The 144,179-nt window shown below is 45.6% G+C and overlaps 1 long non-coding RNA gene across 1 annotated transcript; it reads left to right on the top strand.

Moving 5' to 3' along the window:
• Nucleotides 1-44,190: 44,190 nt before the first annotated feature.
• LOC146784068 (uncharacterized) lies at nucleotides 44,191-127,179 on the top strand. The gene is made up of 3 exons (XR_014970516.1): nucleotides 44,191-45,928; nucleotides 71,518-71,608; nucleotides 126,863-127,179. It is a non-coding gene; the product is annotated as an uncharacterized LOC146784068 (long non-coding RNA).
• Nucleotides 127,180-144,179: the final 17,000 nt, after the last annotated feature.

The following is a 144,179-nucleotide window of genomic DNA, read 5'->3' as shown; positions in this document are numbered from 1 at the left end:
TTTTAACTACTGCATGACTCAGGTAAACACATGGATGCAGTCCAACTGCCTGAAATTGAACGGCGAAAAAACTGAAGTCATGTTGCTAACTCTAGCGCCAAGACGCCCTTGAGCATTTGTGCGCTATACAAATGTATTAATCAAATCAAATCTTTGATCATAGCCGCTGACGAGGGAATGGCTTCGGCACATGCCGGAGTGTCTGAGACTGTTTCTATGTTACAGCAACATTATTGGTGGCGTGGTCTATATAGACAAACCCTATAAGCAGATGAAGTCATCTACAGCTTCACGTCCACCACAAACACAACTTTATATTTCAAATCAGCCATTCGGCTGTGTATACCTTGATCCCTGCGGTCCATTGATGTCAGATACTGCATATAAATACATTTTTGTTGCAGTTGATTCGTGCACTCGATTCCTATGGGCATGGCCATAACGCAGTGCTGACCCTCGAAATGCCATTAGAGATTTGCATGTCTTTGTCAGAATATTTGCTTGTGGCACTTTCCATTCCGACCAAGGTCCAGCATTAGCCTCTAAGGCGTAAAAGGATGCAGTCTTTGGTGGTACTGGTGCAGTTTTCGTCGCCATACAGGCCTGAGGGCAAATCTATAGTGGAGCGAATTAACTGTAACTTAAAGCTATCTTTGACAGCTAGAGTCTTAGGTACTGGCAGGAACTGGCTAGCCCATTTGTATGGAGTTCAATGTGCACTTAATAATCTCCCAAGAAGATCTCTGGGTGGGCGGACCCCATACGAAATGTTCTTTGGCATTAAAATGTCAGTTCCAGACCTTGATAGTCTAGACGTTGTGGCGGCCGACACAACATTTGATGTAGATAACCATTCTACTTATTACAGGACCTACAAAAGACCTGTGACAGCTTCGCTACAGAACATTTACCCTCTTCCATTGAAAGGCAATGCTGAGTCCGGTCACCAATGCTGATTCCAGTCAACCATTCTACTTATTACAGGACCTACAAAAGACCTGTGACAGCCTCGCTACAGAACATTTACCCTCTTCCATTGAAAGGCAATGCTGATTCCAGTCACCGTCTGGCTTCCTAAGATCAGAGATCTGGTACGAGAAAAGCTGGAGAACAAAAAATAATATGGTCCCTCTTATCGTGCACCGGTCCCAGTTCTTGGATTGAAGGGTACTCGTACGGTGATTCTACCGCCTTTGCCTGGTTGCAAGGAAAACAGATACATTTCAATTGACAATGTCACACTACACCATCTGGCCGAGTCTGAATAGTGTAACACCCAGTATTTCAGGTACCACTAATTCCCTGAATCCGATGGCTTTAGCCTTTTTGACTAATGCCTGTGTCGTAGATGGTGAAATGGAGACTTCTATTGACTTTCTGCCTGTTGTGCAATCATTCGCTTCTAACCCAGATGTCGAGTACACGTATCCTGCGGATGACTGCCATATTGAAGTACCGGACAGTCCTTTACATCATCAAGCTGCGGTTGCATTGCCTTGGTTAAGGAACGTGGAAGCAAGCAGCTAGTTTGGGGACCGTACGAGCTTCTCTTATGAGTCTTCTTCTTCGTCATTAACTGTGACCGCTCCACCAACGCAAACCACTATTTTCATCTCGTCCCTCATGGAACTACATCTGGCTAGTGCTTATACTAATTTTCCTCTTCATGTCGATTGGGTTTGGGACTGTGTTCTTCTTGCTAATCAATGGTTATTACTTGCCAGAACGCTCTGCTGTGAAGTTGGTTGATGGGATTCTGGCTCCACATACTTTGTCCCATATAATGAAACATGATCAAGCCCTTGTGGACATTTCGGCTTTCCCTGTTGCTGATGGCATAGTTTGGGATAAAGTAGCAATTCGAAATCCATAGCCTGACAGAGGTCCTCAAGATTCCATACGTGTTTCGTGTCTCCCTGGGAGATGTGGTAACACAGGATACAAATTCTGATGATTGGGATCAGCAAATGGTGTATTCATTGTTTTCTGATTTAAAGTATTATGCTGCTTTTGATGCTGAAGATTTTTATTTACATTCTGCCAATTATGCTGATTTATTCTGTTACCAACATTATGGCCATCGTTTCTTGCATAAAACAAACATTTTACATCCTGTTTTGAATTTAACACAATGGGAACATTGCCCAATTCCCTTATGGAGAAGTCCCAAGACTCTCAGGAATAAGTTCACCTACTTTTCGAGTTACTATACATCCAATCCAGAGTCCTATTTCTCTAAATTAAAAGTGCTGCCTCATTCTAAATTTATGTTGACTCATACAAAGTTCATATATTCTAATTTATTTAGGACCAATTTGGCCCTACATGGTTAGGAACACTGGAGGGATACCATTGATTTGAAATCTATTTGGGGCACCAAATCTAGACAGGTCCAGGGTCCCGAAATTTGCAATGTGCATGTTTCATTCCGACTCAAATGTTGTTTTTAAATGACATGGTGCACCAAAGTACTTGTTTTGGCCTAGCTACATTCAAAAATGTAAATATTCCGTCCATCCCTTCATTGGCTGAATATGATAATTGGCGCGAACACACCAATCATACGATCAATGTCCTGCAGGCTCTGTTTAGAAATGGCACTTTAAATATCTCTGACATTGACCCTTCAGGATGGCTGTTGTGGCAGACCAACTCTAATGCTTGTCAACTGAGTTTTCATAATGCAACAAAAGGTTTCACTCAAACTAGACCTGATCCATGTTTTCCACATTCACATTCACTCACCACGTATTCGGTGGGGAAATTGTGTCAGCAATGGTTGGGATACTACGCACTATCGTCAGTGAAACAACACCTGTCTATCTTGTCAAAAGATATCAATTTGGCTGATTTTATCTTGGGTCCTAAATCCCCATGATCAAAAAGGTTTATCTATGCGGCTTATAATGAATTATGGAAACTTTCGCGGAGAGGGAGGCCGCGTTCCGTCTGCCCAAATTGACCAAACAAATTTAGAAAAAATTCTTGCAGTTGTAGACAATAGCATAAATATGTTGTCTTGGAGGAGGAGCCAAGATGGCGACCGGGACGGCAGCGTAGGCTCCCGGCTCCGCGACCCTCCGCATCCCGCACAGATATCCTGCATTAGATCCTTAGCCTGCGCTATGTGCCCGTGTTGGTGAATGAGAGCGGCAACCGATCGTGTGACTCCGAAGTTTCTGGCGGCGGTATCGCCGGAGAAATATCCATTTGAAGCTTGCGGCCTGTGCAACCCTGGAACCGGGACCTCGAGTGGATAACATGGCCGGGCGGCAGTTCAACAACAGCGGCCTTTGGTGACTGGGTGGAGTCGGACTAACCGGAGCGGTGCGATTATCGGCCTACATTTCGCCGTGGTTGTTCCTACCACTAAGCGTAGCGGAACGAGTGCCCGCCCGAGGTGGCTAATCCAAGATTCCCCGGTGATTGCCTCAGCCTTCGCCGGTGAGCTGCCCGGCCGCCGCCCGTAACTCGCCCTGATTCTTGCGGACTGCTCCCGGATTTTCGCGGGCGCAGATCCGTGGTGGGGATGACTGTTGCCCGTGATCACACATCGGATATATTTTTTGCCTGCCCCCGAAACCCTGATTCCAGTGACATGGAACCTGAGGCGCTTGTCCCTGAGTCCTGGTCCCAATCTGGGTTGGACCTACCCGGCGGCCATCTTGACAGGACGAAGTCTACCATCCTGTACACTGGGTCGCAGCACGATTGGAAGTGTGCGACTATGAGGAGCGTAGCGGAGCGAGCGCCGAGAGCTGTGCTGGGGTATGGTGATCTTCTCGAGGCTCTCGGCGCCCTTCACTCCACCTTGGTTCACGGCGCCTGGGTCTTGGGGAGTAAGCTTGATGGGGTGGCATCAGCGTCGGAACAGTTGCTGCCTGCCTGTCCCCAGGTACACGGGGACTTCCTACACTGCACACAGGAGGACAGTGTCGTGGCCGCCCCTGTGGATAGTGACCAGCTGGAAACTCCGGACAGTATACAAACGTGTGATCGGTTGGCTGTGGGTCTGGTCTGTTCCGGAGGTCTTGGACCTGAGTGGGGGGTGGTGGCCTTGTCCCGTGCGCGGCCTCCGGCGACCCAGGCAATATTCACGCAACGGTCGCCTGCTCTGGCTGATTTCGCCTTCTTGGACCTTGTGTGCAGTGCAGATCCTGGAGCAGCACTGGGAAAGATGACTCTCCATACTGCTGACTGTGTTGGGATTCAGAGACTTCCACCCTACCTGTGTGTGTCGCTTCAAGTTCTTTTTTGGACGCTCCTCTTCTTTGTAACATTGGACATGGCACTGGGTGGATGGGTATGCATGGGTAGATTCGCAAAGAGTGGCCAAGGATAAGGCTGATCCTTCAGAGGTGGTCATCTAATAAGCGGGCGGGCTCTGGGGTTGCGTGCTCTCACGGCATAACTGTTAGTGTACTAGGCGCATAATGCTCCCCATTCTTCTTTGACATGGTCGATTCGGTGTTGCTTATTGTTTGCTTTGGGGGAAAACATATTGTGCGGGAGGGAGAAGCCGGGGGCATGTTTTGAAGGCCCTCCTCCAGTTTATTAATATTCTCTCTACCCCCCCGTCTGGTGGGGTTTCTTTTCTTACTCCTCTTTCTCTGTTTCTTCTATATTTCGGGTCTGGTTCCGGGGCGACAGGCACACTGCTGGGGGGGGGGGGCCGTACTCATCTGCAGAGGTGCAGGGTGGGGGGTTGGGGGAGGGGATCCTTTAGTCTTTCACCCCTTTTTTCCATGGCCTCCTTTTTCTTCTCTTTTCTTCTTTGTCTTTCTTTTCTGGGATCAGCATGGTAGAACTCCTTCGTTGTTAATCGTTGCGTTTTTCATGTGTGCCACAATTTCCGTGGTGTTTTCTGGGTTTTAGGGCAGGGGACTGCAGGCGCAAATGGCCGTGATATTCCTCCACATCCTGAACTTCCTGTTTCAGCGCCATTGACTAGATAAATTGCTGTTTATCGTTGACGTTTATTATTCTGCCTGCCATTTCTTGCTGCTGGGAAACTGTTTGGCACCTGATCCTTCCATCCTCTTTTATTATAAAATGAAAACCTTTTGTATCCTGGTCTCCTACTTGGGCTGGCCAGTGGCCGAGAGTATACTAGCATGGAGATTCTGCCCCCCGAGGTGCTGCCTGTGATAAATATTGATTTTTGTTACTCTGACTGCTTAGCGGCCGGCCCCGGGGGTTGTAGGCCCATACTTGTTATTGGTTGAAATGTCAATAAAGGTTTTAAAAAATAAATAAATAAATATGTTGTCTTCCCGCATTTACACCTTAGATAACATTGTTTAATCTGTTATTGATATTGTTCAAAGTGATGTATCTGTGTTATACCATGGTCAGAATAAATTGCGATCTGTGATGCAATTTGCATGGACGTTACAAACTTTGAAGATAGGAGAAGTACCATGGGATTATTTTAACGCTTCGGCGCTATTTATGCCATTTAATTTAACTGACAAGCAAAAGTTTATGTCAATGAAAGACACGACGTACACCCTATTACATATTGAACAAGTAGAACATTTACCATTTTCTGTGGCGGAAACTGATTTGGCTGTATGGTTAATTCATAGCGTTATTTATTTACCTTTCTCGCTACACGTTACACAGCGCTTGTAACGTGCCTGCCCCTAATCTGGCTTGTTTTTTGAAAGGTACACCTGTCCCGGCAATAATTTCCACACTCACATTGCTTTCGAATGGCAGTTATCTTATTTTGAATAACCACGATTGCTGTGGTTTATGGGCGGACATCGCGTATAAAGTAACAGTTTCACAGAGTTACAATGTGCTTTTCCCACCCCCCACATGGGATTGTAGATGATTCTGTTTGGCCTTCCATACCGACTTTGAAAACAGAGTTAAAAAAACTAAGCAGACTAAAAGCGCTATTGTTTCAACAAGAAGTGGCTCTCAATTCAGCTCGAGAGACCTTTGAATTGCAGGTGGCTAGAACATCTAGTGAGATTCAATCGCTGCTGAATACAAATCTCCCACTTGATTTTGGGGAACTGATACATCAAATATTTAATGTGTTTGACACAGAAGCCCTTGCTCATTTTTTTTAAATTGGTGGGTTCTGGCTATGTGACATCTTTTCAGATGATTTTTGGAGTAATACCGGCCTTTATCCATTTGATTTTTTCCAGCGTCTCCGGAGTTTTCCCATTAATACTGGCACAGGCGGCTGCTCCTATTACGCGATGGCTGCCCATCTTGTGGTACTGCACAGACCTGGCCAATTGCAACTGTACTGTAACCGAGTGTGACAACGTTTTGCTTGCCTGCCATTTGCGACGCTTGGTGTCAGTTATGGACTAACTTTTCTATTTGCCTACTTCACTTGCGTTGAACATGTGTTCTACTGCCCTTTCTATTGGGCCTTGGATTTATGCCTCTCCAATACGTCATGCGCTGACCCGGATTTTGGTCTGTCGGTGGGTCCATTAGTGGCCCATCACCAGGCATGTTCTGGGGATGGCCGTTTGATGCGTGCGGCTGCACTTGGAGTGTTGAGTGAATGGAATACCTCTGCGGGTGCACAGCGCCTCTTACAACTGAGTTTCATCAAATATCACGCAAGTTGCCCGGATATGCTCCTGGAAGTATCGGATTATGAGGAACACATTTGTTCCTCCGACCTGCTTAGCTGGATGGCATCCCTCTTTGCGATGAGCGATGGGAATGACCTTTTGGAAGAAATTGCATTCTTAAGTAAACTGAATTTGATGGATTTTCCATCTCCCAATTAATACATTTTTTTCCCTTTCCCCTCTTTCCAATTTGGCTTTTAAGGCGGATAGACTTTGCTTGTCTTTGAACTCTGTTTGGGTCTTCTGTCTATTTGCTACAACCTGGCCAAGAGGAGGGTGTCATATGGTTGATGGGGACATTATCGACATCGCTAAGTTAGCATGAGTTCTGCTGCCATGATGCTGCTTTTGCGTAAGTTGCTACATGATATCATTTTGCAAGACTCTGTTTATGCCTTTCCCATGAGAACCGTCTGCTTTGCGCGTTCTCTGCCTGTTCCTGGACTTTAGTCTGAACACTGCGAGCAAGGTCGATAAACATTACCCCTTGTTATTCTGTTCCGGTCAGTCCCTAGCACCTAGACATAACATGCTAACACTGCTGGAAACTCGTGCTTTGATATCATGGGGATGCATGTTTGGTTACAGGACACTTCCAGGGAGAAGAGACATGCTGTTCCTATGATGTAGATATACCATCTAAGCACTAAGGTATGGGGCCTGTTGACAAAGCCCAGAGATCTTCTAATATATAATAATACTGCTTCTTACCAAGGGGAGGGTGGTTAGGCATTATAGACCGTTATCCACTGTTGATATAAGATGACATCTCCCTTTGTAATATATGGACTTGCGCCAATGCTAATTGTGTTGAGGTTATGCGTTTTGCTGCTGGTAGTGGCCCGTATACTACGTTGGAGAGCACTATAGTTAAAATTGAAATTTTAAACTATATCAGTGTTTCTGTCAATTCTTATTATGGACAAGTACAAGTGAGTGAGCGAAAGGGTACGTCTTGTCACCGCGATTCCTGGGAGAGTCAGGAGTGTTGTGTTCTGGGTTGTCTAATCATTTGCATCTTCGTGATTGTGTAGGAGAGCGAGTGAGACACTATAGCTAGTCGGTCCTGAGATTGTGGGTACTGAGGTGGTAGGAAGGCTTAGCCCGTATACACGAGGTCCCATATTCTTGCTCATAGTTCAGTGTATGTGCAGAATCCCTGCAACAACCCCATGCCTTACAGAGCACTCTTACGGTGTCCCCATCATATAGATAGGCCGTTATATGTGTATTGTTCATCGCGCAGTTCTCCGGTGCATAGGTGGATTATTCGGGAACCGTACCACCAGTCGTTTATAATCAAAAGATGTGAATCATTCAGTGTAGTAGACAAACACATCAGCCGCGGCAATGCCCCCACAATTTATATACTGGAAACACGTTTTGAGGGTGACACAAGCTGCCCCCCCTAAAGGTTACCCCGCGGAATGGAGTTAATCTGTCTGAACCAACCCTGGGAAATGGTATATGGGTGGTTCTGTAGTTGGTGAGATAGACTGGGGAGGGTCACCATTTAAAAATTGCCAATCTGCCCGTCAGTGACAAAGGGAGGAGTGACCAGGTCTGAACCTCGTCTCTCACCTGGGTCAAGGCTGGGGACAAGTTCCTACCCCGTTTTTATGGTCTGATCTGAGCATACAAACCCTTGCTGGTACCAGAACCCGCTTACCATGAGGGTCAGGCCTGGCTCTCAATAAGTGGGTTTGCTATTTCCGTTGATCAGGAAGACACTACATTTGGCAGCATTCATATAGAGACCCGATATCTCCCTGAGTACGTGGATGATGTGGATGAGGTGGGGCCTGTGTTCTCCGGCTCCGTAATGAAGAAGACAATGTCATCAGCATAGAGGGCAATTCCGTCAGAAAGTCTTGGGCCCCTCTCGAATCCTTGTGCCTGAGCATCCATCCTAACCCACACTGTGGGGCTCCATGGCCCCTGTGAACAGGGGCTCCCTACCTCATCTCCCTGTGAATCGAGAATGGGTCCGATGTGGCACCCGCCACCCTAACCAACATGTACAGATCTGTATACAGGAGCAGCACATACGAGAGGAACTTCGGACCAAAGTTTAGCCTTTGTAGAAGGGTGAAGAGGTATAACCAAGACGTTTAATAAAAAAGAATTTCATTCATAATAGGTCAAACACCAAGACTATGTTTGCAGACACCTTCCACTGAGGATACCTCTACTCCACACAAGGAACAAGCCTTCAGTGAGGACTCCACTCCAGCAAGTCTAGATGATGATGAGCTGGCTGGTCCATCTAGATTTCTGGGGCAAACACCTCTAGTGAGTCTCACTAGGCCCACACCTACACCTCCCACCTCAGCTGTTACCACATCTCAGGCCAGGGATTCCTCCAATTCCGATGTCCTAAGCAACATCACCCCAATCGTGTGCCACCCAGTCCTGGCTGCTGGTCACCCTACACCGCCACCATCTCAAGTTGAGCCAGGAACCGGGGATAAAGGGCACACAGGGTCAAGGTCACAGGGAAGTAGGGGTAGGGGTTGTGTGAGGGAACTATGGGCTCCAAAGTGAAGCCACTGAGTTAACTGTCACCCAGGCCACCATCAACCAAGTCTTGGGGTCCCTCCATCTGTACCAAGACATGATGGGCCTTGTCCTTACAGAGCTCCAGGAGATGAAGCAGTTGCAGAGGGAGCTCGATGTTCAGGTGGAAAATCACAACTCCACTAAGGGCTCCCTGATTTTGGTGCTGCATTATATTATCAACCATATATGCAGGGTTTTTCCACCAACATCTTCCCCTTTCTCTGGTCTTAACATCTGGGCCAACTACATCTGCCTTAGCCACAGAGAGGGGGCCCTGCCACAAGAGGGAGTTCCTGCACCCACTTCAGTATCTGCAACTGTGGATCCACCAGTCCCCGGCAGGAGTACACGTTCATCTGGACCACCAGGAGAGGATGGCAAGACCACCATCACCACCACTAGTAAGAGAAGTCAAACCTAATTTCCTCCAGTGTATGACTACCATTCAGTTTGTGGACTATTTCTTGGACACATTTACCTTTTTGATGCCAGTTGTAGCTAGTACATTGGACTTCAAAGAAATCTGTCTCTTAGACAATAGTTTCATTCACCATGACTGACTTTTTATTTTTTTGTGTGCTTTACTGTTTTCATCCAGTTTGTTTAATTGGTTTTGTTTAATAAATGCAAAACTAACAAAGTCGAAGACTAGTGTTGTATAACTTTTCTCAATTTCCTTCCATCATACATTTTCAAATGTAAAAAAAAATAGAACATCGATTAATAAGTAATTTCTATGTAGGCAATGTGCCTCACATTTGTCAGAAATTACAAAAAAGAACAGAAGCCGCCAATCAACAACTAGTATTTTATGAAAATGTAATAGATATTTGTTTGTCATAGTTTACCAAAAACATTACAACCCGTGCATAACCCAAATACTCAGTTCCATTTTTACATTTATAGTTCCAGACCTTGCCACCATGGACTAACAGGATATACTTTTAAAAAATCGGATTCAATAGGCAAACAATGATTGATTTATGTCATCAGCTGGAGTCAGATTTTCTGGCTCACAATAAGAATCCCACATCAATAACACCAATATTCAAAATCATTCTTTTACTGCACTTTTATGCCAAAGGACCATTCCTATACGCTGTTGCGATAGCTGATGCAAAGTCACAACCAACTTTCAGTGGTGCTCTACAAGGAATTTTTTCTACAATGATGAGACCCATTAACAGCTTCATACACGTAGCACAAAATTAGAATTTTGCCAATGTAAAGGGAGATTAGTATGCTTTATCTTGAGTACCACATATGGTTAGAGCAATCTAAGCAGCACATATTGCCTTGATGGCAGCATATAACAGCTAATGTCACAGCTTTGAAATGTCCAAATGAAGATGACACGGTGAAGGAACCTAAAACAGGGAAAAAAAAGATTCTTTAAATTACATTACAAAATAGACAGATAACTAATGAACTATTTTAAGGATACATTTTCTAAGGGCAATCAAAGATAAACAATGTAAATGAACACAGATGGCAATGTGTCAAAACTTTGATCAACAAACCGCTTTGCCTGGGAATTCCTTAGCTTTCCCTTTCTAAAAATGACCAGTACAGACTGTCATCCACAATGCCGCATAATGAACCAAGTGGGAAATAGGTATAAAAGGTGAAAGTGTTGGACTAACCATATACCGTGAGCAAGAACAGTGTGGTCGAAACGCGTAGGTGGAGAGTTGGGCTGAGTTACTCTATGACTCAATAAAAGGATTTGGCTATATCGTATGGCGAGTGCACGTTATCTTTTTGGTGGCAGATATAAATATATATATATACCTATATATATATATATATATACACACACGTGTATATTATCTACTGGCGGTCACCAGTAGATAGTTATAGTTAGGACCGTGTTTCCATAGGAAATCTCAAAATTCTATTTTGAATAACTTTGGCGCCGGTTGACGAATCTTCGCGAAATTTTCAAAACTAATGGGGCGCTCTGCTCAGCTCCTACCCTGAAAGTCTTGGGGGGATTCGTCAAGCGGGGGCCGAGAAAAAAGGGGGGTCCCAAAACGCGTTTTCCCCATGCATTTTCCCATAGGACCTTTAGTCGAAGGTACAGCCCGAACGCCTGAACAGAATTACTTGAAATTTGGCAGAGAGGTAGTCCTCCGGTCAGGGATGTGCCTTTTGCATATATGGAGTCAATCTGTTCAGTAGTTCCTGAGAAAATTGCAGTTAAAAGCACATACATATCTATAGCCGCGCACCGTGCGCGCACCGTGTGCGCACCCTAACGTGCGCGAGCGTAATTCTGATTGGTTGTTACATGTCAGTCAACGTTTGAATCGGTCGAAATCAGGAAGTGTCGGCCGCCATTTTGTTTGTTTTCAGTGCGAGAGTGGAAAAGGAAGGTGGCGAACGTGAAAAGGGGGCAGGGTAGAGAGTTCCTGACCCCCTAGCCTTGGTCAGGGGGTCCCTGAAGGACCCCGAAGGCAGAAAAAAACATTTACTTCTTTTTATTTTAAATCGCGGGGGTGCGCGCACCGTGCGCGCACGATGAAAAACCATTACATTTCTTTTTTTTTAAATGTTAATACGTAGTTTATTGAAAAATAAATATATAAAAAAAATTATAATACATACATAACTTAGCATTTTAAAAAACGTACAAATTCACTGAAAAAAACATAGGTTTCACACACGTTATAGTTAGGAGTTAGCATTTAAAAAACCTTGCAAATTCACTTAAAAAACCATAGGTTTCACACGTTATAGTTAGGTGGATATTTCACTCGTAAAAAACCAAAGAAATTCCCCCGTTATAGTTAGTTGAGATAACTATAACTCGCGCGCCTGCAATCCTCTGCTCATGACGTCACATATTACATCACTCATGACATGGTCAGTGGCATCACTCATGACATCACTGATGACATCATCCTTGTGATAGAGTGGCGGTCGCGCGAATTATAGTTATCTCAACTAACTATAACGGGGGAATTTCTTTGGATTTTTACGAGTGAAATATCCACCTAACTATAACATGTGTGAAACCTATGGTTTTTTAAGTGAATATATATATATATTTTTTATTCACTTAATTTATTATATTGTATTTTAATCCCTTATACCCATCACTTAACCCTAAAAGCCCCTTACTACCCCTAACCTATCCCTGAAGCCTAAAAGCCCCTTACTATTCTACTACTCATTCCTAAACCTTAAAAACCCTTTGTTTCCCCCTACACTACTCATCCCTGAGCCCTAAACCCCCTTACTACCCTTTACAACTACCCATCTCTGAACTCTTAAAACTCCTCACCACCCCTTACTACTATGCAATCCTGAACCCTAAAAACCCCTTACTATCTCTTACCACTAGCCATCCCTGAACCTTAAAACCCCTGAATCCCCCTACTACTACCCGTACCTGAGCCCTAAAACCCCTTACCACCACAAACACACACCCTGAAGCCCTTAATTACATTGTAAATGCAATGCATTGTGACTTACCTCGATGTAACATACTGTGTTGTAATGGTAAATGCATTGTTGGCTTGCATTGTAGTGGTCCATCATTGTAGTCGATGCATTGTAATGGCATACCACATTCTACTTACCCTGTTCTGCAATGGATGTTGCTGGGATAAGGAAAAGCGTCGACAAGCATATCAGCCCTGATATCCAGGATGTCACAGAGCAGGTTGCTGCACAATGATCACATACAGGGCAGACCAATACAATGGACTAACAGGAGATAACAGGCCAATTACAAGTGCTTGGGAGAACCAAAAGAAAAACAAAATTGGAAAACCAAACAAGCATGAGGACGCTATGCCGAGCATCTGAATAGTTAAAAGAGCAAAGAATATACAATCACGAGATGATGCCAGACAGATCTGAGTCTAATGGTGTTAAATACCCTGCTCGACACCCTCGCCAACCTGTGACTCAAGCAACTGGTGTCCACCCCCACCCACCTCGCCGGACACACACTCGACGCCGTCTTCTCATCCAGCACAGACATCGACTTCAGCCACGCCACAGAGCTTCAATGGACGGACCACAGCTGCGTCCACTTCACCTTCAAGAGAACAACGACCCACCAACACCAGCAACACACCGCCCGCAGAAGCTGGAACAAGATCACAGCAGACCAGCTCGCCACCTCCCTGAGCCAACACCCTCCTGCCAGCTCAGCGAACCCCAGCCAGGCCGCCGATAACATCACGAAGTGGATCAGCAACTGCGCGGACGAACTCGCCCCGCTGAGGACCCCGCCTAGCAGACCCGGCAGCAAGAAGGCCCCATGGTTCACCGACGAACTCAAGAGCTCCAAGAAGAACTGCCGAGCCCTCGAGAAAGTCTGGAAAAGGGATCCGACACCGGACAACAGGACCTCCTACAAACTTGCCACCCGGAAACACCACCAGCTGATCCGCGCCGCCAAGAGAACAGCATTCAAGGACCGGTTGGACAACAACGCACACAACAGCAAGGAACTCTTCAACATCGTGAAAGAGCTTTCCAACCCCAACGCGGGAAACAACGACATCACCCCTTCGCAAGACCTCTGCAACTCCCTGGCTTCATACTTCCACAACAAGATCGCGGACATACACAGCAGTTTCAACAACCAACCAACGCACACCACGACCGACCAGCCAGCCCCCCCCACCACCACCCTCCACGCCTGGACCCCGATCAGCACAGAAGACACCATCCGCACGATGAACTCCATCCACTCCGGATCACCAACCGACCCCTGCCCCCACCACATCTTCAACAAGGCCGACGCTGTCATCGCACCCCACCTGCGAGACATCATCAACACATCCTTCGACACCGCCATCTTCCCCGAGAGCTGGAAACACGCCGAACTCAGCGCTCTACTCAAGAAACCAACAGCGGACCCCACCGACCTCAAGAATTACCGCCCCATCTCGCTTCTCCCGTTTCCAGCCAAAGTCATCGAGAAGACCGTCAACAAGCAGATGGCCGCCTTCCTCGAGACGAACGGATCCCTCGACCCCTCACAGTCCGGCTTCCGAGCCAAACACAGCACCGAGACCGCCCTCATCGCCGCCACCGATGACATCCGAGCCCTGATGGACAATGGAGAAACAGCGGCCCTCATCCTCCTAGACCTCTCCGCGGCATTCGACACGGTCTGCCACCGCACCCTAATACGGCGCCTCAGCAACATCGGAATCCAGGACAAGGCGCTGGAATGGATCATCTCCTTCCTCGACGGAAGAACACAGCGAGTCCGCCTACCACCTTACAAGTCAGAGGCCTCCGAAGTCATCTGCGGCGTCCCCCAAGGATCATCCCTGAGCCCCACCCTCTTCAACGTCTACATGAGCCCCCTCGCGGCCATCGTACGCAAACACCACCTCAGCATCATCTCCTACGCCGACGACACCCAGCTGATCCTCTCCCTGACCAACAACCCCGCCGCCGCCAGAGCCAACCTACACGAAGGGATGAAAGAGGTAGCCGAGTGGATGACGACCAGCCGCCTGAAACTGAACTCGGACAAGACGGAGGTCCTCATCCTGGGCTCCTCTCCCTCCGCCTGGGACGACTCCTGGTGGCCTCCCGCCCTGGGCACCGCACCCAAACCGACAGACCATGCACGTAACCTGGGCTTCATCCTGGACTCCTCCCTCTCCATGACCAGGCAAGTCAACAGCGTCTCCTCGGCGTGCTTCAACATCCTACGCATGCTACGGAAGATCTTCTGGTGGATCCCCACAGAGACCAGGAAGACCGTCACCCAGGCCCTCGTCACCAGCCGACTGGACTACGGCAACGCCCTCTACGCCGGGACCACCGCCAAGCTCCAGAAGAGACTCCAGCGGATCCAAAACGCCTCAGCCAGACTCATCCTCGACATCCCACGATCCAGCCACATCTCCGGACATCTGAGAGACCTTCACTGGCTCCCCATCAACAAGAGAATCACCTTCCGCCTCCTCACCCACGCACACAAAGCCCTACACGACCAAGGCCCGAGCTACCTCAACAACCGAGTCAACTTCTACGCTCCCAAACGCCACCTCCGATCAGCCAACCACGCCCTCGCCGCCGTCCCCCGCATCCGCAGAGCAACTACAGGAGGAAGGTCCTTCTCCTACCTGGCCGCCAAGACCTGGAACTCCCTCCCGTCCGACCTGCGCCTGACCCAAGACCACCTCTCCTTCAGGAAGAAGCTGAAGACCTGGCTGTTCGAGCAGTAGCGGCACCCCCCCCCCCCCAGCGCCTTGAGACCCTACGGGTATGTAGCGCGCTTTACAAGTGTCACTGATTGATTGATTGATTGATTGCTGCCATTGCCCCAGAAGTAACCCTCACTTTTGAATGTCCTGCCACCATGAAGGTTAGTGGTCTGGCTGTTCTTACTCACCATCATCCTGTCTTCCATAGCTGCTAATGTCGATCTTGTTTACATAGCTGACAAGGTTTTGGATTACTTATGTGACATTTTCATAAATTCAGTGACATTCAACGACTATGAGTGACACTTTCTTGTGAGCAAAATTAAGCAATGAAGATGAGGGACACAAATATATGTATGTATGTATGTATGTATGTATGTATATATGTATATATATATATATATAAATATATATTACCTACTGGTGGTCGCCAGTAGGTAGTTATAGTTAGGACCTATTATCCATAGGAAATCCGCAACATTCTATTTGGAATAACTTTGGCGCCGGTTGACGAATCTTTGCGAAATTTTCAAAACTGGTGGGGCGCTCCGGTCCGCTCCTATCCTGAAAGTCTTGGGGTGATTTGTCAAGCAGGGGCCGAGAAAAAAGGGGGGTCCCAAAACGTGTTTTCCCCATGCAATTTTCCATAGGAACCTTTAATCGCAGCTACAGCCCGAGCTGCTGAACGGAATTACACCAAATTTGGCAAAGAAGTAGCCCTTGGTTCACACTCATGCCTTTTGGTTAAATGGTGTAAATCCGTTCAGTAGTTGCTGAGAAAATCAAAAGTAAAATCACATATATATCTATGGCCTCGGAGGATCCGCGCACCCTATGTGCACCCAGCGTGCACCCTCCCGATCACGAGCTGCATGCTAATTGAATGTCAACTGGCTGTCAACACTCCAAACCAGGAAGTGTTGGCAGCCATTTTGTGCCTCGGTAGAAGCGAGGCTCAAGAAATCAGTGGATCAAGTGTGCAAAACGTATAAAGGGGGCAGGGTGGAAATACCCTGAGCTTCTAGGCAAAATGCGCGCAGGGTGCGCCGATCCGGTCACTGACCATGTCATGAGGGATGTAATATGTGACGTCATCAGTAGTGCATTGCGGGGGCGTGAGTTATAGTTAGCTGAACTAACTATAACGGGGGAATGTCACTGGTTCTGTACGAGTGAAATGTTCAACTAACTATAACTTTCCCTAAAACCTATGGTTTTTTCAGTGAATTTCTAAGGTTTTTTAAATGCTAATTTCTAACTATAACGTGCCATAAACCTATGTTTTTTTCATTGAATATATATATATATATATATATATATATATATATATATATATATATATATAAATTACATCCATTTGAGCAATGAGAAACTCTAAGAAGATCTTAAAAGTGCCGCAAAGTACCAGAAATGGAAGGGCCCTTAGTGTCGTCGGTCAGAAGTGTCTCTGTGAGTCACTGTCTGTCACACCCACTAGCTCAGCTGGCTGCAGACACTCTGGGAGCCTGTGTAGTGCAAACCAGCGTCGGGAGAGGAGCAAAGAGGCGGCAGCCACAGCGGCAGGTAAGTGCATTAATTTATTATTTCCCCCGTACCACCCTCCATGGTGACTCACCAGGTCTAAATCAGAGAAGCCGCTACTGCACTTTCCAGCCAGTAAATCAAAGTAATAACTTTAAATTGAGAGCTTTTCTGAGAGTGTTCTATTATTGTATCTAGATTTATAATTATTACAAAAATTAACATACGACTAAAATGAGCCAGACCTAATGGTGTTCCCAAATGCTTGTTGGCAGTATTATATAAAACAGTAATTAAAATTTTGATGTGAATAATTAAAATTGAACATGTTTCTGTGCATTAAGCTTTAATAAGATCTGTGGAAGAGTAGTGGTCTTCTAAGTTTCTCAGTCTGAGCACTCCTTATCTCCCATTCACACTGCTTTTATCTATAGTTCTCACTGTTAGCTACTACCACCCTATTTTGTTTGCATGTTTTTGAAATCCTCCATCTGCTATTTGGCATCATCACCTTCTACTTCATAACTGTCTTTTCACACTGTCTTACATGTACTTCCTTATATTGCACCCATCACCACACAACCATCTACTCTTTTTCTCTACACCTGTAAACACATCTGTTTGTGCTGTAAATATTTCAACAGCTTCACACATCTTCATATAAAATAGAAATTACAATTGACAATAATCTGAGCATCGCTCTATGTGCTCTGAAGAGAGGCCAAGGGTTGGATGAGCTCTGCAGAGAGGCCAAGGGTTGGTCTCAACTTTCAATGCCTTCAGCTTCAGCTACACAGCTCCTGATCATGCTCCATAAAAAGCATACACCCATAACCTTTAAATTAACCGGCCACACATAGCCAACTCAGTTCACAGTATGTACTGCACAAAAGTCATGTTTTACGAGAGGGCGTGGCTTGAGGCTTCAAGATGGCGGTCACACTCTAAGAGGGCTCCGGACCCCTCCAACTGACGGAATCTCCTGGTGCCTTCAAGACAGATCAGTGATAGCGGCGGCATCTTCTCCTGATCGCCGTTCGCCAGAGGACTCTGGTGGCCTGGTTTGCATTGAGGAGCCTGTTTTAGTAGCCGGAAGATGTGCGGCAATGAACAAGATGGCGGTCCAGGCCTGGCCCTGAGAGTGTGGCAGGCTGCGGACTGAAGGGCGGTGATCTGCAAGGGAACCACTGAGAAGAGAGACGGAGTGAGAGATCCCCTACCCGGGATATTGGTGGTAACGCGGTTCAGCCGCGCAACACCTGCTGGTGAGTGCTGCGGCCCCGGTAGAGGAGTGCGTTCAGGGTTGAGGTAGTGAAGAGACCCCCGCCACCCTGGGTCACGCCTCATGGACTAGTGTGCCTGACTGCTCCCGCTCCCCCTATGGCGATGGCGAATTAGCTGCTGAGGGCAAGAGCCCATTGTTTGTGCAGCAGAGAGGGATGGGTCCCTAGGGCATAAGAGGAGGGACCCGGGTCTGGCCCAACGGTGCGCTGTCCGCTTGTGGTTAGCGGAGATGGAGCGGCTGCTTGGATCCTCTGGTGGCTGTTGGCCCGATGTGCATGTGTGGTTGGGGGCTTCGGCTGAGCAGAACCTGGGGTATAATTTTGGCATCCCTCCAGGACGCTGATTGGCAGAAGAGGCAGCTGGGACCACGAGAGGAATCCCCCCTGCCTGTGAAGGTTTCAGTGGCAGGTGAGTGTGGCAGCCCCGGGAGAGGAATGCCCGTGGGGTTGAGGCAGTGAGAGACCCTTGCCACCCCGGGCAGCGCCTCACGTACTTGTGTGATTGGTGGGGGGCCAGGTGGGATCTGCATGGCCTGGTCCCCACGCCACCCTGCATCAATTGGTAGGCCCACTACTGTGCGCCAGGGCAGCCTCAACTGTCAAACGGAGAGGATAGGGCCTGCGGAGTGGCAGAGGAAGGGCCTGGCCTGATGGCACAACCTATCTTCCCCAGAACCTGCCGGCCCTGTGAATCGCCTTGTAGGATTGGCTGGGGGCCACAGCCAGGCTGAGTCCTGGGACATATGCAATGCCTCCCGGCCTTGCTGGTGAACATAGGCTAGGTTTCCTGCATCTACCTGAGTGGGAGCGAGCGCAGTGCCCGGTGTTGCAGTATGGCTGGGCCCGAAGTGTGTCCCTCACCTGGATGGGCCCTGGATCATTGGTGGGGGAGGGGCTTTGATGGGTCTATGTGGTGGCCCTCCTGCCTCCCCTTGCCTACTTTGGTCATAAGTCTGAGCGGGGCACATCAGCTTGACAACGCTCAGTGTGACACTGCCTCGCAACCTGGTAGGCCCTTGAACCAGCTAACAGGGGCCATGACAGTTTTACTCACCTCAGGCTCTGTGGCCGGGTGTTCTGGGTGCTGCGGACTCTTCCAACTCATTTGGGATGGGCCCACAGTCATTAGGCTCCCTGGTCTATCTCGAGTGGCTATGGGGGCTGCTTGTACTACTGCGTTACGATGAAGGACGATGAGCTCTGGCCTGATCAACATTTGCAACACTTGTGAGAAATGGGGAAGGAGAGGTCAGTGAAACTGCCCCCTCCCAGCCACGAATAGATCAGTAAACAAAAGTGGCTCCTCCATCTGGGGGAGAGGCACCAGATAACAGCACTGCAACTGAAGGGGGATTGGATAAGACTCTCCAAGCCATCCAGACCTCACAAGCGACTGTTGGGAACAAGATTGTCGAGGTCAGAGTAAACGTGGCACTCCTCTGCCAAGACCTCAGCAATGCCACTGGCCGCATAACTGAGGCAGAGAGACGTATATCTACAGTGGAAGACGAAGTCACGACCTCAGGCAAAGTTGGCCCACCTTCTCACCACGACACAGGGGAGCTCCATCATCACGCTGAAGATGCTGAGAACCGATCGCGGGGAAATAGCCTGCATTTTGTTGGGTTCCTCAGGAATGTTGAAGGCTCAGATACTGCCACATTTTTGGAGGATTGGCTTCACTCTTGGATGCCTGAAGAAAAGCTATTACCCTGGTTTGTGGTGGAGCGGGCGCATAGATCATTGGCCCCTAAACCCCCTCCAGGTGCCTAAAGATGACCCATAATTGCACGCTTGCTCAACTTCAAAGATAGGGAATCTATTCTGTGGGAGGGCAGGGTTCATAAGGACCTTTACTACCAAGATTCTAAAATTCTGCTCTTTCCTGATTACACGTGGCAAGTCCAGGGGAAGCACAAATCCTTTGAGGCCGTAAAGCAGCAGCTCAGAGACCTTCGGTTGTCTTATATACTATTTTCCCTGCACGCCTTAAAACACTCCATGAGGGTGGGGCACATTTCTTCAAAACCCCTGACTCCCTCTGGGATTGGCTCGCAGAAGACAATCTGTTATCTGATCAGTGGAGACCCTCACCCTCTTTTCCTCTCCGCATGCTGGCTAGTGGGCAACAGATGGTCGGCCACCGAAAGCGAACCCGCACCCGCTCTCGCCCATTGCGACTGGAAATGGCGGCCAGAATACTTTCTATGAGCAGAGGATTTGGAGACTCAGAATCCACATAAGCCACAGTCATCCGTTGCTAACGGAGCGGGCCACCAAGAGCAGTCCCAGTTTAAAGATCGCCTGAGCTGAACCCCGTCGCCGATTATATGAAATGGTTTGGACTCAGGCCAAAGGATTGGCCAGCCGAGACACTTAAGTCATATTCTGAGGGATGTGAACTGTCCTTGGAGGGTTCCAGGGGAGGCTTCATACTGATCATAATTTTGGAGGGGTCCACCATACCATGCCTGACTAGAGAGGGGTTGTACTTGGCCCTTTTTGGCAGGTTCACCCCTAAACTTTTTGCCTTTCCAGTGACCTGGTATTGGTGGTCCAGTGTAAAGTGCGTGCGCGCTCTGAGTGCGTGTGGTGAGATTGGCCTGCCCTCCCATAGGAATGCATGGGGGATATGTGTGTCCATGGTAATTCCTGGTATGAGAGGAGTGCAGGGTCGAGTTTAGTATGTGCGAACTCGTGAGAATAAATGCTGCGCGATGGTGTGCTCAGATTTATGGTGACTGGTGGAGAAGTGCCACTTTTAGAAGTTGGCATTTCTGTGTGCTGTGTCTGCCTGCCTGATGTGTAGTGCATGTTTGTCTTGTGATTGACAGGTGCTGGATGGTGTGGGGAATTCCAGGAGCCAGGGTGAGACAGCCCAGTGGTGAATAGAGAGATCTGCATCTAGATGGGAGGGAGGAGTTGCACCTGGTACCTGAATAGGGCTGTGCCTTCCCTCCCCAATGCTGGCTCCGCCCCCTGTGGTGCATCTGAGCACCTAGCCCTCACCTGACAAAGGAGAGAGGAGCTGAGCACAACAAAGTGTTCCAAAGCTCCCCTAAACCAGTTGTGACTGGTATCCCAAGCCCTGTGCTGTGTCACAAAGGAAAAGGGCATATCAATATAGGGGCTGTGACCCCATGTAAGTTGCTCTGTGTTCCTGTTCTGTTCCTGAAGGAGGTGGGGTGGGCTTGCTGCTGCTGGGGATCAGGAGGGACCTCCATGGGGGCTGCCTCTCTGCTGCAGGGCCCTGTGTGCTGGCCCCTGGGCCCAGCTATGCCCCTGAAACCCCTCCTACTTTTCCTGACCTACAGGACCTTAAAAGGACTTTGTGCTTTGGCGTCTAGCGCCCAGTGAGCGCTTTACTTTTTATTTCCTAAAAGCGCTTGTCAGAGCGCTGTGCTCTCTGCAGCTGAGGAGGAGCACTCCTATCCCTTCTTCGAGGGAATCCCCAGCATAGGGACTCCCCCGCATTGTGGCCTGTTGTGGGTGCCCACCCCGCTTATTTCTTTATTTACAAATGCGGGTGCCCACCCCGCTTATCTTTTCTCCAACGCAGGTGGCCACCCGCTTCTATCTTTATTTTAGAGGGAGCCTACCCCTCGTTGACGCCAAGAGAAGACCTCTGCCGCCACGATCCGCGGCCCGCCTGGTTGTGCTGGGGCCGGCGGACGGAAGCGGAAGAGGCTGGAAGCATGAGGGGCATGAGGAAACCTGGGCGGGAGCCTACCCCACGCCGGGACGTACTGGAGAGGACGGGAGCCTACCCCGCCTCCCGCGCTCCATTGAGGAAGTTCCAGGTCCTAGGAGGGGGCCCGGGTGAGGTAGCAATGCGGCCAACGTACAGAGGATTCCCAGGTCCCAGGAGGGGGCTCGGGTGAAGAGAGAAGGCAGCCTGCCTGCCGCAGGAGAGAAGTGGCGCCGGTCCCGAGAGATGGAAGGGGACCGAGGGAAGCCACGGAAAGGAGCGAGAGATTCTGGTGAGCGGCCGCATTAAGAGTCCGGTGGGAGGAGGGGGTATGCCGGGGTACATGGTCGGTACCCAGACCCCTGATTGTCTCACCAGCTGTCCCGCTAGACAGAGGGCAGCTGCATCACTGGCAAAAGTTACCTTGGGAGTCCCGGAGTGGGACATCCACGACAAGGAGAGTGCGCAGTGTCTGAGTGGCGCCACATGGCAGAGGGCCGCTCCAACGTGGACCCTATTTGTTTAAAAGCCCCAGTGGGGGTCCCAAGGGTTAGTGGTGCCTGTCCTTTTGTCTAGTTGTGGCCCTTATTGTTCAAGAGCCCCAGAGAAGGTCTTAGGCCATTTTTCCCTGCTGCTCCACCTGATAGAGGGCAGCGGCCACGTTTGGGGCACATTTGCATAAAAGGGCATAGAGGTGCCAGGCCTTCACAATTCTTCACAGCTGCCCAGCAAGTAGTGGGCAGCTGCAACGTTTAGGCCTCATTTTGAGATACACAGCTGCCCAGCAAGTAGTGAGCAGCTGCAACGTTTAGGTTATTCAGTGCTTTGGGGGCATGTCCTTTTGAAGTTAGGAGTGAGATGAGCTCCTTTTGCCCCCCTTTCCTTCACAGCTGCGCAGCACTTAGTGCCAGCTGCACCGTTTAGGTTTGCGCAGTGGTGCAATTGGGATTCAGCTGCTAGGCAGCAGCCCTGACATTCTGGACACAGGGCGGTTGAGCCCCTTGTGGATGGCCAGTTGGCGAGGGGGACGGGGAGGTTTGTAGGGTGCCAGGCCCTAATGTAAGGTATGCCTCTACTATGGTCTTTTTAGGAGACCCTGTGCTAATGTAATTATGTGGTGCTAGGAAATGTGATTCATGTAGTATGATTTACGCTCCCTGTTTGATACCTCTAAATGTAGTTTTATGATTATGAGGTTGTATCTACTATGGTTAGGTTTGAGATATTCTCTACTGTGTTTTATTTCCTAAACGTGAGTTATGTTTAGAAGATTAGGGTCTAATGTGTTTAGACTTATGAGAAGAGTGCATAAGGTGTTTATGCTGGTGAGGTGGGCACAGAATGTAATTCGCGCCTGATGTGATACTGTGCATAATGTAGTTTATGTTACAGGCTGATGCTCAGTACAGTGATTACCAGTGGTTACTGGTTGTACGTTTATGATCTGTTTTACTTTTACTAAGTTTGCTTTGTGATGGTTCTGACAGTGGTCCATGTGACCCTGTCATGTGTATATAATCCCTTGTAAATATTGCCCAGTACCAGTTGGTACAGTGTATATTGTGTGATTACTATTCTAATGTGTTATGAGAATACAAAGGCTATTTTTTTATATAACCTTGTGTGGAGTTCCTTTTGTAGTGTGCCTGGGATGTTGTTGCTGTGTGCATGTGCAAATGCTTTACACATTGCCTCCCGGATAAGCCTGACTGCTCGTGCCAAGCTACCAAGGGGGTGAGCAGGGGTTATCTTTGGCGTGTAACTCCCTTGCCCTGACTAGAGTGGTGGTCTCTGCCTAGCTGCGGCGCAAGCCTTATCCACCCAGAGATCCCATTTCTAACAGGTTGCCTTTAGGTTTCTTTTACCCCTGTTTGTTCAATCCCAGTTTGGTCACCTGGGTGACAGATGCTTCATCTAGGGAAGTATGTGGAGGCCGGGCGTTAGGGGACAGGGGGTTGCACGCCGCCAGCATGCCTGTTGCTGTTTAATTGCTTGTTTGAGCATGTTTTCTTTTCAGGTTGTCGCAGTGGTTAAGATCTTATGCAAGTGGTAATGGGTCCCATGTATCTTTTCTGCTGCACCCTGGATGCTTATTGGGTATTGGCGCATGTGTCCAGTGGGCTCAAGACTTGGACTCAAACTATTACCAGAGGGCCCACCATGACTTAGGGGACGATATTATGCTGTAGGAAACGTCTCTGACCCTCTGTTGGAGACGTTCCTACGGCATCTTAATCTCCTGTTTAGATTCATTTCCAACTAGCCCATTTTGATGGAGTCGGTTTAAAATTAATCCAAACGGGATTTACGAATGGCTTACGATGGGCTCGGAGAGCCAGTCTGCCATTTGGAAAGCCTCCTGTAATCCCAAGGGCGGCTTTTTCAGCCCGAGGGATTACCATGTTGAATTCTGACAGTCTTTCAGTGCCGGTCTTTCAGATACAGAAAGGCTATGGGAAGTCGACTTTGGGGGCCCCCAGCAGGGCCACCGTGGGTGTAAGGCTTCCGGATGGCAGCCGAGGGGGCACCTATGGAGCCACCCTGTCAATTCCTGCACCCGGTGGCAGGCTCCTTGAGGTGCCTGCCATGGAGTGCAAGGATGAACTGCACCTCAGCTCTTTACAATGAGAGCATGCATTCCGGTCAGAATGCATGCTCCCATTGTAAAGAATAGGAGTGCGACTGAACAGTGTTCGGTCGCATCCTAGCTCCCATTGTAAAGAATAGGAGTGGGACCGAACAGTGTTCGTTCGCATCCTAATTGCTGGTTTGAGTTCGCCTACAGGAGGTTGGTCGGTCCCAGTTCCAGATCGATGTTGGAAGGACTCAGGTCTGTCCGACATCGAAATCGGCCCCTTAGTGTTATGTCCTGGAATGTTAATGGTCTCTTGGACAAAATCAAGCAGTCAGCTGTGCTGCGATACACTCAGCGCCTATTTCTTGCGAGGTAGGCTTATGACTGGGCCTGTCACGCTGGCTTTAGGAGAGCCCACGGGGTGACCATAGTGTTAAGGCATTCCCTCACTATGGTGATATCTCGGGACCAAGCTGACCCTCGGAGCCAATATTTAGTACTCTGTATACAGACAGAATATTGAGTTGAAAATATCGACAGACCAAAATATTGAGTCAGAAATATCGTGACATGGAAATATCGACGTCAAGAATATCGATGTCAAGAATATCGTTTTTTTAGGTAATATCGATTTTTTAAATATAGAAGTCATCAATATTGTTTGCAAAAATATGTTGTTTAAAATATCGTTTTTTAATTATTGTTATGTAGTTTAGAAAATATTTTAAATGTTTGATGTAATTTTTTTGTTTAATTATTGTTTATGTTCCTTACTATATTTGTTCTATTTTTAGTAGTTATGAAATTTAATTTAATTTAATTCAGTGTTTTTGCGTTCCGTACCGGGTCAGGGGTTTATTGGGGAATAGGGTGGGAAGTAATTTATATATAATAAATGAATGAAAATGTGTTTATTTAATATTTAATTGATTTTTAATTATGTTAATTGTGCTATTAATTTGTTTATGTAAATGTTGTGCGGGGGTTGTGGGTTTATAGGGGTAAAGGGTGGGAAGTAATTTCTTTTTAATTAATTAAGAGCTAGTTGTTAATTAATATGAATTAATTCATAATTATTAATCTAAATTGTTTAATTACTTTTTTTTAGGTGCGGGTTGTGGGGTTTATAGGGGTAAAGGGTGGGGAGTAAATTAATTTAAATTAATGAATAATTACTTGTTAAAACTAATAATTATTTAATTGTAAATTCATTATTTTAATTGTGTTATTAATTTTTTTGCTTAATTTTTGGTGGGGGTTGTGGGGTTTATAGGGTTAAAGGGTGAGAAGTTAATTTTAATGAATTTATATTTTGTTTTTACTAAAAAATATTTCATAATTAATTTAGTTAAATTTGCAAGTATTTAATTTTTTTGATTTTAGATGAGGGTTGTGTGTTTCGTAGGGGTATTATTTAATTAATATTTACTGATTTAAATTTATATATATTTAAAAATCGATATTTTAGACAACTATATTAGTGACAACGATTTTTTGTTGTTAATATTTTTGTAATTTCAATTATAAGTACAGGAAGTTGATATTTTTGACATAGATATTTTTGACTCAATATTTTTGTAGGTAGATATTTTTGTAATCGATATTTTGGCAGTGAACCTTAGTACTCACAAGCTCTCTGGAGGGCCGTTCTCTAAACCTTCTAAGCATATATGCCCTCCTCCCGGTGGCACTGGACTCCTTCTTGTCCATCCTCCTTCACCTGTTGGCTGGGCTCCCATTGGGCCTTACCCCTATAGGTGGGGACTTCTATGCAGTCCTTGATCCGTCGCTGGATGTTGGGGGCCCTGTTTCCGAGCACTGGAGTGCACAGGCCTGAGCATTCCAGCAATGGGCAACTACACTGAGACTATGGGGCTGATTAGCATGGTGGGCGGACCTTGTCCGCCCGCCATAGCCCTGGGAAATGGGACCGCCCGCTATGCATGCTGCAGTTCCGCATGTGCAATTTGGATATGCCCGCCACACAGGGGGGTGCATTCCGCATTTCTAACATTGCGGCGAGCGGTGCTGCCAGCAGCACCCGCCGCAAGGTTAGAAATGCAAGTTGTGCATTTGAATGCACAACGTGACAGGCACCGCGCGGTGCCTGCCATGTTGTTCATGCAAATGCACCATGTGCACCCCCCACCCACCCAACACCCTGGGGGCCCGCTACGGGCCCCCAACAGCAAGGACTGCATGCCTTTCCATGGCGGCATTGAGGCAGAAGACCGCCTGCTACATAATATGTTATGGGCTTTTTCCGCCCGGTCGACGAGTTGACCGGCGAACCTTTTTTCCGTCCGCTGGGGTCCCCACCACCATAGTAATATGGCAGGGGAAAATGAATGGTGGCCGGGCGGTGGCGATCCGCCCGCCATTGTAATCTACCCCTTTGTGAGGTATGGTGGGTTTGGCATCCCCGACACCAGCAGTACATGCTCGCATCAGCTGCGCATCTCACGCAGGTGCGAATTGACGTTATCTTTATGCTGGCTCCAGACGTTCTCCAAGTTTCGCACATCCAGATACTTCCCCGGGAAATCTCTGATCATGATCCATTACTGATTCAGCTGGGTGACCCCACCGTCTACCGCTTCCCAATGTGGCATCTTAACAAGACAAGACTTATGCTCAGGCATGGGGTAAGGAAATCCAGCAGTACTTTCAGGCCAATGTTGGGTCAGTCCAGTCACCAGGTATTCTTTGGGGGGATGTAAGCCCACCATCCAGGGGCATGCCAGGAACATCCTACGACAAACTGTGACGGTGACACCTTCGGGTGACCCTACTAGAGACTGAGGAGTGGCGCTTGGAGGAGCGACTAGCCAGAGGGCCAGATCATGAAGCCAGGAGACACCTATCAAGCTCCTATCTCTTGAAGCCGCAAAGGTGCTCTGAAGGGTGTCCACAAAGGGGGTTTATGGGTGGGGGGACAAAAATAGGAATCTACTTTACTGGTTGGCGTCTCGGCCCTTAGCATACAGGGTGATCCCAGAGGTTTTGGATAGGCAGGTTGTATCCACCATACTTCCTCTGGTATTGTGCAAACATTTGTGGACTATTATTCGTCCCTCTACGCAGCTATTCTATGCCCCACGGCTGAGGTGGAGGTGCCCCTCTGTAAGACTGTTACTGGTAGGGGCGGGCCACTCAGGGTTATGTAAAAAAAAAAAACACACTGGGGAGATTTCTTTCTTGCGGTCTCCTATGAGGAGGTTTTTGTTTTATTTTAAGGAGATGTAAGTAATACAAACAAAAAAAACGATAGCGTCCTGCTTAATGCCCTCCTGGTCCGGATTCAGGGTTGAATTGGGGCATAGGGTAATGAATAGGGTAAAGCTCAGTTCAAGTCCTGTTGGGGTTCTTTTCTTCTCTTGCTACAGAGATGTTGCCTGGTATCACTGGGCGTCCTCGGGAGGTGACGGGAGACTGTGGCTTGTCAGTGGACGTCACGGGGCGTGGTAGAGAGAAACAACAGAAGAGAAAGAAAACAAGAATCAGATCTCTGATCTGAGGTTTACAGAAAAAACATTAGGGGGGAGTGCACCCTTCACCGGTGTCCCTGTCGTGCTGTGCCTAAGTGCAAGGGGAGGCTTAGTGTAGGAAGGGGTTGTGAGCCTTGACTCCTGCCCACCAGCCTCGCAGAGAAAAGAACCCAGCCTCGGGTACTTGCCTTAACCCACGACCCTCCTGGGCCGTGGGGGAGGGAGTCCCAGCTTCTTCTCCAACCGTTGGAGGGCTGGACTCAAGCGCGTTGCTCCTGGAGCGGCCGTCGGTGTACTGCTTCTCCTGGGTTGGGTGCTGTTCGTCCCCGGACACCGTCTCCTTCGTCGCCTCTTCCTTGTTTGTTCCTCCGATGTTCATCTCCTTCTCCGCGTCCGTGTCTTCTTCTTTCGCTGCTGCCCTTCCTGGTATTCCCTGCCCCGCCTTTATATCCCCCATAGCTCCGCCCGAGTTGGCTCTGATTGGTGGCTCGTTAGGAAAGTCCGGTTGGTCTACTAGACTGCTAACCTGACTTCCTGTTTGCCGTGTCGCGGCCGCCATCATACATTTCTCGGGTGTCACCGTGTGTAGAGGGGACTCCTCATACCCTCTTTGATGGGGTGCCGCTGCCGTGTCTCTCACAGGCTTTGTGCCAGGCACTGAACGAGCCAATTACACTGGAGGAGTTGAGAGAGGCCATAGCCTCGATGGCGGCAGGTAAACTGCTAGGCCGGCTGGGTTTCTGACCAAGTTTTACGTTAAATACCGGGATGTTCTTGCCCCCCTCCTCCTGAATATGTAAATGAAGGCCATGGACCTTGGCTCCTTTCTTAAAGACATTGATCGAGCCAAGATAGTGGTCATACCCAAATTGCACCCCCCATCAACGTCTTGTGCTGTGTAATGCCCCATCTCCCTCCTTAACGGGGATGTGAAAATCTTTTCCAAAATTCTCGCCACATGCCATATGTAGGTCCTCTGGTCCCTTATTTATCCCGATCAGTGTGGCTTGATGCCTGGGAGGAGCATGCGACACTGTCTCTGACGTCTCCATGTAGCACTTGCGCATCGTCCCCTTTTATCGCGTCTTCTGGCTCTGCTCTTAGATGATTTTAAGAAAGCTTTCAATACGGTTGATTGAGCAGAACCTGGCAAAGGTGCTTGACCTATCAGGCTTTGGACCCCGGTTTTGCAGGCTGGTAAAGATGCTGTAGACGGACCCTACTGTCAGAGTGCAGGTCAACAGTGTGGTATCGGAGGTGTTCCCCATACAGCTAGGAACCCGGCAGGGCTACCCCCCCTCCTCTTTGCGCTAGCCATTGAACCCCTGGAAAGGCTCATATGGTGCGATGCGCAAATACATGGTGGTAATAGAGCCAAAGGCATGAGGACCGCATTGCCTTATATGTGGATGATGTTCTGCTATACTTAGCTGACCCAGCCTTGAGTGGCCCCCGCTGTCTCCGGATTCTGCAACTTTTTGTGGAGGCCTCAGGATTGACTGTCAACCTGTTCAAATCGGTGTTGGTCCCCCCTGGTGCTCTCACACGACTGTGTAGACTGGCAGACGACCATTCCTATTTGCCGCCTAAGCTTTCAATACCTGGGCATCATGATGGGTCTGATTCCACAACTAGCATGGTTTCTCAATATCGTCCCGCTAGTTTGCAAAAGCAAGGAGGACTTCAAGCGATGGCAGTCGCTTCCATTGAACATAATGAAGAGGATAGCGTTATACAAAATGATAATACTGATAAGCTTCCTGTATCTCCTATCAAACTTTCCACACTTGCTTCCCCGTCGTTGGTTTCGTGAGATGGACACCGACTATCACGTTCCTATGGCACAACTCGCTGCCTCGATTGGCGTTTCAGACCTGTCAGCACGCCCCCTACGATGGTGGCCTGGGAGCATCTAATCTTTACCTCTATAACTTAGCATCGCAATTAATGGTGCTCAATGAGTGGATGGGAGGAGGGTGGTCGGTCCCTGAGTACAAGCTGGAGCTCAGTGGGATAGATTTCCCCAAAATTATTGCGAAGCTTTATCGGAACACTGTTTGCTCCATGCTCCCTGAGATAACCCGATTGGTATTTGAAGGGTGGAGAGCAGCCCACACACACACACAGGTTGGTGGTCCAAGAAACAGACTCTGTTGTGGAAGGGCTAGTGGCAGAGGGAGATGGCTTCACTAGAGGGTTTGCCCGCTGGGACGCCATCGGCATTACACTTCTTGGGGATGTTTGCACCTATGCTCTGTGAGGGACCCAGTTTCACAAATATCTACAGCTCAGACGTGCCCTTGGTGTAGACGTGCCCCCAGATATGCAGATCCCAGAGTTTAGCCCAGTGGAGGCGAAGACATTGATGGGGGCTCTGGGTAGGGGAGGAGTCTCCCAGATCTACTGCACACTGATTGCCAATGCCTCGAATAACTCACTGGCACTTAAAGAGCGTTTGGAGGGTTGGATTGGGCTGATTAAGGATGCAGACTGTAGGGATGCATTGACGGCCCTTCGCCTAACCATGTCATCACGCCTGCGCCAGGTGCAGACATACTATTTACACTGTGCTTACTTGTCCCCCAACAGTCTCTATCATACGATCGTGCTGACTAGCTCCTCATGCTTAAACTGCTCCTACGCACCTGCTTTTTTTCATACGTTTCATATGCCATGGTCTTGTGACCACATCCAGGGTTTCTGGAGAAGAATTGTTGCCGAGCCATACAGGGTGGTAGGGGTAGAGCTCGAACTTTCCCCGTTAATGATACTGCAGGGGGTGCTGGAGGGGGTTGGGAGACCCAGAGCTGACAGGGCATTGCTGGGGACGGCTTTACTGGTGGCCACAGCAACTTTGCAGCCTGCTGGACAGCTACCAGGCTTCCTACATTTGCGCTGTGGAGAAAGGGGTCGGATCGGTGTGCCCAGCAGGTGAAGCTGGTTTATGAAGCACAGGGTTGTCCACCCAAACATGCCAAAGTATGGGGAAAATAGTTTGAAGGGCGGGACTTGGACATACCGTATGAGTACTCTCAGGAAGGGGGTTTTCACCTCACTGTATGGGACTGTTTTTATTGTATAGTCAAACAATTGGAGGAGTACACCCTGGAGACACCTCAATGTCTCCAAAGTATAAAGAGAGGTGCACGACCCCTCACTCACCAACCTAGTTGGTGACATGCTTCATCATTGGGGTCCCACCCGAATAGCCGAGTGCCATCTGGGTGTGCTACGACACCTGATTACAGTGGAGCGGGTTTTTGTTGTGGTGCAAGTGAGTGAAAAAAGTGAATTAAAAATTGGCCAGATTTAACTCCTTCAAATAACTTTTATTCTGGAGCAACTGGACAATGTTAAAATTTTTGTAAGAAGCTGTTCTCGCTTAAATTGACCTTCGGTATCTTGGAAGTGAAACAAAAGTGAAATAAAATGCTCTACATGTTTCAACCTGATGGCGATAATACCAGGTTTTCGTCAGGACCAGTGGTGTGACCAGGGCGGTCTACACACGCTAAGGTGTACCCTACCCTTGGTCACTGCTAGACCTAACCATGTACTCACAGTCACGTGTCCTCTCTTCAAATGTTGAAAAGGAAAAAATCTGAAAAGACAAACAAACACACGCAAAACATAATAAATTGCATCAAGAGTGTCTTTTGAAAAGTGCTCCTCTGTTCAAAACCAGTGCATTAAAACAGAAACATACACAGGATGTGTCTGGTGACTACTGGAGGTTATCAAACATAAAATGCCCCATTCAATATGCGGCAACATGAGGCTAGAATAGCCGGTTGCATAATCAAACAGGACAGAATATCCGTCCGTGACCATGCGTTACAACCCACCATCAACATTCATAAAGTGAGTGTCTGCGCGCTCATACAAATCAATGAGGTCAAAGGAGTTAAATTATGCCGGTCCCACAGTACCTCCCAATAAATATTCAGCCCATGAATATCTTACACCACACCACTGACATAATTCAATTAGAGTGGGTGTGTACGGTCTCAAACAGATCAGTGAGTGCATACTGTAGGTAAAAGCAGGCATGCTGATTTTGAGCGTTACAAGGGAAATGCTGTGAATCGTAGGTACGGGGAAAAAGGGGGCTTACTAGAGACGCAAAGTTGCGTGCCTCATGGAAGCCGGGGTCAAAGTGCTGGTTCTTTTCGCAGTCTGGGAACAAGGAGTGTATAATGGATTAGTTCCTTCGTAATGAGCGTATGGATGAAGTGTAGCAGGAGGGGATCATCAGACAGAGTGGAGCCCCCTGCATCATGTCTGTGTTACTTACTGCGTGAAGACCAGTCACCAGCTGTTACGCCTAGTCTGAGACCCGCATCGGCGCCGCGAGGATCACTGAAGTGAACTCGAATTGCTGGTTATATGGGAGACGCTTCCGGGTACGTGGCCATGGGGCGGGGTGGCTCAGTCACATGGAAGGTGTGGTCAGCATGTGAACGCTCATAGAAGGAGTAGTTGCCGACTGCGGTTTGCCGCATTGGTAGGGACTCTGGCGAGGGGGCGTGGCAGCAGGAGGGGATGGAAGGAGGGTGAGTGACTGCACGCCACTAGCGTAGTGACGCTCCGGGCGGAATGCCAGAAATGGCTGTAAAAATATGAAGGGCGCCACGCGAGGGGACCTAATAGGTAATAAATGAAGGCCTTAAGGCGGATTATTAAAGGGTGATGTGACACAGTAGTGTCACAAAATACAGTGACGGGCGCGCACTCCATGGGTAAAGGACCTGGAGTTAGTGCCCAATGGTGAAGAGGGATTCATAAATTAATTGTGCCCGGGCTGAAAGGGAAAATATACTATGACCCTCCTCCAACCTCTGACGGATGGAGTGTGTGGAAAACCACCAAAGAGGTAGGGGCTCCATACAGCAGTGCCAGGAACCAGTGGTCTGATTAAAATTCAGGGGGAAGGGGGTAGGGTGGTAGGTGAGTTCCAGTCACACCAATTGTTGTACATTACTACTTGGGAGGGAAAAAGACAAGGACAGATGAAAAGATTATTTAGAAAGGACTGAGTTCCATGGAATATTTTCATTCAACCCATTCTTATGTGTAGAAAGTCTGTATATCCACCGCTGTTCTTTTTCGAATAGGCGTTGTTGTAATTTTTCTCCTGTTTTTATTTGTTCGATAATAGTCCACCTCATGTTATTGGTTGTGTGGTTGTTTTGGAGAAAGTGCTCTGTGAGTCTTGTTGTTGTTTTTTGGCACCTGATCGTGCTGCGGTGTTCACAGATCCTCTGTTTGACTTTCCTGCAGGTCATTCCCACATACTAGATGTCGCAAAGGCACTTGATCATATAGACAATGTTGGTATTGTTGCAGTTAGTGTGTGTCCGTTGAGTTCACACTTTCCCAGGATCCAATGCTAGTGTCTTGGTGTTACTGGTTAAGTGGCAAACACTGCAATTCCCGCATTGGTAATGCCCAACGATGTTGGGTAGGCCCCATGCGTTCAGGACAGTGGCTGGATTCTTCAGTCTGGTTTCCCTAGGGCGTGTACTCACTATAGAGTTCTTTATACTCCTTGCTTTTTTAAAGGAGAAAAGAGGTTTCTCCCAATGCAAATCTCCTGTATTGAGGATGGCCCAATGTTTGTTGATAGACCTTATGACTTGGTCCGATGCTGTGCTATATGTAGTTACACAGGTCAATGGTATTTCCTCTTCAGTCTGTATCTTATCTTCCAGAAGGGCCTCTCTCGGTTGATTGCGTGCTCCTTTCTGGCATTTGCTAAGAATTCTTTCCGGGTTACCTCTGTCGGACAGTTTTTTTGTGAGGACAGTAGCTTGGCTCCGGTAATCAGTGATCTTACTGCAGTTTCGACGTAGCCTTAGATATTGGCCATAGGGCAAGTTCTCCCTCAGTGGTCTGGGATGGAAGCTCTCAAATGTGAGTAGGTTGTTCTTGGCAGTGGGTTTGTGATGGGTTTTTGTTTCTAGATGACTATTTTCCTTGGTGATCACGACATCCAGAAATATCATAGTGTTGTGATCCTTAGTATGGGTAAACCTCTGGTTCTGATCACAAGTGTTGATCCATGTGATAAAGTCTGAAAGGGAACCGTCCGGTCCCTGCCAGATGGCAAGGACATCATTGATGTACCTCTTCCAAAAGACGATGTTGATGTTAGGGCTGAAGGGGTTCTGTTCGTTGAGTATGAATTTTTTCTCAAACTCGAAGACGTAGAGTCCTGCGACACTAGGGGCGAATGTGCTCCCCATCGAAGTGCCTCCTGTCTGGAGGTACAGGGCTCCCTCGAATTCAAAATAATTTCTCTTCAGGGCCAGTCTGGCACATTCAAGGATGAAGTCCTTGGGTGTCCTATATGTCCAGTTTGTCTCGTCAAGGGCTCTCTTGAGTACTTCCAAGGTGTCATCCTGGGGTATGCTGGTGTAGAGGCTTTCAATATCAAAGCCCACCAATATTGTAGTTTCATCCACTGCGATGTCCTTAAGAAGTTTCAATTAACTCTTGGTATCTTGTAGATAGGTTGTGGTGTTATTATTGTCACAGTAATGCATAAAATGTCTCCTACCCCTCCAGGGGCTTGTATGAGTGCACTGCGATTTGTTGGGAAGTATTGAAACCAATAAAAATAAGTTTATCCAAAAAAAAGTAATGTTTTACGAAAATACTACAGAAATAACTTAATCTGGAAAATGCAAGTATTCTTAGGGAATGCAAGATAAGGTCAATTGTTCTAGAGGTTTGGGCTTCCTGATAATATCTTACACTGGGATGGCACCTGTGAAATTTAGGCCAGGAAAAGTTTGAGCTTGTGATACATGCATTTCTATGTGGCACCAAAACCCATTGCCTACGGGTAAAAATGGTATGGGCTGCCTCGAACAAGGGGAGTGATGCCATTGCCTTGTGTCGGCCTACGTCTCAAGCCTCCCTCATGCCTTTGCCCACAACAAACACAGGCCAGTTCCTTGACAGGAACCTCTGCACAGCAGCTTCAGGAGGGTGGCACAGGTGACCCGGCAAAGTATCCTGGAGGTAGCAGGCACCCACCTTCCCACAAGCACCAAGAGCCTACAATACAGTGCATCCATCTGATGTGAGTACAATGAAAATATATTGAAACAACAATGTAGAAAATTCAAATGCTCTCTGAGGACGTGAGATAAAGTAAAACACAATGGCACTGCTGAAACATTACCTTGAGGCAGCTGCTCCTTTTAACCAATGTAAGGCCCGAGAGCTGAGTGCATGCACATCACCATCACCGCCTACAACTGCCCTCTGAGCCAGTGATTCAGAGACGACACCCATCCTATCGTCTAATCACACGGAACAGTAGCATTTTCAAATTGTGCAAAATCGTTAACACCATGATCGATGCCCAGGTGTACACTGCAGCAATAAAAGAGATTTGCACTGAATCTATAATACAAAGCCGATGAGGCTCCCTTCACAGCACAATGGATCAATGAGTGAGACAGGGGTCTGGAGGCAGTTTTCCCTTTGATACTTTGTATTTAACTTAGCAGAAGCACCAAACAATAAAATAAACAAGCCGGGCCCAGGCTGAGATGGCCTGGTAACTAAGGCAACCAGTCACCTCTCCGCGACCCGGGACCAGCTCGCACTCCACCTGATTGCACAGCAAGCGCATGCTGTTCACATCCTCCCTTAGCCGTAGGGTGCGCAGTGCAATTCAGAGGCACTTCATTAGGCATGACATAGCAGTTTAGTGTGGGGATATTGGCACCAGCACAAAAATGCGTTATACTAACCTGTGATGCATGACACTTAGCAGGGCTGTATCCTTAAAGTGCCAGGGATCTATTCTGGGTGGCAGTGTGATGTCTTTGAGGGGACCCTGTAGCAGTACCTGCACCAGGGAGTGATCAGAGATACCTGTGCCCTATGGGCTGCGTTGCGAAATAAACCAGCACTTGTAGTATGTGTGAGGATATGATCCAGGTGGAAATAACTGCAATGAACTGCTGAGTAGAATGTAAATTGTCTCGCCACGGGATTGTGGTATCGCCACAAATCCGTCAGCCCCATTACATAAACAAAGGCTCTTAGGGGCTCCGGGACAGTTCCACAGCAGGACCCCAATCCCCGGTTTCTCTCTAGATCCATGGTAGCATTCATATCACCTCCCATTAGTAAAATGTCCTGGGACAGCTCCAATAGCAAAGCACTTAGTGTTGGAAGAGTATCTGCGTGGAGTTTCTATGGTATATAAATCGAGCACATGTTGAGGGTCAGGCCCTCCCATGGGCCTCTTAGTGCAACAAATCTACCTAATGGATCATGCCAGGTCCTACCCAGAATAAGAGGGATATATGTCTTAACCATTATCCCCACCCCCATAAAGCCCGCCATAAAACCTGCATGGGCGAGAAGGGTGTACCCACATCTGCCTAGGGCTTTAGAGTGGTTGCCTTTCAAGTGTGTTTCCAGCAGGAGAACTATGTCCAAGGCATATCTACGAATATATTGCAGGACCACAGTACTCTTAATTTTGTTGCCTAGACCATTGACGTTCCACGTCATGACCCTCAAGGTGGAGCCCACTCAGGTTTTGTTGAAAGGTGGCCTGTGTGGATCCTCAATGTCAGGTGGTTGGGTCATGGTGTCTAATGTGGTGGAACTCCAATTGTTGTGTTGCAACACAGTATGTGGAATGAGGTTCCTCTCCCCCCTTACTGTCACAGTTTCCTGTCTCAGCATGACTGTGGTGCCACTGAGATAAACCAAAAATAGTGATAAATGGCCGAACGGTGTGGAACAGTAAAGTGATAGCCCTAGTTGCGTAACTTCCCCCACCCTACTCAGTGAGTTCAAAATCACCCACCAACCCACTTTGCAGAGTGCCTGTCCTCCCGATAACAACATAAGCTATAATAGGGTTGAGCCAGTGCCATTGAGACGGCCCATCAATCGTTACTTACATCTTGTCTCACCCTTTTAACAGCTGTCTGTGTTTCCTGCTTGCTTCCACTGAGTCTAGGTTTACCTCCACCCTCTCCCCCCTCCTTGTGCAGGGGGTGGAAGAACACCCCTCAAACCATCATACCCACAGCCGCCCGTGCATAACATGAGAATTCAGATTCAAAGGATACAATCAACAACCATATTTAGCATTGGTACTTAAGCAATTGTTTAGGAGCTTCCATAGTCTGGATAATAGATTGAATCATCAATATCCATGCTCAGAGTCCTCCATGGGCCCAATGCCGAGCCGATGGGGTAGTATCTCCCGCAGTATCTTCTCCCTGCCAATCTCTTCTTATTTTTTAAACGTATTTGAATTGGCGTTTTTGTTTCAGTATTCATCAAGAAACATCAAAGATCTGTATTACATATTATGTATCAACATTGCCATAGGTCAGGGACATTAACATGCTCACGTTATATTCTGGTTTTCTTTTTTTCCTTATCCCCTCCCCGGGTTGAAATGTTGACATTACAAGGGTACTTTTCGTATGTTGTCTCAGTATTTGAATCATGACAGTTTGAGGTTCACCCTATCATTTCGTAGTATATAACTGAGGAAGAACCAATTATAATCCGTGTGTGATCCCACATCTGGGGGCCTAACACAAGTCTGTCTCACTGTTTGCATTGAACTATGTAACCTTTGCAACCTAACATGTAACTGATTGTGCATTGGAGTCATTATCTTAGATCGTGGCTGTGATGCATGGTGTGTGTCTGGGGTGAATGGCGCGCATGGGTGGGCGGGAGGTGGTCCACGCATCGACCATGTCTTGGCTGACGTTCATCCATTGTTGCCCGTTGATTATATATTCTTGTGCAATGGGAGATGGTGCCTATGAAACTGGAGCCTTTTCCAGTCGGTATTCTTCCCTGTGTGTGTGTTTGGCTCTAAATATGTTAACATTCTCTATTCAAGGTTTCCCATCGCTGGGTACTCTTATATGTCTTTCCTGAATCCCATCCACTGCATCCCTGCCAATCTCTTGGGCGTCCTTTCGTTGCATTGCGTGGAGATGAGTGGCCCACAGTGCGCCAGCCCTTTAGTCACTCCCATGTTTCCCCCGGTGTGTTGAAGTGCCCCGACTTCCCATCTGATACTGCTCGGAATCTCACCGGGTAGAGCATCAGGTACTTAAGGTCTTTACTACGTGGCTCCCGCTTCACCGCCTCGAGGCTCCGGTGTTGATGTGCACCTACAGCGTAAAGTCTGGGAAGACATGCACCACTGCATTTTCATATTGCAGGTCATTATGAGAGTGGGCTGCTTGTAGAATACTGTCTCCTTTTCAATAGTTCAATATCCTAGCTATGATTGCACAGGGAGGTGCCCCCTGTTTTGGCTTTGGGACAGGCGTCCTGTGTGCGAGCTCAATTTGTGAAAAAGTTTGAGAGACGTTTGGGGTACAGATGGCTGAGTACTAGATCTTCCAGAAATAGGTTAACACTAGGTACCTCCGCTCCTTCAAGGACACCTACCACCCTGATGTTGTTCCTTCGAGTACTTCCTTCCGGAACCTCTTTTATGTGAATTGTAACTGGTTGACATTAGTTTTGACAGCAGCGACCTTATCTGAAATTTTATGAAAATCTGCTCTGGAGGTTATCATAAACAGTAACGGCATCCAACTTTGGTTTTATAGTTCTCTTCAGATCGTTTATGGCTGCTATGATGGCACTGAGAGAGGGATCAGTCGCTTCTGTCTGCCCCGATGGATGGCCAGACACACCTGGCCCCGGCTTTGGCACTGCGTGCTTCTCCATTTTATCAGTCTGAGCGGGCGCTGGACCTTTGGGTTTCATCATAGTCTCTCAAGACGCTACACCTGAGAGTGTGTTAACAGACAAATTGTGGCAGGCGGCTAGTCCCGTCGTGGATCCCCCATGAGGTCCTGCCCCTAGTTGTCACCAAAGTAATTCAGGGAGACACCCCTCCCACCCCCCCGCCTCATAATTCGTTCCTGTCTGAGGTTGCCTCTTCCAATTCTCTGCCGATGCTTCGTTGGACGCAGAACGGTGTCCCCTGGTCTTATTTGAATCTCTTTATGGCCCAGTATGCAGTTAGGGCCACCCAGGGCACACGTGTATAACACTGCCGGAAGAGGGCCCGCCGTGGCCCCCTTCCCCCCCCCCCAGCAACCTTGATAGATGACTCATTCTTCAATGAACAGGTGATTGTCACTGTGCCTCCTCGCATGGCGGTTCCAGCCGCACCCTAAGGCATCTAGACTGCTTTGTAATTATCTCGTCTCCCTCTCTCACCTGCATCTTGCCATCAGGCCCCCTCCAATGTCTTCTGGCCCACTGCGTCGTCATGAACAGACCATCTCGAAGTGTGAGCCAAGGGGTGGGAGAAGAGATCTCGGCCACCCCCAACACTGAATCGCAGGGAGCCGTCAGGCCACTGAGACGTCAAAGACAACAGTGCGTCCCGTCCCTTTTGAGGGCCGGTATTAGTTTACAGGCCAGGCAGGATCCATACGTGCATGGCAGCCACACGGGGGGCGAAAGGAGGGAAGATAAAGGTCTCAATCGGGCCCCCAGATGGGCGGGGGATGGATGACTACCGGTTCTGGCTCGGCCCTCTTCACAGCACCCTCCGGTTTTGTAGGTCACGAGCAGAACTGGATTAATAAACGGATTGCCGGGATTAACGGCGGTTCTGACTCGGAGCTCTGCTGGTGAGCGACCATCGCGGCAGGCACCAGGCCACGACCCCCAAAAAATAATCACTTGTCAATCGTAAAGAGTTATCAAAATGTAAAATGTCTTTAGTGTCACCTTTTACATCATCATTCTTTTTCGATTGTGCTTGTGTAGTAATGAAGACAATATGTCGTAATAGGTTTGAAGAAGAAGATTTGATTTGCACGTGTGAACGGCTCCGCAGCTCTAAGGTGTAGTGATCCTCCGATCAGCAGTCTAGTGTTCTAGCATGCTGTAACACACACTGAACACCCACCCACCACAGGTGTCACCAGTCAGGTGACCCTGGCAATAAAAGGGGCCGAGCGCACGTGCTCTGGGCCAGTTGTCTTACTACACAACTTGTGTCTGCGTCCATTACTTTCACATGCATGAGGGCCTGAGGCCCAAATACTACAATGGCGACGAGCGGGTGAAGCCCGCGTGCGCAGCCGCCTTTTGGAAGGTGGTGAGGGGGAGAGATGCTCGTGCGAGGGGCACCCCCTGAGAATTGGCGAGTGATGGCTAATCGCCTGCGGGGCATGTGAAGAGCCCCGGGCGTGAAACGAAGTGACCGGGAGCCCACCCCGCACCTCATGGGTATGCTGGGAGCCGCCCTCCCCCCTGCGTGGAAGCGCCGTGTAGAGTGAGGTGCGAGCCGAGCGGAGCCCACCCGCATCGCCCGAAACGGAGTTGACCCTGCGTGGCGGCGCCGGACGCTCCTGATCGCCCACGGGGTGTGTGAAGAGCCCCGGGGTCGAAGAAAGCCGAGCGGGAGCCCACCTCGCATCTGAAGCAAGAAGATGAGCGTACTGCAGCGCAACGGTGAGTGACCACCAGCGTGGGTCCGCGGGAGCCCACCCCGCCCTCACAAGGAAGACAAGCGGTGCCCGTTGTACCCGCCCCCGTGAGGAAGAGAGCGCGTGGCCCCCAGCCGATCGGAGGGGTGCCAGCACCCCCCAGATTTCCCAAGTCGGACCAAACAGGCCCCGGCTGCAGCGCCAACCCTCCCCCGCCCGCGAAGTATGTGGACTGAGAGGCTACTGCGGGCGGGAGTAACAAGGAGCGGCACAGGCAAACCCCCCTCCCCCCGCGCGGCCTGTGAGGAGAAAAGGGGTGGGAAGGGTTTTAAAAGTAAAAGGGACTCACCGTATTAAAGCGGAGTCCTCCGGTCGTGCCTGACTACCTGCATACACCCCAGGAAGCGTCGGTCCATGTGGCTGTAACAGTCCAAAGGGAGAGACGCCGTAAGGGCAGGAGAGCAGCCTCCGGCGCGCGTGTCCCGCAAGGAGAAGTGTGCACATGCGGCCGGCAAGCACCAAATGAAGCGAGGACGCTCCCGCATGTGGAGAGGTTCCCCGTACAACCCGGAGGCAGGTGATTGAAAGAAAGTGGCAGGAGCAGCCGCGAGGACAAAGACACAGGAGGTGAGGCCGGCAGCGGGCGTGAAGCTGCTCTGGCCGATAGAAGAGCTGCCCTGCCTGTCAATGTGCAGCAAACAGTCCCGATTGTGTGGGCACAAACAATATTTCCACAAAGTAGATAATGATTAAATGAAGCTTGTATAGCGCCTACCTGGCTGCAGTGCCTGTGCCCTGTGGGGAGTCCCAAGAAGGTGTGGCAGCCGGGTGAAGACCTCCCACTGAGTGAAGACAACGCGAGGCCTCAGTCTTCAAAACCAGCGGGGATCACGTTAGAAAACGAGTGTAACACTGCCATCTAGTGGCCAATCGAGGGATCACGCACAGCATACAAAGGACACGGTCAGCAGTACAGAAGGGAAAGCGGCTGTAATACCCATGAAAGGAAGACTGCAGGGAAACTGCCCTGATGCAAAGGAGGTATCTCAAGTGAGCGCACAAGGAAAGTGTCAGCAAGGCATGCACCTAAGACACTGCGTTTAGAGGGCGCAGGGAAGATTCGTGAGTACATGAATGCACAACAGGGACGGAGTGACAGAAGATGCACAGAAGGTAGAGAACGAGGAGCAAGCCCATGGTGCCAAGAAATCCCTTGAGTGTGTCTACGGTGAAAGGCAGCGCAGGAACAGGAGCTGCAGAACCCACCGACAGCGAGAAGGGTATCAGCGAGAAGGGAGCCCTGAACACAGTGAGAACGAAGCGCAGCAGTACCTGGTGGCCACAGGTTGTCGCAGCAGCAGGAAGAGACAATAGCACCACCAGAAAGACAAGGGTGATTCAGGGACCCAGCACCAAGCAAGTGCACAGCAGCACAGAGACAGCGGCTCCAGCTCCAAGAATGCAAGCACTGAAGAGAATGCGCAGTAAGTGCGTCCAACGCAGCAACCAGAGGGCGTAGTCTGAAGCGCGCCGAAGCGATGCGACTGCGGAGAGAAGGAGAAGTGGTTGCGCGGACCACCAGAAGCAGGAAGAAGCCGACCAGCCAGATGGTCGCAAGGAAGACGCCAACCAGCCAGTTGGTCGCAAGGAAGAAGCCGACCCACCAGATGATCGCAAGGAGGAAGCCGACCAACGATATGGTCGAAAGGAAGACGCCGACCAGCCAGACGGTGGCAAGGAGGACGGAGCCGACCAGCCAGATGGTCGTAACGAAGAAGCCGACCCACTAGGCGGTCGCAACAAAGAAGCCGACCCACCAGATGGTCGCAAGGAGGATGCCGACCTACAAGAGGTCAAGCACACTGACCTGCCAAGAGGTCAGAGCGGGATTGAAGAGGAAGACCGAGGGGACATCAACAAAGAGGACCCCAGGAGAGGTCCTCGAAGAGGACCAGAAAAAGATGGACGAGAGGTCCAACAACATCGTTTTGAAATCAGAAGTAATCGTAAGAAAGAAGGTCGCGATGACCGGTCCAGTCACAGAGTGAAAAGAAGACAGTGTCCTAGTGCTGGGACAAGACCAGAGGGAAACGTGTAGAGTGCACGCTACACGGAGAAGCCTGGTAAGGACGATTAAGAAGGCGAGAAGACCGGACCGCGTCACAAAGAAAGGAAAAGAAAGACAGATCCTGAGTGGCACGACGCCACAACGAAGGAAGAAGAGAAGGAGAGGAGAAGAGCAAAGAAGTGTGCGTGACAGATCAACACAACACACACCAGAAGGGGAACACCCGAAGAGGAAAGGAGAAGAGCAAAGAGGTGTGCGTGACAGATCAACACAACACACACCGGAAGGGGAATACCCGAAGAGCAAAGTGAGAAGGTGCATGGACATCTGAACACAGTACCTGGGAGAACATCAGCACCACTGGGGAGTACACGTCTATATGCAAACCCGAAGGTCTCCCGGGGACGACAGAGGCGAGCAGGCCAGTCCGTTGGAAACAACCACCTCTGGGATAGAACGGACATAGGACCGTGAATATCCAAGGGGCAGAGGCCTCAGGGACACCGGTGGCAGCGGGTCCCAAAACGAGAGATGGACTGGTCAAGCTTGCTCTGGAGATCCTGGGAGAACAGAGGTAGCGCGCGAAGGACCAAGTGCCAACAACACCCTTTTCAGGTGGAGCTTCGGACACGGAGAGAGGACCTGTAGCGACTCCTCCAACGCGGCTGGAGCGACAAGGCGACAGTCCACCGGTCCAGTGGAAGCCTGGCAGCAAAGGGCCTCCGGGTCGTCCAGTGAGAGGGGACACCCACGAGAGAGGGGTATCCGTGAGAGGGATATCCTGCAACGGTGAATCCTGTTAGAAGACAACCACACCAGTTGGAGAAAACACCTCTACCAGGACCATACAGCGGAAAGTAAAACACCAATGATCCGCCATCAGCCCATCCACACTTTTCACTGACGGCAGTACAGGACGAAAGAGACTGTAAAACACACTTCCACGGTGCAAGTCCAAAAGAGCACATCCACAGAGCACCCGGACATCGTGCCAAGGAGACAGAGTGGTCCTGGCCGCAAGGATACCCTCGCCGGCAGTTGACCATCAGTGAAGAGACTACGTGGAACTCATTATCACTGATATATATTTTGTTTGTAATTTGTGTTCTCTCCCACAGATTCAGACTTTTTGTATTTTGACCTTTAATAAAGTTTGGGAGGGATGTAGTGATCCTCCGATCAGCAGTCTAGTGTTCCAGCATGCTGTAACACACACTGAACACCCTCCCACCACAGGTGTCACCAGTCAGGTGACCCTGGCAATAAAAGGGGCCAGGCGCACGTGCTCTGGGCCAGTTGTCTAACTATACAACTTGTGTCTGCGTCCATTACTTTCACATGCATGAGGGCCTGAGGCCCAAATACTACATAAGGTAACTGCAGTGATACCGTTACAACAGCTTGGGCTGTGATTATTATGACACGCGACTTGGCAGCCCCTGCCTTTTCTATTAATGTACTGGCTTGTTTCACTTCCGACTACACTCCACGCTTACCTTTCGGATTCGGGCAGTTAACGTGAAATCGAAAGGGATGAGCCGAATGAATTAAGCATCACATTTAGACAAGCAATAAGCACGGCGGTATGTGGGTAAGCAATAAGAACGGTTCGGTTTGTCCACCCGTAAAGCGAGGAGCCATATTGCCATGGTCACCGATACCTCACAATGATCGGTGCTGTGAGACCGGCACGTCACGCGGTACCCAGGAAGGAATCCTCCAAGACATCGCGCGCAGGCAACCTCCACGGCATCCCCAGGCCTACTCCCCTCCCCTCTTCCTCGTGTTCCCTGTTCCACCTTTGTAGGCCCTGCTCGCCTTTTGGGCAACAGCTTCCAGATCCTGGGCGTCCTCATTCAACTGCTTTAATTCACTTAAAAACAGTCCCTCGTCCGTTTTGCACTGCGCCGCAAGGCCCTTCACCTACATTTTGATCAAACCTGGCCTGCTTTTGCCCCTCAAGACTAGAATAACCGTCCTAACGCTTTTCACACCAATATCCCTCGAATGTTTCTTGCTCCCCACCCAGTGACGCGAAAAAGAACATTTCACCACCTAATTGTTTAGCTGGAGTACCTGCCCCTAGTACGGACGTGGATATACTATCACTCTTATTTGTTTTTGATGGAACATCTTTGTACCAACAATCAAAGACATCTAAACAGGCTCTTCTGCTGACTCTAGAGTACAGATGGCCCGTGCACCTACATCCTCTTTACAGCAATCCTTCCCCTCGGTCAGGCAGCCAAGAACTACATACCCATGTAATTGTTCTGCAGAGAATACGTGCTCCGATAAAATCAAAGAAGCACAGACCAACCTCACATCATCGTCCTTATGTAATTCCTGTGCAACTTCTTCTCAGCCATACAATAACACCCCCAGTGAATCGTCATCGGGGAAAAAGTGGATACAGGAGAACTCTTCCTGGATTAGGTACCCTTCTCCTATCACACCATGGACTACCTGTCCCTATATTCCGAGTAATACACAGGTGTCTCAAGTTGCCAGACACCACAGTTGTGAAAAGCCATGCTGATAACCTCAGGAAATGTCTGCCCCTCAGGAAACGTCTACCTCATGCTTGATCTGACAAACATACAAACCTCTTACTCATTTCTTAAAGTGTCTTTTCCCCATTGCTTGCTCCATATTGGCCCCCGGGTACTTTCTCTCTTGTTAGTGGATGTCCAGTGCTTCTTTCTCAGCCTTCATCCTTAAGAAGTTCCTCAGTACTGCCACCCTGCTTCTGACCATATTACCTGTATCAGTGCTTTTCTTTATTAACCAACCCTCTACTCGTCCTCAGAGAGTGCCTACCCTCATTCATCATTCTCGAGGAATGTCTGCCCACGCTTCCTCTGGAGGGATTGGTCTGCTCTGATACTTCTCCCTGAGATTATACACTGCCTCCATGCTTCCTTCATTCCACTACTAGTAGACTCCCTGCTTAACCTTTAGAGTCTTCCTTCCATGCAACTTTCTCAGGAAAGGCCTGCCCACGCTTCTCGCAGAGACACTCATCTCTTATTGCTATGTACCAACATACCCTATCTTGACCTAAGAGGCTTCCTCCATTTAGTCATCACTCTATTTAAATAAATGCCTCTCCCTGGCTTTCTCTGGTGGCATTAATGTCACCTGCTACTGTTCTCCTTATCTAGATTTACCAACCTTGCGCTTGCCTCTCAATGCCTAGTCTCATACATCATGCTCAAGGAATGTCTGTTATATGAGCACCCGGAGAGTATTAATATGCACATGTGCTTCATTCAGTTTAGAGAACTTCTGCCCCAATTTTCTTCCTGCCAGTATTTTATTCTCTGAAAGAGATTGTATACCTAGTGCTCCTGTCAAAGGATTCTACCTTGGAGGTGACTTCCACCACACTGCTTCTTTTTGTATTATAAATTCGTCTTCTTCATCCTACGGAAATGGATATTGTGTGCTCCCTAACCATGGAATACGTAATGGTGAACTTATCAGGTAATTACACACCTCCACTCAGACCCTTATTGTATTTGTGTACCAAATAATACACAGTGCTTTCTTTCTCTTTAATGGTTTCTAAGGTAATTCTTGCCTTTGTACTTCTTCGTCTGGCAATAAATAACCCTGGGTAGTTTCGTTTTAAAGTTTTTTTTGTATTGTTGTACCTTATAAGAATGTTAAGATTAGTAAATTATATATAGAAAGTATACTTTGAAATAGTTTGGAGCAGTTGGGAGTAGGCAGTGATAGAGAGGTGTGGTAGCTTCCCTTTGGGTTATCTTTGAATTAAGAAGCTGCATTTATTTGGAGGTTGTTTGCTTCATTTAAAATAGTTTATGAGTTATACATGGACAAGCCTTTACAGACCTACATATGTGCACCAGTATTGGCTTATCACCAGAAACTGCTGTTTGTATGACGACCGTAAGCACAGAAACAATAGGAGGAGGAAGTATTCCTTCACAGGGTCCAATGAGAGCGAGGTAATGCCCCATTAGAAGAACTGGTGAGATTTCTGTAAGGTACCTGTAAATTATAAATGTCTTGACAGTAGGACATCTCCACTGCCTCATGCTCACCTATTAACCACGCACAAGCTAAACAATGCGATGGACTAGCATGAAGATTTTTCATAGGGTGCCTGTGCAACAGTCTCAGGCCAAGGAGCGTGTCACGACAGCTTCGAGCATTGCGTAAGAGTGTGCGTTTGCACGTACCTATGGCTCTAGTGGCAGCAATCACAGCCTTTAGGACTGAGCGCTGGGAACGCCCAACCTTCACTCCTTTGCATCTCTTTTTGAGTGCTGTGGAGGGAATGGATGGAGCATGCGCAGCACCTGACAGACAGTCGGAAGCCAGAGTTGTAATGGCTTGCATGAAGTATGCAGATAAAAATAACAGAAAGGAAAACATTTAAAAACGGTAAATTTATATATATGTTTTTCCTGCGGTAGATTCCCTTACATGGAAAGTTAGTTTCACTCAAAATTGTTAACTACCGATCAATTTAACCTTATTCAACTACAGACAGTCTTTCTTGCAAGCTTCAGGAGAGCCATGTATGAATTGGCAAGAATGGAAAGTATAGTTTTTAGACTATATCTGTACTATACAGGAACAGAGTCTTACAGCCAACACCACTGTAGAATTCTGGGTTACTTGAGATTCTTCCCTCAAATGCTTGATGACAACAGTAAAGAAGGCAGAGTTAGCCAGTCTGTGCCAAAGCATTATTGTACAGTGAAACTAAGATTTGAGCATTAGATAATGAACAGAATTTCTGAAAAGAAAAAGATCTTGACCATTGGGAAGGACACTACTGGATGGACATAACAACAACCTAAGACTAATAGCATTGTATGTTATAGGCTTGACAGTTTTAAACTTTCTACCGAGTTTACTAAGACCTCAATTATGAGTTCGGTGGGAAAAGCCGATTTTGTGGGGTTTGGTAAATAATGTGTATGTTAAATAACACTCGCTGGGAAGTCCACAAGTTCTAGCACGGACTTTACGAAGCTGTGCAACAGTGGTGTCACAGCAATGGCTTGAGAGTGGATTCTCTACGTCACAAGATAGATAGACGGTGGACCCACAACATATACAAGCTATTGCCATATCTGACAGGCTATTCAATTGGTGACAAGTATATTTAGTTTTCTTGATTTTGTGCAGAGTGACTGCTCATTTTGGTCCTAAAGAATTACCCATAACCCTTGTTAGAGTCTCCCAAGGGCAGAAACATGTTGACCTTCTGTAGGGGAATATTTGCTGAAAACCCCTAGTCCTCTACATTTTTTAATCCTGTCCTAGGAGTCCACAGAATAAAGGTTATTTGGCCTTCTTAAGACAGTTTTACCCTCCATCTTGTTTTGCACTCTGCCCTTCACTCATTCTCCACTATTGCTTTCTTGTTTCCCAAAACACCTCAGCTCCTCCTCACTCTCTGAGGAGTTGCAGTCCACACCAAGGACCTTGTGGCCTTGGTGTGAGGAGGGAACCCAATGATGAAGCATGTTTTCTTTGAGTGAGTGAGGGTTCTCGTCCTGAAAGAAGTTCTCTCCTGAAAATGATTGAAACACACTGTTCAACACCCACACTGCCCCCAAACGGTGTACAGTGCTTTCCTATTTATATTCCTATTTCTACCAGACATACTTTTGGTGAGATTCATATGTAGATAGGGAGTAGTATGTCATTGGTTGGGCCTCTCCCGCTTGATCCTCTGTGTGTTAATGAAATATAGAATGTGTTCTATTTACCCGGTGTACTAAATACTGCACCCAATAAATATCAGCAACACAAAATATAAGGAAGTGCCCATTTTAAGCATTGGTAGTTCCTGGTATGAGAAAATGAATCCTTAGAGAACAGAAACAGCCAGCACATAGAAGTGCCCTAGTACACCCAACATCTCCTTCCTCTGTAGAAGTGTGCAAACAGTTATTTTGAGTGGCCATACCACCTCAAAACAAGGCAAATTGATTCCACTGCCATTCTGTGACATTACTGAGTCATTAGAAGCAGAAACATGTCAAACTCTTCCATCATGGACCACAGCAAGGTAGGTGTGGAAAATAATTCCTGCCGCACGTACATCCAAATAAAGAAGGCTAGATGACAGGTAAAGTTGCTCCACATTTATTTCCACAAGTAAGCAGTACAACATCAGAGCAACGAATGCCGGGTATGTTACAAAACCCTGCATATATATCCCACCCCCATTCAAAAGACGCCCGCCTGACCCGGGGACATCGACTACAACTTCCAGTCATTATTTAGACCAGACACGAACGCAAAGACATGCGCTCGTGTCTACTTCAAACAACAACACAAGTAGCATGAATACACGAGCGCGGGTGCTTGTGTATACAATAGTAGGTAGTTCAGTTTTTTTAATCCTAAGCCAGAGGTCTTAGCCAAGGAAGCGGTAAGACACCATGGCTGCATAGTATACCATCTCATTCTGCAGACCCCACCGAAAACAAGAACATGTCTCTAGAATGAAATAAAAGACAAAATCAATACTGTATCAACATATCCACTCGCTCAAAACATGGCTTTTCTGATTCTCCTTTTGTTTTTGGTTGTCGGGAGCACTGCAGCAAGCGCCGGGACACCCTAGGGTAGCTGTGCGCTATAAAAGTCTTACTAACATAACATAACATTGTGTGTTGAGAATGCAAAAACAGGTGCCGAACCTCGAAATACTAGGTACATATGCAAGTCATGTATCACAAGCACAAAAGCGTGACAACTGGTGGTAGTTCTGCAGCCCAGCTCTTCCTTAAGCAGTGGGAAGAAAAACATTTTGACAATTCTCAACGTATTGTATGAAAGACATGAATGAAGGGCTCAGGGTTGGAGGAATCCAAAGTAAGAGAAATGAAAGTTGCAATGACAGTACATTTGGTTTTTAAAATGTTTGCTTAGCTGAGAATCATCATCATTTTGAAGAGTGACCGATGTAGTTTGTTACACATATTCACATTGATTCATACATGTGGCGCCATAGGTGATAATAGTTCTACAAATGTAGTGAGATTGGCCTGCAACATTCATATTGTATTGTAATCTTTGATGATGAATTATTGATTTATCTGCCACTCACCAAGCATTTAGGTACCTTGATAGTGGCGTGTCACCGTAGTACGACTAATGTTGCACACCGGACAGATCATGGTATTTTGGTTTGAACCAAGACACCAGGCACAGCCTTCAGCATACACAGGCCTGCATCACACAACCTTTACACATCAACGGTGTGCTTTACTTTACAGTTGCAGCATACATTTGTGGTGTATGTGAGGTCACCAGATGTACATGAGTGCAGTCAATTGACCCTAGGACATCACAGAATCCCAGCGTGGCACATAAGATTGGTTTGCTGACATTAGCTATGTGGGTCTCCACTGGGAACTGTATATGCTGCCCACTACTCTCAGAAAAGCACCCACCATTGAGTAGAGTATTTTGCTGAAGGTCGGCTGGGAAATACCATGCACAAGTCCCACTGTCGATTGTGTGGTGCATGTTGCAAAGAAATCTAGCAATGATAGCATTTTCACTTAGGGGGAAGGGCAGTAGATTCCAATGTTGTGCTATAGGGTATCCCTAGGGTTTATGGTAGCAGAGCTACAGGTAAAGAGGTTGTGATAGCATTTGCTGCTCAATCATGATCGACATTTGAAGAAAAGTACTCTATGACTAAGAAATTCTAGTGTGGGTAAGGGAATTAGAGTATTTTCTGTAGTATGTTTGGGAAAAACAGTTCACCCCGAGAAGTGACCATAACATGTTGATAAAATTATGAGCTACGGAAGGTTTGTTTAAAGCCTCCACAAGGATACCTAGATTGTCCATGTATTTGCAGAATTTTGTGTATGAGGTTAAGTATGTTCCAGGTGACAAGACTATAGCTGCAGATTTTTTGAGCAGATTGTCTGAGCAGATGAAAGAAGAAGACATAGATGTATGGACTGAGTTTTGTGTAGCATATATCACGAATGTAGGTTGAAAAAAGAGTATCACTTATAGCTCAGAATGGGAAGAAGCATACAAACGTCATGAGGTATTAACATAAGTCAAGGAAAGAATAAATCATGGATGGAAAAGCAAAGGTAAGAAGGAAACGGTAGCAAGCATTTTGGGAAGTTCATGATGTACTGATTGAGGAAGAACTGTTTGGATTGAGGGGTGATAAGGTAATTCCAACTCTAAAGTTAAGAGAAAGATAGATTTTATTATGTCACGAAGGACATATAGCCCGCTGTAAGACAAAGAAGAGTCAAGAAGTTGTATTGGTGGCCCAGTACTGATGTAGAAACAAAAATGTATGTGTATGAGTATCTAAACTGTGAATGCTGATAAAACCCCAAAAAACTCTGAGGCCACCATTGTGTTCATGTGAGAGCTCGACCTTACCTTGAGAAGGTATTGCCCTGGATATTATGGGTTTGATTACCTGGACTGACAGCATGAATAAGTATATTATTGTTGTTATTTAACTGTTTTTCAAATTGGTGGTTTTTAGAATTAATGAATTCTTTATACGAGAAGGATTGTCATTGATGGATAATGGGGTTCAATTAAAAAATAAGGAAATGTTAGAGTATTTTGAAGTGCTCAGGAATTGAATACAGATTTATGCTATTGTATCACCCAAGTGGTAATGGTGCTGTAGAGAGGATTAACTGTGCAATCAAGGGTGCTGTTCAGTTAGCTAACCATGGTAAGAAGAGTTGGACTAAGGAGTGAAAGAGAATGTCGTGGGCATATCAAATCACAAACAAACAACAATTAAGGAGAGAGTCCCCTTGGGATTATGAGAGCACATATGCCTTATTCAATAGCAACCTAGGATGGATGCACAGGGCAAGGGTAATTCCTTTGGACACACTGGAACGAAGAATCCAAAAGAAAGAAAAAGAGTTACCACAATGAGAAAATGGGGTAAAAGAAGTAGAAATGAAAGTCGGACAGTGGGTGAGACGTAGTGTACACAATGGTAAAAGTAAATTCAGTGAGCCTAAGAAAGTTGAGCAAGTACGTAGGAAATATGTAAGATTGAATGGTGGGAAAGTTTGACATTTGAACAGAATCACTTTGGCAAAAGTAATAATAATCAATTAAGTCTGAAGTATTGGTGGCTGGAAGAAGGTGAGAAGGAAATGTCTTTGATGGTATTCTGGCGCTGAGCAAGTGTGTGTCTAGTCACACCTAGAGTCTAGTGAGACTACTCGAAAAAGAATGAACACAGTCATTTTGGTTAATGAGCTGAAGAAACCAAGGAGACTTGTAGAATATGTTTGTTCTCAATTTCTAAAAATGTAGGTCACTAATCTCTATATTTATAGCATACTTGCTTTCTTATTGTTTATGTACATAGGTTTTTTCCCCATTCGTTTTGCATATTATTTCTTGTTTTCATTATTTTGCAAAACAGAGGCACGGGTTGTGTCGGAATGTAAACCATTCCTCCTAAAAGATCTCTTGAATTGTTCTACCCTAAAAAAATGTTAGGAGTAGTAGGTTCTATATAGAACGTAGACTTTGAAATAGAGTGTAGCAGATGGGAGAGAGCAGCAGTGGAGGGATGTGGTGGCTTCCTGAGAGGATTTCGTTTTTGGATAAAGAAGCTGAAACCAATTGGAGAGTGTGTACTTCAGTACCTTGCTTTCATTGCAGAGAAAACATCTAAAAAAAACACAATGACTATGCTGCTATCATACGAAGATCCATATCAGAGAAGGAGAACAAAAGAAGAGACAAGAAACACCACAATGCAGTCCACCTGGAGGAGCCAGCCCCTCCTAGTCATTCTACACCTGTTCCAACAGGCAGTATCCTTGAGGGCAAAGGCCCAGTAACCTTCATCCACTATCTCACCATCATCTGCATCACCAAATCCCTCCGAAGCTCCTGCTGGTGCACCATCCAACGCAGCAATAGCAGAAAGGAAGAGTTTGGCCATAGGAACTTGTGTGCAGTGGTATTTCTTGCCGTAAGGTTCATTTTCATCTATAATGGGTATTAAAGAGTCGCTGCATCCTCCGTGTTGTGCATTTCCTTTTTTGTCTACAAATGTGCCTGTTTCGCTACCAGTGTCTCAGGACAGAGATCAGGGAAAGGAAGAGGCAGTGACCCTAAAAAGAGCCACCTTTAGCTATATGGTGTTATCCAGAATTGCGTTGTCCAGTGCAGATGATTTCAGAATGCCCACTACCGTGCCTCCTCCCAAATCGCCCGATTTTGTGCAGGAGATGGAATCTGATACACATATTGCAGAATGGAAGCCCTTTCTCAACAATTGGACCACTAAGTGGTCCACACAGTTGGGACAGCATGCCCTCTACAACCCTGCCAGCCGGGACCACAGAAGGAACCCTAATAATCAGCAGCTCACCACCTCATATTCTCCAGTCTTGTATCTATCCTCAGCCCATGCTCCACAGTTCAATTCTTAAACTCACTGACCTCTAATAAGACTTAACGCACATCATGTTCCAGTGTGCTAGCGTAGGTTTCCACTTTTGGCATAGTCTGTTCCCCTTTTGCCACTCTCCTGGAAGAAGCTGCAGGATTTTCCCATATTTACAAGCACGGTGCGTCACTTTTAATATGGTTATAAATGACATACCGGCGGCACAAGGGAAATAAGCCAATTAGCCTTTACTCACTGCTCAATGGTCTCAGAGCTAGTGTTTAGACTGGTGTGTGGAGCACCTTGATGGATTCCAAGAGTACTCCACTATAAAGCATCCCTCTTGTGGCTTTCTCCTGAGTGCCTCTCAGTTCCTTCTTATGAGTGGAGGCACTGGGCTGCTCAAAACTCTAAAAGCAAGATTTCCAGGGCAGACCCCCTTCCTCAACATGCTGCGAGCATGTGTGAGGATTCAGGGGAAACAGCAGTCCTGTGGAGGCTGGAGGCGCTGGATAAACGGGTCAGTGGAATTTGCGAAAGGTTGGGACACAAGATCTCTAACTTCAGTACAGCTATAGTCATTCACTTCCTTGGTTTTGGTTCATTTTTAAGTGAAAAGAAGTAAATCACTATTTAGATCCACTTACAGTGCTAGGTTTCTCCTGGTAACGTGTTGCATAGTTCCTTTGGCTTTTTGTTTATGTACCGGTTATTGCGTTTCCTCCTCAGTTATAATTTTCCTACCCTTTTCGTATTCCCGATTTGATCCTGTTTCGCCTTATATTGTTTTGTGCTGTCTTACCCTCTTTTTCTGTGGAGTCTTACCAGTGTGTTGCTGAAGTATCCTGGGACCAATTGCTTGAAGCCTCCTGATAAGCTTCAGGGTTGTAACACCACTTCCAGCTGCTAGAACTGGTAAACATAATTCCGTCTGCGCTATATCATTTGGTTACCAGCTGGATTGCTTATTGATCATCTCCCCTATGTCTTCCTGCCAACGTAAATATCCCATCCTGTAACATCTAGACAGAGTGGTGCCATCCCTTGAAACAGACAAACCCGGAAGAAGTGTGGATGCTAGTCCAATACTTCTCTGGCACTCCCTTCCCTATTTTTCTCCCACAATTTCAACGTTCTGTGCCAAAGTCCCTCTGTGCTCGATGGCTTATGCATTGTGGAGTGCCACAGGTGTACAGCTTTGGAATCTGACAGTTTGCCACTCCCATAATGGGCTCGTCTGGAAAAGCCTATTCATGTGTTGGTGAAATAATTTCCAAGATGTATGAAGAGTTAGCGTGTAAATGCCCAAACGTGCCCTTTTATTAAAACAATTAAAGGAGGTATCTCTGATCCCTTTGAGTTCCGCTCCCATCTCATCTGGTAACAAAAGCTCTACATCAAATGGTCTTAATCCATCCGGTAGCAATAGCATACATGAACCCCTTTGCTATTGGTCCTATCCAGTTGGTATTAGCAGCTCCTGAAAAGTTTGGAGGGGATCCTCACAGATTCCAAAGTTTTTTGTTCCAATGTAAGTTACACTTCTTAGAACATCAAGACATTTCTTTAGAGGCAGCCAAGACCATGTTCGTTTTATGGTACCCTATCAAGAACGTTCTGACCTGGGCTACACCCTCTAATATTAATCCGAAGCCCTTAGCTGATCAGTTGGTCTCAGTTTTTTAATCATATTTCAGCAATTTTTGTCAAACAATCAAGAATTTATTACATACATTAGTACTTTTCAACACCTGATCTCTGAAGGTGTGTGGATGGATGAATACTCAATCACTGAACTTTACAAAGGTTTGAGGGAGGATTTAAAAGTTCTTTTATCCATGGCAGGTAACTGGCCAACAATAACCTCAGCCTTAGTTGTTTAACCCTCCATATTGATGCACAGCAGTGGAAGCCAGAGAGACAACAAATTATTCATCAAACCTACATCCCTCGAAGACCGGAACCAATGAAGACTCGTGGAGAGCCTACGCATGTCGAAGAGATGAGAACAATTCTCTTCATAGGGGAGAAAGACTGATGGAGGAATTCAGTTTTTTGTTTTTATTATGGAAAGAGAAGACACTTAGTAAAATAAAGTGCTCCCAGGAAATGTAGTAGCTCATCCATGAGCAATAGACCCAGGACAGCTTGCTATTTACAGTAGTATCCGTTATGGAAGAAGCATGCTATTTTTACTAGTCTCGATTACAACTTCACATGAAACGATTAGAGTAAATGCTTTGGTTGATTCCGGGTTCTCAGTATGCTTCATGGGCAATCATTTTCAAGTTCTTCGTGAGATTCCAGTTACTGAGGAAGCAGTAAAAGAGCGAAATCAATGGTCAGAATTCACTTCAGGCACAGTTTCTCAAAAGGTTCTTCTGCTGTTAATGGCTACCCAAGCAGGGCATGTGCAGAAGATATCATTTGATCGCATTTATGCCTCATTGTTTCTGATAGTCCTCAGCACTACATGATTAATGAGTCACAATCTACAAATCAAGTGGACCACCCTGGAAATGTGTCTTAACTGAACATACTGCAAGTGATACTATTTTACAAATCCACAGTCAGAAGGGATGTACCCTTTGAATTGCTTATGTATACAACCCATTCCAGCAAAGACAGAAGACAAGATAGAAAATATTCTTCCACAATATGCTGAATTGTCCAATGTCTTTAGTAAGAAAAGGGCAGACACCCTTCTACCACATTGGGAATACGTTTGCAGAATTGATTTAAAGCCATTCCTCATGGTTTAATCTTCCCATTGACCATGGTAGAAATTAAAGTACTTCGCCAATATCTGCAAGAAAATTTAGAGGCTTCATTAGAAACTCCAGATAAGTGACAGGACCCTTTATTTTCTTAGTGAAAAAAAATCTAAAGGGGAATTTAGACCATATTTTGACTAGAGGGAATTGAATGCCGTCACCAAAAGAAATCATTATCCCCTACCTCTCATATATCTGTATTTTTCATTCAAGTTAAAACCGCTAAGATCTTTTCCAAACTTGATCTTTTAGGAACAGTTAAACTTGGGCAGCTATGTAAATGGCATGAATGGAAAATGGCTTTTAGTACCCGCTATGGACATTTTAAATACATCATCACCCCCTGCTGCCTTCCAACATTTTGTGGAGAATATTTAAGACATTCTGGATGTTATGGTATACATGTTAATTAATCTTATTGACATTTGATATATTCAATGTTGGAATAACGTCAAAGCCAGATAAAAAAGAAAAAAATAACACGATTGAGAAACTTTCACTCTATGCCAAGGCAAAATACAGGTTTATGCGAAGTATTATACATCTCATTTTTGAAGTTCAGAAATTCTGCCAATGGCATTGGTAAGCTTCCTGCAAAGATCCAGGGACTCCTGAAATGGCCGGTACTGGGAAATATAAAGGAAATTTAGAGATTAATCAGCTTTGGAATTTTTTATTGGCTATTTATTAAAGACTTTGACCATCCCATATACAATTGACAAACAAAGGGGTGAAATTTGACTAGGGATCCGAATGAGATGAAGATTTTAATTTATTAAAAGATACTTAGACGTTGCCTTCTGTGTTACAAAATCCCAATGATTTACTACCATTTGTGGTAGAGACTAATGCCTTTTCATTCACTATTGGGGCAGTTTTGTCTCAGAGAGATACTGAAAACATTGAGTTATACCATGTAGCCTATTATTTTAGAATTCTGACAGATACTGAAAAATATAACACATTATATGATAGAGTGTGTCATCAAAGAAGCCTTTACCCATTGAACACTTAATTTGGAAGGGGCACAACATAAAATGACTGTGTGAACCGGCCCCAAAAATCTCCTGTATGTTACCAGTATGAAATGTGCTAATGTTCGTCATGCCAGCTGGACACCAGTCTATTCTTGTTTTGATTACATCCTCACATGTAGATATGGCTGTCAACACTGAAAGGCTGATGCTCTAGCTTGACAATAGGATCTGGAACTTGAAAGCAAAGTGGAGATTCCCTACATTCTGGCTCACTTTACATCTAGTTCACTAAATATTTTGGACTGGGTTAGACAGTCACAACTGAATGGAGCTCAAAAACAATGGGGGGAACAGAACCCTCAGCTAGAAGCCTTGAAATATGGTTTATTGCATGTGGAAACGCTTTGTACATCCCTTGCAAGAGCCTACAGACTAAGATTTTAAAATGGAGTAAGAAGGATGTCTTTTGTGATTCTGATTCAGTATTCCAGATCAAAGACCAGAGTATTTTCTAGTGCTCCTAAGACTATCCTTATTGGTTGCTGAAGAGGTTTCGACCCCACTATGTATATGGGGGTCTCTTCAGGACGGAAAATTCTGGGGACTAAGGGCACTTAGTCTCCTGTCGTAAGTGCCAAGACATTGGTGGCATAAGTATTCCAATTCACCAATAGTCCACACCCTTAATTCATTGAATGCGGGTGTCAGGGACTGTCCGGGACTATGTCGGGAACACAGTCAGGGACTTGCGCAAGGACTGGGAACTGGACAGAAAACGTACAGTGCACAGAAAGAGTAGTACAGCACTGCCCAGGATCACACAGGGAGTCAGAGGAGAAAAAGGGATCCAAAGGGGAAGCCTGTACAAGTGTACAAGATGGCTAAGACTCAGAAAGGAAGGGCACTCACAAGGCAATTTAGCATTCAGACTAACTACACCCAGACCGATCGTGCAAGACATATATATAATACAATATTAACAATAAAGGGAATGTGGGGTAAAGCACTCGGGAGCTCCACACGGTAAGACTGAAGCTCAGTAAGTTTCTCACCCGCAATTGCTGTTACAGATACTGACTGCAAATGCAGGCAGTGCTAGTTCAGGAACAAGGGAAACTGCTGTAGCTCAGGAACAAGGAATGCTAAGGCTCAGGTGCAGGAACTAGAATGGAGATAAAGCTCAGGAGTCAAGCTAGCAATGCAGGTAGTGCTAATTCAGGAACAGGGAATTACTAAAGCCCAGGAGTCAAGGTAGCACTGCAGGCAGTGCTGGTTCAGGAATAGATAATTACTAAAGCTTCAGGAGTCAGGTAGCACTGCAGGCAGTGCTAATTCAGAAACAAGAAAACAGCAACAGCTCAGGAACAAGGAATAACTAAAGCTCAGGAAGCACTGGAAACAAAGATATAAAAAGCTCAGGAAACAAGGATATTAAGCGCTCTGGAAACACTGGAGCAAGGATCAGTCTCACCGGTACACAGCTACAATGACCAACCTTGGCCTGAAGGGAGTTGGGGCTTATAAGAGCTCACAGTAATCACATGCATCAGGTGTAAGCAGGCTAGCAGCAGCCACCTACAGGTGAGCTGAATTCCTCCACCCATCCTTGGCCTGCAGGGGTGGAGACGAAGAAGTGAGCAGGGGATTATAACTTGAGGAGTTTCCAGCATGAGCAGACTGGCTTCCACAAAACTTGGCATGGACTGGGAATGGATGTCAATTCGTAAATAGTGTCCAAATGACTGGAAGTCAAGATATGCATGCATGGGAGTGTTTGGAAGCATATTAGAACACTGGAAAGCCCCACAATTCGGCCCCCTGGTGGTGGGCACGAGAGCACAGGGAGTGAATCGTGACAGCGGGTGAGTTATATGCGATAGGTTCAATACCATGCAGAAGGATTGAATGCATTCACGGTTGCGCCCTCATGATAGGAATACGTCGGGTGTAGTCAGGTGGGAATACCATTAAATAAATATGACATCTGTAATGGGGATCGCCTCTGGGTGAGAACCGATCCAGTCCTGTGCATGCATCAATTATCTAGCAGGACCCAACGTGGCGAGTATTCTGTGAAAGCTTGCCGTGAATCCGGCGAGCTTCCACAGAATACGCCTCATATTGAATCAAAATCACAGAAGACTTCCTTCTTACTCCAATAACCAGTTTTTTAACTCAATACAGTCACTTTGTGTCTTAATACAGGCTGGTTATGGTCACTTCACTGGGGTCACATAAGTCACTTTTCTTTGTTTTTCTCTATTTCTCAATATTTGCGTAAGCATTATCAATATATGTTGTGTTTTGTTAGTATGATTTTTTATTAAGATTTCTGTATTTACAAATACATTTTACTCACTTTGGTTGAAGTGAGCATTCACCAATACTACAATGTTGGAATTAATGTAGACATTTATGCTGTATTACTCTTCTTTCAGGCTCATGAGAGAGTCATTGCAAAAAATCATATACTTGCAACAGTGATAAACTTTTTCTTGAAATGGGTTCCTAGTTAACAATTGTTCCTAGCTGACTCCCATGTGTCAGAGGCTGCAGTGTTGCAACCACTTTCTAAGCTATACCAGGCTAGGACCATGATCTCCATGTACTTTATTTTTGATTTCCCCCCATATCAGGGATACATGGCAATCTTGGTTGTGATAGACTATTTCAGAAAATGGTACACTTTATACCCTTAAAGAAACAATTGATTGCAGTTGAATTGGCAGGTATATTTATCGTTTGCATGGTCTGCCAGTGATTATAATCACAGATCAAGGAACTCTGTTCATTTCATTTATAGCACTGAATTTATTTAAATAGTCTGTACTAGGCATTTTAAGTCAACAAGTTACCACCTACAAATCGACAGAAAGTTAGAATGACAGAATCGGTTATTAGATCAATACTTGTGATGTTTTTTGCTGGAGCATCTGAATGCCTGTCACTGCTAGATAGCACTAGCGGAGTTTAATTACAACTCATTACATTTGTAGTTCAGCAGATTTCCCCTTTTCCTTCTCCTCTGGCTACTACCCCCAGAGGATACCCCAGAAAATGTCTGAGTCACATATATCCTATGTGTTCACTTTGTTAAAAAGACTGAATGCAACTCATAAATCTGCTCATCAACATTTAGAACAGTCAAAAACTAGTTAAAAATACTTTGCAGACAAACTAGCAGAAAGGCCCCTGACTATCAAGAGTGTGGGAACGTATGGCTATCCATCAAGCAAATGCTATTCCTGGGTCTCACTCTAAGTTTACAACTAGATTTGTAAGTCTCTTTCCAATTATTGGAAAGATCAGAAAATCCACACTCCAGCTAGCACTTCCTTCACAGTGACGGACGTATTCTTTGTGTCCTAATTAAAAACAGCCATCCTTGATAGTCCCAGTAAACCACTAGCTGTGTTAGTGGATGGGTCCCCTGAATATGAAGTAGAAGAAATCATTGATTCCTGTATCTTTTGTGGTCAATTACAATACCTAGTGACCTGGAAGTGTTATGATTTGTCAAAAATAATTTTGGAACCAGTAGATTAATACACACCCAAAGGTTAGTAAAGACGTTTAACAAACGACATACACTTAAACTTGGGCTCAACACTGTTTCTCCAGGGGTAATTTTTCAGAGCAGGTACTTTGAGGATTCATGTGAAACGGCAGGTGAAAGGAGCCTGGATAAAGGCCCTGTGGATGTTGAGAAGGGCAGGGACATTAAATGGCTAACTTCAGTGCAGCAATAGTTACTCACTTCCTGGGTTTTGGGTCACTTCCTGGTGAAGAGAGGTAGGGCACTATTCAGACCCACTGAGAGTCTTAGGTAATGTGTTGGTTAGTCTCTTACGTTCTAGGCCGCACAGATAACTATGTTCCCTCCACAATTGTTTTCCTTCCCCCTTTTAGTTCCCTGGTTTCCCTCCTTTGCTCCTGTTTTGCTTCGTGTTGTGCTCCCCTAGCCCCTCTTTATATAGAATCTAACCAGCATTCTAGGACCTTTGGTTTGTATCCTGGTCAGCTTTGGGCATGTAACAGCACTTCCCACTGCTAGAATTGATAAGCACAATTCCTACTGTGCTATTTCTTTTGGTTATCAGCAAGACTACTTAATCATCATCTCACCTCTGTTTTTCCAGCCGGTGTAGATCTACAGATTCCATAATATCTAGACATAGTGGTGCTGTCCCTTGAATAAGACTAACCCCGAAGGAGTGTGGATGCCAGTCCAGTATTTCTCTCTCACTGCCTTTCATGTACCCCTCCCCAGATTCCTGCGTGTGGTGGCAGGCGTCCTTCTTTGCTCGCTAGCATAGACATTCAGGGACAGTAGAGGATTTTAACAGTCTGCATCTGAACATGAAACCCTGTGGCCCCCCCCCTCCACAAACAATGTCAGCCAAGTGTAATGCTACCGGCATTAATACATTGCAAGATCATGTTTTGACCATTGACTCCATGTTCCTTTGATTACATTCGTGAGCACGATTTCATCTTGTATCTGTCTGACCCTGCCTTTCAGCAGTGAACGCAGGCAGGCCCAGATTACTTGCGCACACACAGAATTGTTTATGTTTCTCACTTCACGGAGCAAGAGAGATAAGCTGTTAGAACAGACAGTGAGGGAGGTGTACAGTGTTCAATGATGATAAAGTGAAGCCTTCTGCCTCAGCTCCCATTGGAGCCTGGCCTGCTCCGTTGAGTGACCTCGACACAGAGAGTGTAGCCAGCACCTACAGTGCAGATGAAAGGGGGGAGCTTCTAGAAGTCTCTCTTCATGTTAGTAAGTAGTATAAAGACAGAGACCTCTTGGCCCTATGACAGGAACTCTTCTAGGAGTGGACGCATAGCCTAGAGCCTTTTCTCAGCTGGGAGTTCCTGCTGAGACAGTCAATGGGTTCCCCAGTCGTGCTGGCAGGATGATGCAAGACAGCCAGCCGGTGATGCATTCCAAGTTCTAATTACCTTATTCTTGTGTACATGCAGTTATCTTTCTGTGCATTTATTCTTGTGTACATGCAGTTATCTTTCTATGCATTTATTCTTGTGTACATGCAGTTATCTTTCTATGCCTTTATCCTCGTGTATATACATTCACTAAATGCATTTATTTTACAATTGCATTATTGCCATTTGATATATGGGAACTTACTGCAATACATATTGCCCTCTACTTGGCAAATGAGTGTTGAGCTTTGTTCACGTTGTATTTTGGTATTCTAAAGTGTGTAGCGTCCTATTTTCTTCACATTGCTTCCTGGTACTTTGAAGTCTTGATTAGATGTTCTGAAGAGAAAGCAAGACACCAGGATAGTCAAATGTCTGAGGCCACTGCTGAAGGTGCGCAAAGTGCAATGATGATTGTATGCCACATAAGATTTATGTATGTGTACACTATACTGGTGCACAAAACTGTATACAAACATCAATCAAAGTAATTTCCTGACTCTTCAACACATGACTGGGATACCCACAAGTTGACAAAGGGAAAAGGCCTACAAACTGGGAGCAATGTAGTCACCATAAAAGTAACTTTCATGTAGTCTCATAGTCATGGTTGTTAGCAAATTGTCTGGTTTATGATTCTATGTTATGACCAGAGGCTCAGATTATGCATTTCTCTTTCCTTTATTTTAGCTCAGTAGCCAACAGAACCATAACCCTTAACTCAAAGGACTACATTTCCCATGAGTCTTTAAGCTCAACATCGATGTCCAGGACCTGCTTTGACTTCGGGAACAACTCCAACTTGCAACCTCACTCCTACAGGGCTGCGGTTTTATTATAAATGACCAAAAATTTAGATTTTTCACAGCCTGGTGGGCAGAAAATCTGGATTTTATTAAAGACACGGAGGCTAACATTATGCAAATTCTCCTTTATTACCACAGCTCAGCAGTAACAATGAAGAGAACATAGAACTTGTGAACATTCTGTAAAACAGCATAAAGACCGTGAGCACACAGCCATCATCCTTCTTTGTTCGAAGCTGCGAATCCAAGAAAAAGAACAGCGAATCCCAATTTTCTAAATAACGTTGAAGGAGTCATTGCATTAATCCAAAGATTCTATTCTGAAAGAGAGAAGTAAATAGGTTAAAGTAACAACAATCTCCTTATGGAGGGTAGACATAGAGGTGGGATAATATTAGCCTCCGTGTCTTTAATAAAATCCATATTTTCTGCCCACCAGGCTGTGAAAAATCTGAATTTTATGGCATGACATGGAGGCCAACATTATGCAAGTTTAAAGTGAATTGAGGACACTGTCAATCACATTATTGATAGGTCTAAAATAGCATTTTTTAAACATATTTTCATTAGACCAGTCAGCGGCTCTAAGGATATCTTGTAGTCCTCCACCAAGCATAAAGGCTTTGGAAGCAGACGCACCTCTAAGGGAATGTGCACCAAAAATAGAAGTATCGACACCACATTCACGCATCACCTCTTTCACCCATCTTGCGAGGGTGGGAGAGGAAACTGGTTTATGAGGAGATCTATAGGAGATCAGAAGTTGTGTGTCGGTTCCTCTAATGCAAAGTGTTCTTTCTTCATACTCTTTAAGACATTTAACAACACACAAACATTCATTCTCAGGGAAGAAAGGATAGAAAATGGATGAAGACATAGTTTTGGTCCTTTTTCTAAGATAGAAACAAACTCTCTCGGGTTGATAAGCTCTGCTAGAGATATCTAATGCTTTAACATCTGATGTTCTTCTAAAGGAGACCAAACAAAGTAGGACAGTAAGTTTGTAGGAAATAAGTTTGAGAGAAAGAGAAGAGTTATCTCCCCATGAGGAAATAAGATGTAAAATATTTCTCACGTCCCATAATGCTGTGTATTTTGGATTTGGGAGATTGAGAACCCGCATGCTTCTCATAATCTTTTTAGTTAAAAGAGATTGGCCAACAGAAACACCATCAATCGCTGACCTATAAACATTAACGGTTCTTTAACTAAGTCCAGAGGCAAATCTTTCCGATAGGAAATTAAGAACGTGAACTAAATCAGCTGAAACGGGATCGTAATGTCGTTGAAGACACCAGCGAACCCATTTGTTCCATGCCAATCGATATGCCTTCCTTGTTCCAGGTGCCCAGGATTCAGATATGAGTCTAAAAGCATCGAGCGAAAGGCCAGGGATCTCCCATTGTCACCTGAAATCTTCCATGCCGTGAGGACTAGGATTCCTTGTTCTAGGAGGGGATGAAGTTCGCCTTGAGGACCTAGGAGGATAACTGAAAGACGGAATTAGGATTGGGAAGTCTATGGCCATCTCCAGGATGACCGGGAACCATGCTTGAGACCTCCAAAGGGGGGTTATTACCACCATGCTCTGAAGATATCTGCGAGCATGTGAGAGAAGACATGGAAGCATTACAAAGGGCGGGAAGGCATATGGTTTTAAGCCCTGGCAGTTCTTGAGGAAGGCATCCACTCCTGATGCCAGAGGGTCCGGCTTCCAACTGAAAAATTCCGTCATCTGAGTATTCAATCTGTCTGCGAAGAGGTCCACCTGGAATGGACCCCATTGTTGTTGAATGGTTAAGAATATCCCTCTGTCCAACTTCCAGTTGCTCGGGTCCCTGAAGTTTCTCGAGAACCAGTCTGCTACGTGGTTGTTCAAACCTGGGATGTGTTCTGCCGTGACCGACAGTCCTTTTTCCAAACAATATTCCCACAAAACCTTCGCTATTTCGCTCAGGCCTTTCGAACGAGGTCCCCCCATCTTGTTGACATATCTTACCGCAGAGACATTGTCCATGCGGAGCATTATAGAGCATTTGATCGAATTTTTTTAAAAACTCCGAACCGCAAAGGAACCGGCTAGAAGTTCCAGGCAGTTGATATGAAGTTTCTTCTCTTTTAGTGTCCACCGCCCCCTGTGGAAAGGTTGGCGCAAGTTGCACCCCAGCCCTCTAAACTCGCATCCGACTCTATAATCAGGTCTGGTGTGTCTCCGTAGATGGCTTTGCCAATCCACGCTTCTACATTCCTCAACCACCAAAAAAGTTCTTTCCTCGATTCTTCGTCTAAGTAAGTCATCTGGGAGTAGGAGAGGCTCGACTTCAAGGCTTTCGCCTTCAGTCTCTGTAGGGCTCTGTAATGGAGTGGGCCCGGAAAAATAGCTTGAATGGTCGAGGAGAGGAGACCCAAAATTCTCGCTAGAAGTCTCAAAGGGAAAAATTTCAGGGAAAGGATCTTTTTGAGTTCCTTTTTGAGTTTCTTTAATTTCTCCCTTGGTAACTTGAATTCTCCCGAAATCGTGTTTACCATGAATCACAAGAATTGGATTTCTTGTAGAGGGATAGTGCATGATTTTTTCGTATTTATAATGAAGCCTAGATGCTCCAGAAGGTGAATGGTAAGGTTTGTATGTTGATGGATTTGGGCCTTGGACTGGGCCATGATAAGGATGTCGTCCAAGTAGATTATCAGTCTTACTCCCCTTTCCCTTAGCCAGGCTACTACCGGACGAAAGACCTTGGTGAAGCACCAAGGGGCTGATGACAGTCCGAAAGGAAGACTTGAGAATTCCCATAGTTTTTTCTCCCAGGTGAACTGGAGGAACTTTCTGTGAGGTGGCCAAATCGGAATTGTGAGGTAGGCGTCTTTTAAGTCTAGACGTGTTAGCCAATCCCCTTTCCTCAAAACATCTCTGAGAAGATGAATTCCCTCCATCTTGAAGTGGTGATAGGAAACCCAACTGTTCAAATTTTTTTAATTTATTACGGGTCTCTGGGTTTTGTCTTTCTTTTCGACCAGAAAAATATTGCTGATGAAACCTATTTCTGAGCTCTCTCTTATAGCCCCTTTGGTTAGAAGATCTTTGACTTCTTGAGACACTAGTTTTCTCTGTTCCTGTGAAAAGACTATTTTGTGCGGAATTTTGGTTTGGAAGGGGAAGTCTATAAAATCTATTTTGTAGCCTTGAACTGTTTGTAGGACCCAGGGATCTTGTGTTATTAGTGTCCATTTGCAAGAGAAAAGGGCTAGTCTCCCATCCACTTTTACAGGGGTATCTGAAGGGCCTGTTGATGGACCTACCTGTTGAGAAAGCTCTGCTCCTCCTCTCGCCTCAAAACGGTCTTGTTCTGAAGCGTTGTCTTTGAGGGTAGAAGGAATGGTTCCCGTAGAAAGGTGTTTGGAGGAACCTATTTCCTCGTCCCAGAAAGGGTCTTGAAGTGGATTGTCCACGGCCGGGGAATCGACCCCGCATTCTCCCGGCCCGACCAAACATTTTGTCTTGGAAGACTTTTTTGATTTCACGTTGAGACTTTTGTATGGAGCTAAATGCTCCCACGTATTTCGCCATATCACGTATAAAGTCCTCTCCAAAGAGGAGACCTTGAGAGCTTGGTCCTGCCTCTTGGTTTGCCAGTTCAATAAGTTTTGGGTCTATTTTGAGAAGTATACCCTTTCTTCTTTCAGTAGATATGGCAGTGTTTGCATTGCCGAGAAGGCAGATGCACCTTTGTATCCATTCGCGATACAAAGGGATGCCACCAACATATGCGTTTTCCGCCATGTCAAAGATTTTGGTTAGAGGACCAATTAGGTCTAGTAGGCGGTCTTGGCATGATCTAAGGCTTTTATCTATGCCTTTTCTTGGGTCTTTTGCGCCTTTGGCTATGAATGCGATGACTTTAGGGTCAAGTTCGGGTGTGAAGGCGATTTTTTCTGGGAGAGACGGCCGAGGACATTCCGATCTTAATCTTGACCTTACTTCCTTCGGGATCTCTCTTCTTAGCCAGAAGCTAATGTAGTCTGCCACGTGCTGTGACTGTATCCATTCGGGAGATGGGGGGTGTTTAATTAGTAAAGGATCGAACATGATTTCTCCAAAGGGGTCAGTGATACCCATTTTCGATCCTGAGGCCTTGTTTGCCTCTTCTGTGTTGACAGTTGAACTCTTTTCTTGGACTTCAATGTCCGAATCGAAGGACGAGGAGCATGAGAGATCTATCTCCGCCTCGTATTGGTCGTCGCTGTCAACTTGTATAGGGGTTTGTAGGCCTGTTTCTTGCCCTTCTGAGATGCCATGGGCATCGTTCTGGTCTCCGCCTTGTAAGCGAGATCGATCCATATTTAATGAGACCTTTATTCTTTTAGATTTTTGGTCTGGTTGTTGAATTCCGGATCTTTTCTTTGGGACCTTCACTGTCCCTTCTTTGGGGTTTAGAATATGTGCCCCGCTAGTAGAGGGCCACCCCTTTGTAAGAATATCAAATTTTTTATTTATGGTCTCGTTAAATTTTTTATTAATACGGTCGCTGAACGAGTCCATGGCTTTGTCCATGGCTTTAGAAACCATTAGGTCCAATTTGGTTTCTAGCGATGCGTCAGTGGAAGACATAATGGAAGGGTAAGAATTAACAAAGACAAGCTTGTTGAAAAAATTGTCTTTCCCCTTGTATCAGTTAATTTAATACTGTATTAAAATATAAAGTTGATTAAATATGTCTTCCTACCGTAATTGTCTCCTCTTTTTTTTTTTATAGCGAAAAGTAAACACTGGTAAAATAAGGGTCCGCGCGTAAGTAATTACTCCGGTGAAAAAATTCAATGATAACTCTTGCTGAGGAGAAAATCGCGATGACAGTTGCACTCTATCGAAGCCATGCGTGTAGAAGCAACTGTCGAGTGCTGCTTCTTGTGAAACTATGACAACCACGCACGTTTTTTACGTGCGTGGTTGTTTCAAAGGAGCAGTCCTCTAATTTTTTCTTCCTCGCGATGCGTGAGTTAATGGCGGCATCGCAGAGGAGGAAAGGCACTTATGGCGTCGTCTACGATCCGGGAAAAAGCACCACAATGGCACCGGAAGGAGAAAGTAAGACCGGAACGGTCTCGCGGTATGTGGCAGGCTTGTGAAAGGGAGAGACGGGTGTACGCATGCAAAAGCGGGCTCGATCGAGGCATTGCTAGGCAACGCTTAGCGCTCGTGTCAGTATTTGAAACGCGCATAAGGGAAAGCGAAGGAAACGGCTAACAATCTGAAATTCTTGCGGCAAGAAAAGTAAAGGGGGGGATCATAATAATGACAGTTATTAACCTTTGAAAGACCTTCATTAACATAGAAAGGACACAAAAAAATGGGGAGAGATCCGGTGAAAGAGAATAAAGGCATGATAGGGTCAATAGGACCCAGTCATGTAAAGTAAGAAAAGGAACAAGCATAAACTACAAAAAAATAATCGTAACATTATTTGTAAATACTATGAAAGTAAGAGCGAATTAAATGAGGGTACTTATCTCTGTGAGCAGCAGCAACAAAGAAGGATGATGGCTGTGTGCTCACGGTCTTTATGCTGTTTTACAGAATGTTCACAAGTTCTATGTTCTCTTCATTGTTACTGCTGAGCTGTGGCAATAAAGGAGAATTTGCATAATGTTGGCCTCCGTGTCATGCCATAAAATCCCAGGTCACCCCCTCACCACGAATAGACCTCCTGGGATTCATCATGCACTTGGTCCAACAGTCACTGAGACTACCGCAGAGGAAAATGTCCTTGATCCACAGAGAACTTTGAAAAGCATTGCTAAAGAGCAATATTTTGCTACGATATCTAGCCATGGTCGTGGGCCTACTGGCATCCTCTCTACAAGCAATTTTTCTGGGACCCATACATTGCAGGGCCCTTCAAAGACTGAAGGCGATGCATCTCAGATGCGGCCTAATTTACAATGAGGAGATTTCCCTCAATCAAGAAGCCCAGTTGGAGATTGAGTGGTGGCTGGAGCATATGCAAGCCTGGAATGGCAGGGCCATATTTGGAACAACTCCGAATATTATCATAGAATCGGATTCAAGCCGATTAAGTTCCGGTAGCCCGCAGCAGGGATACTACCATAGGCAGTCTGGGGTCAGGCTCAGAAGAAACTTTCCATGTCAACTGCTAGGAACTCCTGGCTCATTCCTTCATGGTAAGGAGTCTGGTGTCAAACAAATTGTCCTGTTCCATTCTACTGAAAAACAACATATCAGCAGTGTGGTATATAAACCGCCTGGGCAAACACATTCCAAGGCACTGGTAAACTTCGCAAAGTCAACATCAGACGCTCCCCTAAATCCTGCTGGGATGTTCACTATGAGGTAGATGCTCTGTTATACTTACATAAGGCTAGACATGGGGAGGGGAGGTGGAATGGCGGGAGGACGTACCTGTTGCCTACTGGATGGGAGGCTCGATACTGGGAAGGGAAGAAGGACCTTATGACAATGAGCGGGGGGATACCTGCACTGGACTTTAATTGCACCGCGTGGTCATCTGTTGTGCCCTCTTCGGTGTTTTTCTTATGATGTCACCTTGAAAAACCAATAAAAATCTGTTTACAAAAACAAAAAATCAGATGCTCCCCTACTCTGCACACCTTCAGGAAGAGCCTCAAGGCCTGGCTCTTCGGCTGATCGGAGCTGCAAGCTCCCCCTCCCCCCCACACAGCGCCTTGAGAACCTCACAGGTGAGTAGCACGCTTTAAACCCCCTGATTGATTGATTGGTTGGTTGATTGATAGCAGTTCACTAACTTGCTTTTCTCCAGCATCCAAAGTTAAGCATGGTACAATCTCTAAGGGCATACAGAGCTATGATGGAGGAGTTTCGCCCTCCAGGAATGACTCAACCTCTCATACTTCTCAAAAAGCCTTTTAAGGCAGTTTCCCCTCCAACCAAAGCTCGCTGCTTGAAGTGGGTTATGCAGGAAGGAGGGATTGACACTTCTGTTTTTGGAGCACATTCCACCAGGGGGGCTAAGGCCTCCAAAGCCTTTACACTAGGTGGTCGCCTGGAAGATATCTTGAATGTGGCCGACTGGTCCTCAGAATCTACCTTTAAAGCATTCTAGTTCAAACCTGTATTGAGTATGGCTTCACTGGTGGTCAATCAGTTTTAAACTTGCATAATCTGAGCCTCTGGTCCTGAAATCGAACGTAAAATTTCCTAGCTAATGTTAAGAAGAGTTTCAATTATATTAGGACACGGAGGCAAGGATTATCCCTCCCTGCAATAATTTCATATTTCAATTTACCCACCCTAACTTCATGGATGGTAGTCACCTTAGAGATAAATATTTTTGATATCTTATTGATGTCATATATTTGGAATCATTATGAGACTTGTAGAAGACCTTGAGCACTGTCATGTAGGTACAATTTGCATTAGTAAACCGTAAGTTTATAACTTTGCTTTCCTTTTGACTAGGAGAGGAACAGAAGCAAGAGTTTTGATCACAGGAGGATGGCATAACACTTTACACGAAGAAAGAAGTGCCTTATTCTGATGAGGTCTGTGTACTAGGGAGAGCAAAGCCTTTGGTGGAAATCGATGTTGAGTTTATAGTCTCATGGGAAATGTCATTTTTGAAGTTATGGGTTATGTTTCTTTTAACTGCTGAGCTAAAATAAAGGAAAGAGAAATGCATAATCCTTATCTTTGTGTCCTTAATAGAACTGAAATTTTCCTTCACGTTAGCTAGGACATTTTACATACCACATAAATTGGGAACAATAAAAGAAAAGTGGGCAATCTTGACGTGTTCCTCTGGAAATAAAAACCTGAGATGATGCATGACAATTAAAACCTCTGCACTGCTTTTATAACTGAAGGGTTATGCCAAACTGATGTAGTGCAGCTCAAAGTAAGACCAACTGGCTTGTTTAAATGCATAGTCATGCCAACCTTAGGACAGATACAGGAAGAGTGTCCTTAAAACTTATGCCTATAATTGATAAAATAAGGAAATCTAGCCTGAGCACCTCTTCTGTGCCATGATTCTTGATTCTTCTTATGGTGTCTTTTTTGAATGGGGAAGGCAATCTGTACTAGGGTCAATGAAGCTTGGTTTTCTGGTCAGGGCAACACTGAGGATATTCCTACTAGTTTGTTCTTTTTTACCTATCACTCTGTTTTTGTGTTAAGTAGGTAGAGACTGGTGAATCTAGAGGTTCAAGTGAGACTAGATAAAATAATAAACAGGTGGTATCTTTGCAGGTAATTTCTTGCCTGCCAATATTGTGAGGTATGGAGATGCAAGAGAGAGTAAATATACACTGGGTCTCTAATGTTTTGTTCTTTCTGCTCTTAGGAGTTTTCCCCTGCACAAAAACTAAGTTGTTAGTCTTGAAGAGCCTTGTCCTGTATGAGTCCTATACCAAATGGAGGGTCGGAGTTCTCTAAGAGCCAGATTACGGTGGAGTGGCGGATCCAGCCACCGCCGCACAGGCGGTCCGACCTCCCGATTACAACTCGAGCAGTTGGACCGTATTAGGACCGCCAGCTACACCAGGGAAACGCCGTTCCCTGGGGTAAGTAAGGTGGTATGCTTGCCGGGGCAGCCACAGTCCTGCCAAGCATATTACGAGATTCCTCTCAGCCCTGCTTTTCATGGTGGTTCCACTGCCATGAAAAGCCTGGCAGAGAGTAAAGAAAGGGGGCCCTACAGCCCCCCCCCCCCGATCCTCAGACATATGTGTATGCACACAGGGGGCATAACATGTGCCTCCCTGTGTGCATGCACATAAGTTTCTGCAGGACATGGACTTTTGAGTCCATGCTGTGCAGGAACCTGGTGAGGCGTTCCCATTGCGGTGCCCTTTTAAAAGGCACCGCACCGCCACCTTTTAAAGGGCACCGCAGGTGGAACCGCCAGACCACTATAAAGTAGTAATCTGGCAGGTGCGACGACCATCGGCGGATCGGTGGCTGCGCCACCTCTCTGCTTTAAGGTCATAATATGGGCGTAACTGTTTCCATTGCCAGCTGGAGTTATACAGTATGCCATTGCTTGTCGGGTGCTCCTTTGCTGCTGCATTAATCAGTTTGTCTCTTGTTTTGCGTTGCCTAAGCTTATAAAGTGCGCAACTAACTTTGTCTTTTGTTGTGTGTTTCTTTTGTTTCATTTAGGAAGTCAATAGCCTGGAAAACGTTGAGTCAACAAAAACATCAGTGGGGTCAACATGGAGTCAATGACTTAGCTAATTGTCCTAGGATTCTGGTAAGTTCCATTTGTCATTTGGAATGACAGCTTCACCTAGCTTGGACATTTCATGGATGAGGCTACATTGTAGAGCATATCAGTGCTGGAAATGAAGATATTTTCTCCAGCATCCCGCAAATTGTGGGATGAATGGTGGGGAGGGCCAAGACATTAGATATCAAGTTGTGGGGGACCCCAAGTATGATGATTTGAGGTGTCATGAATAGGAGCAGATTCAATAAAAGTGCACCTATGGTCCACCAGCATGTATACTTATTTAGTATACAAGTTAGTGATAAAGCGTCTTAATTGTTTACTGAAAAACATTGTGATAAAATACCATGACAGTTCATGCAAATAATTTAAATCAAGTCCTCTAGACAATGTGAAATATTCATAATGATGGCATAATATTGTCTGGTTTGATCATACAAAAATAAATGTCAATTATGGCCCCACTTAAGAAAATCTTGAAACAATGTTTTATTGATTTATTTATTTGTGTTTTTACTTGCATTTTAATATAAAGCAAACACGACCCAAGGCTGTTATTGTGCTTTTCATGATAACAATTTCCACTGAATGTTAGCAGTTTACAGGAGGAGAGTTGTGAGTTTAACGTTAGAAGTTAAAACATAAGAATGCTTCAAATACAATGATACTGGGGCAATAAAAACCAATATTGTAATGTTATGCAAAAAGTCCACCTAAATTCATTTGAAGGAAGGTTCTTTTGGTTGTAAAAAGGATTAAGTGAAAACCCCATGCTCCTTGATCATACTGAACTGATGGCCATATACCCAATATGGCTCCAATGGGTTTGTGCTACCTTAGGTGATAATTAGCAATCTAGATAGTTCTGAGAATCCCTGTAAGAAAACAGTGCTTTTGTATGGTATGTAGAGGTCTATGGCTTCTTTAAATGCATGCTGTAATCTTTTCTAAATGGTGAGAAATGGCCATGCTTCACAGAGCATCAGAGGCGTCCAGAGGTATAGTCTGCCCTCTAAATTGACCTGCCATACCCATCAATTGGGGCCTCATCCGCTCTGCACTGACTTACCTGTATTCCCATTTGGTAGTGAGTGAGGAGTAATGGCGTGGCCTGGCAGAGTTGCGCCCCCCATCCTAAAGTTCACCATAGCAGCCAGAAAAATACAGGCTGGAGGGGAGGTGAGAAGGTCTGCAGGTAGGAGGAACCGCCTATCAAGGAAGAGTTCTGCAGATGTCAGTGGCACCACTGGACCTCATACAGGGCGGGATTAGTTGCTGGAGGCACCAGAAAACTCAGCAGAAGGGACTCTACTTGGGACCTTCCCCTCACTATGACTGTGTATACAGGATGTGGAAAGGTGAGACGTCACAGGCAAAGACAGCAACAACTGTTCTCCACTGGGGCCCCTCATTGTGGATCCAGAGTCCAAAAGAGACATGTTTGCAAACCCTTGTCTGTTGGGAGATAATGGAGCTATGCAGGTTAAACCCTGTAAATCAGTGCTTTAGCAGGTGCAGAGGGCAAGAGTGAAGGGGGACAATGAAATAAAAATTCCTGGTAGAGCTCTGTGAAGCAGCTCGTACCCTTCTGGCGTCTTGGAACACTTTATCTTAATATAAGGTTTGCACTGTACATTGAGAGCAAATGTGCTTCATTATTTCAAATAAGCTAGCATCTCACAAAGCATAGTGATTTTATTGTACAGCATAATACCCGCGGGTATTGGTGAGCTTTATAAATTTAAATCCTATCCTATTACTGAATACAAAGCTCGACTTAGTAGTATTTTAGTTGCATCCACCGGTTCAATTATTCCATTATCTTGCATCTTTTCAAAATCAGTGACAACTCTCCTGTTATACTATGAGTAGGGCTCCCGTTTTTTTTTACATTTCTGTCTGTATTCAATATTATTTTGTGTTTTCTGTATAAACGAAGCTGCATTGGGTATTTTTCCACATTTATTTGACTGATCAATGTATCCTCGCATTTAAATGTCGAAAGATTTCAGCAGTATACAGTGCAATAGCATTATCTGAAAGCACTTGCTTTGTAGAATAGCATAAATAACTGTAGATCTGCACTTAATTAAGCATTATTTGGAAATCTATTGTTTTTTTTAATTTCCCCTACCTCTCAATCTGTACACCTACACACCTGGCACTCGTGATTGACAGAAGAAAACAATCATCCAAAGGAGACCTATTTTCCATATTTATCCGTATTTAAAAATAACTACAGACAGGAAAATAAATAGGTTTCTGTCTGTATTTATCTGTAAAATATCCACCCAAAAATATCCAACCATGTCAATTCTACTACCTTTAAAGGCCGTTGTGATGACATGGGTGGTAACAACCCCTTTTCCGACCACAATTCTTTATACTTCTCAATGGACATGATTGTTTTTCTTGCACCAGAATCAAGAAGCAAAGAAAAATACCATCAAAAGGTTATGTGAGGATCACTGTACTTCTTTTCATTTTGTACAATATCTATTTCAACACAGTCAACTGAAAGTACAGGTTCTTGTTCCTTGTTGTTGACATCCTCCACATGATCAATCACCACTTGATCTTAAACACTCCTGACTACGGTATGTTTGCAACCTCTACACACTTTCCTAAAATGTCCCATCTTTTTACATTTTGAACATTCTTGTGCAATAGCTGAACAATTTCTATAATTGGATAAATGTGATGCAGAGGCACATCTACAACAAATGAACTTGTTTGTGACACAAACTGAACATCTTCTTCTACTAGAGCTAAAACCGAATGATTGTGAATTGGACTGACTGTATTGTGGTTTGAAATGGGACTTTTGCTGCACAAGCATGTGAATTTTCCTTTTTTTTTGTTTCGCATCTTCTTGAGAACACTCTATATCACATGTCTCCAACCATTCGATCGCGAGCCACCAGTAGTTCACCAGCCTCCTTGGAATAGCTCGTGACCTTGCAACTTCACTTACATGGCCGTGTCATGCCTACAATGAAATAGCACTGTGTAGTTAATGTTTTGCATATTTATATTCAGTTGCAGATGGTGGCAATATGCAGTGGTGGGGGTGGCAGGGCAATAGGGGTGGTGGAGGGAGGGTTTAATAAAAAAAAATAAAAAAAAACTTACCTTAACCTGCGGACGCCTTGTGCTTTGGTGCTCTTCTGTTTTCCTGCTGCTCCTGACAGTCCCTGGGACAGACTCCCCAACCAATCCATACGCTGCTCTCAGGATTACTACCCTGATTAATACCTCTAAATCAGGATACCCCACTGATCCCTGTCCCCCCAGCGTTCTCTCCCACTTAGATGAGACCATCTCCCCGTAAGTTAGCGCATAATTTTCATCTCATGTGCTGTTCCTGCTCTTATCCATCAGGTTGGGAAAAAGCTTTTGTGACCCCTCTTCGTTGGACTCGGCCAATCCAAATAACTATCGACCGATGTCTTGTCTACCTCTGCTTGCCAAGTTGATCGAGAAAGTCCTTAATAAACAGCTCATGCACTGTGTGCAGGCTAATAACCTTCTCGATGACACTCAATTTGGTTTTTGGGCAGATTATAGCATTGATATCGCGCTCATTAAAGCAACAGAAGAAACCAGACTATCACTTGATCATGGTGGTAGAGATGCCTTCATCTTGCTTGATTTATCAGCAGCCTTCGACACAGTCGACCATGGGCTGCTGATGCATCAATTGAGCAGGTTGAGAGTGACAGGCTCCGCCTGGGTGCTTCTTCATTCCTTTCTCAGTGGATGGGAACAATCTGTTAGTCTAGATGATTTTATCTCTGATGCCTATTGTTTACCGTGCAGGGTCCCTCAGGGATCTTTGCTCAGTCCCTCATTGTTTAATATCTATGTCACTCCTTTGGCACAACTTAAAAATCCTTTGGCTTCTCGCGGACATCATATGTGGACGACACGCAGATTGTAGTCGCATTTGACTCTGAAGTGTCAGGTACGGCATTGACTTTCCAGGCCTTTTTTCTGGTCCCCCGCTTGGTGGCCCTCTGATTTAGGTCCCCCCCTTATATATAAATGAAAAATTATCCTATCTTGATCAGGCCAACTCGGTCACTGCCTTTTACACCCTTCGGCTTGTGAAAAAAAATGCTACCTTTCATTCCAGTCACCTTACAGAAATCAATAGCCATGTCACTTATTGTTTCTAAGATCGATTATTGTAATGGTCTTTATCTTAACGCTCATCAACATGCTCTAAATAAACTCCAAACCCTGCAAAATGCAGCAGCACGTCTGCTTTTCAACATTCCCAAATATCAATCGGTCTCCAAATTCTTAGGGAAGCTTCACTGGCTACCAGTCAGGGTGAGAATTTATTTTAAGGCACTTTGCATTGGCTTCAAAGCACTGCACAATGCGGGCCTCATCTATCTTCAAATCAGCTTTATATGGTACATGGCTAGAGCGCTCTGCTCGGCTTCTGCGTTGCTTGTCCTCGTTATCAGATTCAGGCGTGCTACCTGGGATGGCAAAGGTTTTGTTCGTAATGCTGCCAAACTTTGGAACAATCTCCACCACTTAAATCCCTTCCTGATTTCTGTAACCGCCTGACTATCCTTTTTGTTTCTCCTTTGAAGCTCTGCTAGCGCCAAAGACGTCTCTGGGCATTTGCGCACTCTACAAAACTCTATAACAAAACTATAACATAACCTATTATGTAAACAGTGCCGGAATTGGCCTGAGCGGGTTGATTTGACGCTCCACTTAGGCAAATGGAGTCTGTGCTGTTTCTCTATCCGGCTGTAGAATACAGCCGGGTTAGAGAAACCTAACTGCACATGTCTGTTTGTTCAGCCTAAGACGGCCTGCCAAACAGACATGTGCACTTAGAAGTGTGCCCACTACTCCTCCATGTGACCCCAACCCTGCCCGCCCTACACATGCTGGCTCGGCCAGCAGCTGAAAAATAAAACAAGATTAAAATATAGTTTTATTTTTCCGCTGCTGGCTCTGGGCAAGTGGGGCGATGCTCCTCTGCCACTGCGGAAAAGCCGCCACTGTTATATTACATTTTTAGCTGTAAAGCCATTTCTGTGTGAATTAGTGCTTGCATATTTCACCCATACCAGCTGCTGATGGCTCAGCTAACGGAGGATGGGTTACGCATTTCAAAATCCTGTCATCACACAGTACGACCCTGCTACCTTGTGCCGCCTGAAACTTCACTCAGAGACACTTTGTGACCATGCCTGCTGCCTTGACGCTCGGGCCGAGCATTAGTTTGAAGCAGAGCAGCAGAGAGCTGGGAAATGAATCCCAAAATAGGCCATGCACTGGGCTCTGTAAGGTGCCTGACTTCACTTTCTGACGCAGATGAGGGCGAGGAGGCGTTCTCAAGCAAACGCCGAAAGAAAATATTTCTACATAACCTGGGCCCGGTAGGCCTGCGTGTCTACGAGAATATGGTGAAGAAGGCCAGGGCACCTACAGACGACGATGTGTTCCAACATGCCCTGGAAGACATGGACAACCATTACCAGCCGGTAATATGCACAACCATCGACCGGTATAATTTTTTCCAGCGGAAGCAGACCGAGTCGGAATCAGTGGAGGACTATGTGGCAGCCCTCAAGAAGCTAGCCATCAACTGCAAGTTCGGCACTCTACACGATGACCTCATCCGAGACCAGATCATAATGCACACTACCCACTCCAGTGTCCAGGAGAAGTTGTGGGTTAGTGGTGAAGCGTCCCTTCCGGAGATCATCGCAATAGTCAAAAGAGCCGAGCTATCAAAACAATGCGCACTCGCCACCAAGAAGGAACCTCCCCAACAGCCCGTGGTGTGCAAAGTGTCGGACCGGAGAGCCCCGACCGCAAAACCCGCAACCCATTCAGCTCTGCCTCTAACAGACAATTTATGTCCAGATCCAAAGGGCCCAGCCGCGCTCCCATGGACAAGCAAGGAACCTGCTACAGATGCGGCAGCCAATACCACATGGCAAACGATAAGAAGTGCCCAGCATTCCACGTCAAATGCTCCTTCTGCGGCGTCACATGACACTTCGGCAAAGTCTGCAGGCGGTGGCCCAGAAGTGCTGCAGTCAAATACGTACAGGACGACTCCGACGACCAAGAGGGAGCAGACCAATCCGACCAAGATTGCATACTCTGCATCGAGGACCAAATCCTGGGCATCGGCGGTATCGCCAAGAAGAAGCCGTCGTGCATGCTATTGATCGGGGGCGTCCAGATAGTCATGGTGGCAGAATCCGGGTCACCATACACCATCATCCAAAAACAGATATGGGACAAAGACTTTGCCCCTGTGGTGGATAACCACCTTCACCCCACCGACGTCCACCCAGTCACATACACAGGGGAACGAATCCCCATGGTGGGATACCGGCGGCTCCTGTTCGAGTTCAAGGGCAGGCACACGACCGCAAAGTTGTACGTCGCGCAGAAAGGCCCCTCAGTCCTGGGGTGGGCGGACGAGGGAGAACTGGGCATAAAGCTCAACCCCGGTGGAGTCACGCAAGTGCTTTCGATGGACGATCCCTTCACGCCAGCCTCGTTACAAGCAACCTTTCCAGTAGTTTTCAGCGACCACATCGGGAAGATGTCCAAGTTCACCCACAAGATCATGCTTAAAGAGGGAGCCGTGCCCGTCTCCCACAAAGTCAGGAACATCCCGTTCAACTGCAGGGAGGCAGTTCAGCTAGAGCTCAAACGGCTGGAAGACGACGACATCATTGAACCTATAGAGTGCGCCGAATGGCTCGCGCCTTTGGTAGTGGCGCGCAAACAGAGCGGGAAGATACGCCTTTGCATTGATCTCCGCGAACTTAACAAAAACATCATTGTTGACAAGTTTCTGCTGCCCAAAATCAACGAACTCCTAGCCCAGACGGAGGGGGTCAAATGGTTTCCAAAGCCGCTTACCATCAGTTATCGCTCCATCCTTCGTGCCAGAAACTCACCTCTTTCATCACGCCCTTTGGCTGCTACAGGTTCCGACGATTGCCCTTTGGTATTACATCCGCGGCAGCAGTCTTCCAAAAACTCATGTACACACTCTTCAAGGACGTCCTCGTAGTCCTCTACTTCCAGGACGACATCCTCGTCATGGGACAGACCAAGACCGAACACGATGACATCCTGCACACCGTACTGCACACGCTGGCGGCCAATGGTCTCACGGCGGAACTTGAGAAGTGCAAATTCGGCTTACGCAAAGTGACCTATCTAGGACACAAGATCAGCGACACAGGCATCTCCCCAAAAACGGCCAATGTGGAAGCCATTATGTCCGCGCTCTCCCCCAAAAAGCAAAGATGAAGTCCGCTCATTTCTGGGGATGGTGGAGTTCTATAACAAATTTGTCAGGAACTCCGCGACGAAAAGGCAACTGCTGAAAGACAAGACCATCTTTTCCTGGTCCGCAGAGTCAGAAGCGGAATTCTCCACCATAAAAAATGACATCTGTGGAGCGATTCCCTTACACAGGTTCGACAGTTCCTTTCCCAGCATCCTAACCATGGACGCCAGCGACAAAGGTTTGGGAGCGGTCGTCTCCCAGAGAGCAACAGATGGCACGGAGACCACCATGGGGTTTGCCTCGCGATCCCTCACCCCCAGTGAAGAGAAGTACAGCGTGATCAAAAAGGAAATGCCAGCATCCATCTGGGCGATGGAGAAATTCCGACAATATCTGTGGGGATCCAAGTTCCCGCTCCGCACCGACCACAAACCCCTAATCAAGGTCCTCACATCCAGCGGCAATGTGACAGCCACACCACGCATCGCGAAGATGACACTGCGTCTCTTGGATTTCATGTACGACGTGGAATGCATCCCTGGCCCAAAGAACAGAGTCGCTGACTTCCTTAGCAGGGCAGCAGCCATGGAAGGAACGGTCACACAGTTGGACTGGGACGAGTACAGCGTTGCCTTTATGACAGATCAGGAACACACCATCAGTGCCCAGGACTGGGCAGAGGCCTATGCTCAAGACACCGAACTATCACAAGTCAAACTATATGTTACACACGGCTGGCCAGAAAAGAAGCACACAAAGGACAACTTCAGAAAATACTGGGAGATCCGCAACGAACTTTCTTTTAGTGACGGCTCAGTATTTCTACTACGAGGGGACAGAGTTGTGCCCCCGAAGGAGCAACTCGACCGCATACTCAATATCAACCACGAAGGCCACCTCGGCATCGTCAAAACGAAGAGAAGAATGAAACTACTGTACTGGTGGCCGGCCAGCCATGGACAACCAAGTGGAGAGGTTCGTGAGAGCATGCGATCATTGCAACAGGGCTGACTAAACACTCACCACCATGAGACCACCCATGGGGGAGTTCAACACTCCCAACAACCCTTGGGAGGACGTTTCCATTGACATCGTAGGCCCCATCCTGGATTCTTGGGGCGCACCCAAACACCTCATGGTCTTAGTAGATCGATACTTGAAGTGGCCAGAGGTTGAAAACTGCAAATCAGTTGACTCCGACACTGTCATTGCCTTCCTCACCAACATCTTCCTGAGGGAAGGCAATCCTAAAACCATCACCAGCGACAAAGGACCCCAGTTCACATCAGCCAAGCGGACAGCCTTCACCAGTCGCAACGGTATCCAGTCAAAACACACACCTGTGTACCACCTGGCTGGCAACGGCCAAGTGGAACGCTTTAACCGGGTGATCATGGGTTCAGTCCAAGCAGCCATCAATGCCGGGAAGAACTGGGAGTCTGAAGTCAAAAGCACGGTGTGGGTGTACCGTATCACACCCACCCTTACAGGCTACAGCCCGGTTAAAATTCTGAGAGGCAGAGAACCTTTTACCAGAGACAATACAGCCTGAATGAACCTGCGCCTCCAGAGCAAATGGTCCCCGGCCAACGTCCGAAGCAACATGGAGAAGGACCAACGTATCTACAAGGCACACTAAGACAAGAGGCATAATGTGCGAGAAGCCACGCTCGCGGAAGGCGACTGGGTCCGAGTCAAAAAGGGTCACCGAGGACAAAAAGGAGACAGCAAATTCAGTGAGCCCTTACGAAAGGTGGAGCAATACACACGTTCAGCTATGTTGAGCGACGGCAAGGTGTGGTCACAATCCAGAATGGCCACGGGCAATAAAATCCTTCAGTGGAGCATGGACAGTAACAACAGCGCTCTTGAAGATAGCAACAGCACCACCGGGACTGCAACACCGATCACAGAACCCGTGGGTGAAGACATGGAGGCTACCAGCAGGAATAAGAACAGCACCACATCAAATGCGGAAGGCCAAACAGCCGAGCGACAAACACGGGGCCAGCCCAGCCAGGACACTGACGATGTGGGCACCCCGCAAGAGACTTCTGACAACCAGACCAGAGAACCAGAGGAGAGTACGAGGACAGCCGGAGGCGGTGGAGGATGAGAGCAAGGCAGCTGGGCATCCGTCACACACACCCGCAAGGGCCGTACAGTGAAGCTTCCGAAATGATTCTGCGAATTCCAGTTGTGAACTCACTCTCTCTCTATCTCTCTCTCTCTCTCCTTCTCTCTCTCTCTCCTTTATTTCTCTCTCTCTCTCTCCTTGCTACAGTTCATGTTGCTATTTGTTGTTAAGGGGGAAGATGAGTAGCGTCGCGGTCTAGTCGTTCCGTGTCACGTGACTCGCCGCAAAGCATTGTAGGAGTGACGTGACGCGAGCGGCCATTCCGGATTGTGGCGCGAAGACCTTCGTTCGGCTCTCCCCTACGGAGAAATAAAGTACCTTTAACACACCCTCTTGTCCTGGTCATTACTGTAAGGGAGGGTGCAGCTTCTTACACCACAGCTGAGATTTTGGATGGGCTGGGAACGTAAACAGCTTATGATTTCGGCCCATAGCATATTTCAGCACAGTGCCAGGCCCTCATAATTATTGTTACAATTAGTGCCACATCAGAAGGCCTCCGTGAATGGTAATTTCACTGTATTTTTAGTTTTACGTTCATCTAAGAAACAAATTTATAGTTAACAAAACACATACATGTACAATTTCACTGAAGAGTAACTGTACATGTAAGTGAGCCCAAATCCACTATATGGAACACTACATGAATAAGGCTCTCCCTGAAAGGGGACTTTTTGAGATGTGCTCTTTCAGTTACTGCTGCAGTAGGGATATCTCATCAACTCTGACTTAACAACAGAATGTATTTGCAGTGAGTGGACAGGCAATTGGCATGATTTTGGGGGTATTCACACAAGGGTGTTTTGTGTGTGGAATAAGAGAGTGTTTCACCATCCTCCTCTGAGGCAAAAGCATTAGACAGTGTCAAAGTACCACAAGGGACTGTACCAACTCGGTGCTTAATTACAACTTTAGAAAATCAAGGGGGGGGGGGATTTGGGATAAGATTGATTCGCTGGTAGCATAGATAAAGATAAAGTAAATTGAAACAAAATATTTTTTAAGAGAAAGAGGTCACAATTACGATCCAGTGCAGTGCCGAGGAGCTCTGGCACACCAGTGGTGTTTTTGGTAATCCTCAGTGGCAGTCAGTATCGAGATGCTGCCAAGTCTATACTTTGGGGATGCACAGCTTCTAGTGTTGCTAAGTGGTTGTGCACTATTTGGTAGCGTAGCCAGTGTGTCATGGGCCCCAGTGCAAAGAAAGAAATGCTCCCCCGCCAAGCTGTTGTTTGAATTATACAATACAGCAGTAATCAGGGTTAAGTGGGCTATGGTGTCACTGCACTTGTTGCACCAATGGAAGCTGCATTCCTGGTGCTAAGGACAACATAGCGTTTGAACTGTAGGGGAGTCTAGAAAATTGGAATTGTTTATTCTACCAACATTTACCACCTGCCCAAATCACTTTATCAAACAGAATGGCCAATAACTTTCAAATAGTAGTTTTTCATGCTGGAGCCTTAGTATTGACTTTTAAAGCACCCAGAAGCCCTCCGCACTCATAGCGCCTCTAACTGTAGCAGTGAGTTGCTCAGTCTTTGGTAGCTCACGGTGATCTTCACTGATCAGAAGTTGCTCTCATTAGTCAAAACATTGGAGACCGCTGCTCTATACGTAGGCTTTTCTGTTTTCAGTGTCTATTTTTGGTAAATTCTGGTGGTGTTTTTCCAGTGTTTTAAAGTGATTTCAATACCTTAAAAAAACAGTGGTTATCAGTGGTTACACATTTTTCCCCATTAAAAACAACAGAAAGAGTGTTTTTCCAGTGTTTATGGAACGTTTTGCTTTCATTATTGCTTGCTTTCTGAACTGATAGTGTATGGTATTTAGACAGTGTACGTACAGTGCATATGAGGCCCAAATACATTTTTACAAACCAAACTTATTGTAGTACATCATACAATACTTCTTCAGTGAGTCTTTGATCATGCACGCTCACTCTTTCCTTCCCATGTAAACTTTTATCTGTGTAAAGGCCCGCTCTACATTGGCACTTGAGATGGGCAACACCAAAACGGCCATTATACAATTTGCTAACTCTGGCCACTGACATGGTTTTCCATGCCAATACTGGTGCATCTGAAGATTGCGATTCTCTGGGACAGGTTCTGCAACAAATGCTTTGACCTGGGCACATATGCCCTCAGTTATTGAAGCAGTCAAAAATGAAGCACCACTTTTGAAAGTCCGGAGAAAAGTCCCCTTTATGGAAGGGATCTAGAACTTGTGCACAGTACCTCAGTGAGGCTTCATTTACTTCAAATGCCATGGTTGGTGAAGGGACATTTCTATGCATTATTGCAAACAATTTCTCATAAATTGTAAAATACATTTCCTGAATTGCTACTCAACATTTCTTTGCTTACCAAGTCGTAAGTACTCTAACATGGAACATGTTGCAGTGCCAAAGCCACTAAAAGTGTCGCCCGCCCTACTCTCAAGGAGATGTTTCACATCTATAACAATTATGCTGGACACTTGGTAGACAATGGTGTTTTCAGACTCTAGTTTTTTTTCATTATGTCCACTACAGGAGTCATGTTTTCCTGTAAAAATGCAGTAGAGTGTACTTTTTTTTCACATCACTATCAATATGCGACCAAAGATCCTCACATTTCCTGCCTCTGGATAATATAGCATTCACTGCCTCTATGACTGAGAACCACCAGCTAAATGACACAGTAAGGATGACTCTTTCTTTGATGCCATACTTAAGCACAAAATGAGAAATATTTGCATTGTAGTTCCTGCGCATAACAAAACGGTACACCAGAATGGACTAAAAAGTCTATAGCATTCTTCATTAACTTTGACGATTGTAAAGATGCTTTCACCATACCATCTAGCAAACGGCAAGGATCTCTTACAGGGAAGCACTTAAGCTCAGGGATCGATTTTGACAGGTCATCACACAACTTTTTTATATACCGAGCTGAATCACTGCAAATACAAACAAGATCACACCAATCTTTGTTGGACTTGGTGAGAACTTTTTTCAGCAGCGTTCCAAGTGACACTGTGATCTATGTTTTGCAAGAGTCTGGTGTCATGTTTTCACCACTATCCCAGATGCTTGGTGACAGCACTCTTTTCATATATACCGGTCACTATACCTTACAGGGGCGGCTCCTCCATTAGGGCGGAGGAGCGTTGCCCAACTGCTTTCTGGCAGTACGAGAAGCAGAAACATAAAATGGTATTTTAAACACCATTTTATGTTTCTGCTTCTCGCGCTCCGAGACAGCGGAAGGCAGGGTATGCCTGGTTGGGGGTGGGCAGGAGGGTATGCTTGGTTGGGGGTGGGCAGGAGGGTATGCCTGGTTGGGGGTGGGTGGGTGGGCGAGTGGGAGAGGAGTGGCTTGCACCACTCTGAGTACCCTGGTCGGCCCTATGGGGCTGACCAAAGCAGTCATGCGCACTCTACATTTTCTCTATGTAGGCTGCATGCAGCCTACATAGAGAAAATGGCCTCCCTACAGGCGCCCGGCTGGGTGCTGTCTGCACCAATCACAATGCTGCCATGGCAGCGTTTTGATTAGCTTATGGGAGGGGAGGGAGCATGCCTGTACCTGTCCCTGTTTAGGAGCAGGAAAACGCCAAACGCGGGACCCGGACCCAGGAGGAGAGGCAACGCGGAACCCGGCCCAGGAGGAGAGGTGGCGCCCGGTCATGCACGTTTCTTTTCTCCTTTCTTTTAACTCCCCCCCCTCCCGCCCGCATGTCCCCATCCTCCCAACCCCCACCCCCACAAGTATTGCGAGCCGCGACTGATACCTTGCATTGAATGTTTGAAGCCTGGGGTGTTTGCAATTCACCTACTATCAATATTGACTCGCTAGAAAAGGGGGCGGATGTAACAAGGGGTTTTACCCATTCTCTGTGGGTAAATGTGATGGTACATATTTGGAAAGATTCTTATGAAACCAGCCATTTTACCTATCAGTGAAAGAATCGAACATAGGCAAAATATCAAATATGCTTGTTATTTCCCGATTCTCTATAAGTTATAAAATAATTAAACAGGACTTAAACATGCTTCTAAACCCTGCATCTTTAGACCAAAGCCCACAAAACTCAAAAAAGCAAAAGGAAGAAACAATATTTTAGTGACATCCCTAAACAACAAAACTCAAGCAGAACAATGTTAGCCTACTCTTTCTTGCTGCTACCATGTATTACAAAGTTACATTGTATTGGCCCATTCAGGAAGAAATAAAAATGACTCTTTAACTCTCCTTTTCTTTGAATGGCATTTAGTTTGTGGTTGTGCAGGTGCTTTTTCAGTGTTTATATGTTTACACTGGTGAGGGCTGTTTCCTTTTCAGTGCGTTTTTTTCAGTTATTATAGGTTTAAACCTAAAACAGGATAGTCTATCTATACCCTCAACAATATCATTCACTTCTTCAAGTGGATGATTCTATCACACCACTAATCTTTGTTGAATTTCACCTAGAAACAATTTGATCATAAGTTGAGAAGTAAGCACTTCAAACTCACAATACGCTGCCAAAATGTTTAAGGCAGTAATATATTCATCAATTGACTCATTAGGTGCCTGCACACGGGTGAAAAACTTGTGGCAACATACAACTAAGTTCATTTTTACTACAAAATAGATCTCCAACTGTTTAACAGCAATATTAAATTCATCCAAATCCTCATCCTCACCACAGACATACTCAGGCAAATGATAAAAGAAATTTTGTCCTACCACACCAAGATAATAGTACAGTAAGTTACGCTACTGATCTGGTTTAAATTTTAACCCATCAATGGCACCTATATATGCATTAAATGACCTAAAGTGGCGGTTCTCCAGGGTCTTGCAAAAATGGTCTTGGAGGTTTCACGGCTTACATAGTGAAATATAATACTTAGCCAAGAGAACTGTCAAGCAACACTGAAAAGAAGGAAAGAAGAAATAGAAATAAAAAAATAATGATGTCTATCATAAATCTTGTGGATGTATTTAAGCTTGCCATTCGCTGTCAACACAACCTTTTATCTTCAAACACATTCCCTCTTTCGTAGTTTTAAAATGTGCTAGTTGCTGTAGACAAATAGATGGCACAGTTACATAAGTAGAACTTTACCAGTGTTTTCTTTAGTGTGCTAATCGTTGTAGATATATTACTATCCAGTAGATGACACTGTAACAATGACAAGCAGGTGTCTAAGTGACGAATACGCTTTAGCCTGAAGACTAACGATCCTCACGAATGTACTTGTCCAGGAAGAACACTGAACTGCAGTTGACAGTGTCAACACGGCGGAAACAACTCCTGCTAGACAAGGTAACACCAGAAGCGGCTCCTCCGCTATGGTGGAGGAGTGTCCAGTGGCGGCACCTCCGCTATGGCGGAGGAGCATCAAAAAGAAAAGGAAATATAAAATGATAATAACTTTGAGTTATTATCATTTTATGTTTCCTTTGAGGGCAGGCGGGTGGGCGGGGCTGCTTTGCTTTCGGAGCAGGGGAGGAGTGGTTTGCCTACTCCTAAGTGCGCAATGACTGTTTGGTTGGCCCTCTCTGGCTGCCCAAACCAGTGAAACACACCTTTCCCCGTTTTCCAGGCAGGCTGCATTACAGCCTGTGTGGAGAACATGCCCAGGCCCCCATTTCCTGGCTGAGCATCCACCCAGGATGCTCAGACCAAAGAAGCCTTGGTGCTTACCAATCACAACGCTGCATTTCAGCGTTGTGATTGGTCAGTTGGGCCTGCTTCCTGTTCCTCTAGTTACATGAAGAGAGCAGGAGTAGAGACGCGGGACCCGGTGGCAAGGTTAGTTTATTTTTTAAAAAAATATTTGCACCATGCGCGAAACCCCCTGCAAATCCCCTAACCCTCTGCGCCCCCGTGTCCGCCCGCCACCTGCGAGCCACTGGGTAACACATATGAATGTTACAGCTGCCTCACGCGTCTTCCCAATCGAGATGACCGCTGCCTCACTCTCCTAGTGTGCGTCATTGCCTTGCATGAGGAATTAATGCGTAGTACCTTGCATGAGGAGTGACTATCTCGCTTTCCTCAAGCACATCACTGCCATGCTCACCTCCCAATCCATTGCCGGCTCAACCAAGAGCCTATTATGATGAAACTAGAATAACCTCAATAATTCAGCAATAGTACTTCAAACATGTGGCGGTCAATGCCGTAAAATGAAATCCTTTGAATAGAGAAAACAAGACGATCCCTGGGTCCCTAACCACATGAAAAACATAGTACCTGTGCTAATATTGAAGTTCCTCTGTAGCCATCAGCTCATCACAACATGTGGCAAATGAGACTTCATTAAAATGTAGATAAAAGCCTGGAATATTTATTGATAAGAGGCAGTGTCAACACAACAGGTTCAAAGGGCCAAGGAAATCTCCACAACTGTCTCCAGGTTAAACCATCACACCATAACATTCCAAAGCAGAACATTAAATGAAAGAAATACAAAACAAATACAAAACTGCAAATGCCACAAACCCATATATTTTTTGAATACACTGTTAATTACTACCTTGAAAATTCTATTTATTTTACTTCCTGTTATGAGCCAAAGGCTTCTCAGAATTTGTCTCCTAATATAAATGAAAAAAGACTTAGGGCCTAATTTAGAGTTTGTCCGATGGGATACTCCATCTCAAACGCAGCAGTTATCCCGTCCGCCTAATTACAATTGCATCATATTCAATGGCACTTTTAATACGGCGGACAGGATATCTGTCACGTTTTGACAGAATATCCCATCTACCAGTCTAAATCAGACCTTTATTTACTTGGGATCTTTTAGGTCATCAAATATCTTACAAAGAACATCTACAATTAACTTTCTTATGGACTGGCTCTAGCGTCATCTGAAAAAACAGATCCCTGATAAAACATTTATATCACTTCTGTATGAATTTCTAAAAACAAATCTCGAAACACAGGAATTCTTTCAGTAACATACACACTATGCCAGAAAAGAAAAAAAACCTATACTGAATTAAGGGGCCGATTACGATGTCATGCAGAAACTTTCCGCCAGACTCCTTCTCGGAATCGTTTCCGATCGACTCGCGCTCAACAGTTCCGCACGACCGGTTACTATGTTTCCGAACATCATTCGGTCGGACTCCCATTGACTTCTATGGGAGCCCGTGTTCCGATCGACAACACTGGCTCCTATGTGGAAAAGGGGTGTTTGCGGCAAGCTTTGCACCCTTTCGCGGGCACCCCATGGTGCCTGCCACACAGTGCATGGTTTTACAGGGGGGTCCCTTGGATACCCCCTCGGCCTCCAACCTGGAGGCGCCAAGATTGAGGGGGCCTGCTAGGGCCCCCAAAGTCAGTTTCTGACAGCCTTTTCGTGTGAGGCAGTCCGAGTCAGAAAGGCTGTTGGAATCTGACATCATAATCGCTTGGTCAGAAACGCTGTCCATAGAGCTGTACGATTCGGCTCCGACCGACACGGATACTCTGAGAGCTGGTTGGAACCAATTCGGAATGACCAAACGGTTACCCTTCCGACCATGAACATCGAAATCGGTCGGGCCGATGGGTTCCAATACGGTCGAGGAGAATCCGACTGTCGGTCGAAGGCTTTCCACACGACATTGTTATTGTCCCCCAAATTTCTAAACTGACCTTTTACACAGCAGAGCAGTTCTGAAAGATAAATTAATACAAATAAACATCAGCGGGGTTCACTAGAGCCACATTTAGTCAAACATTGTGCACTTCTGACCTGTAAACATTCTGTACACAACCAGCTTAATTTAATCATGTAAGTCACAAGATTACTTAGGGCCTGATTACGAGTTTGGCGGTCTTACAGCGGTCCTATAGCAGCGGCGATCCTCCACCGTCCGATGTAGGACTGTCAAACCCATGGTGTGACTGCTCGCAGAATCAGGAGTTAAATCCTGGTTTGGTGGGTGGTGTTGGGACTGTCTGACTCCGGCGGTTTGCAAGGCTCACAGAAGAGCCTATAGTGCAGACCGCCGACTGCACCTTCCTGCACTGTGTGGCATACATGCCACACCATGCAGAAAGTGGGGGTGCAAATATAGGAGGGCACTACATGTGCCCTCCTGCATGCACCCCTCTGCCCAAACCCCGAGGGAGCCCTGTTAGGGCTTCTTTGTTCCCCCTTCAGCCACCCTTTTAATGGCGGGATCACTGCCATCAATGGGTGATGAAAATGCAACTTGTAATATGCTCTGCGGTGCCAGCAGCGGCACTGCCAGCATATTACAGCCAGTTGCACACCGCCGTCCCTGCAGGGTCCTTGATCCTGGCACTCTTGTGACGGTCCAACAGCTGCAGTCCTAATACTTTGGGGAGTCCCTCAGTGTGAGGGTGGTCGACCGCCACCACGGGTTCAGCAGTCCTATGCACCGCCAAACTTTGTACCAGAGTATATTATGTACCAATGCGCTAATTGGCAGCTGAAACATTCTGCAAGTAACTCTCCAAGAATTGTCTCCTGAGGTCAAAGGCACAAGGTGTGGGGGAGCTGTAAAAAACATTACTAGAACTTGCAAATCATCCATTCAGAATGGCATCTTGAACTGTTCACTTACAGGAGCAGTCTTGTGAGATGCAAAAAGGCCTAACCATCCCTAGAAGCGGAAATATTCACAGGGGAATAATGCACAATGGGCATGCCACTTTGATGACCATCCCATCATTCACTATTCGAACTGACACCAGTATAATATTGGTTTGAAAAATAATTTAAAAAATCTTAAGACATCTCTACCCAAAACTAGTATAAAAGTAAATAACTCAGAAAATAAATAATTTATAATCATAATAAATGCAAATTGAAAACATAGCTTACATCTAAAATAAAAGAATAAACACAAAAATATTTACCATTATTTAAAAAATACTACTCACCCAAAACTCCTTTTAAAATCCATAAAACAAAAAAGTAAATATAAAAAAGTATTTAATAATATAGAAATGATTACCAAATTCAAGCCATGATTTCAACTTAAACAAAAATATTTTTATTACACAACCCACTCAAAACTCCTATAGAATCCAACAATCCCAAAAAATAAATATGACTTTTTAAAATTCAAATTACAAATGTAAAACCCAAATTTAAAGATTAAAATACAAATTAAAGTCAATAAAACACCCACAAGAATCCCTATAAAGCCCCAAAACCTTGAATAATATAATTCACCAATTTAACTGAATATTGAAATGTTCTGTTATAAATTATAATTAAGTTAGAACATTTGAAATAAATAAAAAAACATTTTAAAAAACTATCCTCTGAAAACCCATTTAAGACCCAACAAACTTACAAAGTTTATCATTGCAAATTTTAAATATCAAAAACAAATTTAAAAAGTGAGAATAACTTAACACACAACTCAAAGAAACTAACATTATAATGCAATTTTAAAATCATATATAAAAAATATATTAACATACGAACACCTAGAAAACGATATTAAGTATTATATTATTAAAGTATTAAATTTGTAGATGTTTTAAACTTTGATATTATTGTTACAGAAATAAAATTGAAATAATGACCAACAATATTCCTTTCCATGATATACTGGTACCCACAAGATTCTGACTTTGATATTCAGAACCATCATTATTCTGACTTTGATATTCAGAAACATCAATATTTGGACTTTGTTATTAAGAATCCGCACATGTTCAGGTTCCATCACCAAAAGAAAGAATTTAGCTTTTCTTCCCAGATCGGCCTCTAGATAATTTAAAATAGTTTGCTTTGCAAAAGCATCCCAATAACTCTGCAAATGAGTTGCCCCATGGTCCAGTGTATTGTTGCTTTGACCCTACAGTAATAATTGTGCATGCTGTCCACCAAGCTTGGAGGGGAGAACGGGGGACCTCTGTTAGAATTATCATACCTAAATGCTCCATTCAGCAAAAATGTCTTTAGCTCCCAGGATCAAATCTCCAATAGCTTACAAAGCTCAACTAATCCTTGCTGTCTTCCTGAAAGATGAATATTGAAAAGGAAAGCACTGAGGCTCGATACATGAAATGCTTTCCATTGTTGTTTTGCCTGACAAGGATATCTGAACTAAAGATTAATAGAAACGTAGAAGTTTTAAGATACATGAGACTATCATGAGGGCTTTGCCCTACATACTGCGGATCATCTAAATAACTGCACAATATGCTTCAGTTCATATTTAGTAGCTGGATAATTTTCCGGAAACTATGTCAGATTTTACCCTCGCTGAAAGACTTGTACTCCAGAAGAAGTGTTCCTTACTTTGCTCTTTCACCTTACCCCAGGGGCACTCAAAGTCCTGCAGCATTCATTTTGTTGTTTCTTGGTCGGTGGGAGCCGTAGACCGATTGCGGTGCAGTGTTACATGCTGCTATCAGCATTCGCTGCCTTCTCCCAGATCACTCTCCCCTTCAGAATTTGAACCGTTCTGAGGAGAAAACTGCAGTAGGAGTAGTTGTAGCAGTGTCGGTGGAAGGTGTCGAGTGGAGCCCATGCAGCGTTACTCACCACTGTAATCATTGGCTGCTTGCTCCCAGATCACACCCCCAACTACCTGATTAGACATGTCTAGAGGACACAGTCTTTGCTATAAGCTTGTATTCCAATCTAAGGCTTGTTTTAAACTTTACTCTCCGATCTTACCAGAGGGGCACTGAAGACATCCCACACCTATCATTTTAATGTATCAGTCACATACATGCCAGCAGACCAGATTCAGGCGGGAGACTCCCGATTTTGTTTTTACAGCTAAACACTTCTTTGTTTTAGAAGTCTCTCACTTCAAATTGCCTCTTTTTCAATGAAAGTCTATGGGGAAAACACAGTCCCCCGATTTCTTCTTCAAAATCTTCCTCTTCCTTATTTCAAAATGTTGGCATGTATGGATTCGGATGCGAAGCGTAGAGACTAACCTGTGCAGCATTATACACAGGTAACATGATTGACTGTCTGTTCTCAGATTATGCACCCTACCCGATATGACCCATCCTGAGGATGAGGGACATTGTTGAGGGGTCAGCGCTCTAAGCATGTCAAGCATGTTAATGATGAGCTCACTGGCAGAAAGTGACGGCCAGAAATTCTGGACCATTTTCTTAGATCCCCCTTAGATACAGCTTCCACCGATCAGATGAAAAATACATTTTAACTTAGATATTAACTTAGAAACCAAATTGAGAATGACTGAATCCAAAAATGAAATGACTGCAATAAAAAGCTTGGAACAATACAATGCAATAGGGAGGGTTTTTATTAAATCCTCTAGTACAGTAAGTAGAAATTAAAAAAAGGACTGGGGCCATCTGCTGAATAAGGACTTGCCACTCCTTGATCATTTTTTAGTAGACCTGTTTCCACCCTTGAAAATAAACACCACTTATAGAAAAGGAGAACAGATAAAAATACTTACTGAGAACACGATACACTACCTGATAGATTCACATGAATAATATGCAATCAAATTTAATAGACCACCATGCCCATGGAGTGACTTCACCAACGATGAATCAGGGACTATGGAAGAAGGCAGAGTTGAAAAAGAAGGTGCAAGAGTGAATAAAATATGTTGGAGAGTGTATGATGGTTGAAAAAGGCATGATGTGTAATCAAGTCTAGATAGCTTTAGTATTTGGCACCGTCAACATTTACAAACACTGGTTGTGGGCTTCTGAGCAAAACTTTGGGCCACGCATGTATTCTTTTACAAATTAGTCACTGGATGGGGCAACCCTCTATAAACATTGCAGATAGAGGAACAGAGCAAATTTCTAACTCACAAAAACTTTAAATCGAAAAAGACAGAGATTCAATCACCTTTGACTGGGACAGGCTCAAATAATGCAGCAGACTTAAGTCCACTCACCCATATAGAGGCTTGTAATACAAACCTCAGCAATACATATAGCAGTTGTCCCCCGTTGTAAGTCCTTTTAATCAGTGTAACATAGGCTCAGTAGACACTGCTCATGCTATCGAACCTTACTTTGCCCACAGATATTGTAATATTGTAGGACTTGCTGGCCGCTAGGACCAGCACAGGAGGTCTTGAGGTGGGAGGAGAATGGGAGGCGGAATAGGAGGAGTCAGCGAGGCAGAAAGGAGCAGGGATAGGAGAGAAGTAAGACGTGTGACAAATAAAGCTCCCACCACAGAATCGTGTCAGTGTCGTATATTCATGCATTGCGACACTACAACTGGCGACGAAGGTGGTCGTGGACCTTGGATGCATTACTTGTGTCCCGTCGAGCGCTCCGCTGCATCAGAGCTGCTGTGCCACAAACCGGGAGGTCACCCCAGTCGCGTTGTGCCCCTGCTGTGTCTGACGTCCGCTCCGCTGCCTCGGAGCTGTGGCGTGACCCAGGAGCCCACCCCGGTCGCGTGTGTTTCCTGCCGTGCACTCTCCTAGTTGTGACACGGGAGCCCACCTCGGTCGTGCAGGACCCGGGTTGCAAGTGCCCGTGTTGCTGCTGCTGCCTGCAAGTGTCATAGGAGGCGTGTGGGGTCTCGTCCTGGACCCGGTGGCTGCTTTTCTTCATACCCAAAGGTACCAGTGCTTTCCTGTTTCTGCGCTGCTGACACCGTCTGATTCTGGCCTGTACTCTCGCAAGGAGCGAGATTTCACCCCTTCGGCCATCTTGAGGTCAGGCGCCTCAGCCAATCCCCTGCGAGGAGTGCCCGGCGGCCATATTGAGGTCAGGTAAGTGCTGGAATCCTCCAAACAATATTGCAAATGAGCTTCCATATGTGTTTCAATCACATTACAGACTAATATCAACGTGAGAAGAGGACCACACGTTTTTCCTGTTGCCTATACTTGATCACCATTCATGCTAGTGGTAGTAATTATACGTCAAGTGGCTGTTGGGACTGCTACATTTCTAGGCTCTCTGCTGCTGAGCCTGCACCATACCATAAGTGCCGATAGTGTCAACAGTACTACATCTGTGCCAGGTGACAGGCGCTGTGAGGTTTCCTGTGTTTAGACACTTCAATACAAATCAGTTGCTCAACTATATTTTGCACATCCATATACCATGTCTGGGTCCTCAACGTCAAGACAGAGTCATGCCTCCGCTAGCGCCAGCACCAGGCCGGAGTTCCCTACATCCACGTCGCAAACTGGAGGCCACAGACTTTGCATGCCCAGAGTCCCTTTTCTACGCCCGCCGGAACCCCTAATCCTCATATCGGGGGGAGGCATGGGCCTTCGCTGGCAAGAATGGCTAGAAGATTTTGAAGACTTCATGAAAGGTTCACATGTGACTGAGGAGGATCAGCAACTGATTGCACTACGCAATCTAATCGGGAAAGATGTTGGTCAGATTATAAAGGAACTTCCGGCTGATGCTGCTTCGTCCTATGCAAATGTGCGTGACGCACTAAACAGAAAATTTCTTCACAAACGGAACATTGATTATGAAAGATACACATCCAATCTGGCATCTCAAGAAAAAGATGAGCCCATGGGTACATTCATCACGCGACTTAGACGCTTGGCCCGCTACTGTGAATTTGACTCTTTCACGATGGAAGACGCCCTTCGCCTGCGAATCATAGAAGGATGCCAGTCTGAGTCATTACGCAGACGTCTATATAAGAAAAGTTACTCCCTGGATGAGATTGAAGAAAGACGCGAGTACATGATCAGGCAGAAGAACATGCAAAGAGAATGGAAGCTGGAAGAGGCGAAAAACGAGAACAGGCATTCCGGCTCCAATCTCGCAACACCAACAGATCTTCCCCTGCCAAGCAACGATCATCTAGACCAAAAGTTCAGTCTCACCATACAAGTCGTCGTCGCCGCAGTACCAGTCGGACTGACAAGCGACAGGAGCGCTAACTTAAATGTTATTGCTGTGGATATGACTCCCCTCACACGGAGACTTGCCCTGCACTAGGCCAAAGATGTAGGAAGTGTGCCAGGGACAATCACTTTGAGAACGTCTGCGGAGCACCTCGCAAAGACACCCACAGAGTCACATACAGACAATCCAGCACTCGCCATCATGCCAAAAGCAGTGTGGAACCGCAGAGATTCTTCCACTGGCTCTTCAAAGTCCAGCCTTCATTCTCATGGCACATTTAAATCTCGTCGATCACAAACTCGTGAGCTGAGGTCGCTGTCACCAATATCACAAGACAGTGATGAATATGTCTGCATGGTCACGGATCCTGACAGGCTGAAGAAATACCCACGACTACATCTTCAAATGGACACACACATGGCCAAGTTTGTTTGACAGTGGGGCATCTCTCAACTATACTTCAGTTGCAGAATACAATAAAATGAATCCGCAACCACACCTGCATAAAGCTGTTGTGCGGTATACACATGGATGTCAAAGGAACCTCTTCCTTGTCTAGGATAATTTCAGACTAATCTCACATACAAGGACAGGACTATTCCAGCCCGTATTCATGTCATTGATGGTCCTGAAGCAGATTGTCTTCTGAGCTTGCCCACGGCGGAACGACTTCGACTAGTAGAAATATTGTACAAAGTTGATGATGAACCAGACATGGTTCACAAGTTTCCGAAACTATTCACCAGACTCGGAAAGATGGTTCATTGTCAAGTTCGATTGCATATAAATGAACATGTGACCCCCATAGCACAACATCACAGGAAAATTCCATTTTACCGTCAACAGTCCATAGAGGAGGAATTGCAGGATCTTCTCCGGGCTGACATCATGGAGAGAACATCAGGACCCACTCCTTGGGTCTCTCCAGTGGTTGTAGTACCAAAAAAGGGCTCGCCTGGCAAAGTGTGTCTCTGTGTGGATATGAGAGCACCCAACACCGCCATTGAAATAGAGAGACACCTGGGACCTCACATCAGTGACATGATTGCGTCACTCAATAGTGCGCAAATATTCTCCAAACTAGACCTCAACAAGGGCTATCACCAGCTGGAACTCCACGAAAAATTGAGATATATCACCACATTCTCGACTCACCAAGGCCTGTTCAGAAACAAAAGGATGAGCTTTGGGGTCTCATCTGCCGCTGAGATTTTTCAAGAGGCCATCAAGAAAGTAATCGATCACATTCCCCACACTTTAAACAACAGTGATGACATCTTCGTCTATGGAGCAACAATGCATGAGCACAACACGGCGCTGGACCGAGTTTGTCATGCTCTGTTGGATGCCAACCTCACATTAAATAAAGACAAATGTGAATTCCACAAATCCACACTAAAGTTCTTTGGACACATCTTCTCAGGTGCCGGAATGAGACCTGATCCTAAAAAGTTCGCAGCTTTGAACGATACCCCCAGGCTGCGAGACGCTGGGGATGTGCGTTCGTTTTTAGGCATGGCAAGCTACTGTGCACGCTATATCAAGGATTATGTTACCCTCTGATAAAGCTGACCAAACAAGGTCACCCATTCCAATGGACCACGAGATGTGATCAAGCTTTCCACGCAATGAAAGCTTCTGTTGAATCTGCCAACAACCTTGCGTATTTCAATCCTCGGCGAAAAACTGAACTCACCATGGATGCGAGTCCCGTGGGACTTGGAGCTATATTAGCTCAATATGACAGGGAGGGTGATCAACGGTACATTGTAGCATATGCCAGTCGGAGTCTCACGGACACAGAGAGAGCGTACTCTCAGCCCGAAAAGGAAAGCTGCAAATCCAGCTGACTATATGTTGAGACATCCTAAGGAAACGTCCAAATCCAATCCATCATTAGCGGAGGAATACATCCATTTTGTAGTGGCTCAAGCCAAACCAAGAGCAGTCCCGTTGGAGGCCATCCTTGAAGCCACCAATGAAGATGTCACCCTACAAAATGTAAAACATCGCATCCAGACAAACAGCTGGAGGCATCTGGAGGAATCCGGACAGAGTGAACAAATTTACAGTCATGAACTGTCCTCTTTTAGACATGTGAAGGATGAACTGTCCATCACCTCAGATGGTCTTTTACTAAGGGACAAACGGATCATCATTTCGAAACAGCTGCGCCAAGGAGTCATCAACCTAGCACATGAAGGGCACAGAGGTATTGTAGCCACGAAGAGAGCGCTGCGGGAGCGAGACTGGTTCCCTACGCTTGATCAGATGGTTGAACTTACACTGAAAGACTGCCCGCAGTGTCAGCTAGTAAGTCAAGAGGATCCACCTGCGCCTCTACAAATGTCAGAATTACCGGATGGCATCTAGCATCATGTAACAGTAGACTTCTTTGGCCCATTGCAATCTGGCAAGTATATTCTGGTCATAATGGACAAATACTCACGTTTCCCAATTGCGCACCTCATAACATCAACTAAAGCTGCCACCACTATACCTGCACTGGATGAGGTTTTGGCAGCATGGGGCATACCGAAGATAGTGAAAACAGACAATGGCCCACCATTCAATGGACAAGAATTTGCTGCATTTGCCAACCACTTGAATTTCAGACACCGGAAGATTACCCCCTTGTGGCCACAGGCCAATGGGATGGCAGAAAGATTTATGGCCACTCTAAAAAAAACAACCAGCAAGCAGAACTTTCAAAGTGTGATGTGCAAGTGGCTTTAAATGAGGTGTTATGAGCCTATCGAACCACACCACATACTACCACAGACAGATGTCCTGCAACTTTAATGTTGGGTCGCACAGTGCGCACAAGAAACCGGCTTGGGAAGACTTAGCTAGTGGTATTCATCAAGACTCTGATCACGAAGAATTAGCAGCAAGAGACAGACTGAAAAAGAAGAAGATGAAGGAATTTGCAGACTGACGGAGAAAAGCTGCACGGTCCTCCATCCAAGAGGGAGACTGGGTACTGGTGCAGCAAGAACAACAGAGAAAAGCAGACTGTCGATATCATGCATGCCCACTGTTGGTGACAAAACAAAAAGGGACCATGATAACAGCCGCGTCAGAGGACAAGAGGATCACAAGGAATGTGACGCATTTTCAGAAATGCATGCCCAATGTCAGAGAAGCGTTGACTGCACCCAGCAGTGCGTCAAAAGGTGACGCACCTGGGTTAGTAAGTGATCATCGACCTTCCACGTTTCCTGATGAAGGGGAGCAGGCCACTCAAGAGGTAGCTCTCCGGTCGCAGCAAATTCATCGAAGACCCGTTCGACTGATTGAAGAACTGTAACTATCTTGTTTTCACTTATTGTTTACTCTGATGCGCACGGACACATCTGAGGTGTTTCAAGTTGTTTAAGAGGGGGTGGGGGGATGTAATATTGTAGGACGTGCTGAGCGCTAGGATCAGCACAGGAGGTTATAGGTGGGAAGAGAATGGGAGGCGGAACAGGAGGAGTCAGGGAGGCAGAAAGGAGCAGGGATAGGAGAGAAGTAAGACACGTGACAAATAAAGCTCCCACCACAAAATCGTGTTGGTGTCGTATATTCATGCATCGCGACACTACAGATATGTTGAAAGACACCTCATATCTAAATGTAGTAAGACAGTGCTCTCCAATGTGTTACTCTGATGCTTGCGGATGATTTCATACCTGAAAAACCTTTATTACAGTTTCAGAGACATACAAGTATGGGCCTACAACCAACAGGCCGGCCGCTAATGCACACTATAAGCATAGACACATCTTAACAGCCACATCATACCTCAGTTTTAATTTGCTAGTGCTACACAGCACAAGTATATTTATGTGTGAAAGAGGACATCAGGAGCTTTTCAAATTCCTTCGTACCCATGACTTTGCTGATAACTGTTCTAAAGTGGCTTGTAAAGGCAGAAACACAATATTTCCTGGTCCCTGGACAATAGAGACGGCTGCTGCAAGCTCTGTAGTGGTGGATTGTGATCAAAGAGAATGACAAGCTTTATTTTAAACCTTTTTTAGTGCAGATTTTAGCACAACAAATCCCACGTAACTGTGAACCCGAAACAAAAACTTCAGAAACATTATTTCCATCGTCAATACATAACATGTTGGCATTATCATGAATACATTAGCTGGCGGGCTTTCACCCCTACATGTGAAACATTCAGAATTCCTTTTAGACTTCCCTCTTTGTGTCCGCCAGATTCACCAACCACCCCCATGTCACTCCTGCTTGTGGTCAGCCGCCCTCCAGAGTCCCCACACTTTACCAACATTTCTGGGACAACCCATGGATCAATACACTAATTGTTCAGCCCTCATACACCAATCCATATTAGATTCCCATTACTGCACTGTGGGAGTGTAGCACCACTTTTTTTTTGTGTAAAACATTTTTATTGGCATTTATAAACAATTATACACGTAGGCACAGGCGATAGCTCCATTATCACATAGGCTTACATATCAGGAGCGTCCAGTCACATCCCTTTCGGTCTCTCAGTCTCGTGGGCCCTCGGGCTACTCGCCTCTACCCTGAGTGGGGCTGCAGGTATGTGTCCGGGACCAGCCTCTGGGTATGCCCTACTGGAGCGCGCAGTGATCGCCTCGCCGCTTGGGGGCTGTGCAATGTGAGTGAACCCCTGTAAGGGGTGTCGTAGAGGCTATAGGGTTGCAGCCATTACGGAGTGTAGCACCACTTGACTTGCAGATCAAATCTTAGCGAGCTAACGTCAGAGCAACATCACAGGAAGGCAGTGCATATCTGTCTAATGTTTGCTCTCCCCAGATTCCCAGGGTCACCAGCTGTGGCGTGAGATCTATTGTTATGTCCAACACCTCCAAGGTCCTGCGCCTTACTCTTCCCAGAATGTCTGAATCTTAGAGCAGAGTGTGTGTAGCAGTGTACCGCTCTATCCACATCCCCGCGAGCATAAGTCGGAATCCCTCCTTCCCATTCATAATAACATGATTTTGTGTAAAGTATGGCCTACGGAGCACTTTTAGATGGATCAGTTGAAGCCTAGCTCTTATCGTCACCTCTCAGGGATATCTGTATACCGCGCCCCAATCATCATCCTCCAGTTTACAAAGGTTGGATTCCCGTTTCCCCCTCAGAATGTCTAGAGAAAGGAGCCAGTTATGTAACAGCGTAGGATAGATTTGGGACACTGCGTGGCCAGTCAGGGTCACCCCCCAATACCCAGTATTCTAAAAGGTGTCTCGTATTGTATCTCGCTCAGCAACTCTTTATGCTAGCCTAGGATACATGTCAGCTGCGAGTATCGAAGATATTGACTACCCATCAGTTCAGATTGCTCATGAAGTTCAGAAAATGATCTATATCGTGAAAGAACCCTACTTCCGTACACCACACTAGTGGAGGAAGAGGAATTGCCCCCGTACAATTCCTTTTACACCACTCCCTCATGACAGCACTTGCCGCCAAATGGGGCGACCTATCCACGGAACCAACCACACACCTCATGGTGCAATACATGCACGTCATGGGCTAGTGGGGGCATTTGACCAAATGGTTCGCGGCCTCGCTAAGGTATCATACAGCCACTGGTTTGTCGTCACTTAGACAGGGCTGGGAGACGGAGATAGGCCGACAATTCTCAAACCCAGAATAGTCTTCGATATTGCTGAGCCCCATACACATTCCTAGAAACACATGTCTAAGCCAGATTAAATTCTTCATCAAACGTAGCGCATATCTCACACCTGCAAAGGTTAATCAATACTTCAAACGCCATGACGCAGCATTCCCCAGATGCTCACTCATTGACGCTGATTTACTGCACATGATTTGGGGCTGCCCTACCCTGACCGAATTTTGGAAAGCAGTAGCAGATGACCTGGCACACTGCACAGACAGAGACCTCTCATACGAATGGCACACAAAGTTTGCATCTATACCGGAGAAAACGCAATAACAAAGTCACTTCCCGGTTTTTGGACCAGGGGATGTTGGCAGCGAAAAGGCTGATCAACAGAAAGTGGAAAGCCCCACACCCACCGCAAGTCATTATGTGGAGACGCTCAATGCTCACCTGGGCAAAAGCAGAGAGCGTAGCACTGCATCTTTGCAAGAACCCAATATCTAGCAGTTGGGATGCGATCCTGTCAGCCCTGTTCCTCACCCATAATAATGAAAAGTCCACCTCACCTCCAGCTACAACACCACCTTAAAATGAAGAGACGTACAAAAAGAATAGATCAAGATACTGAATAAGACACAATGCAGAAAGAACACACAATGAAGACTGGCGTGCCCACCTCACAATCCACCAAACACCAAGACATAAACACCAATTGCACACATTATTCCGCAGAACACAATGACCGATGTGCCCAAGTGTCAACTTCACAGCTGAGACCTAACCCTATTATGTATTATTTTGTCACCGTTGCCTTATGACCCCTTCCCACGGTTTAAACTGTTTGTCTACATAATCATTGACAGAACACAGAAGTAGAGCACAAGTCACAATCTCCTTAGATGGGTCAAAAAGTTTTAAAAGCTACACAACAGTTAAATAATAAGCAAATGTTATTAGATGGTACAAACTGTAAACACGTACTGAATGGTGAACTGATGACATGTCTGTACTTTATATACATAATGTTGTGGAATTAACCATCAGATTTATGTAACAGGCAACTTTAACAAGCATCAGTTGGATGTATATGCAATGCTCATGCATAACTTGCCGTAGTGAGACAATTAATAAAATCAGATTTAAAATAAAAAAAAACTGAAGTTCAGAAAATGGTATCATCTTTTTGTCTCGACATACATACCCAATTTTGGATATACCCAGCTAGTGCCATTTTCTATCCCCCTCAATGACTCGCAGGCCCTCCAATATATTGGAATCCCATAGTGGGGTTCCCAGTGTCACTTTACCCTTCCATCCCAGGGAGTCTGTCGCTCTCTTCCATATTCTTATGACCACATCTGTCAGATGGGCAAGTGGTGGCAGCCCCTACCCCCAATAGAGGCGTTGTATGTAGCCCCACTGGGTCCATCGTTCTCCTGTCTGCCATCAGCGATGGTTCATGCTGTGGCGAGAACAGCCAGTCATTAATAAACTGCAACTGAGATGCCCAATAGTATAGGTGGAGGAGGGGGAGGGCGATTCTACCCTCAAGGGGTTTTCTGGTCAAAGTGGTCAGAACTATCCGTGGCATCGTCCAACGACCTGAGGAACCCATCGGGAACCTCGAATGGGGTGTTTTGCAACACATATAAAAATGTGGGCAGATATATTGTGTTATATAGGTCTGCCCTTCCCATCAATGACAGCAGGAGTTTGCACCAGCGACCAACATCTGTTTTTATAACTTTCAAGAATGCTACTGATGCTTTTCCTAAGGATAGCTGCCCTATCTGTCGACACAAATCTGCCCAGGTATAAAAACATGGACAGCTCCCATCTCAGAGAGTTGTCCCCTCACAGAGTGGAGGCATTCCGGGACAGGGGGTATGCCACTACCTTGAGCCAGTTGAATGAAATCCCTGAGTAAGACCCAAAGGCCCCTAGAATCTGCAGAATCCTCGGCCTGGAACTTTCTGGATCCACCAGATAGAGCAGGATATCATCCGCGCAGAGAGAAATTGCGTCCTCCCAGTCCTGATCCCATTTCAGCCCATGGAGTAACACATCCATAAGTACCCAAGTGACCAATGGTTTAAGCACCACCGCAAACTGCAAGGGGGACAATGGGCATCTCTGCTGGGTTCATTTGGCTAGACTGAACTCTGTGGATAGTGTCCCATTGACTTTTACCTTCACTATTGGGTTAGTGTAGAGAAGTTTCACCCGGGACAGGTATCTGGGGCTGAATCCCATCTTCAATAGGTCTGCTCACAAGTAGGACTAGCAATTCTAAGGAATCTAATACCTTTTCAGTTTTCAAGACTAGCAGAATCGCCGACCAAGCTATGTAGGTCCTAGCTGCTAAGTACCCAGCCAAGCGAAGGAAGTTGAGTCTCATCGCTCTGTATGGCATGAAGCCCAATTGATCCGGGCCCTCCAGGGAATTTTTACCACCTGTACTAAGCTGTTGGCTAATACTTTTGCAAAATTCTTGGTTTCTACATTTAGCAGTTATATCGGCCTATAAGTGGCAGAATCCTGACTCAGTTTCCCAGGCTTGTGGATCAGTACAATCGTTGCCCGTCTCAGTTCCTCTGGTAAGGTGCTGTCTCGTCTAACCCTCTGGTATAGTTCAAACAGGGGGCACATGATGCGGGATCTTACACATTTAAAACAGTCAGCAGGTAGGCCATTTGGACCCAGAGTTTTCCTCGATAGCTTCAGATATGTCTGTCTCTGTGATTTCGGATTCCAACCTCAGATTTTCTTTCGTCCCAGTCAGGGAACTGCGAGGTCTACAACAAATCGTTCTAGGTCCCTGGCTTCTCCTGTTGGTTTGGCTCGGTATAGATCTTCTAGGTAAGATGCAAAAGTATGTGCGATCTCTGTCAAGAGTTTCAACTATATTTCCGATATTCCTCCTGACAGTCTGCACCCAACGCCAACTTTCTTCCCTTTTCGTCACCCATTTCGTAGAGTTGCTCATGCTACTCACAAAATTTGGCCCTTGCCTCCTGTTGGACATGTGTCTGCAAGTTGTGCCTAAGTCCTTGTAAACTATGTGCCAGTTCCCATGAAGGGGTCATCACATATTCTCTTTCGAACTGCATCATCAGGGTGGATTCCACCTCTAGTCTGCCTGTCTCACTCCCTCCATTTTCCTGATACGTGCACATTAATTTGTCCCCTCATGACTGTTTTGCAAGCCTCCCAGATAACCACCTCTTATTCCACCATACCTTGGTTTTCTTGAAAGTATTGAGTGGAGGTCTCTCTGTGACCAGCTTCCTGGTGTTCCAGTCGGTTGAGCCTTCACCCCCCCCCTTGACCTTGGTACCGCCATTTGCAGGTGTGTAACTATGACGAACAGTCTGCGATGCCCCATGGTAGAAATGTGGTATGTTTGAATCAACCCAATTGACAGTAGGGCAGCAGTAATTAATCCAACCTGGACAGAGAGTGCATCGTGTTAGTTGTGAATTAGTATAGGCGTGTTGCCGGTTGTTCTCTCCTACAGTGATCGGCCAATCCCAGTGCCACTGAAAACTGCAATAAACACAAGTTGACCCGGGGTTTCTCTCCAGAAGCAGTCACCCATGTGCAGTTAGATTGAGGTTTCCGCCAATGAGGAATATGGCTGCTTGTAGCCCTGTTAGCCAACTCCCTAGTTGGTCCAGTCCCACCGATTATAGCCTCGGGGGGGAAGTAGCAGGATGCCAGCATTAAATTGTTCCCCACACCAATGCCCATGCACCACTGCCTAGCATCCCAAATCATCCACCTAAGACTGCTGGACCAATAGCGGAAGGAATTTGTGGGTCAGTATTCCTCCACCCCATGGACACTCTGGCAAACCCCACATGGGCTAATAACCTGTATCTGCCCCGGGTCAGGAATCCACAGCAGTGGCCCACAAGGTGGATTTCCTGCAAAAGGATAATTTTTGGATCTTGTCTAAGGAGAAATTTCCACAGAATGCCCAGTTTTTGCTTACTAGCCAGGCCATTCACATTCCAGGAGAGTATTTTTAGGCTTACCCCTGAGGGCACCTGAGAGGGTGTGCATACCACCATATTTGGGGTATGTTAAGAGTCCCGCCAGGACACCCAAACTTTCTTCGCCTGTGTTCTGAACTATTGTGCCTCCCACCAAACCCTTCACTTCGCCCGCACCCCACTCTCTCTCTCGAGCTTCAGGTGTAGAATTACCCGCCTCACCAATGCCAGAGGAGTTTGCCGCCCCAACTTAATAAACATATGTTATGTTTGATCAGTTTGAATACTTGCACCAAGTAGTTGCTACAATAGTACAGGCAATAGGAGGGCATAGCCCCATGGAGTAATCAAAGCCAGCATTACTAGCCATCCACCAGTCATGACTCCGGGCTTGTCTCAAGTCTTTGCATTGCTGGGACCCTGCTTTATCATTGGTTCATTAACCCAACATGTCTGCCGTCACTGGAGTGATCACCAGGAGCACCCCCTCCTCCAGGTCTTCTGGGGTGTCTCCTGATTCACTTACCGGGTCTTCAGAGTCTTTCATCAGTGTGGCCCATTTGTTGCCAGTGTCCAGGGATCGTTGCTTTTGGATTTCTGCCAGCTCTTTGGCCCGCTGAGTCTCAGCCTGGTTCCTGTCCCTTGCATGGTATGATAGCATTTACCCCTGTCCTGAGTGAATGACAGCAGGCGAATCCGGTATTCTGACTTATTTTTAGCCCTGGCCTCATGCTAATCTTAGTGTAGGTATAGGCCTGTCCTGTGACTTGGAGAGGTATACCAAAAGGCCCTAATAATGGATGGAGGGCTACTGTCCCTGTCCTGGGGTTAGCATATAAGGGGGTGGTAACAGTGTGCTGTGTTTTGTGAATTGTTGCTGTAACTGCACCTTTTTTCTGTGTGTGTGAGTGTGGCTTACATACCCCTCTTTTTTAAAGTTGGCTTTTAATGTGAAACCCACAACCTTGCACTGATATTCTGTGTGTGTCCTAGGTGTGTGTACAGTGTGTGTGTAATACATATTTCATATTAGGATTCCGTTTGTGTGTAAGTCAGGGTAATGAAGCCTGTGGGATCTATTTTGGATTCCCCTGGATTGGCAAGGCACAAGATGGAGGATAAGGACAGCTTCCCCACACAGTGAAAGTGTATTGCCTGTAACTTGAGGATGGAGATCCAGAGACTGAAGTGAGGAGGATTCAGACAGAGCTACCATAAGAAATGTCGTGATGACTTTGTTTGCAATGGGCTTCTGATTAAATCCCCCCAAGCACTGCCATTTGTTTGATGATATGGTAAAGGATGGGACTGCGGTTTCATTATTTCAAGGTGAGGAGGTTTCTAGGTCAGCCTGTCCTTTTGTTTGTCCCCGATTACTGCATACGGAAGTCTGATGACAGCCAGATACATAAATCACACTCTTCATTGTGCCCTTGTTGTGGATGCTCCATCTTGGGACATTCCCAGTGCTAGGTGCAGTGAGAAGCATCACTTTATAAATCCCAAACTGGTTCTGAAGTCCAAGACAGTGGATTCACATCTGCTGCCCACAAATGTGTATTAACATAGGATCCAAACAACCCCACTTTCTTCGGGTTCCAAGTCCTCTGTGAGAAAGGAAGGGAGTGATTCTCACACTGCTCGAGGGACAGCTCTGTGACCAAGGCTGTTGTCTGACTGACAGTCAGTCTCCTAGAAGTGAGGGGACATCACCTGTAGTTTGATCTTTCTACTGGAAGAAAGACTACCTAGTGCCCAAAAGCCTGCCTTTCTGATCAGAGAGGGAAGGAGTCTGTGTGGCCCTATAGTGAATAAACTGTACAGGAGAAGAAGCCCAGCGTATTCGTAGCCTGAGGAACACTCAGATAATCAGTAGTGCCTGAGAGAGAGAAGCCAGGAGGTCCTGTTCTGTAGGGGTTCTTCCAGTCCCTTTTCACAGTCCTCTTTGAGAATTGCACAGGCCTTAGGTGTGCTACAACTGTTTTACTTTGAGATCCATCAGCACCAGCCTGAGCTTAGCTATATCTGCCTTGACATGCAAATTGCCTACACTGTGTCTTGTTAGGCTACAACTGTCTTGCTGTGCGATCCATCTGCACCAACCTGAGTTGGCCTACAACTGCATTGCCCTGTGATCAATGCACCAGCCCAGGCTGGGCAGCAACAGCCTTATCGTGTGCCCCATATGCACCAGCCCAGAAGTGAGTTGCAACTGCTGAAGACCCTGGTATCGCTGCACCAAGGCCTGCCAAGCTGCATCCATCTGTTCCCTAGGGAGGCCACGCACACTGAAGATGTGGGCTGCACCAGACCTCCCCAGTGACCACTGCAGGAATAGCACATGAGTACCGCAGACCAATGCCGGTCGTTGGGAGCAAGCTGCTGCAACGCGCTGAAGCAAGTATGAAGACTTGAGGCTGCTTTCCTCCCTCTACAATAACTGGATTAAGAACAAAGTGAGCTGATTCTGCATTTGACCTGTGTGGAACATAAATTGAGCCTGACCCCCATCTACCCTTCTGCCAAAAGTTTACTGCAGACTATAAGAGCCAGGGTCACTTGCATGGGAGAGAGCAGGGAAAGGGGGTTGGGGTAGTGTGCACAGGGAAATTGTGATCAGGAGTATCAATCTGTATTTGTAAATTGGATTGTGCATTATTTAGTATTGCTGTGTGATTAAAAGTTCATTTTTTCAGAAAGACAAGCACTGGGATGGACATGGACTTATTGCATCTGTTGGTTGATTGTTGAATTTGGAGCTCATCTGCCCCACACTACCTTCCTGCGAAGCCTGTGACTGCTCGCCCTCGCTACTCTGAGAGTCAAGTGCCGACAGGGTTGTAATTGGCCCTGTTTGCTAAGACATAGCCAGATGGACCCCAGAATATCACCTGTGAACAACCTCCACTACCATGGTTTATTTAGTAGCCCTTGTCTGCCCTGTAGCCCCCTGAAATGGGGATGACAGTGGCCATCGCCCCTGTAAGTGGAAACAGACAAACTTTGGAAAAAGGTTACTTAGGATTTTCTCTCTTCAAAAAAACAAATGAAGATAGTATATCTTTTTGAGATGAACTCAATAATTTGCATGATTTTATAAAGTCAAACACTCAAATAAGAAATAAACTACATCAAGATAATAACGTGGTTAGAAATAATGGAGATACCGCAAAATTGTGGTTCATTATTGCTTTGAGACAGCAACAAACAATTTGACAAAAAAGGAAACAAATATAAAGCTAATACTCATTTATCAGAGATAGATAATCCAATAAAATAATTATAGAAAAGATACAAAAGGGAGATATGGGAAACCATTGAGGTCTTTTAGTCTAAAAGATGGTCAGACATCATGAGTTAGGCCCAGACCCTTGGTTTAAAAACATTTTGGGAACTCATCAACAAGGTTGATGAGGAAATAACAAAACATAACAGGAATGCAATTAGGGAGATGATTTGGATCTCATAAGCGTCAACATTATATTTCTCATTGGAATAAAATAAGTAAGACTCAAGTCAGGCCAACCTGCTACCGATGAACCTATAAAAAAAAAAAAGAGTGACAAACAAAATTAATGGGCATGAGTTAGTTCATCCTGGGCACCAGGCCCAAATGTAGTTCCCTTAAATCTTTTTATCCAATTCCACGTACTGGGTACAACCGCACTCAATGTTTTTACATCTTTTCTTGAACTAAAGGTAACCTGTGAGTCTTTGCAACCCTCGAGATAACTCATTGCCTTGCTTGATTCTGAGGCAACATTATACGCACAAATTCTAATGGAAGAATTACGGGAAATGGACTGCGGTATTGCAACTCTTACCATTTTATCAATGCCACAAGCACTTCCATAATATTCTGGCCTTGAATATTATGGCAGATTGAGCAGTAAGCATGTGGGTAAACAAGCTAAATGCCTGTTTCCTGAATTAAACTTCTGCAATTTACAAAGTTAACCACCATTCTATTGACAAAACTCTACAAATAGGGTACTTCTTTCATTCTCTTTAGAGCCATAAAATTACTCTACTGGAACACCTGGGTCAGTACTGAAATCTGAGACGGATCTCAAGCAACACTGCTAATTAGGACCAATTGGGAAATGAAGTAGGACTGTCTGCTGATACCATTACTTTTCAGTCTGTATACAGCAGACTTGGGAGACATGCTCTTTTCTACTGGAAATTTTCCTTCTAAATTAGGGGGAAGGCATCAATCCCTGCTACAGTATGCTGATCATATAACAGCAAAGTTTGTTTTTCCCGCCTTTTACTTTGCCAAATATCTTTGTAAACCTATTAGTGTTTAGTCCTATATCACTGTCAATCCATTCAATGTCTGATGTTGCCCGCCCTATGCATTTTGGGACCAAGTGTCCCTTCTTCAGGAGCCACTAAAGAACAAGAAATAATAATAAACCAAGCATCAGTTTTATGAACTAAAATGTCCAGGAAAAAATATCTGTTTATTACACAACTTTGCTGCCTATTTCTCATCTACGGTGAGTCAAACCTGTTATGTGAACCCTTAAACACCACGGCGTGCCCACTGTGCTTTGAAACCCTATGCGTCACCCTTCGTGAAACACCTTCTTTAATTACAACCACATTGGGGCATGTAGTATGTGCTAACCAACTACTCACGCCGGAGAACCGGAATGTTCAAAACGATCTCCTGCAATAACGACGTATCATTTAGTATTAAGTTAACGTATGTGTGCTAACACCACAGAAATTACCAGTGTTAGCCTACCTGCAAGTTAACAGCCAAACTGCTCCGAACAAGTGTGCAAACACGTTACAGAAGAAATCACTGTTTTTCTTCAATCTGCGGAAAACAAAACTTGATTAAACATACAGTTGCAGCAACCGATGCTCACGATTGCGTGCATGATGTTTTATAAAAGCTACATTCACGTAGAGGATGTAACTGCCGATCACCTTGCCACAGGTTAAGTGTCGTTCAAAAACGTAATGTACCTATCAGGATTAACCACCTCTTATACTGTGCTGGCGTGCAAAAACTGTCCACCAACATAAACAGACTCCTGTCACATCTAGTTCTGTTGTCAAAAACAGCAACGGCCATCTTAAACTACTGAATGAAAAAAAGCTGCATGCTTATAACGATGAGTTTAAAAACAACCCGATCAACCAAAATAAGTTTCTGCCTGTATGAACCACTTGATCACATTTGCTTCTTGTGCATTAGCTGTTCTGTATAACTCGAGGAATGTCATCAGCCATTGCATTAGAGAAAGTTCAAAATTCAACCTTATTGTCATCTGCCCAGTGTCTGTTAGCGTGCAAAAACACAAAAGCAACTGTGTCTGCCCAATGTCTGTCAGAGCACAACTCAAAAACAACTGTGTCTGCTCTGTGTCTATCAGAGCGCAACTCAAAAGCAACTGTATCTGCCCTGTGTCTATCAGAGCACAAAAACACACACACAACTGTGTCTGCCCAGTGGCTGTCACAGTGCGTTGAAACACTAGCAACTGTTTTTCAAAGGGAGTAAACCACTCTCCAGCATTTGACGTTTTAATCCAAAGGCCCAAGAGCACCTTCTTCTTTCTTTGTTTTTCCCCACATACTCCAAGTAGCACACTGCCCCTGAACTATCACATGTAACTCAATGTCTCGTTTCTGTGTTGGCCACACGTCTGAAACACATTGCGTAAGCTCTTTTGCAAATTCATAAAAACATAGCTGCTTCTCTCACCACTCAGTCATATTTGAAAATAACATTTTTCATCACTTCTTTTTTCAGAATAACGTCTCTCCATGTAAAGCAAGGTTTGTCACTCATCAGACTGGTCAGTTTGTAACTGCAACCAACAATCGCTAATTCTAACAGGCTGATTTGTTTATCTTCTCTAATTTCTAAAATATTCCTGCACATCCACATTTTCTCGAGGCAACAATACTTCAGAAGCTTCTAATTCAACCAAAAATCCATTAATTTGTGGCTGAGGAAAGTCCTTCAAAGAATTAATTAAAACCTCCTCCTGTGCGCATTGTAAATTAAGCAAAACCAAAGGAAATGATGGACGGAGTGTTGAACATTGCAAGCACTCACCCCCAGTCAACTGATCTGGGTTTAATCCATCACCGTTCTTTAGCCCACTCTGCCACCCCAGTTCAGACATGGCCATATGCAAATCAGTCTGACCCTGTGCCTCATGGGAAAAGTCCAGCCCGAACTGCAAAGCCAGGTCTTCCCTGGACCGTAAACAAGCTTCCTAGGCCCGGTTTCTGTTCAACACTCCGTCCATCATTTCCTTTGGTTTTTGCTTTGTTCGCCATAAGTTGGCAGGGTATGCTCAGACGTGAGTCCCTTGCTCACTTTGCCACTGGATTCAAGCAAGACTGGCTGAAGACGGCTGAAATGCCAGAAACCGATCCTAGGAAGCTTGTTTCCGGTCCAGGGAAGACATGGCTTGGCAGTTCGGGCTGGACTGTTCCCATGAGGGCATACTTGGCACGATAAGAGTGGTACTAGTGACAGTATATGTCCCTAATTCAGATTCGCCTGATTTTTTCCCAAGACCTTTGGGGCAACATACTAAAAATTGGTTGCAACTCTATTGGGGGGTGTGGGGGGAGGGATTTTAATGCCATCCTAGGCGATGCCCGAGATCGCAGAGGTACATCACGCACGCTACACCCAAATGCCGAGGCTGTGTTGAACACAATAGTAAGGGAACGTGAGCTGGTGGATATATGGCGAGTTTGGCACCCAGACACATTGGAGGACACATGCGTCAAAACACAACACTCTGCCTGGTCTCGGATAGACTTTTGGCTTATTTCCAAAGACATTGCTACATGGGTGGTGGACATTAGACACTCCCCGCTGCACTCTTTCATACCACGCGCCGTGTCTCCTTAGACTACAGATAGGGACCGCACCTAGTCGTGCATTTACATGGCGACTTCTGCCGTGTGCTTTACAGGATGCAGCCTTTAGAGAGGAAATCAAACAAGATATCTTAGATTACTTCACACATAATGAAGGCTCAGTGTCATCATCGTCCTCCCTGTGGGAGGCCTTCAAGGTGGTGATCTGTGGCAGATGTATAGCCCGGCAAGCAGGCGTTCTGAAATCCATACGACAAACACTGAAGACCCTTGAAAACGACAGTCGCGAACTAGAACTTCAATATTATCGGAACGGCAGACGCGAGACACTCGCTCAAATTAGGGTAAAGCTCAGTGAATTTGTAGAAGCACAACGAGAAATCAACTACTTAGGGAAATCGGCGCAGGCGAGGAGATATGGGGAGGGCGAGCGACCCGGTAAGACACTCTCGTTCCTGCTCAAACCTCCACGCACCACAGACTATATTATCGAACTTCAAGGCAAGGAGCCACATACGATTAGGGGTACGCAAGACATTAAGGCCCGACTGGTAGAATTTTACTCGGAGCTATACACATCACAAAATATGCAAACACCGAGGACCTATAACCCTACTTTGAGTCCATTGAGCTGTTGTGGCATGGTAATGTTCATGGAGCATACCTGGATGAAACATTCTCTGAAGAAGATGTAGTCAACGTTATAGGCTGCCTCCGGACAAAGCACCAGGTTTGGACGGACTGCCCGCCTCCTTTTATAAACGTTATGCCTCCATTCTGGCCATACACCTGATGGCAGTGTATCAAGAAGCAATAGACACAGCTATATTACTCCCCATCCTCAGAGGCAGAAGTACTACTGCTAATTAAACCAGATACGCCGCCAACCCACTGTGACTCATACCGCCCACTCTCCCTTATTAATACAGATAACAAAATCTATGCCAAACTACTGGCAAATAGAGTCCAACCGCTATTGCCGCTTATCGCTAGACCCGATCAATCGGGATTCATCACACAGTTGATACCACAGTAACACTAAGGTGGGCTTGGGATAGTCTTAGACGTAGGGCAAAAATGCCAACGCTATATGCCCCATCGGTAATCCTTGCTAAAAATCCATTAATACCCCCACTCCAAGACCAAGGCGTCATAATGAGGGCCAGGAGATTAGGTATCAACAAGTTCGAGGATTTATACCGGGAGGAGGGATTCCTTGAGCCGCCGGCACCAACTGACACACCGCCCCCTTCCTTTTCAGATACCCTGCTCTACTACCGCATACGGGCGGTGTGCCGTCAGATGCACAATACATTTCCAGACCCTCCACCTACTCTGCATGTACTTGAACACATTCTCACGAACCCATCAGCGAAAAAGCTTATTACTCGGCTGTACACCTCAATGCAAACACATCATCCTGTGATCACTCGGACACTGAGGGAACAATGGAATACCGAGATACAACCGTACATAACTGAAGAAGAATGGAAATTCTGCTGTGCGCAGTTAGAACAATTGTCTCCCAATTACAAACTCGGGTTAATTTATTTCAAATTCCTTAATCAATATTACAGAACACCTTAACAATTGTCCCGTATGGGACTCAGGCCTAACGTGGAGTGCTGGAAATGCCATGCAGATCAGGCAACTTTTCTGCATTTGGCCTGGAGTTGCCCTAAGGTGGAAGAATACTGGACAGAAGTATTTAAAAATATAACCAACATACTCATGATTCCTGTTCAGCCTACGGCACTGATTGGGATATTGGGATACGCGAGGGAGACCCAGGTGGGTGTGCACAGGTTGTTAGCCATGCTATTGTTGATGGCAAAGTGTAGAAAAAGCGATGACATTGGGTAGAGCACGCCCCCACCCCCCCGGATAAAAGACTGGATAGTCGACGCTACTTTTTGTCAAGAGCAGCTGGCGGCATTTTGGGAGTTGATGCATGTGGCATCTAGACCGAATTATATTTGGGGTCCTTTTGTAAATTGGTTGCAATTAGCGGATACAGACACTTCTGTGCCTGCAGAGGCGGCACCAGACAAGTGGCCTTAGGTTTCTGTATACAACATGGCCCATATGATTGCAGAATGTATATGCCTGAGATATTAGTCCCCTGTATTAGCTGTTTGTACATCCAAAAGCAACGAAAGAGATGTTATCAAGAAGAGTTAATCATGAAAGAACATAATTGTATCACTCTGAGTAAAATATGCCTATATTTGTGTAAACTACTTTAAATCTGCTTATACAGCCAATAAAAATAAAAAAAATGAAAATATCTGTGCTTGCCCCTCATCTGTTAAACATGCATTAGAGGCAACTTCCCACCCCAATAACTCAGTTAGCATCTGGGAATCTGCAACTGAAAACATTGACATTTTAGAAAGCATTCTCCCCTTTTAAAATTGATTTTTTTTTCCGCATCCTGCAGAGTGACGCCAAAAATGTATTGGTTTGCACTCCCAGATAATGGAGAATACCACTCTCCCACACGGAGGCTCAAACATGACGAAGCAATAAACACAACACAATACCACCTGGAAAGGGATTTCACTTTATAAAATGAAGCACATCAAAGACTGTTTTCAGCATAAGGCTTGGGGTTTTATTTATGCAATGCTCTCTAACAGAAAGGCTTTCCCAGATGTCAATTGAAAAACATTCAAATGTATAGAGATATATATGTATATGCAAGCAATAATAACACTTGGCAAATGCAACTGTTAAATGCATAGATAATATAATGAAATAAACACAAGCAGATAATAATGGAATGTAACACAAGCAGATTATGCTTGATATCCTGCAAGAAATCAGAAAGATATATACACTAGATACATCAGATGATTAACTTGGATGTGCACTCAGACACTCACACATCACAAAGTCAATACTCAAAGAAAACACCTCAGATGATTATAGCCACTGGAAACTGAAGATGCACAGACAGTCAAGCATCACAATGACTGTTACAGCCACTGGAAACTGAATATGCACACAAACAGCCGCACATCATAATGGCAACAATCAAAAATCAAACACTTCACCTGGAACAAACTTCATCCTGGCCCACTCCAGACTGGGGGATTCACAGCCGAGGTCAAGAGACTCAGCAACCAGATGTCTGCACTGACGATGCATCCACTGTTCAGGCTCTAACAATCCCGGTTTCCAAGTCAACAAACATCAGCTTTATAATCTCAAAACACACTAGAAGGTTCCAAGACGCCTTCCCTCTGTGCCAAGGAAATTTACTGGAATTGGCCAATTTCCATGCAAGCATTCCGAAGGCAAAGGAGTTCTCAGGTTCCTTCTGCATTCTTATGTGTTTCAGCCTTTATCTTAAGAAAGCTTAGAAAGTCGCCGGCTGTACATTCAACAAACTCCCAAAAAAACAAAGCAACCTTGAACGTGAATAACCTAAACAACTTGAGTAATCTGGGAGCCTGACTGTATGCAAAAAGCTCAAGCAAGACAGAGTCAGGATTCAAGATGACATGAGGGCATGTCAAAGCCAATAGTAAGAACTTTATAATACTTCCCAATGTACAACACAATGTACATTTGTGCACCACTGCCTATAGCGTCACACACTTCATCTCCCAATGTACAACATAATGCAATTTTGAGCACCACCACTCATAACACTGCACTTCGAGACCAAAAAGTACATTCCACACCTCTCTCTCTCTCTCTCATCCTTTCAAATGCACATCCCACACGATCTGTTTGTGGCAAGGCTGTTCTACTCTGTGACAGCTCCCACTCTGCTAAAACTACAAAGAGATATGAAAGAAATCTTCACGGGAAACATGCATATGCAGGGAAATTATGTCTTACACCAAAAGTCAAATAAAATCATGGTAGTCAAAGGTCATCACGTGGTTCCAAACCATAGGAGTGCCTCTAGCACTAGAGACACACGCACACACTGGAGACTAAATGCATGGGATCTGCAGAATAGGAAAGTATTGGGAGGCTTAAGGGCAGACACAGAAGTCTTTTTCGCTGAAAATCTAGGATCGGTAGACTCAGGAGTCATAATGTGGGAAACATATAAAACAGTTTTAAGAGACAGAGCCCAAAATCGCATAGCATTGGAGAAAAAGAAAGACCAGGAAGACCTAATAAAACTGAAAAACTAATCTTAGCCCTAGTGAAACAGAACATTGCGCAGAAAGATCCCTTAATACTTAGGCAACTAGTGGACGCACAGCAAGAATACAAAGACATGGCATGCCAGGCAGCTAAAGCACAGGCTTTAGCGAGCCTCCACAGATTATATGACGTAGGGAACAAGTCAGGGAAACTCCTAGCCTGGCTTAGTAGAAAATAAGTAGGAGCCAGATGGATAGAGTGTATTACCCATGCACAGGGAGGGACACATGTCAAGGATGATCAGAAAATGCAGAACTTTGCGCTATACTATGGGGACTTCTATGAAGCCCGCCCCCTGGGAAATTGGCTTGATATTGAAGAATACCTGGCAGAGGTGCACACTCAGACACTTGATGATATTAATAGAACAGTACTGGAGGAAGACATTTCCATTGATGAGATTAAGGCTGCCATAGCTAGACTATGCCCAGGGAAGACCCCAGGACCTAACGGCCTACCGGCTGAGTTTTATAAGAAATGCGCAGACCTCCTAAGCCCCCATCTATTGACTCTTTTTACAGATGCATATGACGAGGAAAACCTTCCACAGGATCTTCGTATGGCCGCAATAGTACCGATCTACAAACAGGTGAAACCAAAAGACAAATGTAAATACTACCAAGACAAATCTCGAGACAAGTTATGGAATGGAACGTTGAAATTTGGGTTATTCAGCAGGGTGTACGGGGATGGACAACGGTATACAATATCTCCGACCCTTTAGGCATAAATTTAAGTATTCCAATGAATGATGACCCTAGTGCGGATCCCCGGATGGGCAGCATAATACTCTCATGGAACGTCAATGGGTTGGGGGATAGATTTAAACGTGTAATAGTATTACAATATCTGAAAAGACAATCACCCGATGTGGTGTTATTGCAGGAAACCCATATAGAAGGGACCTCCTATTGTGCGCTCAATAGATGGGGATACAAGCTGGTTGCTCACGCTGGGTTCACTAAAGAGTCAAGGGGGTTGGGTATTCTCATCCGCAGCTCATCCCCCCTGCGGATTCAAAATGTGACCCACGATACGCTCAGCAGGTTTGTGACCCCATCGGGAAGTTGGGAGGGTAGATTCCTTAACATAACGTCCCTCTATGTACTACCCACTCTGCACTCCTCCACCATTGCCGATTTGTGGGCTCATATACTTAATTTGCCTGAGGGAGAGTTGTTGATTGGGGGGGGGGGGGGGGGGCTGTAATACGGCCCTCCATGGAGACCAAGATAGGAAACCGGCAAGACCGGAAGAGACATCCGGAAAATTATTGGCGGTGTTCCTAAGTGTATGGGCCTAATGTACACCTATCACTCTGGGGTGCACAGGAGTTTGTCCGGCATAGATTATCTCTTTAGTAGAGCTGACTAGCTTCCAATGTTCAAAGAAGTGATGCACCTCCCCAGGGACATCTCCAACCACTCACCGGTCGTGGCGCTCTATGGGAGAAACCTCACTGTCAAAAGGTACAAGATGGCACTTAATCCCTGGTACTTAAAAGTGGCGACCATACGAGACGGGTTTATAGAGGCCACTACCAACTATTTCACCGAAAACAAAGGGTCGGTGGACTCGGCCTTAACACTGTGGGAAGCATATAAAACGGTGGTCAGAGGACAGGGAGTCTCAGCAATAACTATATAAGAAGGAAGAGAGAAAACAAATACAAGAAGTAGAAAGCGAAATCAGTCGATTAGAACATGATTTAATAAACTCAAACACCCCAGACACTAAGCATAGACTATCAATAAAGCAGAAAGAATATAGAGATCTGGCAGAAGATGCAATAGCTTAATACAGGGCCACTCAACATCGCATATACAAGATAGGTGATAAGACAAGCAAATTACTAGCGTGGTTAGATAAGCGGGAAAAAGCCTCTAGATGGATATTCGAGATTGAGACGATAGATGGAGCTCACCTTAAAAGTAGGCAAAGTATAGCGGAGGCGTTTGGAGAGCATTTTAAACAGATCTACACATCCACAGGGGCTTCCACGCACACAGAAGCACAAGAGTTGCTGGCTACACTTAGACTTCCCACACTTGACAATGCAGATAGTGCGGAATTAGATGCAGCCCTAAATAAGGATGAGGTGATCAAGGTGATTGGGGCACTGCAATCCGGTAAAGCAATGGGTCCCAGTGGTTTACCAATAGAATTACACAAATCATGTGTATCCACAATTGTTCCACACTTGACAGAAATGTATGACGAATGCTTTATCAGCGGAATGCTACCTGAAACCCAGAGCCCGGCTAATATCGTAGCGATTCACAAAACAGGAAAACCCTCCGAACAATACGGCTCGTACCGACCCATTTCCGTCCTAGATCCTGAGTGAAATTATTAGCCAAAATATTAACCACACGTTTGACACCAATACTGCATAAATTGATTCACCCAGACCAATCTGGCTTTATGCCGGGTAGGAACACCGCATTAAACCTAAGGCGCCTTAATGGGGTTTTGGGCAGGGCAGGGGCTATAAGAGAGGAGGCGATATTAGTATCCCTCAACGCTAAAATGGCTTTCGATGTGATTGAGTGGCCCTTCTTATTTGCAGTGCTCAAAAGATACAGATTCAGGAGAAAATTCATGTCCTGGGTACAGTTAGTCTATGCCGAGTCCCTAGCACGGGTGACGGTAAATGGGGGCAGATTCGCGATTTTTAAATTACAAAAAGGGACGAGACAAGGGTGCCCATTGTCTCCGTTGATATGTGTACTTGTATTCGAACCTCTGGCAATTTGGATAAGAGGAGACCCTTTGATAAGGGGCTTAAACTGGACGGCAGAATGGACAGAATCTCCCTCTACACCGATGATATCCTACTTTACTTGGCTAAACCATATTCCTCACTACATAGAACTTTACATATATTCTCACTCTTCCAAAAGTACTCCGGTTAGACCATTAACTGGGATAAATCTCTTATCTATGTCTTACATGGGGGGAGCCCCAAACTACCCATCCAAGGTTGTAACCGAAGGCTACCGATACCTAGGGCTCTAGGTCACGACAGATCCTGCGGTATTTTATGATACCAATCTGGACCCCCCCCCCCCTTTCGTCGTCTACAAACAAACGTGCAGCATTGGAAGACCCTGCCACTCGCGCTGCTAGGATGAGCCTCTTTACACAAAATGATGGCACTGCCTCGTTTCCTCTATGCACTGCAAAATACACCATACCTGGTACCCGATAAGTATTTTAAGGATATAGAATCAGAAGTCTGGACACTTCTCTGGAACAACAGCATTCCACTGATAGCACTGACCAAACTTATGAATAGTTAGTATGACGGTGGGATTGCTCTTCCAGCAGTCAAAAGCTATTACTGGCCCTCTCAATTGGTGGTCACCAATCATTGAACGTACTGGCCAGATACAGAGCCTGCCTACAGAATGGATAGATACAATATGACCCCAGGGAACTATTTGAGATATTTTTGGTGGGAGGAAAAATAGACCAAAATATACACAAACCTTGACTACTGTGTCGCTATGGCACACCGCAACAACGGCTTTGGAATGGAAAGATAAAATCACACTGGCCACCCCCTATTAGACTCTGATCGACTAGGACTATTGGCTAAAAATTCAGGGTTTGATAATGGGATCTTATTGGACTGTCTAAGGTTGGGGACATGTGTGGTAGGGGGAGGTGGCCCCATTTAAAGATCTCCAAAGAGATTATGAATTAAACGCAAAGGAAACCTTTCGATATCTTCAGGTCCGTAGCGCATTATAAAAAGTAATCCCCAAAGACACTGTCCTCCCGGCCTCGTCGCCTCTGGAGGATAGACTCCCAGATAACTACCGTAAAAAGGGGTGAAAACACGAGATAAATGGGCAGAGGAAATAGGTGAAATAAGCGACGAAGAATGGTTGGGAGCGCTCGCCTCCCCCCCGAGAGGTCGCGATCCATTCCAGATTCAAACTAATCCAACTCAAGATTGTACACAGAGCATACTATACCAGTGTGGTGCTGGCGAAGATGGGAGCCTTGGATAATTCACTATGCCCTATGGGGTGTGGCCAGGAGGGGATATACATGCACCAGTGGCGGGAATGCCCTATCCTTCAGGTATACTGGGAGAAAATAGCCCCATAAATGCTAGGAATCCGTGGGAATACCATGGAGTTCTCACCCCGACGGTGTCTCCTCAATATATGGGACGCAACTGATTTGACATCCAGCGAGAAAACCTGGGTCTCCCTGGGATGTGTGGTGGCAAAACTGAATATAGCAAAAACCTGGAAGGGTGAAACTAGGCCCAAGGTGCGAGAATGGGAAGCAGATATGGACTGGTGCATGCTAGCGGAGAGAGTGATATGTGAAGGAAGAGGATGCCCTAAAAAATGGACCAAAATTTGGGGGGCGTGGAATAAAAGTAGAAGTATGATTTGTGCCCCTTTTACTGACCCTTCCCTGCATGATCTCGGAAACTCGATAGCTTGACGTTCGCATCAAGATTGACACTGTAAAGATTGGATTTGACGATGTTGGTCTTGTATAGATCTATTAATCTACTTGTATAAATGCACTGTGCTCATCTGCTGCTAAACGTTATTTGTTGTTATGTAACATCTAATAAAAAGGTTTATTAAAAAAAAATGTGAATCCTACCGCCCAATATCCCTCCTTTACATAGAGGTAAAGATATTGGCAACTATCCTATCCACAAGACTACGCCAGGTTATAAGAACCCTGGTATACTATGATCAATCGGTATTTATGCCGGGCTGTGCTACCAGATGGAACCTACGTAGAACCTATAATTGGATGATGAAGGTTAAAAATCGTGACACCCCGCATTTACTACTATCATTGGGCGCAGAGAAGGCGTTCGATGCTGTTCACTGGTCCTTTCTGTAGGCAGTCTTGACAAAATTTGGCCTGGGTCCAAAATTCAGGAAATGGGTGGGATTATACAAGGCCCCCAAGGCTAAGGTTTGGTGAATGGCCGAACCTCTCGAGATTTCCCCATATGGTATGGAACGAGGCAGGGCTGCCCCCATCCCCCCTGCTTTTTGCCTTGACGGTGGAGACACTAGCCTGTTTGGTCCATCACCATCCAGAGATACATGGTTTCCAAATTAATCCAGAGGACAGCATGGAAGAAAGGATCTCTATATGCAGACGATTTTCTTTTATATGTCCCTCAACCTGACACGATTCCCATCTTATTCCACACAATAGATACAGAAGGACAAAATTTGGGCTATAAAATAAATTGGCACAAATCAGTGATCTATAGCCATGGCGAGGTGATGATATGGCCTGTACTCCCCAGAGATCTCCAAGTTGCAAACAACGGGTTTACATACCTAGGGATCTTCCTCACCACAGACATCTGCTGCCAAAATAATATTAAACGCATATTGACGAAATTTAAGGAGTACACACAATGATGAAAAACACTACTGCTCACTATAATTGGACGGGCGGCCAGGTTTAAAATGATAGAACAACAGTCCCATGCACAAGCTAACCGTATATTAATTATATCAATATCAGTGTGACAAAAGCTTGAGTCTTTACTGGAACATGCGCTTCAGTTTATTCACCACAGCCTTAGCCAACATGTGTTTCATCATGCTTACTGTGGTGCGCAGCGACTTCTTTAGGGCTAAGAAACAAACAATAGTACAGAACTGAGAATGAAAGGTATGCAACAATAGCACCTAATGTCAGTTTCCCATTGCGACAGATTAAATTTGAAGGATCGGCTCATGTTGCCTACTCGAGCCTGTGGAAACCCATGCTGTTTTAAATGTGTCACCTCGGTTGTTTAGTGACAAACTAGTGTAATTTAAGAAAAATTATAATAACACTCTTAGATAAAATAAACTGGTCTGGAGTTAAGGCATGCTTGTTCCTTGTGAGTCCAGTTGTGACATATTTGAACCTAAACAGTCAACAGTGACTTTGCTACTGTGAATTTAACATAACAACACCCCCTTAATGTTTCATGGTACTCGAAGGTATGTAATAAAAAACAAAATACTTATATTCAATATGTGAAGATCCTAGGGGAAAAGAGACCGGTAAAAAAAGAAAGAAAAATAATGCTAAGTATACAAGCCCTGTAAGAGCAAGTGTATTGTGCTAAGGTGACCAAATCTAACAGGGAAACCAACCTTAAATCCGGTTGCATTTCAGTCCCGAATAGGATTCAATAGGGCCCAATGTTAGACACACAATTAAGACTGCACATATCTTGTGTCCAGAAATAATCCCTCCTATTCACAGTATATGTATCCTCGATGTGTTTCCCAATGAGGAGTTCCTGAGGATGGGTAAATAAAGGAAAATGGCCTAATTACATATAAGAATATGCCCAAAGTAAAAATGGCAGGGGCATATTCTATATACTTTAAGAATATGGTAATGTGGTCCCACGTACCTTAAACGAGGATTTAGTGGTAGTGCAAGTTTATTCAGGCATGAATAAATACAATCTGTGTCGCAATGCTCCCTCTTGATGCAGGTTGTGCTTAAGAAAATAACCGGCAGCCATATCTTTGACGGTATTAATACGAGACCTTTGCCTAATAAAAAGGATCAAAGGAAAGTGTATCAGAACAAGAGGGTAGACAGACACCACGGTGAGTATTTAAAAGATGCCCCCAAACGCAGATACTCATATCTAGTGTAATTGGCACTGTACCGCTAATTGCAGAAAATCATTCAGTTAGTTATGGGTGTTTACCTCTGTGATGAACAGAGCTCTTTCCGGCGTGTATACTGGAGACCTAATGGCCGGCAGGAGAACACACGTTTATATAGGCCTGGGAGCAGAAACAGTTGTAGGACTGCACCCGCTCCAAAGACGTCGGCCATCTTGGAACGGTAAATTCATACCCCGCTTATCAATAAAGGTTAAAAGTGGGCAATTCATCAGCCTCCGAGGTGTGTTGATGTAGAGCTCAAGGGTCGTGGGTTCTTGATCAGCATTATGCTCGATTGGCTAATGCATAGTAGTAAAATAAATACCGTTGGCCATCTTGGAGAGTATAATCTCAGCATCCGGCTTAGTAACAGAGATAGTGATGGGCAAACAACAGGCCCAAGAAGGAGTGAAGAACATATCAAATTAAAGCGATTGTAGCTGTGTGCATCCAATAAGGATCTGAAAATATAATTTTGATTACCGTAGAGTTCATACAGAAAAAAGGTTTGTAGAAGGAAAACAATGCTGATGCCCCCATGCAATGGTGTGTCCACAGCAGGTTTAGGAATGTAAAGGAGACAAATGTAATAAAACATAATAGACGGAATGTGGGAGAACCATCCCTAGGGTAACCAATCCATCTGGATATAAGTTACCTGAAACAATACGTTTTTTTAATATTTGAATCCAAGAAAAAAGGGAGTCTCTAATAGTAGAGTTCTAAGGCAACATTAAATGAGAGTCAAGGGAAAGGGATTTCCGAGTTCAGTGTGTGCTGCAACCGTCTAAGCCGAACGGTACAGAATAATAGTTGTCAAAAATCTAAATTACACATATTGTATGGCCACAGGATCTACATACACAATCCTGTGGGTCACCTAAAGATAGTTAAACATACACAGTTAGTACATCGGTGAAAGAGTAAGCATATCGGTTCCAGAGTAAAGAAGAGAGGTTGTGATAGTAGAATCCTAAATCCAAGGGGATAGGAGAACAGGTATAAGGAGCATGATAGATGGTCAATGAACAAATGAGCTCCCCAAGTGACAGCCTATAGTGCTGAGGAAATCAAAACTATGTTAGGACGTGTAGTCCTAGGTAAACTTGCACGTAAGCGTATGGAAGCAAACTTCAAAACTTCAGTTCAAACTCAACAGTAGTAGTAAGATACAGATCACATCACAAACAAGTCAGAAGACCACATGGAGAATGTGGTACTGAGTAAATAGATAATGTTTCAGCTTGGTAGTATTACGCCTCAAGTGGGGACCGTGAACGCTAGTCCCCAAAAAGGTAGTGTAATTCGTGGCCTGTGTTTAGGCCCATTTCCACACTTCTTAATCACATGATCTAAGTCTCCTCCCTTCTCCTCAACATTAGTTCCCTATTGCCACCTCTCACGTCTCTGGGTATGGTATCACAGCCATTAAAAGGGAAAAGGTTTTGTGGCCACCCTGAGCAGGACATTCCAATATGTGCATGGCTACGGTGTACCTGGTGTCAGCCTGTTTATCCGCCCTGATGTGTTCTAAGATGCGGTCTTTCAGAGATCTGATTGTGCTGCCAATGTAGCTACGTTGACATTTGCATACAACCCCATAGACCACATAGTTGGTCTGACAGTTGATATTATTTATCTTATAAGACCGGCCATTCGGGCCAGAAAATTCTTTATTTTTGTAAGTGGCCCATCTGCATGCAGTGCGCCGTCCACATTTGAAAAAAACAAGTCCGTGTGTCGAGAGCCAATGTACCGGATTGCTCATCCTAGGATAACTAGGGCTAAGTAAGTTTCTAAGGCTCTTCCCCTTGTGGAAAGTTGTTTCTGGTCTGGAAGAAATGAAAAGTTCTAACATCTTATCAGCACGTAGTAAGTGCCAATGTTTCCTCATGCTTTTTGTGAGTGTCATGCTGAGCACATTGTGTCCATGACAAGCAGAGTAGTGTTGGGGCCCTCTTGCTTGCTTTTATCCTGACGTGCCTGTTGTCTTTACTTCTGAGATCCTGTTCAATGCATTGTTTACTGTCCTCTGACTGTAACCCCTGCCTTTGAATCTGTCCCCCTTTCTATTCAGGCAACTTACAAAGTCGCCTTCAACACTGCAATTGCGTAATGCATGTACAAATTCCCCGTAGGGGATAGCATTCATCTGATGTCTTGGGTGCGTGCAGGTGGCATGTAATATACTATTGCATGCCATAGCCTTCCTGTAAAGCCTGCTTTCAATTCTGTTATTGAAGACGAAGAGTTCCACATCTAAGAAAGTGATTGAGCTCTTGCTATGTTGGTAGGTAAATCTAATACTAGCGTCATTACTGTTAAGGTATGTCACAAATTCCGTCAGCCTCTCAGTGTTGCCTGTCCAAATTTGGAGGCAGTCGTCAATGTACCTCCCCCGAGAAAAGAATGGAGTCGCTCCAATCACTTTAAACAAAAGAGGAAGGTGCACCACAAAAAAGTCCAAACTTGAATGAGTCCTTAGAGTTCCTTTTAATTTTCATATATGTTACTTTAAAGACGCTCCAATCACTGCCTGTTTAAAATGATAACCCTCCCGCAATTTCTTTATGCCTTGCAAAACACATACCATTCCCTCCCACGAATGATATTTCATGAAATTGACACCAAATTATGCTCACTCCTGTGGTTAGGGAAACAACCAAGAATAGCATTACACACATTGCAATGAAATCAATACAATGGAGGGATATCACTGCCTGACATGGAAGCCTACAATTGGGCTGAACATGTAACACCAATAAATGACTGGATACACACAACGGGCAACCACCCAACATATAGACTAGAGAGAGAAAACATGTAATAGCGAACATTCCTCCATTACCTATACGGCCGTAAGGGTGTCAGGGAGCTGCTCCCAGCCACACAAGTTACGGTAGAGGCTTGGGGGAGGGCAACTAAAACAATGGGGTGGGACCATAAACTTACCAAAGAAACACCTCGGTGGCAGGAAAACTGGTTGAAGGAACTAAACAAACTGAGAGGGTTCAAAGAGTGGGACACCACAGGCATTTCTACGATAGGAGACATTACCGACAAAGGTAATTTTAAAAGTTTTAACGCCCTCAAGACTAAATTCTCACTTCAACCAACCCAGTTCCTTAAATATGCCCAGCTAAAACATGCATGGCATGCAGAAAACATAGAAGGTACCTCCCTGCCGGACTATGCGCCACTGGAAGGGAGATTACTCCAGGAACATCCCATGACAAAGGCAGTATCGGCCACCTACAAAACCCTAAATAGCAATACTCCAGACAGACTAGGCAAGTTGAGGACCACATGGGAAAAAGATATAGGCACAATGGAGGAAGTAGACTGGGAGGCAGCCCTGATGCACCCCAGAGATGTTGCAATCAAGTCTCGTCGCCTTCTTATCCAATACAAAATATAACACAGGGCTTACTACGACCGGGCCAGATTCCACAAGATAGGACGAGCGATGGATCCAATATGTCACAGATGTGGACAGAAAGACGGGAAATTTTACCGTACTATTTGGGGTCTGCGCAATTATACTGGTCTACTAGAAGGTAGTCATAATGGAGCTTAACAAAGTACTGAAGACGGGTATTTCTCCTGACCCAAAATTTATATTGCTAGGAATCCTGAACGAAATTATGTGGACAGATCATAACTGTTATTTAGCACACTAGGACGAATGGAGGCAAAAAGGGACATAGCGAGACAATGGGGGGGAAGACAACCATGCCAACGATCCGAGAATGGAGAACGGAAATGGATATGTACATGGCTGCAGAGAGGGTCACATACAAGGCCAGAGGTTGCCCAAACAAATTCCACAAGGTGTGGGGCAGCTGGAGGAAATATTATGGACTGGATGTGAGAGATGATATAGACTAGATATGTTCTGAATGAAACATAATAGATACTAGTATATGAAATACACTGAGGGGAATTGTTGTTTTGAATATGGAGGAGGTAAACGTTGTACTGTGTGAGAGGAAATGGGGGAGCCACATAGTAACGCCTCAAAATATTCCTGGCTAAGAAATAAATGACACCAGGAAGGCATCATGGAAATGATGCTCTTCTCCAAGATGGCACCGTGTGTTACAATGCGACTGTAGTTGGATTTTGTTACTGTTAAAGAGCAATAAAAACAATTTTTTAAAAATCACGCACAAAAAAAAAAAAGTGTGTGTCTCTATGCGGTGTCGGTGACCTGGCCAAAGAAAGCATGAAAGAGCTCACACTGGATGCTAAATTCAAAGATGATCCGTACAAGGTACCCCAAAATCCTTAAAATGCCCCTGCTAACAGAGCTGTACTGTTTCATTTTAATGGAGTGTGAGTATGCGACATTGCTGTTTGTCTGAAAAACCGACCTATCAACCATAAGAAATACAGCCAGGGAAGAATGTTTCTGAATAATGATGAATTAATATTTTACCAGGTAAGAGGAGCTATTTTCCTAAGACAGAGGCCCAAACAGTTGCTTTTTGCAGTAATATTTTTTTATGTAAGTATCTGGCCTTTTGTATACAAATGGTGCTGGCAGCAAACTTGTAACATCGCAGATTATGAATAGATCTCTGCAGTGTGGGTTCCTTGATTGAGGATAATCTTGTTATGGTAACAAAGAAACGTGCTTCTATTTAAGTGTATTGTGTAACTTTGTCAGATATGCTCTAAAGTCTGTCTAGAAGTTTCAAGCCTTGTTGTATTAGTATGTGTTCTTACTCCCTTTGCAGGCTGCAGTGCCCTGGAGCAGTTGTGGACCTTACTTACCCCATAAACAACTGACATTTCTACATCTGGCCACAAGTGCCTCCAGAACAACGACTTGCATGCAGTACTTGATGGAATAGACCAAGATAGCACGTTGGTGCCTCAGAGATCTCTGCTTATTCAGGCTTGTGGACAGTAGTCGTCAGATCCACCCAGGATTTATTGGCCATGGCCCATTCCAGACCAGTAGGCGCAAACACGTATTCGTTGCCATGAATTTGAAACGTCAGCTCGATCGAGACAGGCCTTTTATGTGCTGGCGTTTGTGGGTGGAATAAACTCTGTGAATGCGTTAAAATCCCTTTGTGACTGCAGTGTGTGGTACACATTTGTTAAAAGGTTCCACTTTGATAACATTTATCATTTTTACATTCCTTATAGAATCGAGAGCAAACACTCATCATCATGTTTGCTAACATCATACATATCTTCAAATACTCACCACTTGGAGGCTGCTCCTTATCTAAAGGTAATATTCCATTGGGCAGAAAGACTAGTTCATTTTGCATAAATTTTTATTCAGAAAAAAACTAATAAAAGCTGGACAAGTCTGGTAACTAAAACTACTAGCAGCAAAAGTAATTGAAAAATATGAGACTTGTAGAATCTTTGGTAAAGGGAATGCCGTTATCTATTAGTGCTGATTCTAACTTACTATCTTCGCCTAGAGCTAAGAAACACAACCTATGTGGCTGAATAAAATAAAGTGACCACTGGAAGTGCTAATTTCAGACATACCTCTGCCACATTTTTGGGCAGACCATTTTGTTTAAAGAAGAGCTGGAAGGATCACCAGGATGAGACCAAATGTCCAGGAATCAGCAAGCCTATAGTGAGACATTGCCAGCCTAAAGTTATCCGGGTTGTTTGACTTTCCTGGCTGTCAGACCTCAGGGTGCTTTCATCTTCTAATGCTGAAAAAAAAAAGAGTTTGCAGCTCATATCTTTGCTGTGGGAAGGGTCAGCAGAATTTTGACAAGGGCTCAGGAATCAGCTTGGCTAGCTGTAGACATTGCTGCCAGTAAGTTTGATTTATGCCTAATAGGCTCGATGCAAGAGTTCTAGGATGAATGAGGCAGGTAAAAGATTTGCTCTCTCAGGGCAGACTTGCAATATGCAGCAAACTCATTTAACACACTCTACTGACAGGAGCTATAGTCAGACAGTCTGAATTAGGAGCTGTCTAGGGAGGGACATTAAACCGTTTGCTTTAGAGCAAAGACCTCTTGCCAGAGGTGAAAGCAGAGTTAATGGGGGGGGGAAGGGGAGAAGTGAAAATGGACCAGACAGAGGAAATCAGACGGAAAGTTAACTTGTGGAGACATATACAATGTATTTTTCATAAGGCTCACAAGTCAGAGAAGAGCATGGATAAGACTGAACGAAGTGATAACTACAAAATATATGGCATACTGTGTCCAGCCACAACAATGTAAGCAAAATAGGTTTTTACCACAGTCTCTTTTGTACCTTGAAATGTAATTCACTAATAATAAAAGTGGAATTTACCTAGAAGAACATTTTTGAACGTCAGGAGGATGCCTAATTATGTAAACTAGAAAGAGCAAGGGTCTCAAGGATCTAAAAAAAAAAAGTATTGGGCATGCATGGAGTGGTGTGGGCTGAAGGGCAACAAAAGGCAGTCCAATTTGCTCTTGCACTGCCAGGGCAGCGAGCTACCGAACACTTAGTCTCTCACCCATGCATATGCATGGTGCCAATCTGGCTAGGGTTTGAGCCACGACCTGACTAGGGCACAACCAGCTGGTGCTCATCTGCCTTTGGGAGCCTTCAGGACCTTCAAAGGGGCTTGGAGTGTGAACCCCTGCTAAAAATGTTATCTTCCTTTGGACTAGCAGGAGTAGGTGGAATCTGGGTTTTTAAAGATTGTTTAGTTTCTCTTCAGGTTTCCAGCCTTGATTGCTCTTCCACTTCCTTCTTTGTTCATGGGGTGTAATGGTTCATCAGTAGCCAGTATCACAGGCTTTAAAAAAGAAACAAGCATTGGCATAGCCAATAGGTCTCGCTTTTGGGACCTTATAAGTATTTAGTTATGCAACTGTTGCATGGCTAAACACTTATACGGTCCCAAAGGCGAGACCTATTGGCAATGCCAATGCTTGTTTTCTTACTAATCGCGGCACCGGTGCTTTACTTTTAACATTCTCTGTTTATGCCCGGGCGGGGTCTGTAGCGGCATAGCGCAGGAAGGCGGCTCCCAGTGGCAACCCTGGGGAGGAGCCCAGTGATGTCCCAACCTGGTGGAAGCAAGGGATCAGAGAGGGTGCTTGCCGGGGGTGAGCACAGGGGATACAGGCTGGAATAAGTGAAGGGGGGTGGGAGAACTCTAGGCACTTGTCTTTCTAAGGTGTAACTTTCTAACTTTATAAGGAGTTATTGTTTCTCAGGGATCGGCGGCTCTGGCCGCTATGCTACATTCTCTTTACAACAGCCAATCGTCTCACATATTCCGCTCCTATCTTCTCGCATTTAGATCAGAATGCAGATTCGATATTGCGCACATTCACACCCCCAACCCGGCCTGCCCAGAACATGTTCCAGCCTTTCTTTAAACAGCTTTTAAGCATGAGCGTTTGATTGGGGGCAGACATCCCTCCTTGCAGAGGATAAAGGGACTTGAACTCTTGTAATTAACAAAAATGGGTGCTGAAAGCCCTTCTGCTACAAAGACATTATGGCCAGCTGTCCCCTTAAGCAACCTCTTCCAAGATAATTGTGCCTAGGACTGAATCTAATTGCACCACTCCTGTCTCACCTCGCTCTGCTGCTACTACATTCACCACCTCCTACAATCTTTTTATTATGTGTTCCTTTGTAACAACCAAAACGAACGTCTATCCATTAGTTTCGACCCTCCTCCATGTGCCGTTTATAATTATTGTAACTAGTAACTGTGACTTAGTATCTGTTGTAATGAAACCTGTTTGTATTGTACAGCGCTCTTAACACCTTTGGAGAATGTCCTTGCTATATATAAATGCATAAATAAAGTAAAAGGAGGGCTGAAATGAACCTTGGTATAGAACTGAAGCGAGGAATAGAAGACTGAGAATTAATATAAGAAGGAGAAAGGGACAGAGAAAAAATGGCAAGAAGTTATTAAAGGGGGTCCTAGAGAGAAGGAATGGGACAGCTCCTGTGTGTGTGACGTAATCTATTTGCATGCTCCAGGGCTGGGGAAGACGCTACATCTGGCGAGGAGTAGGGGATACGTGCCTGTGAAGAACAAGACTGCTCTTGCTGAGAGTTTGCAATGGTTCGGCAAACTGCTCCTGCATGGCGTGTGTGCCAGAGTCAATGCAAAGCAGTCTGCGATCGGCACACGTGGAGTCAAAGCGCTGCTCCAGCCCATAGACGGCTGCAGAAGCAATAGGAGGCCCTGCAGAGCAACATTTTCTAAACGCCCGCCAATACGGACAGTGAGCTTGTCGGTAAAGACGCTGAGCTGTGCCTATAACGACCTAAAATAGAGCATTGATCTGAACTCGCCAAAATTACGGAAACGGCCTGAACTCTGCAAAGTTATGCGTGCATGCGTGTTCTGAGAAGTGGAGTGGTTTGAAGAATTGCGATGCGCGCATGAGAAGTGTGACAACCGATCACTTAGCTGAAGTATTAGCACAAGCCAAGGGAGCAACCATTCAGACTACGTAAGAAAAGAAACTATAGCACTGATAAAGTACAAGAAATAGAAAACAAAGAGAGCATACTTACATTCCTAAGCATTTGGAGTGTACTGTGACACATGCTCCTGCATGTGGCTTCTGCTTGCAGAGGTTGTGTGAACCACCCTGTGCAGCGAAACCAGTTGAAAGACACTTGCTAAGACAATGGGAGTGCGAAATACAATGCAGATGTGTTCTTAAAACCACCACCACTGTTCATGTTTCCGATGTGGATTTTCGTTTCCCCATGAGGGCAAATGTCAAGCCGTAAGACAAACTTGTAAAGGTTGTGGGAAGGAGACCCACTTCATAACTGTGTATCAAGCTAAATAAAAATTAAGTGTGTCACGACAGAAAGAAAAGATGGATGTGAGAATGTGCCAGAAATACTCTTGCCATGCTCACAAAATCAAAAAGCAACATCTACTATACCAAGTAGAGTGCATGTAAAGTCAATCGTCTTCAAGTTTGTCGTATAAAGGCTCTTCAATGTAGCTATCGAGTATAAGTGAAGATGGGTTCTTGCTAATGAGGACCACAAAAGGACGATATGCACAGGTGGGGTTAGATGCCTGTGAAGAAGATGAAGCTCGAGAAAGGATCACCAAACAAAATGCTTAACTTCATTCGGACACTGCCCAGAATTACATTGAAGGTAAACGGTCACCCAGTAATGTTCATCATCGACAGCAAGGCCTCGAATAATATCATGCCAGTGGAAAGTTCAACAGCCTCTCGCCTGTGAGAGGGAGAGACACCCTGGTCCCCACATAGCAGACACGATCATGCAACCGAATGGAGCTAAAATCTTTTCTCGTCTTGACCTAAACAACAGATACTACCAACTTGAGCTAGAAGAGAACTGCAAATATATTACAACTTTTTCCACTCATATTGGTTCGTTCAGATAGAAGAGACTGAACTTTGGAGTATCTTTGGCTGCTGAGATAATTCAGGATGTTATCCACAGATTGGTCCAACCTGTTACACATGCTTTCAATTACAGTGACGACATACTGGTTTTTGGAAGCACTCAAAAGGAACATGACAAGCCCATACTCCAGTATGCCAGTTACTTGCTGATGCAGTTCTCACTTTGACTGCTTCGATATGTGAATTCCAGAAAACCAGACTTAAGTTGTTTGGGCACATATTCTCTGATGGGGGAATAGCTCCAGATAAGGTGCTAGCATTTTCATCTGCTTGCCCTCCTCAAGTTATTACCATGCTGCGGTCCTTTCTAGGAATGGTCAGTTATTGCTCAAGATACATTCACAATTTTGCCACTGTGAGTGCCCCATTGAGAGACTTGACAAATCAGAATGTTTCTTTTCAGTGGTCTCTTGAATGCAATCACAGTTTCAAAGAAATAAAACATGCAATTGAGAATGCAACTGATATAGCCTACTTTGACCCCAGGCTACACACCAAAGTCATGGTAGATACTGGCCCAGTAGGGCTGGGGGCAATCCTTGCTCAACACAGAAGCCATCCAGATGCTCAGAGACATATTGTGGCCTATGCTAGTCGAAGCCTGTCTGAAACATAACGTGCATACTCTCAGGAAGGAGAGTCTGGCTGTGGTGTGAGCCTGCAAACATTTTCATGTATTCCTCAATGAAAATGATTTACTGTCATCACAGACCAGCAGGCATTGCTCACTTTTTTGGGAAACCCGAAGGCTCAGATGCCACCTCACTAAGAAAGGTGGGGGGTTGAGGCTACAGGAGTATGATTGAGATTGTGCATAAACCTGGGAAGGATCAGAACTCAGCTGATTACTTTTAACCAGCACTGCTACATCGTCATGGTTAGACATCCAGAACCACTGAAGAAGAACTACATTTTATTGTGAGGTCCAGCACACCAGTGGCTCGATCTGTGGATCAAATCATTGGTGCCACCAACACAGACAAAGATCTGGCTGTCGTCAAAGAACTCATAGAACACAATCCTGGATGTGAAGCACACAGCCTCTGGCTGATAGTGGTGAGCTCCAAAAGTTAAAAAATGCACAGGAGGAGTTTGCGGGCACACAAGAAGGCATAATTCTGACATGCTCAAGAATCGTCATATCCGAGAGCCTGAGACAATGGGTCATAGAGTTGGCCCATAAGGGAGACTGTGTCGTTGTAGCCACTAAACGAGTATTGAGAGACCAAATGTGGCCCCCCCAACTAGACGAGTGAGTAGAAAAGGAACTGAAGGAATGCTACATCTGCAACTGCATGTCCCCCAAGGCGACTCAGTACCCAGTGACAACGTTTGACCTTTTTGCCCATACTTGGGAGAGTGTCGTGTTGGACCATTAGGAAATGGACATCATCTCCTGGTAATCATAGACTAGCATTCCAGTTTCCCCTTGGTGAAACCACTGTACTCGACAACACACGATAAAGTCATAAAAAGGCTGGATGACATCTTTGCAACCTGGGGTATTCTTGAGATCCTCAAGTCGTACAATAGCCCACGCTTCAATAGCAAACAGTTCAAAGAGTTTCTTGTATGAGTCAGCGTCAAACACCAAAAGAGTACACCCCTCTGCCAGCTCGGCCAAGTGTCACTCATCTTGGGTCTGACTAATGCAAATTAGTCATTATCACCACCTTGTTGTACTTGACACTTATTATCACACATTTCAGAGCTCTATGAACTGAGCAGCAACATTGCTTACAAAGTGCCAACTGTCAGAAATGTGTAATAAAAATTGTTGCCACTGAGCTCTGAATGCATGACCGTCTGCATTAAGGTGCTGCCAGCATGACATAAGGCGCTGCCACAAGTAGTTCAGAATGGGTCCAGCGCAAAAAGACAGTGTGCTGTTGGCCTGCTGTGACTGCTGCAGAGAGATCCTCCCAGAAGCTGAATTAAACCATTCATGTCCTGAAGAGGCTTTGTGCTCTTGCACACAGGATTGAAACAACCTGCCTAAGCAGGAAACAAACGTTGCATTCGGGAAGCATTTGGCAACGGGGGGGGGGGGGGAAAGCCAGTCAGTCTACATATTGGTCCAGTCTGGAGGCTTAAAGCAGCCCTCTTTTAATTAACGCTCAGTGTCACAAACGGGTATCCCTACAGGCATTGACATTCACACACTGCCTTGGAACACGCCATGCGAGCTGGCCACTTCTACTCCAGCAGTTGTGAATGTGCAGAAAGTGCTTCACTTGCAGCTGCCTGTGGCTTTGATAGCCCGTGAGACAGATGGCACCTTCAAAACACGGGATACCTTTCACCTTTGGGAAAATAATGAAGATTTTGAATGACCCTAGCCCACCCCTCTCCCTTGAGAAAGTGAAAAAGCTTGAAGAGAGCACAATGAGAACTAATGAAATAGAAGTGGGAGAAAGGAAACCCAGTGCAAGAGCAATAGAGGAAGAGGACTGATGACTCAATGGCAAAATAAATAGTTCCAGAAAAGTAGATGGGAGCAGTACTTCGGCAATGGGAAACTGATAAGAGAGGCACACGAGGAACACAGGAACAAGCATTGGAAACTGCAGGAAACAGTATGCTACAGCCAATATAAATGCAGGAAAAGTAAGTAGCAAGCACAGGAACCAATGGAAAGCAAGGAGGTGGGATGAGAGCCCCTTTCAAGATTTATATTAAATAAAATAGATTTCACAAGCGCAGTGCAGGCGACACCTAAAAATAGAACATCAGGTAAATCAGGAATATCTCCGAAATAACAGGTGCTTACTTGAACATGGATGCGGGTTTTGCAACTGTTCTTTGTCAAAAAATGGCTGCCATTCTCATAAGGATACAGATGTCCGGGCAGGACATCCCGAAGCACATGACACAGCCCAAGTAGAATGCACCCTATGCACTGGAATGAGCCACCCATGCCATTGCTGCATTGGACCCGCACCTACAAGGCCTGAGGCAGTCGTGACCCCCACCTTAGCCAGGAGAGAAAAACAGGATGTGGAGGAGCAACCCCACCCACCCTCTGAGTGCTCTAAGCAGTATCTTACCCACATCACCATCTTTAAATACCATGCCTCTTAAGGTCAGCTATCAGGGTGGGCAGGGTGAGTCATAAAAACTGTGACGAGGAACGCAGGAAGTATAGGGATTTACTGTTAAGTAACTGGATATTATCCTTACGTCCTATGTCCCTGTCCCAGTCATTACGTTGGAGGGTTACCCAAGCTTGTTAGCCATCATGACCAACTCAGCTTTAACAGTTTTGAAACAGTACACTAATCATGCTTACTCATCTAATCAGTGTACCAGAAACAACTCAAATTATGCTGAAAATACTGCATTTACCACATTTTCACCAAAGGATTTACCTTCCATTTCATTCTCAATATGATAGTGTTGAACAACAGTATGAGCTGAATAGGAAGTGGCTGCTAGACAAATTTCAGACAAAGGGACCAGTTGTGCTTCATCCCTAGAGGCTGCCAACCCTCTAGTGGATTGTTCTTGTGTTCCTTTAGGTAGAGGAGCATTAGATAATCAAGAGTGGCTCCCCGTGTGATCCTGCTCCGATGAGCATTTTAAATGCAGCCCTTTCCACCGTCAGCAAACAAATTGTGAATATGGTGAATGCATCTTTAAACTCAGATATTGTGCCTAGAGAATGGAAGATAGCAATGGTTAGGGCCTTGCTTAAGAAACCCAGTTTGGCTCCAGGGGACATTTCCAACTACCGTCCTATTTCTCTATTACCGGGCATTAGTAAACTGACTGAGAAATTTGTCAATTCACAATTGGCTTCCTTTTTGGAAACTAATAATTTGCTGCATCCATCACAAACTGGGTTCAGGAAAGGACAGGGAACAGAAACTGCCTTGTTGAGGGTGGTGGAGGATGCCAGGAGGATTCTGGATGATGGTTGCAGCGCAGCCATTATCCTCCTGGACCTCAGTGCCGCCTTCGACACAGTTAACCATCACATTCTGGTTTCCCGCCTCAGCAATATGGGAATCACGGGCAAGGCTCTTAAGTGGCTGGAATCCTTCCTTGAGGACAGATTTTTTAGGGTCTTTGAAGATGATCATTGCTCTGGTCCGGTCCCGTTACAATGTGGGGTTCCGCAGGGGTCGTCCCTCAGCCCCACATTGTTCAATGTGTATATGGCCCCTTTGGCGGAGATAGTGGTCCCCTTTGGGGTCCAGCTTGTGAGTTACGCCGATGACACTCAGCTGGTGTTCTCCCTGAATCAGTTCAGACAGTCTCCGCTGCAGTTAAGTAACTGTTTAGAAGCTGTGGCATGTTGGATGGATCAATCCCACCTTAAACTGAATATCGGGAAAACAGAGCTGCTGTTGCTGGGACGGCAGGCCAGCTTTGACAACGCGACCTTCTGGCCTTTGTGTATGGGGCCGGGCCCTAGCTCTAATCCAGAAATTAAAAGCCTTGGGCTCCTGCTCGATACGGAGCTAACTTTTAGAACTCAGGCTAGGAAGGTTGCTGCCACCTGTTTTGGGATTCTAAAAACCTTGCGAAAAATCCTCCCACAACTGCCGGAAAGGGCCAGAAAAATCCTAATACAATCTCTGATCCTCTCCAGGATAGATTATGCGAACACTTTGTATTTGGGAGTACCAGCCTCCACGACCAAACGGCTTCAAGTCGTTCAGAACGCGGCGGCAAGACGTCTAATGGGCATCAATCACCGCACATCAGCTAAACCCGCCCTGAAATCTCTTCACTGGCTTCCGGTGAAAGAGCGGGGTCTCTTTAAATCTTTGTGTATGGCACATAAACTCCTCCACGGGAAAGGTCCTCCCATCTTGGAAAATTTGGTCATTCCTCACAAATCCCCTCTAAATCTTCGATCCAATGATCAGAACTTGGTAGTGATCCCTCGAATTAAGAGATCCCGTTCGGGTGGGCGTCTTTTTTCACTAAACGCCTCCAAACTTTGGAACTCCCTTCCTCTGATGCTTCGCCAGGAGCCTGGTCTGCTTGTGTTTCGGCAGAAGTTGAAAAACTGGCTCTTTCCGAGGACTTAAGTCGCGTTTTCTGGTCTAGTTAACAGCTTTCCTATTTTCCTTGGGCTACCCTTGTTGAGCGCTGGGATGCTTTCGAGTAGCCATGCGCTATATAAGAGCTTCTTCAATTCAATTCAATAATGAACATGCCAATACAATTGTTGATCTAATCCACTGAGTCAAAGTAATATCGGAGGTCACCAAAAGTCACAAAAAATGTTCAGATTTTCTATACCACTTGGATTTCTGGAGGTAAATAGACACTACCCTCCTTACATTGGATTTCTGGAGGTAAATAGACACTGCCAGCCTTACATCCAACAACTGAAAAGTTCTTCCTCTTTGGATGAAGGAGATGGAAAAACACAGGCAGCAATAATTATTTTTCCCCATGCATCTTAGAAGCCACTTTAAGGAGAAAGGTCTGATTAAGTTAAAATAAAAAATTTTAAAAAACATACCAGTCCTCCAGGATTTTTCAAAATTGGTTGTTTACGCAAGAAGGTTCCAAATTCACTAATCCTTCCAGCTGAAGCGATAGCCACTAAAAATGTTAACATATAAAGATACACATTTTAAAATCAACTGAAATCAGTGTCTCAAAGGGAACTCTGTGCAGAGCCTTCAGGACCAGTGGCAGTTCCCATGTTGGAACAGCAGTTCTAGAAATAGGTCTTGAGATAGTGAAACTTTTCAGAAGTCTAACCACTAAATCAAAATCCGTGCTAGAATTGGACCAAATGTTATCTAAACGCCCAGATGGCTCCCCATTGTGCCCTTAAAGTAGTATCATCTAACTGTATTTGAAATCTTTCAAGCAAAAACTGAACTATAGAAGCAATCTCACACCCTTGTGGACAGAGATCTAGAGGAACACCATACTTAAAAAGATCACTGATAATTTCTTCCAATTTTATGACCTCATCTAGTCCTTTGCTGACCATCTTCCCTGAGCCTTCTTGATCCACAACGTTGTACTCTATCCTATGGGGTTGGCATCCATTGTAATCACCATCCCTGCAGGGGACTGCAGAGGAAATCCCTTGCTCAAGGACTCCTGCTTTAGCCACCACTCATGTTGTCCTCGGATTAGATTTGTTCCTGAAATCTCCATCTCCCAATCCAATGAAGACAGCCTCCAATATTTTGCCAGATGTGCTAAGAGACCTCATATGAAGTCTTGCCCAAGGGTCCAGAAATACATAATGTCATTTTCAATCGAAATAACAGACTAACAGGTCCACCACACAAATTAATTTCCTATTTCACAATACTAATTCACCACTAATCCTTTATTGGTTCTGGAGTAGCGTGCTACTCCCTGAAAATTCACTTAAACACCTTATCGGGGTAGGAAGCGCTATATAAATGCAAACCTTTTTACCTCTTCTACCCCTTCACTATCCTTCTCAATCCAAATAACTGACTAACATATCCACCACTCTATTTACTTTCATATTTCACTATACTAATTCACCACTAACACTGTATGGATTCCAGAGTAGCGTGCTACTCGTCGAAAGCACACTTCAACCCCCATCAGGGGTAGCAAGCGCTATACAAATGCAAACCTTTTTCCCTTCTCTATTGTCGTGTAGTTCCTATAGTACCCATGCAGGACCTGCACATTTGTAGAACATAAGCTGGGGGCTTGGTGGCAGACTGACTGTGCACCCCCACCGCGTAGGTTAGCTTGTTTTGCATTAGCTAGCTCTCAGTGCTACTAGAATCTCCTCTTATCGGGGAGAGATTCGTTTCTGGAAGCCTTAGATCATGACAACCCAAATTCCTCAGAATCGTGGAGACAATGTACTACCTTTAGCTCAGTCACTCGTGCTTACTTATTCGGTTTGTCACAGAGAGTTACAAAGAATAAACAGTCTGGGTGTTTCAATAAGTATTTATTGAACAGTTGTTATTGTAGTGTAAAATATATGTGCTGCAGAAACCAGCAGACAATAGCACAGAGATATTATCAGTAGTACGATAAAAGCGAAGGGATAGAACAGTTCTACCATATTGCAATAATCATGAATAAATACATGAATATAAAAAGTATTATGAAAAGTGTGCGTACTCCTACGATGCCCAACTAGAAGTACCTGAATGTACCTAGCATATGTGTGTAGGTTTAAAAGCCTAAGAGCCAAGAATCCTTCTAGGATTTAGTCGAACCCCCATACCTCAATAGAGAGAGTGAGGGACCCCGTCCTGGTCTCGAGTTGGACAACCCGCAAGGGCTGTGTTAGACCGCTGTCAGCTGGAGCGACTGCATGCAGGAGCCTCAGCGTCTCTGGGCAGTGTGTGGGCATGGAAGTCTCGATTTCCTCTGTCTTACCGGGGTAAGATGTGGTGTATTTATACACTGAAGACTCTAGTTGCTTCGTATGGTTTGTATTGGCTATGTTAGACTTGAGGAAGACGTCGGGGTGAACCTTGTACATACATATTAGGCAGGTGGTGTATTCCTAGAGAGCCATGCATAATTGAGGAGTACAGGCTGGGCATGTGTTTGGGAAAAACCCTGCTGTATTCAAAATCACAGTATAGATAATGTTCAACGCTCAGAGCTCGTTGTGTACTAGTGAGGGCCAATGTACGTGAAAGATCATGCCAATATAAGGAGTCATAACTATCATAGGACATGTACAGTTATGACCGTAATAGGGCATATGCGGCATTGACCATAATAGGGCAAGTACGAATAGGACCATACAAATACGTCCATTTTAAGGCATGTATGAAGGGGTCTACATTAGGGCCTCTATACAGGACATAACACTATCCCTACACTATCCTTCTCAATCCAAATAACCAACATATCCACCAGTCAAATTATTTTCATATTTTCACTATACTAATTCACCATTAACCATTTTTGGGTTCCGAAGTAGGGTGATACTTACCGAAAAAGCGCTTCAACGCCCCATCAAGGGTAGCAAGCGCTATATAAATGCAAACTTTTCCCTATTCTATCCCTTCACTATCCTTCTCAATCCAAATAACTGACTAACATATCCACCAGTCAAATTACTTTCATATTTTCACTATACTAATTCACCACTAATTCTTTGGTGCAAAAAAGAGCTTTGACGCCTCGTCAGGGGTAGTAAGTATTATATAAATGCAATTACAATACAATGCGATGTGTTCCTGCACCTTGAGCCACAGCCTTATTGTTCTTTGTTTGTGGTAACAGGAATAGGAGCATTGCTCTCAGTCTTTACGCTCTCTTCTCTGGCAGAAACACCTTGCCAATGCCTGTCCTGAACTGAGCTCAGATAAATATTCTGACCCGTGATGAGTCCATCCTGCACTTTTCCAGATTGAAAAACAACCCATGATGTTTTTATCAGTCCTTCATTACTTTCCAACCCTTCACGACCTCCGCCTAAGAAGGAGTATGGAGGGGAGCCAATCGTCCAGATACAGAAACACAGTTCAGCCTTGCAAATGTAGAAGTGCCACCAAGGGAGCCATCATTTTTATAAACACCCTTGGGGCAGTCTTGGTCCCAAAGAGAAATACATGGAACTGATACGGTTTCTTTAAAGCAAAAAACTGTGGTATTTTTTATGCAGCTTTCCAATGGGAATGTGGAAGTACATATTGGTCAGATCCATTGTGATCATCAAGGATATGTTTGAGATTATAGGAATAATCCCTTGAAAGGTCTACATTTTGATGGAATTCTTCTTATGCATTTTTTTCACTCCTAAGAAGTCTCAAATTAACATGGATGTTGGAGGACTTAGAATATCCTTGAATACACTTCTCTGTCTCTCTCCTCTCTCAGACCTGGAATAACAGCCCTTTCCGTCATCAGACTGAAGTGCTGCTCTCAATGCTTTCTCTTATTATATTCTGAGATTTTGGTGTAGGAACGATACCAGCATCTATTGGCATCACCAAAAACTTTATCTGGTATTCTACCTTCACCACTTGATGAACTCGGGCATGAGAAGTAGAGTTCTCCCATGCGGTTTGGAAAAATTGTATCCTTCCCTCTGGCTGAAGTAGGTACGTATAGTCAAGAGCACTGGTTTCTGGAAGGAGATCCACATTTCCCTTTCTGATCTTCCTAGTTCCAGTCTCCTTTGTTTTCCTGGTCCTCATTCAAAGGTGTATCTGACTGAGGGGCATTAATAGCGGACATAATCTCCAGAACAATCTTTTCCCTTCTGCCTAGCACAAGTTAAACAATGGTGCCATGTTGAAGACCCAAGGCTGGCAGGGGTCGTATGTTGCTGTTCTTGTCCTACTCAAAGGGAAAAAACACAGGAAGTGCTTTGGCTAATTAGGGTTTATAGCACCTAGATGTTGGGGTTACCAATCCACTACCTGTTTTTCTCTCCTGGCTGATTTGGGATCCACCTCAAAAGTAATGCCAGGATTGGGGGCATGGCACATGGAGATTGTAAAGTAAAGCAAGCTCTAATGAGGGCTGTAGAGCTAAGCCACTAATCTGATTCAACTATTCCATACATAGCTTGCAAGTTTCCCAGGACCATGCATGATGTGCTGTTCCGTTTAATTCTAGGACTTGTAGTTTTGTTTTTATAATGGAATAAACAAGTCATTGTGCTTACCAACACTACTCTTTGTACTAGACTGCTACCTGACAAATCCTGAACATTGACCCGTCAAGAATCACTGTAGTTATTATCACTACTCTTTGAACTCGATGGCTACTTAACAAATGTTGTAAAGCGCTCAGATACCCTCGGGTCAGGCCAGCGCTATATAAAACTCCTAAAATAAAAACAAGTTTCAGAATTCAAAGAATTGGGTCGCATCCTCTTAAAATGTTCTTGATATCGATTAATTCACACGATTTGTACGAGTCTCCAGTCCTCATTAGACATATCATCACTCGTGTATTCGGCAAAAGGAGTAGACTTAGAACCCCCGGACATCACAATGGAGTGATGACATGTCTAACGAGGACTGGAGAGTCATACAAATCGTGTGAGTGAATCAATATCAAGAACATTTTAAGAGGATATGACCCAATATCTTATGACATAAGGATCAAATATATAAACAGGTTGTAAGAACAATCCTATTAAACAGCGAAGAGTGACAAATCGATCAATCCTGCGAACTACATTTTTTGGGATTGAGAGACCAGTGATATTTCACTAATAACAGAGATTCATGCACCTCGCCTAGGAGAGGGTTTCAACATAATATTGATGTTGCTTCAGTCTCAGTGAACTGCCGGACAGGTGCCCTGGAATATACTCTCTCATGTAGTTTTTATACCCCAACCACTCGCCCATAATTCGCAAACCTTGATGGTCCTGAAGAAGGTGGCTTTAATTTGGCAAATACCACTGAAACGTGCGTTGACCAGTTCTTGTTTGTACCCAAGCCGTAACACGGTCACAGAGACATAAACATCTTTGTCCGCTGTATGACCAGGAGGTGTATGTGTTCTTGGGCGGGTTGATAGTTTGGATGGAATGTGAGAGTATGAGTGTGGATGCAAGACGTTAGTACGAGTGTTTGGTGAATTTATAGGGGTTGGACAACATCGTGTGTGTACAAATATGCCTATGAATTGTACAACACTATAGTGAAAATGGATAAAATCATGAATATATAATGTATGTTTTTTTTTTTTTACTTTGATACCAATAATGAAATAAATGTTAAAAAATAAGAAACAAATAAAAATATGTTTGATAAAGTAATAAGTGTAGCATGTATCATGTCTCAGATTGTAGGTTAATAACCCATTGGAGCTTTTTTGGCCTACAAGGTAACAAATATAGGTCAAGGGGAGTTTTGATGGTTAACTTGGCAGGGCTGTCCATATTGAAGTCCAAAACTCTTGTACTATCGATATTCCACAGGACCATAAAATATGTAACATATACCCTTTTTGCACCTTGCCTCTCCAGCAGCAGGTGGTGTGGAGTTAGTCATGCTCTAAACAATTTATAATATGGTGACCAATGCCTGTAATGCATGTGTCCTATAGTTTTATACCCACATGCCCTGTTCAGTGTTGTTGAAATTGAGGGCGAACCCACCTCGCCCAGTCTCATGGGGGAGAGTTCAGTTGGTACCCTCTGTACGTCTTTGCAATGGGCTGGACTGGCGTGTGCTAGTCCAGTGTGAGAAGAGTAATAAAAAGCTGGTGCTCCGGGTGTGAGTCAATCTTCTGGCCACCACCTTACTGTGTGCAGCCAGTTATTCAGTGCCCGAGAGTAGACTCGGTGTTGCCCTGTCCAACACCACACTGGCGACAAGTTGGCTACGCCCGGACAGCACGAGTCGCCATCTCCCAGCACCGCCAAAACTGCAACTGATCGCAGCTGCCATCCCATCCGTATCCCTGCTGCCCGGAGAGGGTCCTTCCATCACGCTGTGTCTCTGCCGTGCCTTCGCTGTTGGCAACTGCGCAGACAACCTCACGGTGTGGCTGCTGCATCACTAGAGGTGAGCTCCCCTGCTCCTACGCCGCATTTGAGCTTTGCTTGCTCTATCCTCCTGCTGTGTGCGGCCCTGCCGCTGGCAATCCCTGCCGCTGGCAATCCCTGCCGCTGGCAATCCCTGCAGTGCCCCTTGCTGGAGCCACGGGTGTGACGCAGCAAAGTGCGCAAGGCCCCAGAAGCAGCCTCCACATGGTGTGGCCATCTCGCTGCAACACCCCCAGCCAACAGCTTCCCTGGACATGCCTGTAACATCCATGCCCTGAATGCTCAGGCTGAAGCTGCAATACACTGCTGCCAGGGGGGGGACCATCCCACAGCCCAGCAACTCCACAGCCCAGGCAGTTGGCTGGCCCACAAAGCCTTGGAAGTTACAACCCACTCTATCCACAGCCAACTCGAAGGACTCGCAACCCAAGTGCCCTGCCAGAGCCCCTGCAGGGTCTCGCAGGTTCATGGCCATTTTCGCTGCACGTCCAGGCCTGTACCACGGCCCCACCAGCTGTAAGTGCACCAAACACCTCAGCGACAGCACTCAAACCCACTGCGGACCTCCACTCACCAGCAGGACGTCAGTCCCACCGCTGGAGCTGTTCACCATCACTGGCCCTCCCCCAACCCAAGCGGCACACTGGAAGGCGTGGGTGGAACGCCTGGAAACGTACTTCGAGGTGGCAGAAATTACAGCGCCGCGCAGACGCCTCATGCGCCTTCACCTGGGTGGAGCGGACATCCACAAGATCTCCATGACAGTACGCGAGGCCGGACCTCCAAGAAACTACGCCACAATGCGGGATGCTATTACAGCGCATTTTGAACCCTACGCCAACCCAGACTATGAGCGGTTTCTCCTACGCCAGGCACAACAGCTGACGGACGAGTTGGTGGACATCTTCTACGGGCGGCTGAGTGAACTGGTGAGTACATGCACCCTTCCGGACAAAGACAATGAGGTTCGGGCACAGTTTATTCAAGGGTGTGCCTTATCCGAGCGGTGCCAACGTGTCCTGCAGGAGCATAACATGCCCATGAGAGACATCCGGATGCTGGGGCATTCTAAAGAACTAGCCAAGGCCAGAGCGGCCCACATGGACTCCAACTCCATGACACCGATCAAGGAGGGACCCATCAACGCCATACACACGGATACGCGTGGAAGCAGTCCGAAGACCACCAAACCAGCCACACACTCATCCAAGCAAG

Source organism: Triturus cristatus, chromosome 11 (assembly GCF_964204655.1).
Source record: "Triturus cristatus chromosome 11, aTriCri1.1, whole genome shotgun sequence".
NCBI classification, from domain to species: domain Eukaryota; kingdom Metazoa; phylum Chordata; class Amphibia; order Caudata; family Salamandridae; genus Triturus; species Triturus cristatus.
Note: the sequence above shows the minus strand (reverse complement) of the source record. Positions and strands in the feature narration are given on the sequence as shown.